Raw genomic sequence first — 144,179 nt, 5'->3', positions numbered from 1 at the left:
ATTAAACAAAAAAGTAAGTCAAATATGAGAAAAATACATTTTCTAACATACCCAATCATCATTACTCAACAATAAGACAATCATCATCTTCTTCTTCATCCTCGTCGAAAAATACTTCACCATGGCCAAAGAATTTTGATGAACCTCCAGGAAATCATAAAAAAATAAGCGCAACATAAATCAGTTTTTTTTAAAAGAAATTTAATGTAGTGAAGTAATGAAGATATAAAACTAATTAATTTAGTAACTTACCTAAGTTAAGACCTTTTGCACGTAACCAATCTTCATAACATGCAAGAGCTTCAATTGTCTTTTGCCCAAGTGAGGCTCTCCAAGGATTTATCAACTTCTTTCCCATACTAAAAGAAGATTCTGAAGGAACCGTGGAGATGGGAATAGTCAATAAGTCACGAGCCATACATGCAAGATTCGGATAACGGACAACAATTTTGTTCCAATATGACAACACATCACATTTGTTTGTCACATCAGGATTCTTTTCCTCCAAATAAAGCTCCAGTTCACTCTTCATAATGTCTGATTTCCTTTTCTTACTCAAGAATACCTTATAATCAAGTATTTCATCCATTTGTTCCCCATTATTCCCAACAACACTAGCAACAGTAGGGGTACCACTACTAGTGGCCAAATTAGGAGAACTAGAAGTGTGAACATTTTATACTCATCAAACAAATCAAACAAAGTATTCTTAACACGTTCAACCATTCTATTAGCATATACTTCTCCAAACAACTTTTCATAGCAATATTCAACTCTTTCTAGCTTGAACCGAGGGTCTAATACAGCAGCACATGAAAGAACAAGACTATAATCAGACCAATATTTTTCAAATTTCTCTTTCATTGGTTTGACCATAGAAGACAAGCTACTCAAGGGTCCGTTTGCAACATCTATAAACTTTTTATGGATCCTCCATACACCATCAAAATAAAGATTTGAAAGGGGAGGTTTTGAAGCCGAAAATGTATTTGTAACATCATAAAAAAGCTTCAAGAATGCATGCAATTCACAAACTCTAACCCACTCTTCCGATGTGAGAGAAAATACTTTAAGATCCTTATCTCGGCTAACCACATGATCAATAACATCTTTAAAGAAAATGAAGCGGTCAAGCATTAAGAAAGTAGAGTTCCATCTAATGCAATTATCTCCACGCAACTTCTTGTTTGTTTTTATACCAAAACTTGTTTCAGCAACATTATAAAACTTTTTCTTCTTTGGGATTGAATGCTTAAAGTGTTTCACTGTACTTTTAACTTGATAATAACATCATCAATGCCCTTTAATCCAGCTTGCACGACAAGATTTATAATATGACAAGCACATCGTAAGTGAAAGAACTCCCCACCATAAAACAAACAATTTTTCCTTAGAAGATGATCCTTTAGAGAAGTAATCATACAATCATTGTAAGATGCATTGTCTACTGTAAAACTAATTACCTTGTGATCAATTTTCCATTGACCCAAGCACAATGCAATCTCATCTGCAAGAGAAACTCCATCAAACGGAGGTGTTAAAGCACCAAACTTAATAATTCTCTTTTGTAATTTCCAATTAACATCAACCCAATGAGCTGTTATGACATATATTCATCATCAGTATGTTCACTTCTCCAATTATCCGTGGTAAAAGATATTCGACCAGGAGCGTTCGGTAACTCATCCATAACAATCTTTTTTCATCTTCGTAATATCTCAAAGCGTCTCTCCTTAAAGTATGTCTACTTATAGTATCAAATTGAGGACACATAGTAGAGACCATATATTTGAACCCCGGCTCTTCACATGTAGCAAAAGAATGTGCACCAGACACAACAAAAATGCAAATAGATCTATGTACTTCCTCAAAATTGATATTGGGATTTTTTAAAGACATGTTGCTAGTGCCCCCACTAGATGGATTAGTTGAAATACAAAAGTTCTTAATATCATGATTTAATCGCTTCGGACATTTATCAACATGTCTTTTGAGATGAGACGTACCACTACTATTATTTGCCGAAAAAGTAAGCTTACATTGGTTGCAAGTGGCTTGGATGCTGCCATCTTTCAATATTTCACGAGCCATATGCTGCCAAACAGAAGATTTTAATTTTCTACCACGAGACTTGATTGGAGGGCCTTTATTATTGCAAGGAATATCATCTTCATCTTCCCCCAAGTCAAGTGGATTGACAGAACTACCTTCTGCCATAGCTCTACATTATAAAAACATGAAATAAGAAAAAAAAAAAACATAAAACCCAGAAAAAACAGAGGCAAGTAAACATGAGAAGAGAGAGAAAAACATGTTCAGAAACACCTAAAGGAGAAAGGGCTGAAATTTCCAGATTACTTCAACAATTTTACACACACCAAAAAAACTCCACATTGCTTCAACAAAATTCAATAAAAAAATGACACATATAACACAAAACTCAATCAACTTCAAACAACAATGCAATGAGCAATCTCAATTTCGTTTATCAAGAAACGAACAAATTCTCACTCTATCAACTCAAGAATTTCAAGAAAAGACAATCTCCAGAAAACACACAAACAAAATGAACTAGAAAATACCAGAAATTCTTCTGAGGTTTAATCAGAAACTAGAGGGTTTACATTTTACACGGACATACATAATTCATGAAAGGGTGGACATAAAGTAAAAATATAAAAAATAAATAAAATGGAGAGACACAACATAGAACAACGTACACGGACATACATTATATGCTACTGAACAAGATTACAAGAACAACCTAGAAAAACTAATGCAGCCTACCTCAAACATTAGGTATTAATGATTATTATAAGAGTAAACTAATGCAGCCTACCCAAAGATTGAACATGTATTATTATTACAAACAAAACAAATTAAAACTTCAATAACCGAGAGTTTGACAGGAAGAAAACAAAAATAATAAAAATTTAGCAATCTTAAACTTACATGTATTCTTATTGCAAACTGAAGAAAGAACGATCCAGTCTGGTGGGGAGTTCTTTCACTTATAAGGAAAACAACTAGAGAAGAGATGAAAGAAGAAAACGGCTTCAGAAAGGCAGAAATGAAAGTTGAAAAATGAAAATGTTAGATTTAGGGTTTTTTACTTTCTTTTGCACAATGAAACGGCTCCAGAAAGTTCTTTTCTAAATATTTTTTACTATGGGCAGTGGGTTGGCCTGCTGAACTGCTCCATTAGGCATTAACAAATTGATAAAGTTAACCATCAGAATTTATTTCTACTTTTAAAATTTAAACGGGCTGGACGGGCTGACTCGTTTTTAATTTTTCTTTGCCGTTGCCCGCCCATTTTTATTAACGGGCCGGGCTCAGCCCTCCCAACTTTTAATTTTTTTTGAAAAACTTTGTCCAAGCCTGCTATTTTAGCGGGCCGAGCGGGCCGGGTTTAGCGGGCTACCCCTCCCATGATCAGCTCTAACAAGGGCCAACTTGATCCTCTTTCCCAGGATCCAAAATTAGGGAACCCTGAATAAGCAATAATAGTATGGTGGAGTGATGGTTGGATCTCATTCTTTCATACTTGAGGTTATTGGTTTGAATCTTCACTTTAACAATGCTTCTTCTTTTTACTATATAAGAAAGGTGTTGATAGAATGTATTGAATGAGTGATGGTGACATGTGGCACATATACGTTCTTATGAAAGCTTTTTAATGTATTACTACCTCTGTTTTTATTTAGTTGCAACATTTTGACTTTCACGCTTGCCAATGTACAATTTCAAATCGTTTTATCTATAATTGTATGTAAATAAAAATTATAAAAATTTGATATTATGAAAGCTTACATCGAAACGAATCAAACAAGACCCCACATGACTATATTTTGTTTAACATATAAATCAATAAATGTGGTCAAATAAGAGAACATGAATAGTGCAATTTGTCAAACGTTGCAACTAAAAAAGAACGGAGGTAGTAGTATAGATTGGATTCTTCATCAATTTAGGGTTTTACTTATTTGTTACCAGAATTTGGAAATTATGTTGTTATCGATATGGAGCATATTATGAAACATAAATGATTTTTTTATGTAATCCAACAAAGTTAGTTCGTAATTATTGATTGCAATTTGAAATTTGAATTAATGTATTGAACTGTATAATTAATTTATTATGGTATCTTCTTCAAACGACTTCGAACCCACATAGGAGAAATCTTGGATCCGCCATTGTTGATTCTATTTCCATGTTTTCCAAGAATCAACTAAATTTTATTTTCTGCATTTTACTTCTAACTAGTTATGGCTATGCCCCGAGTAAGAAAAAAATTCATTTATTAATATAATACTTTATGATAATAACACTAAATACAGCTTAGCCTAGTGGTTAGAACTTTAGTATATGTACTTAAGGTCTCTGGATCAAACCCTATACTATGCAATTTCTTAATTTTTTTATTGTACATGGATTACATGAACTAAAACTCCATAGGGAGAGCGCCACGTGGCACAGTTTCTCATTTTCGCATACCTTTTAATATATTTGTATAGATAGATCGAATATCCTTGCACTAGATGGGCTCTCCACTCGTATTACTTGTATTATTCAACATTAAGTCCGTAGTAGCTTAGTTTAGGTTCTTTGTTGGATTCTTTGGTTTGTTCATAGTAATTTCCTTATACAACTTAGTGTTTTCTTTTCTAGTTTTCACTCTCCTATTTGCTAGGTTCTATACTAGTGTTCATAGGACTTATTTTTTTCATTATCATGAAGTTTTCTTATTTTGTTTAGTTGTTACATGCTCCTAACTGATGTGTAATGTGTATGAGGAATCACACACCTTACAAGAAACAAACAAAATGAATCAAAGATGAGCATTATACACCTTGCTTAACAACTCGTCAATCATCATCAATTCAATATGAAATCAAATGTACATTATCATCACACAAGCATCATTAAAAATCCCAACATAAAAGACCTTAAGATGTCCTACTACAATGGTACACAACAAGTCCTAAGAATCCTCAACACCATACACATTTAGTAATAAAATAAATAGTCTCTTTGCACATAAACATTGCCCGCCATGCCACAACTTGGTATCCGCAATAAGGATGGGAGGTCCTAGCATGAATTTGAAGATCTCGGAAGCAAAATTGAATGCAATGACACTATATTGATTAACTTGGGAGCCGAAAACAATATTATCTATATGTGCACATGACCAATGATAAACACCAACAAGGAAGCAACCCATAAATCCCAGGGCAAAAATCAGCATATGGAAAAGTGGGAGATTTACAAGTATAAGGATATAGTACGTCGTAAATAGTTGATCATGAGTCAGTGGCGTTATTATAAACCATAACATGCCATCGCTCCCTGGATGCAATTTTAGATAATAACTCCTAGTGGTAGATAACAGCCACCCTATAATGATCATTAATTTTAGCATTATATCCAAATCCAATTTGCAGGCTCTTTAGGGAGGTGTTCCGGTGTTGGAAACAGTGACGGACTCAAGGAGTGTCCGACAGTGAAAGGGGATATCCGGGAGTGGTGATCTGCAAGAGAACAAATGTGAGCTACCCTCGGGGTGGTTGTGAGGAAACCCCCTCCGACGCTCAAGTCAGCTGGTGTCCGATAAGAATGTAGGGAGAGAAAGTTTAGAGAGAGATAAGCTATTTTTAGTATGAAAGAGAACGTACCTCCAGGAATAGTACTATTCAGCTATTTATAGGCGTACTATTCATCTGACAGGATAGGTAATCCTTTGACACGTGTATGGCTGAAATGAATCTGTCAGAGGGAAGATTCCCTTTATTTTGTCCTCTTCGGTGGCCGCGACAGCAGTCCCGGCCCTTAAGTGGAGGATATTTGATTTGTTTGCTGCGAGCTCACGTCTCAAACTTCTGCTACCGGTCATTGTATATGTCCGCTAGCACACTTGGGTATACCCATACAACTAGCCCCCCAACATCTCTTGCGGTCGTGGCCATCATGGATGTTTACTCACATGACGTGAGCGTATTTTGCATGTCCTTTAGTCAGGCCTTCGATGTTGCCACGTGTTGACCTGGGGTGAGTTGTTGATTTTGAAAAGTGTAATCATTGCCAATTCTGGAATCCCACTCGTTTTTTCCTTTGTTTTTATTAGGGCATGTTGTGCGGGTGACACTTGTCGCTAATCTGCAAGAGTAATTGATGCGTTTTTTAATCTCAACCGCTTATTCTGATATTTAAAAGCGAAATCCCTTTTCTTTTCATTTTTACCCAACTTCTTCTCCTTCCTTCAGACATTTTCTCTGGTTTTCTTGCTTTCTTGTGAACTTCGAACTTGTTACTCAGTGGTTAAAGAGCACCTCTTTCACCCCAATCTTGCTAAAAAAACGTTACTTTTTCTCATTTCCTTCCTTTTCACCGGAGAGATTCTTGCAATTTTCGATTTTTCTTCTGGGTTTTCTTTCGGGTTTTCTTCAACTTTGTTGCGACATTTTTTGCGGCGAAACTCTTGTTTGTGGAGCCCTTTTGGGTACTTTTCGAGACTTTAACTCCACACTTTTCAGCGAATTCTCACGCAGGTACCCTTTCTTATAACTCTTTAGTTTCTTGCTACTTTTTCTTCCTTGGGATCATGTCGGACCAGTCAGATAGTCAAAGCTCCTTAGGTAGTAATTTTATGACTGAGAGTGAGCCCTCCTCCCTTTCCCTTGATGGCGGACAAAGTTCGTTAGTTTCTAGCCCTAGGGATGGAAAAACTCGTCTTTTGGCTGACCTTCCTCTCACGGCCGACATGGACAAGGAACTTAGGTCGAAATTTCTTAATGATCGCTCTACTCCTGAGCAAACAAATTTGACTACCCAATACCTGACCGCAAGGATGAGCGGTGATAACCAAACCCTTAAGGAGCTAAGGCACCAAATTCTGGCCCGCAGGACCCTTAGACACCCACCTCCCGATGATGTTCCCGGCCTAGATGTTCAACCTTTAAGGGAGCATGCCTGGTTAGAAAGTTTGGCCGATGCTGGGGTTGTAACAGACGCTAGTGTTTATGACCATCTTGTTTGCGAGTCAGCCCCTTCTCATCCTCCTCCTGTTGTTAATTTAGGTTCTGATAGTGACTCTATCGCCAGCATGGAGACCGATGCCACCCCCTCTACCTCTGGCCGGGATCAGGCTTCTCGTCCCAACCAAATTGCTGTAGGCGAGAGCTCTAGTATGCCCTCTTCCTCTCGTCCAGAACCTATTCCACACCGTGATGACGTTCTTCATTCCAGGATATGGCTGCCCATAGATTATAGTTCTGGTCCTAAGAATACCGTCATCTGCAAAGGCTGGCGGGCGACAGCTTTGGAGCTAAATTACTGCGAGGTGGCCAAGAAGTTATATGGATTTCCACCCTAGTATAACTTGGTGATCCCGGCTGTAGGATCGACAGTGGTCGACTATCCGGCAGGGCATGTGGCTGTATATGCCCATCATTTCGATTTTGGACTGCGTTTCCCACTGGACTTGGTCTTAGTGAAGATTCTGCAGGCCTTCAATGTCTGCCTTGCTCAACTCACTCCCTTGGCCGTGAGGAACATCATTGCCTACATCTGGGTTTGCCGTTACTTGGGCTTTCCCGAGACTCTGAACCTCTTCCGACGTCTTCACTAGCTAAGACGGAATGACTCTGCCAAGAAGGGTTGGTGGTCCCTAATGACGGTCAAGGACAAGATGACCATTTATCCGAAGATGTGTGGACTAAAAGGTTGGCAGGGAGCCTTCTATTGGCTCACAGTCCCGGACAATTTTCCTCTCCGACGGCATTTTACCAAGCCTTATTCTAGGATGGAAGATGTGCCCTCCTATGGTCTGTCCGAGGCTGAGTAAGAAGCCTTTGATTATTTTGAGTCGGAGGAAGCGACCGCCGAAGGCGACGAGACCGAGGCGTGAGTCCCCTGCACTTTGCTTCCTCATGCCAAGTACATTCTTGGCAACGAGCCTTTGTCCGCTCTTTTCCTATGTTGGACTCACCCAGAAGGTGTGTAACATGACTCTTGGTCCGACACGGTCCTTTGGAATTGTGCATTTCTCTTTTCTTGTTTCCTTGTTATTTGCTGCTATACTTATCAGCTTTGCTTAATTTCTTTTCGAGGTGACGTCAGCTTGGACTTAGAGGAGTTGGGGTTAGACGAGCAGTTGTGCCCGATGTCTAAAACTCCTGAAGAGCATGTGTTCGACTATGACACCGTCCACGGACTGACTGGAGGTCCGCGAGGTGTCGACCGAAATGCCGATCGCGGGGCTCGCACGGCTGGGAGGACAGCTCGCCGTGCCGGGCAAACTCAGGGTCGGGTTCCCGGCCGGGGGGAGCAAACTCCTTCTCGCTCTGCCGTCCAGGTCCCCATCAACAAGGGTGGCAGTAGCACGAGTCGTAGGCGTCCCCGGGAGCCTGAAGCTGAGGGCCCACAAAAACGTCAGTCTATGGAGGTTGACTCCACTGAGGTAGCCGCCAATGACGTTCAGATCATCTCTGCCTCTCCTGTCCAGGAATCTGCTCTGGAAGTTCCCCGGTCGTCTCCACCTCATGCCAACAGTATGGGGACGGCACTGGGGTCTGGCTCTTCTACACGCCAGACCTCATGCCAACAGTATGGGGACGGCACTGGGATCTATGAGATTCTCAGTGTTTCGAGTTTGCTCTCGGATCTTGGTCCGGGAATTTATTCCAGGGTCCAAGAGTGGATAGAGACGAAGGATGTCCCCCTTTGTGCCTCTGTCAAGGCCGCTCTCTCTCACCCTCCAACAACTCCCGGCCAGCAATTCAGGCCTGCTTTGGATGTGAGAGAGGACGAGTCTCTCTTCGCGGACATTACTGTGAATGGCGGCACTTTGGGGTACGGCCTTCTGAAAGGGCTTCAGTTCCTAATTGACCGGCCTGCGGACAAGTTGGTGGCACCTGCTGCTCAGGTCGCTCACGACCTCGTTGTGGTAAGCACTTCCCTTTGTCTCTTTTTTTTTTAACCTGTTCTTTCATCTTATTTTGCAGGCTGGCAACTCTGCTGTGAAGCTGATAACTTAGTATGTTGAGTATCAGCGTGCGGCCGAGAGTGCCCAGGTGGCTGTCAAGGACTTGGAAGCTGCCAGTGATGGTGCTCTGTCTCAAGTCAATCAGCTGCAAGCTGATCTGAAAGCTGAGAAGGCGGCCAGAACTGAGGCCGACAAGGAGCTGACAGAGCTACGCCTGAAAGCCAAGGAGCTCGAGGACGCCAAGACCAAGAATCAAGACTTGGAGCTTGCCCTCAAGACGGCGAAGGACAAGATGGTTGCTGCTATAGAAGATGCCAAGGCTGAAGCCGGTCGTACTGCTGTGGCCGGTTTGAAGGAGTTCGAGGAATTTATCGGGCTTCTGGGCGAACGACAAGATGGCGGATGGGTGGCCGCCAAGAGATGTGTCTGCCATTCCCATCCGGGCTTTAACTGGGAGCAAATGGAGACCGCTTTCGGCGAGGGTACACATCTGCGCCCTCTGGCGGATGAACCTTTCATCTGCTCTTAGGAGGTCATCGCCAATGTCTTGCCGGTTGCTGAAGATGGTGTGCCTCCTTCCTGAAGACTTTGGCAGTCATCTTCAACATCTTCTATAGCTTCTAATAGTTTGTAATAGCCTTTTTTTAGTTCTCAGCCTATTGATGGCATGTAAACAATTTACTTGAATTTTTGACACTGAATTTATAAGTGCCTTGTTTTGAATGGCTGCCTAGTTTTGTTTGTAGTTGGCCGCCATGTTAGTAATTTATGATCCATCTTTTACTTGTTTATTGTGTTGCCCACCATCAATGATTGCCTATTTTTGTTTATGGTTTGCAACTCTAATTGTCTCAGGCCTGTCATATGGCCCTTAGCTTTATCTTGCCTGTTATATGGCTGCTAACTTGCAATTTTTATTGCCATAAGGCCTGTCATATGGCCGCTAGCTTTATTTTGCCTGTCATATGACTGCTAGCTCTATTTGCCTGTTATATGGCTGCTAGCTTTTATTTTTCCTGTTATATGGCTGCTACTTTTATTTTGCCTGTTATATGGATGCTAGCTTTTATTTTGTCTGTTATATGGCTGCTAGCTTTATGTTGCCTGTTATATGGCTTTTGCGTTTTTGGGCCTGTCATATGCCCTTACTTGTCTTAGGCCTGTTGTCTGGCCGTTAGTGTACTTTGAGCTTGTCATTTGGCTAAGGCTTGTTATGTGGCCACTGTTAAGCAACATACAAAAATTAAGAGAGACTTTTCGCGAAACGTTAGCAGAAGTTTTATTATTTATGTAATTCTAATCAAAGGCTCTCGGCCCATTACATTCTGCTTAGTTAAACATAATACTTCTTCAGAACATCAGCATTCCAACGGTTCCTGAGTTCCTTTCCATCCATTCCCTTAAGGATAAAGGATCCGGGACCGATCTTCCGAGCAATGACATATGACCCTTCCCAGTTAGCGGTTAACTTTCCCTCAGCATGCGCTTTACCGGTGGCGGCCGTTCTTCGCAAGACCAGGTCACCTTCTGCTAACGACCTTTACAGGACCCTTTTGTTATATGCTTTGCTGAACCTGTCCTTGTATATTACTTCTCTTAGCTCTGCCCTCAATCTCACCTCGGGCAAGAAGTCTAGATTTTCCCTCAATGCCTGATGATTCTTCTCTAGGATCTGATGTTTAATCCGGTAAGTGGATGGCCCTACTTCCACTGGTAACACTGCTTCTGCACCAAAGGCCAACCTGAAAGGGCTTTCCCCTGTTGTTCTGTTTGCCCATAGGACGGCTGGCACCATCTCGGCCCATTTCCTCTTGAACTCATCCAACTTCTTCTTCAGAGCATTCATAATCTGTTTGTTAGCGGCCTCTGCTTGGCCGTTACTATGTGGATGACATACTGATGAATAGGCGAACTTGACCCGAAAGTCCACGAGAAAAGCTTGGATAGGTCGACAGTCAAATTGAACCCCGTGATCGAGCACGATTGCTGCCGGGATGCCAAATCTGGTCATGATGTTCTGCCAGATAAACTTCTTTATCTGGTTTGCGTCTATCTTTGCTGTCGGCTCTGCTTCTATCCACTTTGTAAAATAAATTCCCACAATAAGGAAGCGCCTGCCTCCCGTCGCAGTGGTGAATGGCCCCAAGATGTCCATTCCCCATTGAGCGAATGGTATTGGGCATAGAATTGGCTGCAAGTCATTTGCAGGTCTATTTATCACAGGAGAAAATCTCTGGCACTTATCACATTTTTTCACGTAGCTCTGTGCATCCGCCAGCATGTTAGGCCAATAGAACCCAGCTCCTAACGCCTTCATTGCCAGTGCTTTCCCCCCAATATGGTTTCCGCAAATTCCTTCATGTATCTCTTCCATCATTTTCACGGCCTCAGCGACAGTTGCACATTTTAATAACGGCAAGCTAAATGATTTCTTGTATAGCTCATTCTGATATATTACGTACCAATTTGCTTGCTTTCGCAGCTTCTTAGCAGACATAGGATCGGTCGGGAGTGCTCCCATCTGCTTGTACTCCACTAGTTCCGTGAACCACCCCCCCCCCTTGCTGATTTATGTTATTTACCACGACTGCTTTTTGAGTGACATTCTTTCCCTTAGTCCGTCAATAACCACCATTCCTTCGACACTAACAGAGTCTGAACTGGCGAGCTTTGACAGTGCGTCCGCTTTTGTATTCTCGACCCTTGGGATAGCCTCTACCTCAAATTGTTCCAGTTGAGGTATTACTTCTCTGTCCTTTTCCACAAACTTTATCATATTGGCCTCCCGGGCCTCAAATTCTCCTCTAAGTTGGCCACTAACCAACAGTGAATCTGTTTTCAAACAAACATTCTTAGCTCCGGCTGCTATGCACATTCTCAGTCCGGCAATAGCTGCTTCATACTCTGACTCATTGTTTGAGGCTGGGAATGCAAATTCAATCGCAAACTCAAATATGTTTCCTTTTGGGCTGGTTATTACGATCCCGGCACCTGCTCCACTTGCTGCCCAAGACCCATTAACCTCGAGCAGCCATGATTCTTTCTCTTCCATCTTTTCCTCTTCGTATGCTTCTATTATAAAATATGTCAACGCCTGGGCCTTTATGGCTATTCGTGGCCTATACTATATATCATACTCTGACAACTCAACGGCCCATTTCAGCAAACGCCCTGAGGTATCCATCCTTTGCAGCGCTTTTTCTAGCGGTTGATTTGTTAATACCTGGATTGGGTGACAGTCAAAATAGGGCCTAAGCTTTCTGGCCGCTATGACGACTGCCAAGGCCAATTTCTCAATCAACTGGGGCCTTCTGGGCCGTTAAGGATGTGGCTGACGAAGTATATGGGATGCTGCTGCTTCTCTTTTTCCACTCACAATACCGCCGCTATGGTTTTAGGCAAAGCCGAGATGTATAACTCCAATGTATCTCCGGTCTCAGGCCTTGATATTGTTAGCAGTCTCGTCAGATGCTCTTTGACGGCCATGAAGGCTTTACTCTGCTCTTCTCCCCATTCAAACTTCTTGTTTCCTCTTAACAACGCGCAAAAAATGGCAGAGCCTTGTCGGTTGATTTTGAGATGAATCTTGTCAAAGCGACCATTCTTCCCGTCAATCTCTGGATGTCTTTGACCCCTTTTGGCTCCGGTAGATTCATGATTGCTTGAACTTTGTCCGGGTTCGCATCAATGCCCCTTTTGCTGACCATAAACCCTAAGAATTTTCCCGCTCTTACTCCAAAGACACACTTCTTTGGGTTTAATTTCATTTTGTATTTTCTCAGCGTGCTGAACGTCTCCTCTAAGTCGGCTAGGTGCTCGCGGTCAGTTTTACTTTTCACTATGGAGTCATCAACATATACTTCTATGTTGCGCCCCTTCTGATCCGCGAAGACCTTGTCGACCAACTTCTGATAAGTCGCGCCAGCATTTCTCAAGCCAAAAGGCATTGCTTTTTAATTGTATACTCCTTTATCTGTAATGAATGTTGTTTTCTTCAGGTCCACCTTTAGCAGACTAATCTGATGATACCCCGAGAATGCGTCCATAAAGCTCAGTAAGGCATGTCCGCTAGTGGAGTCTACTAGCTGGTCTATCCTTGGCAGAGGGTAGCAATCTTTTGGGCATGCTCTATTCAGATTTGTGAAGTCAACGCACATGCGCCATTGGTCGTTGGCTTTTTTCACCATTACCACGTTTGCCAACCATTCCGGGTAATTGCACGACTCAATGAAATCGGCCGCTATCAGTTTATCTACCTTTTCTTTGATTGCTTTGTTCTTCTCGACCGAGAAAGCTCTCTTCTTCTGCTTTATAGGGCGGACTGCGCTGTCGACGTTTAGACGATGAACCATCACGGACGGGTCTATTCCCGGCATCTCTTCCGCCGAGAATGCAAATACGTCAGCATATTCTCGAAAGAGAGTCACTAAGTTGATCCTGACCTCTAGGTCCATGTCCATCCCGACAGCGACCGCTCTAGCAGGATCATCTTCCAGCATTTCTTGCTTAGTTTCACCATCTAGGTTTGGTCTCGGCTCATCCTCTAGTCGGGACTTTAGATCTTCTAGTGGAACTGCTTTACCTTTCTCGATTGTTTCTACTTCGTCTGCTTCATTGTTTTCCTTCTCGTCAGCTTGGGCCTTCCTCTGAGCTCTTCTTTGCTTTCTTGATGGTGGGTCAAGATTTTCTACTGGGAACCTCCTGGCGGGCAGCTTTAGCGCCTGGAGATAACATGACCTCGCCGTCTCTTGGTTACCCTTCAGTCTTGATGTGGCTCCGCCATTGGAGACACACAGCATCGTCAGATGATAAGTTGAGACGACTCCTTGGACGTCATGAATGAAAGGGCGCCCTATGATGGCGTTGTATGCTCCCGGGACATCTACCACCAAAAATTCAGCCATGACGTCTCTAACTGCGTCATTTTCTCCAATGCGCACCGGGAGCGAAATTAATCCTTCTGGTACCACTGACGCTCCTGTGAACCCAATGACTGGGTATCTAACCGGCTTCAAATACTCTTGGCCGATCATCAACTTTTCAAACGTTGATAGATATAGGATGTTTGTGAAACTGCCTCCATCCGCCAAGATTCTGTGGACCAGACAGTTTGAGATCTTCAGAGTTACTACTAAAGGGTCGTCATGGGGATAAACGACATGTTTAGCGTCCTCCAGAGTGAATGACATTGCTGGCATTGTTGGCGGCTTCTTCCATGGCAGACTTTCATTGAAGTTGACATGATGCCTGAATTCTTTTAAGCTTGCCTTTGCCCCATTTATACTACCTCCATGGATGGGACCGCCGCTGATAACATGGATTTCGCTGATCTGAGATTGGACATTCCGGTTTGCTGGCTTTACCAAATCTCCCTCTTTGGTCTGAGCTTTGTACTGGCTGAAGTAACCTCTTCTTATCAAATCCTCCAAGTTATCTTTTAAATGCCGGCAATCCTCAGTCAGGTGGCCGTGATCTCCATGGAAATCACACCATTTACTCTTGCCTCGGTTCTTATGGAACATCTGTTTCGGACGTTGCCATTTTTCACTATCTTTGTTCATCAAAAAGATCTGGCTTCTAGAAGTGCTGAGCTGAGTGTATGCATCGAATCTCTCTTTGCGTTCACCCACTTCTCGACCGCTCTTCTCACGGTCCCTCCTGTCACGTTCATATCTTTCGTTCTCTCTTTCTCGGTCGTTCCCTCTTTTGACCATATTTGATTCTTATCTTCTTTCATCCTGGCTGCGATCATTCTCACGAACTTTCTATTTTTTCTGCTTATCCACTTTCTTTTTATCTGATTCGCGATTGCTTACTGCCTTGTCAAATTCTTCTCCCCTGATATAGTCATTGGCCTTGCCAAGGACTGTCCCCAGGGATGTGTAAGACTTCCGGCCCAGGTAGTTACGGAATGGTGACCCTTGCTTAAGCCCTGTCATCAAGGCCAACACGGCCACATCTTGCTGTAATCTTGGTATCGAGACCGCTTCGACATTGAAACGGCCAATATAGTCTCTCAGATTTTCATTTTCGCCTTGCTTAACAGAGAGCAGCTCTCCGGTAGTATGCTCACGGCGCCTATTGCTTACAAAATGCGTACTGAATGTAGATGACAACTGAGAGAAGCTAGAGATGCTACCTGGTTTGAGACTTTTAAACCATGTCTGGGCTATCCCGGTCAGTGTGGACGGGAAGACCTTACACCAGATGGCGTCCACCTGCATGTATAGGAACATATGACCTTCATAGGCCGCCACATGATCATCTGGATCAGTTGTGCCGTCATACTTGGAGGACGGCATCTTGATTCTCGTCATTGGATGGTTTAGTATCTCTGAGGTAAAAGGAGAGAGTTTTGGCTTGATAAGAAGGTGACTCCCTGCCGAATAGTTATTAGCACCAGTGGCGCTATACTCTCGGCAGGAGTAACCCTGAGCCTCCTCTTTAGAATGGTATAACTCTTCTGTCTCCAATATTGCTTCTTCATAGTCAGATTGGTCAATCCTCTTCTCCATCTCACGCCCGTCTTTGTTCAGGAATTGCATCTTCAGGAGCAGAGTACCATCAGCGTTCCTACCGGTCATGGCCAGTGGTCGCTTACGGGTTCCGCCACTCTGCTGAGTAGGAGGATTGTTTAGTTGAGGATTACTTGTTAGCATCTGAATGAAGGATGCCACAGTCTGCAGCTGCTCGGGGGAGAATTGACTCAGTTGAGCCAGGTTGAATGGAACGTTGTTGTTCGGAGTCTGCTCTTCGTTCCCTGGTGTCCGGTAATGGAACTGTGGGTTCCCTATTGTTCCAGTGATAGCTGGCTGAGAGGAAGCCTGACCGACTTCGAGTTATTGGGGACCGTGACCAACGTTGTTATTTGCATCACCCATGACTGTTACCTTAAAAGGATAGGAACCTTCCTCCTTCTAGCACCAAATTGTTCCGGTGTTGGAAACAGTGACGGACTCAAGGAGTGTCCGACAGTGAAAGAGGATATCCGGAAGTGGTGATCTGTAAGAGAACAAACGTGAGCTACCCTCGGGGTGGTTGTGAGGAAACCCCCTCCGACGCTCAAGTCAGCTGGTGTCCGATAAGAATGATGGAGGAAAGTTTAGAGAGAGAGAGATAAGTTATTTTTAGTATGAAAGAGAACGTACCTCCAGGAATAGTACTATTCAGCTATTTATAGGCGTACTATTCATCTGACATGATAGGTAATCCTTTGACACGTGTATGGCTGAAATGAATCTTTCAGAGGGAAGATTCCCATTATTTTGTCCTCTTCGGTGGCCGCGACGGCAGTCCCGGCCCTTAAGTGGAGGATATTTGATTTGTTTGCTGCGAGCTCACGTCTCAGACTTCTGCTACCAGTCATTATATATGTCCGCTAGCACACTTGCGTATACCCATACAGGAGGCACATCCACGTCGATGGGATGATATAGATGACGTTCGAAGTATCATGGAAGGTGCAACGAGAAGGGGAAAATAATAGGAGGGAGGATGTATTAGAGTTGATATTACTAAGCCTCTTTAGAATCTGTTGAAATCAATTGACCTAGGGGTGTGTCTCGTGGGCATGTGATTTGGTATGAATATTTTTCTTCAGACTGCTCTTTTTGTGGATGTAGTGATCATATAATTGATAATTGTTCTTTGTTATACCCTCCTCATAAGGAAGTGAAAGTGAGGTTGCTTAAAAATTCTAAGAAAAAATACTGAATTTCTTGAGAGTGCTAATAGGTAAGACAAGGCTCTCACTGCAACTAAGCAAGCTAATGTGGTGGAGGCTAGGCCTAGGAATTTTTCGAAAGCTTCTACTACTGTTGCTTCTAGTTTGAATCTTGTGTTGTAAAGAGGAATTTTCCTGGTAAAGTATTTGTTGGTTCAAAGAAAAATCCTATAACTAAGGGTATTGTGTTTAAAGATGTTGCTACTGATGTGCATGTTCAACATGTTTCTCTTTCTCTCGAAGTCAAATGTGAAAGCTAAAGGTATAATGTTATCTGAACATGTTGAAACTATGGATTCCTCGGATGATGAGCCTTAGTTTAGGGTTCTTACTCTTTCACTTTCTCCTGTTAGAGCTGATAAAGAATTGATCCATGATGTTGAGCACTCGCTTAGATTGTGCCTTTAGGTGCTCCCTAGGTTACCCCTTTCCATCCCCCTCTAGCCACTGATGAGGCCATATCACTTGTGCCTATCAAGGTAGTATACCTGAATGTTTATTTGGTGATGATTATCTTCCTGCAGTAGGTATAAATCTTCCCGAGGAAGAACCATTCTTTGATAATCATGGGATTATTATAGTGTTAATGGTGGCAATAATATTATAGAGGAGCAACTTGATGATGAGATGTTGGAGGGATATTTATCTCAACCTGAGAACTCTTTTCACTCCATTAACTTTGAGGCTTCCATTGTGAAGTAAGTAGAGAAAATGGAGGTTGAAGGGGCTAGTGCTATGGAATTTAGATATTCTTCAAGCTCAACTAGGAGCAGGAAAATTAAAACTGCAATGAGGATGATGACTTGGCCTCTTCGGGTCTGAATAGGGGCAAGACTTAGCTAAGTCTTGTCTTCCACCTGCCAATGTTTTATGAATATCGGTTTTTGAAATATTAGAAGGCACCTTGCTATGGAGGAGGTCAAAGACTTCTGTAACTATAATAATGTTTCTATTGTAATGTTATGTGAAACTAAGGAGCAATCCCCTCCCTTTGAGGGGAGTGTTAGGCATTGTGGGTTTCAACATTTTGACTTCCTCCCAACTTTTGGTATGGCTGGTGAGATTTAGTTGATGTGGAAGAATAATGCTAGTATTCCTTATATTTTGTTAGTTATTCATAAATATGATAGATTTATGCCTTGTAATATAAGTATTTTATCTATGAATTGTAGTTTTGTTACTATTTTTATCTACGCTCCTCCTAGTCATGTCCTTAAACAATTTTTTTGGGAAGAGTTGAATACTTATCTTAGTACACTACATAGCTCTTTTATTGTTTTTTGTGATATTAATGATCTTAGTTCTCATCTTGATTAGTTGGGTGGATTGGAATTTAGATTTTCTAGATTAATTTTTATGAATATGTTATATGATTCAGTAGAGTGTATAGGATTTGCCATATAAAGGTAATTCTTATACTTGGTGGAAAAAATATCATAGTCCTAATAATATTCTAGAACGTTTAGATAAAAGCATTATTAATCTTGATTGTTTGAGTTTGTTCCAAACTCTAAAGTTCAACATCAACATTTCTTTAAATTTAATTAAGTGTAAGGAACCCCCCCCCCCCTCTTCAGATTTAATAAATTATAGAGCTCGTAAATATTTTTGATTGTTTAATTAAAAAACATGGTTTACTCAATTTTAAGGATCTCATATATATTATTTTACCAAAAAGTATAAGCTTCTTATAGAAAAACAAAAAATATGGTCAACAACTCGTTTTGAAAATATTTTTAGACGATTTAGGATGGTGGAAGACTATCCAAAGTGATTTAGTAAATAATAATGCCTGTCCACATCTAATAGCTTCTTGAAATAAGTTTTTGGCAAAGCAGACTAAGCTACTCTATTTTCAAGATTTGCATCGGAAGGTTAAAGCAAAATCGAACCATATTAAATTAGGTGATGCTAATCCTAAATATTATCATACATGCCTCTATCAGGAGAAACAACAATTTAATTAATACAATTCAAGATCCTCAAAATAACTCAATTACTCACCCTAAACGTATAGAAGAAAGTATTACTAGTGCGTTTAAGCAATGATATTTGGCTAATCCTTTTATGCTCCTTTGATACCAATAATGATTTTGAATTGTTGGATGAAATAGTCTCAGAGAAGGACAATTTATATTTATGTATGGATGTAACGTTTGAGGAAGTAAGGACTGCTACGTTTGATTTAGCACCTCATAAAGCTTCTGGGCCAGATGGTTATCCACCGTTTTTTTTCAAAAATATTGGTCATTAGTTGGTAAATCAGTTTTTGATGTGATTCTTTATAAGATTATTCACTTAGTTAGGGCTCTTGATGTAGTTTAGTGGATTTTATGTATGAAAGAATGGATTTTTATTTGTTTCTTTAATATAACTTTGAGTATACTGGCGTATTTCGTCGCAATAGCTCAATTAGTAACTAAGATATGAAGAACTTAGGCGTATTTCGACTCAAACTTCAACTGGGGTTTTTGTGGATTCACTCCTGAAACTTTGTGGATTCTCTCCTGAAACTTTAACTCACAAGAATTAACTCAAATATTCACTAACTTTTATTATGGCCGAAAAACCCATATATATAGTACAAGTTTTCCTAAACCTATTAGAACTAGTAAAGCTTAAAGATAACAACTAATAAACTTATATATCTTTATCTTAAGGATAAAGACAAATAATTATCACACGCCTATTACTAATATAATTAGTAAAATAAGACTCCTATTTAGACTCTGATAAGGAATTAGACTCCTAAGTATAATAGGATTCCTTTATCACTTAGAATTAAACTTAAATTAAAACCCTAATTTACATAGAATCTTAACAGAACTAGAACTCTACATAAAATACTATTCTATTTCACATCAAACTCCCCCTCTAGAAAAAATCTTGACCACAAGTTTTAGTCTTAGAAGCATGGTACCAAATCACAGGAAGGAAATGTTGCACATATGCCATTTCCTAGCAGCACTTTGAATGTTTCATAGCCTATCTTCTCCACAATTTCAAATGGTCCTTCATCCATAGGCTCTCCATTCTTGTGATTCACATGAAGTCTTTGTGCAGCAAGTGACAACCATACTTTGTCTCCTAAGTCCAACTTAAAGCCTTGGCGTAGTTGTAGAACTTGTTGTCTCCCTTCCTTCTTGTTTTGTGCAGTTTTTAAAACTTCGTGATGACATGAACTTTTGCATACATGAGCTCCAGCTTGATTGTCTTTCTCCTTATATGGCGTGGCATCTAGTGGCTTGGGGCGCCTAGATTTAGGAGGTAAAGATTGCAAGACCATGCGTTTATCCCCCATTAAAACTGAGTATGCATTAGTTTTTCCATTATGCATCACATGTCTATCACTTTGCCATGGGCGTCCTAATAATAATGAGCATGCAGTCATGGGAAAAGCATCACACCATAGTTAATCCATGTATTCACCTACACGAAAACCAACTAAAGCTTGTTTACGTACCGAAATGCCATCATCATTTAACCAGCTGAGTTTATAAGGCTGTGGATGCTTGCGCGTTTGTAGATTTAATGATTCCGCCATAGACAAATCACAAACGTTAGTACATGAACCACTATCTATGATAAAAGGACAAACTTTACCCTTGATGATACAGTTTGAATGGAACATGTTAGTACGTTGCTCATCCACCGAGTCATCATGGCTAGAAGATAACAAAGAGCGACAAATGAGTAATGTAGGATGCTCTTGTTCTGGTTCACATATTGGTTGGCTCGACCAAAAGTCCTCCTCATCCATAGAAGGTGTAGTAGCAATGGGGTCATGTCTTTCTTCGGCCAAGTGATTGACCAATTCCTCACGTGTGGTGAGAGTGGTGTTAGGGCAATTCTTAGCTATATGTCCGAGGCCTTGGCAACGAAAACACTGAGTTTTCTTGGTCCTAAGTGTGGCATGAGCAGCCGAGGTCGTAGTAGATGCACTTGAGGATGATGCGGCAGCCTTGGGGGGTACACTCGACGAGTCATGGGAAGGCGTATCACTCGAAGGTGGGCTGGATGTAGCATCCGACAAGTTGGCAGGTGGGGAGAACCAAGGGGTGCGCCTGGAATGTTGGCGTTCCACTTTGGACGCTAGAAGACACACCTCATCAAACGTCACGTAGGACTGTAATTCCACCACATTGGCGATGGACCGATGCAACCCAATAAGGAAGCGAAAGATTTTCTGTTCATCCTCCTCTTTAATATCACACGCCATATGGAGGCGTTCATACTCTTTAATATATTGATCGACGGTCATGGTAGATTGGCGCAAGGCATTGAGGCGTACAAAGAGTTCTTGGCGGTATGTCCATGGAACAAATCTTTTACGCATCTTTACTTTGAGAGAGGACCAACAATCAATAGGTGGTTTTTCTTCACGAGCACGTCTTGTACGTGTAGACTCATACCATAGGGACGCATATTTAGTTAGCTTTAGGATGGCATATGAAAACCGTGAGCCATCACTCAAGTTCTTGTGATCAAAGAACCTGTCCAAACGGCTTACCCACTCTAAGTAGGATTCGGGATCAAGATCGCCATCAAAGGTTGGTAAGTCAGCCAATCGTATGTCATCCTCACGTCGAGGTTGATGTGGAGGGGGTCGTGCAAACTGGACATCACGTTCAAGGGTGGTGACTTTCGTGTTGAGTGCCGTCAGTCGGGCGAGGACGTAGTGAAGTTGTTCGTTGTTGTCCTTGATGGCTGCGAGCATATCAGCCTGACTATTGCCCATAGGTGCGAGCGTGGGATAGCGAGACTAGACGGGGAATAGTCGAGGTATGACGAGAGAGCTGGGCGAGGCTGATGCGAGGATGTGCGAGGCAATAGACGAAGGATGTGCGTGGGTGTAATAGCAGCCACGCCACTTGATGTGATTCTTTATGGAAGAATTCACTTAGTTAGGGCTCTTGATGTTGTTTAGTGGATTTTATGTATGAAAGAATGGATTTTTATTTGTTTCTTTAATATAACTTTGAGTATACTGGCGTATTTCGTCGCAATAACTCAATTAGTAACTAAGATATGAAGAACTTAGGCGTATTTCGACTCAAACTTCAACTGGGGTTTTTGTGGATTCACTCCTGAAACTTTGTGGATTCTCTCCTGAAACTTTAACTCACAAGAATTAACTCAAATATTCACTAACTATCATTATTGATGGCCGAAAAACCCATATATATAGTACAAGTTTTCCTAAACCTATTAGAACTAGTAAAGCTTAAAGATAACAACTAATAAACTTATCTATCTTTATCTTAAGGATAAAGACAAATAATTATCACACGCCTATTACTAATATAATTAGTAAAATAAGACTCCTATTTAGACTCTGATAAGGAATTAGACTCCTAAGTATAATAGGATTCCTTTATCACTTAGAATTAAACTTAAATTAAAACCCTAATTTACATAGAATCCTAACAGAACTAGAACTGTAACACCCCCGCCGACCCGAACCCTTTTTCAACTCGGTAAAACTTCGGGTTTTGGGGGAAAACGAATCCACGAGGGTCCGACCCGACGGGGTGGTGCTACCGCCGCAATTATCTCCTTGGAAATAAATGCAAAGCTAAGTTATAACACACCAACTCAAATTCATTAATCATTACAACTAAGCAAATGGTTCATTAAACATTACTAATTAATCAAGTGTTCAGAGTTCCAGCGGAAGCTAATCATATGCTAAGTGGATGACAACTCTAAATGATCTCCCTTTTGTTTTCCCCGATCGATCACCCACCTGCACAAATACATTGAAAAGAGACAAGAGAGACAAGCTCTCAAAAATCAGATAAACTGAGTAATTCCAACTCCATCCCGTAAAAATACTTAAGTTGAAAATACTTTGTAAAATAGTAGATTAATAGTTTTGGAAGTCATAACACATATGCACATATATACACATTGAAAAATCATATCATTAATTCAATTAACCCAGTTATTCAAGGAGAGGAAAGAGAACGCCAGTAAGCCGGGACGAAACCTTGTAACCACTTACTTCAACATAGTAGGCCGGGACGAAACCCTGTAACCACCTACTTGTAGGCCGGGACGAAACCCTGTAACCACCTACGAAAAATCATAATGGCCATAACAGAGTCCCTAGTGTGCACACCCCTTCTACTTGGATCACAACAAGATAGAAGGAAGACATTAACAGAATAATCAGCATAGTAAACAGAGAACCTGTAGGGGTCGCTGAACCACTTAACAGGGCAACCTGTTCATCATTTCCCTCCGATATTTCACTTTACGTGATTAACATCTTTTAATTCACGTCATCACATAAATCACATATACATTTACGTCATCTTATTCAATTTACGTCATCTTGTTCAAACCAGTGCTGAACATATTCAATCTATCATAATCTCAAGCCATTCATAGAGATTTCAATAACCCATTTCATAAACTACAACCTCACTTGAGTTCATTTATCTCTTCAGATTTATAATTATCATTAATCACAAGTTCTTATCAATTTCAACTTTCATAAAGTCTCAATATTAATTATACGATAATAATAATAACAAATGATAAGATTAATAATTAATAATAATAATAATAATAATAATAAATAATAATAATAATAATAATAATTTAATAATAATAATAATAATAATAATAATAATAATAATAATAATAATGTTAATCATAACATTAGTAACCGATTTTAATAATGTTATAATAACATCTATGCCATATCGTACATCGTCCATAGTCATGTTCATAATCGAAAATCCATAGTCATTGTCCATTTGTCATTCGTATTCATAATCCACATTAAATCGATAATCCATAATTATAGTCCATACTTATAAATCTTATATTCACATAATCACGTAATCAATTCGTTTTACGTTAACGGGATCTATGTTTAGATGGACATCGGAGATTATCTCGTGACGCGTGCCCAAAAGTTAAGTTCACGAACAGGTTAGCGCTCTTGATAATCCTCGTCTACAAAATCAGAGTCTACAATTGATGTTAACGAAATCTAAGTTAGTTACCTAAATAACCCCTTTTTATATACGTATTTAAAATAAACGATTTAAATAATTCAATTAACTTAAAGGAATTTCATAATTAGTTTAAGAGAGTTTATAAATCAAAGTAAATCATTTATGAAATCCTTTTAAGTAATGAAAGGTTACTTCAACTTATTTTTATTAACTTTAAATAATTATTTTAAACATAGAAACTAACTTTATTTTATTTCTTATTCCAAATTAGAAAATTAGAAAACATTATCAAGTTATAAAAGATCAACTTGAACAATATACTAACTTAATAAGATAAGCTAATTTAGAAAAGTCAAAGGTTTGGTTTTTTTAAAAGTAAACAAAAAAAAAAATTGAAACCAATCAAACTTAAAAGAAAAGGGAACAGATGGGTTTTTTAAAAAGGAACTCTCAGTTACTCAAACTGAGAGAGTAAGGAGGGACGAAGGGGAGGCGAAACAGGGGAGGTGCGAAGGTGTTCTGGTGGAGTTTTGGCCGGCGCACGGCCAGCTTCAGGCGACGGAAAATTCAGGTGGGTCGGAGGAAGGTGGCTGGGCAGAGTGATAAGAGCGAGCAGGGGCGCGAATTAGGGGGGAAAAAGGCTGGTGGTTGTTGGCGGTTTTGGTGGTCGAGGGTGGCCGGTTTTTGACTGGTGGTTTCGAGTGGTGGTGCGAATTGAGGTGTTGGCTGGGCAGAGTGATAAGAGCGAGCAGGGGCGCGAATTAGGGGGGAAAAAGGCTGGTGGTTGTTGGCGGTTTTGGTGGTCGAGGGTGGCCGGTTTTTGACTGGTGGTTTCGAGTGGTGGTGCGAATTGGTGGTTCGAAGGTGGAGGTAGCTGTGGTTCCGGCGAGATAAGAAATAACAGAGGAATAAATTTTCAAAATGAAAATCAGAAATTCAAGGAAGAGAAGAGGGGAATTGAAGCAACCTTTGTGGGTTAGTTTGCTTGGGAATTTTGATGTGTTTGGGTCTCTATTTATAGGGAAAATTTCTGAACTTGTGGAGTTTAGTCAAGCTTCATTAATGGAGGAAGTGAGGAGAGAGAGTTATGGCCTTTGAATATTTACCCAAAAATCTGATTTAGTGGACTGATATTCAAGTTCTACTGACAAGAGTTGAATGTTGACAAAATTGGCTCCTTTTGAGCTGTTGAATCAGACGAGGGAAGAAGAAAGGAGGGAAGAAGATGGTGAATCAGATTTTCACTTCTTTTTCCCTTTTTTTTGTTTGTTTTTGTTTTAACTTTTCTTTTTGGTAAGAGACACATGGACTTGGACTAATGTTTGGGCTTGGATTACTAATGTGGATGGACAATGAACCAAGGTATCCATAAATCAATTTAAGGAGTTTGATAAATTAGAAATAATAAAAAGAATAATAAAATGATTTAATTGAAACTTGTTAAATAAATCAAAACTAAATGAAATCATTATTTTAATAAACATAGTTATCAAATAAAATCGCATTATCATAAAATAATTTCAAGTGAAAATAATAATAAATCTTAATAAATAATAAAATAATCTTTGAAAATTCGGGGTATTACATCTACTCCTCCTTAAAAACAAAGTTCGTCCTCGAACTTTAAAGTTAGATATTTAATATTAACGAAACATTAGCTTTGCGCTTTGTTAGTATTACATTCGGTCCCCCTTAAGGAGTTTCGTCCCCGAAACTCGATAATCGTACCTCAGAAAAGAGTTCAGGATAACGCTTTTTCATGTCGTCTTCTGTTTCCCACGTTGCTTCCTCGGTTTGATGATTAGACCACAAAACTTTGACTAGCTTTATTGCCTTGTTTCGGGTGTTTCTCGTTTTGGAATCAAGGATTCTAACAGGACGTTCTTCAAAAGTAAGGGTCTCATCTAGTTCAATGGTTTCAGGTTGGATAACATGGGAGGGGTCAGAAATGTATTTACGAAGTTGGGACACATGAAAAACATTATGAACCTTGGCTAAATCTGTAGGTAAGGCTAACCTATAAGCCACTTGTCCAATTCTTTCTAATACTTCATAAGGTCCAATATAACGAGGACTTAGCTTTCCTTTCCTACCGAACCTCATTACTCCCTTGGTTGGTGAAACTTTCAGCAACACTTTCTCTCCAACTGCAAACTCCAAATCTCGTCTCCTTTGATCGGCATACGATTTTTGTCGATCCTGAGCTGCTTTCATGCGCTCTTGAATCGACTTCACCTTATTGGTAGTCTCTTCTATCATTTCCGGTCCTAAATTCAACGACTCGTTCACATCACTCCAACATATAGGACTCCTACATTTCCGTCCATACAATGCCTCATAAGGTGTCATTCCTATGCTCGAGTGATAACTATTGTTGTATGAGAACTCAATGTACATCAAATGATCATCCCAATATCCTCCGAAATCCATCACGCATGCTCTCAACATATCCTCCAAGGTCTGAATTGTTCTCTCTGTTTGACCATCTGTTGGTGGGTGAAAAGCTGTGCTGAATTTCAATAGTGTACCCACGGCTGTCTGAAGCTGTTTCCAGAACTTAGATAAGAATCTCGAGTCCCTATCCGAAACGATGTCCTTCGGAACACCATGTAGCCTAACTACTTCATTAAAGTAAGCATCGGCCAACTGTTTCAACGACCAAGCATCCTTCATTGCCACGAACCTTGCCGTCTTAGTCAAACGGTCCACTATTACCATATTGCATTCTTTCCCGATCTCGTATTCGGTAATCCCATGATGAAATCCATAGAGATAGATTCCCATTTCCATCCTGGCACTTCCAACGGTTGCAATTTTCCTCCAGGCTTCATATGCTGTATTTTCACCTTCTGGCAGGTTAAACATTTTGCCACGAAGTCGGCTACTTCTTGCTTCATCCTAGGCCACCAAAAATGCTTCTTCAAATCCTTATAAAGCTTAACTCCTCCTGGATGTATGGAATACGGCGAACTATGAGCTTCCCTTAGAATTCTCGACTTGAGTTCCTTGTCTTGTGGCACACACAATCTCCGTTTATACTTCGCAACGCCATTGTCGTCGATCTCGAACTCTGGTGCTTGACCAGTTTCTTTCATCTCTTTTAACTTGCTTAGCCACTTATCGGCAGCTTGTTTCTCTCGAATCTCGTCAAATATGTCCGGTCCAACGGTGAGAGCATTCAATTGAGCATTCACATAACCGGGTTTAACTATTTCCAAACTCAATCTCTTGATCTCCTCACACAGATCATTTGCCAAAATCAAAACGTTTAGCGAATGAGCACTCTTTCTACTCAACGCGTCAGCTACTTTATTCGCTTTTCCTTCTTGATACACTATCTTCAAGTCATAGTCGTTCATAAGCTCTAGCCAACGTCTTTGCCTCATATTCAACTCCTTTTGCGTATACAGATACTTCAAACTCTTGTGATCTGTATAGACTTTACACTGCACTCCATACAAGTAATGTCTCCAAATCTTTAGCGCAAACACGATCGCTCCTAACTCCAAGTCATGAGTAGGGTGATTTTGCTCATGCGGTTTGAGTTGTCTCGACGCATAGGCCACTACTTTGCCATGTTGCATCAAAACACACCCAAATCCTTTCTTCGAGGCATCACTATAAACTTCAAATCCTTCTACTCTAGAGGGCAATGTCAATACCGGTGCTGTTGTAAGTCTTTTCTTCAACTCTTGAAATGCTTCCTCACACTTATCATCCCAATGAAATTTTGTTGTTTTCTTCATCAGGTTAGTGAGAGGTTGGGCCGTTCTTGAAAAATCCTTCACAAATCTCCGGTAATATCCGGCTAAACCCAAGAAACTCCTTATTTCGGTGACGTTCTTAGGTTGAGGCCAATCTGTCACTGCTTGAATCTTCGACGGAACTACAGAAATGCCTTGTTTTGATATCACATGACCCAAAAATGATACTTTTTCCAACCAAAATTCACACTTTGAGAACTTGGCATATAATTGCTTTTCTCGAAGAATCTCCAATACTTTCCTCAACTGAGCCTCATGATCTTCTTTGTCCTTCGAGTACACCAATATATCATCAATGAATATTATCACGAACTTATCCAAGTATGGCTGGAAAGTCCTATTCATGAGGTCCATGAAAGCGGATGTTTATTCTTCACCGTGGCATTATTCAACTCCCTATAATCGATACACAACCTCAAAGATCCATCTTTCTTTCGGACAAACAATACTGGAGCTTCCCAAGGCGAAACACTAGGTCGAATGTACCCTTTTTCCAATAATTCCTCCAACTGCACCTTCAATTCTTGCATTTCTGCAGGTGCCATTCAATATGGAGCCTTAGAGATAGGTCCAGTTCTTGGGACTAAGTCGATTTTGAAGTTCACTTCTCTGACAGGCGGCATTCCAGGTAACTCCTCGGGAAATACATCCGGAAACTCCTTTACTGTCGGAATTTGAGTCAACTCCTCGTTTTCCATGCTCACATCCCTTACTTGGCATAGGTAGACTGGGTTCTAAGATAGGTTCGAAGGTTCAGGGCAGAGATTATTTTGACCTTAGGCTGGAAGATTATGCCTTTATAAGATATCCTATTTCCTTTTGGTCCTTTAAGAGATATTTTCTGGCTATGACACTCGATTTTGGCTTTATACTTAGCTAACCAATCCATTCCCAAGATAATGTCAAAGTCTTTTAGGTCGAAAAGGATAAGATCGGCCGGTAATTCAGTATCAGCTATGACTACAGGGATATTTTGGAAAAGAGATTTACAAGAGACAGTTTTACCTGTGGGCATGACTATATTGGCTCGACAGGACTGGGTAGACTCGAGGGGATACTTATTAACAAAATTACTAGAAATGAAAGAATGAGACGCTCCTGAATCAAAGAGTACATAAGCAGGGTTTGAGTTCACGAGAAAAGTACCAGTCACAACGTTGGCATCGGTGTCAGCTTCAACTCGGCTCATGACATTGATTCTCCCATTGGTGTAGCCTCCATCGCCATTCTTTCCGAAGTTTCCATTTCCACTTCCAAAAGAGCGGTTGTTCTGATTTCCGTTTTGTGTAGCATTTCCTCCATTGGGGCGGTTGTTAATGAAGTTTTGAATTCTGTTTCCACCACCATTATTGTTACCATTGCTGCCATTGTTCGCATTTGGTCCATTCGGAGCTTGCTTCTTGGGACAATTGAACGATTTATGACCTAATTCTCCACATTCGAAGCATTTGATTCTTTCACCCTGACAAGTGAATCCTAGATGGCTCTTGTGACATTTCTTGTAAACATAGTTCTTTTGGATCCTATTTCCTTGCTGGGTCTGTTGTCCAAAATTTTGATTGTTTTTGCGGTTAATGTAGCGTCCACCGTTGTTGTTGTTGTTTCCACCATTGTTGTTGTTGTTGTTGTTGGGCCTTTTATCATACCCTTGGTTGTTGCTGTTGCTAGCAGGTTCCTTCCTTTTATGCCTACTTAGCACCTCTCTTTCACGCTGCAGAATTCTCTCTAAGTTTGAGGCTTTAGCATACGCCTCCGCGAAAGTAGTTGAGGTACTACCTCCCATTCGAGTCTGAAGATCAAACTTCAGTCCATCTTCAAACTTTTGAGCCTTAGTTCCCTCATCTGGAACTACAGTTGGACAAAATCGAGCATACTCATTGAATTTCTGAGCGTACTCTTGCACACTCATGGTATAGCTCTGATTGAACCTACTAAACTCATTGTACTTCTGCCTACGAATGTGCTCGGGGAAGAATCGAGCCTTAATCGCTATTTTAAACGCTTCCCAGTTAAAGTTCTCTTGAGCTTTAACAATGGGTCCTACATTTTCCCACCAAGCATCAGCGTCCTCGTGCAAGTAAAAGGTCGCTTGGTCTACTTTCTGGGCCTCAGGCGTACCCGTGGCCGTGAAATTTTTTTCGAAGTCTCTTATCCAATTTTCGAGAAGTAATGGGTCTTCTCTACCAACAAAAGTTGGTGGTTTCAAAGAGGAAATCTTTTTCGCCATTGCGGCTTGCGGATCATCCCCATGGTGGTTGTTGTTGAGCTGGTTTTGAAGAACTAAGCCAAAGTTTTGAGCTAATTGCTCGAGAGTCCTAAGTCGTGCTGCGACTTGTTCCGGAGTTTCGGCCATTTGATTTTCTTGACATCTTCCTCTAGATCGTGTATAAACGTATTGCATAAGCTACCTGCGTTATTCACATTGGCATTTCCACCATTCACATTGATCTTTAAACAAGGCTAATTCACATAAATACATAATCAAGAGTCATTCATATCATTCATTTCCACACAGCATACTCAGGTCATATATCAAAATTTCGTCATTTCATTACTCATGCACATTTCATCCATCAAATGAGAGTCAACTTAGTTTTCATAACTAAGAAATACTAGCATCACACAACAAATAAGTTAGCATTAACGTCAATAAGTCTACTACAGGTTATTTAGATTCCTAGTGGTTATGGCTAGCTAGGGTTGAAGGTTTTACTCTTCATCCTCGGACGTGTCTTCATCATCATCTTCATTTCCATGGTTTTCAACGGGTGGGGTAGGGCTTCTTTCTATTCCTTCATTATCACTATGGTTGGGTTCATCATCATCGGAGGTGAGGTAGTCATTAAGCCATTTGGCTCTGGCATCGAGCATTCGTTTCTCCAGGTAACTCAAAGTGAGATACCACCTCCCTTTCCACGTGTATCTTTCATAGTTTGGCCTTCCATTTTTCAGAATATCAGAGTATTCACTCTTGATTTCAGCATAAGGGCCATCGTTGGGGAGAGTGTGAATTAAGACATCGGCTTGTTTAGGTGTTGTGAGGAAATTTGAATTTCCGTGACCTTCATTAAGGTGATAACACTTCATGGTTAAGCGTAACCTATAGATGTAGGCTGAAATGGACTCTCCTACTCTCATCCTTAGAAGGTAAGGTCCTTGACGTGGGGTTTCGGTGCGTTTCCTGGCGGTCATACATGTCCTGGCCATCTAATAAAATATAAACAGTTAATAAGTACCTTTAACGAGTACTTTCATACATGCACACATAACCCATTCGTACCCATACTAAATCCTTAAATCATATTTTAATCTTAATTTCATTTCTCCTAAATATTTTATTATCTTGACTTCCTAATCAAATTTCAAGTTTAAACCTATTTGATTCATTTTCCTTAATGTCTATATTAACAATTTTAATCTTTCCCTAGTTAATCTAACTCCGCTCTGATACCATTCTGTAACACCCCCGCCGACCCGAACCCTTTTTCAATTCGGTAAAACTTTGGGTTTTGGGGAAAAACGAATCCACGAGGGTCCGACCCGACGGGGTGGTGCTACCGCCGCAATTATCTCCTTGGAAATAAATGCAAGGCTAAGTTATAACACACCAACTCAAATTCATTAATCATTACAACTAAGCAAATGGTTATTAAACATTACTAATTAATCAAGTGTTCAGAGTTCCAGCGGAAGCTAATCATATGCTAAGTGGATGACAACTCTAAATGATCGCCCTTTTGTTTTCCCCGATCGATCACCCACCTGCACAAATACATTGAAAAGAGACAAGAGAGACAAGCTCTCAAAAATCAGATAAACTGAGTGATTCCAACTCCATCCCGTAAAAATACTTAAGTTGAAAATACTTTGTAAAATAGTAGATTAATAGTTTTGGAAGTCATAACACATATGCACATATATACACATTGAATAATCATATCATTAATTCAATTAACCCAGTAATTCAAGGAGAGGAAAGAGAACGTCAGTAAGCCGGGACGAAACCCTGTAACCACTTACTTCAACATAGTAGGCCGGGACGAAACCCTGTAACCACCTACTTGTAGGCCGGGACGAAATCCTGTAACCACCTACGAAAAACCATAATGGCCATAACAGAGTCCCTAGTGTGCACACCCCTTCTACTTGGATCACAACAAGATAGAAGGAAGACATTAACAGAATAATCAGCATAGTAACCAGAGAACCTGTAGGGGTTGCTGAACCACTCATACAGGGCAACCTGTTCATCATTTCCCTCCGATATTTCACTTTACGTGATTAACATCTTTTATTTCACGTCATCACATAAATCACATATACATTTACGTCATCTTATTCAATTTACGTCATCTTGTTCAAACCAGTGCGAACATATTCAATCTATCATAATCTCAAGCCATTCATAGAGATTTCAATAACTCATTTCATAAACACAACCGTCACTTGAGTTCATTTATCTCTTCAGATTTATAATCATTCATTAATCACAAGTTCTTATCAATTTCAACTTTCATAAAGTCTCAATATTAATAACGATAATAATACTCATGATAATCATAATGATATATAGTAATAATAATAATAATAATAATAATAATAATAATAATAATAATAATAATAATATAATAATAATAATATAATAATAATAATAATAATAATAATAATGTTAATCATAACATTAGTAACCGATTTTAATAACGTTATAATAACATCTATGTCATATCGTACATCGTCCATAGTCATGTTCATAATCGAAAATCCATAGTCATTGTCCGTTTGTCATTCGTATTCATAATCCACATTAAATCGATAATCCATAATTATAGTCCATACTTATAAATCTTATATTCACATAATCACGTAATCAATTCGTTTTACGCTAACGGGATCTATGTTTAGATGGACATCGGAGATTACCTCGTGATGCGTGCCCAAAAGTTAAGTTCACGAACAGGTTAGCGCTCTTGATAATCCTCGTCTACGAAATCAGAGTCTACAATAGATGTTAACGAAATCTAAGTTAGTTACCTAAAAAACCCCTTTTTATATACGTATTTAAAATAAACGATTTAAATAATTCAATTAACTTAAAGGAATTTCATAATTAGTTTAAGAGAGTTTATAAATCAAAGTAAATCATTTATGAAATCCTTTTAAGTAATGAAAGGTTACTTCAACTTATTTTTATTAACTTTAAATAATTATTTTAAACATAGAAACTAACTTTATTTTATTTCTTATTCCAAATTAGAAAATTAGAAAACATTATCAAGTTATAAAAGATCAACTTGAACAAAAATATACTAACTTAATAAGATAAGCTAATTTAGAAAAGTCAAAGGTTTGGGTTTTTTAAAAGTAAACAAAAAAAAATTGAAACCAATCAAACATAAAAGAAAAGGGAACATATGGGTTTTTTAAAAAGGAACTCTCAGTTACTCAAACTGAGAGAGTAAGGAGGGACGAAAGAAGGGGAGGCGAAACAGGGGAGGTGCGAAGGTGTTCTGGTGGAGTTTTGGCCGGCGCACGGCCAGCTTTAGGCGACTGATGGACTTGGACTAATGTTTAAAAGGGAACAGATGGTTTTTTTAAAAAAAATTGTTTGTTTTTGTTTTAACTTTTCTTTTTGGTAAGAGACACATGGACTTGGACTAATGTTTGGGCTTGGATTACTAATGTGGATGGACAATGAACCAAGGTATTCATAAATCAATTTAAGGAGATTGATAAATTAGAAATAATAAAAAGAATAATAAAATGATTTAATTGAAACTTGTTAAATAAATCAAAACTAAATGAAATCATTATTTTAATAAACATAGTTATCAAATAAAATTGCATTATCATAAAATAATTTCAAGTGAAAATAATAATAAATCTTAATAAATAATAAAATAATCTTTGAAAATTCGGGGTATTACAAGAACTCTACATAAATACTATTCTATTTCACATCAAACTCCCCCTCTAGAAAAAAACTTGACCACAAGTTTTAGTCTTGGAAGCATTGTACCAAATCATAGGAAGGAAATGTTGCACATATGCCATTTTTAAGCAGCACTTTGAATGTTTCATAGCCTATCTTCTCCACAATTTTAAATGGTCCTTCATCCATAGGCTCTCCATTCTTGTGATTCACATGAAGTTTTTGTGCAGCAAGTGACAACCATACTTTGTCTCCTAAGTCCAACTTAGAGCCTTGGCGTAGTTGTAGGACTTATTGTCTCCCTTCCTTCTTGTTTTGTGCAGTTTTTAAAACTTCGTGATGATATGAACTTATGCATACATGAGCTCCAGCTTGATTGTCTTTCTCCTTATATGGCGTGGCATCTAGTGGCTTGGGGCGCCTAGATTTAGGAGGTAAAGATTGCAAGACCATGCGTTTATACCCCATTAAAACTGAGTATGCATTAGTTTTTCCATTATGCATCACATGTCTATCACTTTGCCATGGGCGTCCTAATAATAATGAGCATGCAGTCATGGGCAAAGCATCACACCATAGGTGATCCATGTATTCACCTACACGAAAACCAACTAAAGCTTGTTTACGTACCCAAATGCCATCATCATTTAACCAGCTGAGTTTATAGGGCTGTGGATGCTTGCGCATTTGCAGATTTAATGATTCCGCCATAGACAAATCACAAACGTTAGTACATGAACCACTATCTATGATAAAAGGACAAACTTTACCCTTGATGATACAGTTTGAATGGAACAGGTTAGTACGTTGCTCATCCACCGAGTCATCATGGCTAGAAGATAACAAAGAGCGACAAATAAGTAATGTAGGATGCTCTTGTTCTGGTTCACATATTGGTTGGCTCGACCAAAAATCCTCCTCATCCATAGAAGGTGTAGTAGCAATGGGGTCATGTCTTTCTTCGGCCAAGTAATTGACCAATTCCTCACGTGTGGTGAGAGTGGTGTTAGGGCAATTCTTAGCTATATGTCCGAGGCCTTGGCAACGAAAACACTGAGTTTTCTTGGTCCTAAGCGTGGCATGAGCAGCCGAGGTCGTAGTAGATGCACTTGAGGATGATGCGGCAGCCTTGGGGGTACACTCGACGAGTCATGGGAAGGCGTATCACTCGAAGGTGGGCTGGATGTAGGATCCGACGAGTTGGCAGGTGGGGAGAACCGAGGGGTGCGCCTGGAATGTTGGCGTTCCACTTTAGACGCTAGAAGACACACCTCATCAAACGTCACGTAGGACTGTAATTCCACCACATTGTCGATGGACCGATGCAACCCAATAAGGAAGCGAGCGATTTTCTGTTCATCCTCCTCTTTAATATCACACGCCATATGGAGGCGTTCATACTCTTTAATATATTGATCGACGGTCATGGTAGATTGGCACAAGGCATTGAGGCGCACAAAGAGTTCTTGGCGGTATGTCCGTGGAACAAATCTTTTACGCATCTTTACTTTGAGAGAGGACCAACAATCAATAGGTGGTTTTTCTTCACGAGCACGTCTTGTATGTGTAGACTCATACCATAGGGACGCATATTTAGTTAGCTTTAGGATGGCATATGAAAACCGTGAGCCATCACTCATGTTCTTGTGATCAAAGAACCTGTCCAAACGGCTTTCCCACTCTAAGTAGGATTCGGGATCGAGATCGCCATCAAAGGTTGGTAAGTCAGCCAACCATAAGTCATCCTCACGTCGAGGTTGATGTGGAGGGGGTCGTGCAAACTGGACATCACGTTCAAGGGTGGTGACTTTCGTGTTGAGTGCCTTCAGTTGGGCGAGGACGTAGTGAAGTTGTTCGTTGTTGTCCTTGATGGCTGCGAGCATATCAGCCTGACTATCGCCCATAGGTGCGAGCGTGGGATAGCGAGACTAGACGGGGAATAGTCGAGGTGTGACGAGAGGGCTGGGCGAGGATGTGCGAGGTAATAGACGAAGGATGTGCGTGGGTGTAATAACAGCCACACCACTTGATGTGATTCTTTATGGAAGAATTCACTTAGTTAGGGCTCTTGATGTAGTTTAGTGGATTTTATGTATGAAAGAATGGATTTTTATTTGTTTCTTTAATATAACTTTGAGTATACTGGCGTATTTCGTCGCAATAACTCAATTAGTAACTAAGATATGAAGAACTTAGGCGTATTTCGACTCAAACTTCAACTGGGGTTTTTGTGGATTCACTCCTGAAACTTTGTGGATTCTCTCCTGAAACTTTAACTTACAAGAATTAACTCAAATATTCACTAACTTTTATTATGGTCGAAAAACCCATATATATATATATAGTACAAGTTTTCCTAAACCTATTAGAACTAGTAAAGCTTAAAGATAACAACTAAGAAATTTATCTATCTTTATCTTAAGGATAAAGACAAATAATTATCACACGCCTATTACTAATATAATTAGTAAAATAAGACTCCTATTTAGACTCTGATAAGGAATTAGACTCCTAAGTATAATAGGATTCCTTTATCACTTAGAATTAAACTTAAATTAAAACCCTAATTTACATAGAATCCTAACAGAACTAGAACTGTACATAAATAATTAAATACTATTCTATTTCACATCAGTTTTCAAAGCCGTTAAAACTTTTTTCTGTTCAGGCAAGATTTTAAAGGATATTAATGACACTTTCATTACTTTAATACCAAAAATTTATATACCTTCTAATCCTAACCATTTTCAATCAATTAGTCTTTGTTCTACAATTTGTAAGATTATTTCTAAAATCATGGCCAATAAAAAGTTGTTATGGCTAAGATTATTCATCCTTTGCAAGGAGCTTTTGTCCTTGGAAGTTTAATTCAAGATAATGTTCTTACTGCGCATAAAGTATATCCTTCTTTTAGAAATAAAAAAGGTCAGGAAGGATGGATAGCTCCGAAATTAGATATGAAAAAAGTGGATGATCATTTAGAGTGAATTTTCATTTTTATTTAAAATTGGGATGATGCTCTCGTTGGATAGCGTGGTTAAGACAATGTATTACTACCGTCTCTTTTTCAGTCTTGGTTAATGGTATCCCGAGTGGAACTTGTGTTCCTTCAAGAGTAATTCGTCAGGGAGATCCTTTATTCCTATATTTTCATCTTGTGGGAGAAATATTAGCTCGACAATTGCACCAAACAAGTTCAACGGGAACAAAATCTGTAGGTGTTAAATTATGGCATTTGAGTGTTAAAATTCCTTTTTTAACATTTGTAGATGATACTATAGTTGCTAAAGCTACTAAGGAAAGTTGTCACACTATCAAACAAAAAATTTAGATAAATATTTGTCTATGTCAGGTCAACTTGTTAACTATCATAAGTCCGGCTTGCAATGTACACAAAATATTTCGGGGATAGTTTATGCTAACTTTGCTAGCATATTACAAATGCCTCGGAGTTACGAATGCTACGTCTGAAAGTTCAACAGAAAGTGTCTTCTAAACTTACTAAGTGGAGAAAGTGTCTTCTTAACTTACTAAGTGGAGAGCTAATTCTCTATCCAATGCTGGTATAACCATTCTTATTCAAACTAATATAGCTACAAAAGCCAATTATCAAATGCAAAGCTTTACTTTACCCCAGCAATCCTTTCTTCTCTTGATAAATGTTATAGGCATTTTTTTGGAACAAAACTTCGGATGCAAAATCTCCAAATTTGAAAGGGTGGGATAAGATTGTAAACCTATAAAATTTGGAGGTTTGGGGCATAAAGCTAAGACTAATAATATTGCTCTCCAGTTCACTTCTTCGGAAAATTTTAGCCTTTTCGGAAAATTTATGGTTTAATATAATTAAGAAAAAGTATCTGAAGGAGGATGATTTATTTTCTTATAAAGTTGAAGCTAATGTTTCATGGCGATGGGGAAAGCTTATGGGGTTATGAATTTCTTTTTAAAAAAAAGTTGAGATGGAACGTGGGGAATGGAGAGAATATTTATTTTTCGTACGACAATTGGGTGTTTAATTATCTTATTGCAGACATTTTTTCTAGTTGTCAGTAGGACTAGATGTATGAAAGTTAATTATCTTATTTATCAGAATCGTTAATGGAACAAATCTCTTCTTGCACAATTTATTCCACCAACTATTACCACTATAATGATTAATTTATTTGTTCCTAGTAATCAAATTCCTGATAATTTGTTTTGGGACTGCTCTTCTGATGGAGTTTATTCAGTTAAATCAAGTGTAGAGTTGAAGTTCTAAATTTGATTTCGTCTGAGCCTACCATTTTTGGATTTGTAAGTTGAAGGTCCTCACTAAAATCAAATTTTTTTTTGAAAATTTTGCCAAATTGGTATCCCTACGAAGAAAAGGTTGGAATTAAGTCATGTTTTTCTACCTATGGAGAGTGTTTTCTGTAATTATCATTCTGAGCAGACCTCTCATCTTCTTTCTAGTTGTCCTTTTGTTATTAATTTATTGAGTATCTCAATAATCATATATGAATTGGGTCCCCTCCTCAATTATTTTGTATGATTCATCTTTTGTAGATCACCTTTTAAAGCTGAAATCTTGTTTTCCATGTCTCAAATTGAAATTTTTTGTTATTTCTTGGTGTTCATTTGGTATAACCGTAATAAGCTGTTTTTTTGGTCAAGAGTCTTTTCCCGACTAAAGTTAGTGCAATGATTGAGCTTATTTACATAAGATTAGAGTTCATGGGTCTTCTCTGGATGAAGTTGATGCCAAGCTCTCCCTATATTCTAGTCAGAAGGTTGGTTTGTCTCCTGATAGGTCTAAGAATCGAGATCGGGTCAGTTGATGTCCTCCTCCCACTAATTTTGTAAAGTTAATTTTGATAGTTCCAATCTTCTTAATGGTCAAATTTACTTTGGTTTTGTCATGATTCAAGAGGAAAAGTTTTGTTATGTGACACTAGCACTTTGATTCGTCGATTCTATCCTTATTACGGAAGATTCGAGTGCATTAGGGGGGTATTTATTTGGGCATAGAAAATCTCTTATGAAGGAGATAGTTTAATTGTTATCCTATCAATTAAACACATTTGAAAATTCTATAGATTATGAACTCTCTTATCTTAGAATGATCAGTTTAAAGAGGTCCAAATTCGTCACGTATTCCGAAGGCTTATGCTATTGCGGATTGTATGCTCATTGAGGTCGCAAAACGATTAATCTTACTTATTGGATTGAGGTCACACAACGATTAATCTTACTTATTGGATTGAGGTCACACAACGATTAATCTTACTTATTGGTGTGATGTTCCTAATTTGAATCCCTAGTTGTTTCTTTCCTTTGTTATAAGAAAAATGGAACAATTTATTTCCAAAGACAGAAATCCAGTTACTCACTGACATGGAACCTTAATAACTTCAGGAATTTCCCAAACGAAAATCGGCAATAGCAAAAACTGCCCATCACATGTCAAACCGTTTCTCGTCAAATGATACAAGGTAGACACTCGAAGCATTCCACAGCCAGTCCTATATTTCTTTTTATATTCTTCACACGAGCCCGTCTAATCAAATATACAATCCTCATAACTTCCTTTCAAATAGGAAAGAATATAAAATATTATTCATAGTAACTAGATTAATGAATGCTTTTTCATAGTAGTTTACAAACACTATAGGAACATCCAGTGTAGGAGCCTTCATTACATTGACACCGCATACCTAAAATCTAAGACATATTAACATCGCTTTTGTGGCCTCAGGCTTACCAAAACCGAATGCAGCCAAACCAAATTGCATTGCAAACGTCACAGAAGTCCTGTATTCCCAAAAGGATTAGCAGCATGTTGTGGATGGTTAGCAGGAGTAACAGAATATGGTCCAAAACCCATGTCAGTAAAAGGATTTGGTGCCCCAACCCCCACAGGTGGCTGTGACTGGGCATGAAAAGGAGCCTGATAAGCACCAAAAGGATTGGCTGGTGGTTGCTGAGTCATAGAATTCATCTGAACTGCAGCAGAAGGAGCAAAGTTATTGGACATTCCAAATGGATCTTGTACTTCAAATGGATTGTGGGCTGGTGCTCCATAAACTGGCTGCTGGTTAGCTCTATAGGCCGCTTCATCGTACAAACTATTCAGTATGAGTGAATCCAATCCACCAGCCTACAAAGAATAATTATCAACAGTGTCAAATTGCAATAGCTCCAGAACCCAAAAGAAACAACCAGTAGCTTGCTTGAAGATGCACGATAACCAATTGCATAAAGGGTACATTTTAAATCTGAAAACAGGGAGATTATTTCTTCTTTTTTTTCTTTTTGACATCTCATTACTTCTTTCATACAAATAAAATTGACCCTATCAAATGACCATATGGGAAGAAATGCTCTAATTCGATTGTCCTCATACTATTACATAACAATATAGCATAGTGGAATTCATATTCGTTTCCTCTTTCAAAGAAGAAGAAATGGAACTTGCAATAGGAGTTTTATACCAAGTTAGCTGACTCATGGCAAGAATGATCAAATGACAGAATATCACCAGACAAACAGGTGGGCACCTCAATGACATCAAATATACAAAGCACAATGAAAATTATATTTTCCAAAATAAAATTTCAATTTAAATGACACACAATACCCACCAAGCCTTGAGGATCAATAACCATCCAGCCAGTAGCTATCTACAGATTCCATGCAAAATACGGCTATTGTAGAATAAAGGCCCTCAAACTCTAGATAGCCAATTTCTAACGCTTTCACTATATTCTTCTTAAAAAAGAAAAGACATTGTGTTCAAGTAAATCAGGATACACCTAGACTCAGAGAGTCGTCAATAAGATACCTAACTCAGCATCGATTCTAGACATTATATTAAGTAGTCAAGTGTTCCAAAATTTTCCTAGGAAAACAACAATCATAGGATCATATGATTCCTTTCATAACATTTCATACAAGGAAGATCTTCCCTATCAAGACAATCATAGCAGAATACAACCAAAGCACTTCAGCTTTATCCTCAAGAAGCCAGCAATCCTAGGTGCCCGTGCCCCTCTCTCCTTTCTTTCTCCCCAAATTCCATATTTATAATACTCTCCCTCATTTTCACTATGTTAACGGACGTAAGTGCATGGCTCTCAAATTTTAGTTTAAAAGCAGCGTGCCATATGCCTCTTATGGCGTATTACTTCCCCACTTCCCAGAAAGTCAATCTACTTTACTTGTGACATAATTATCCGGCAGCTTTGTGTTGGTTCTCACCCTCAGGTGTGAGGCGATTTTTCAACATTGTTCCAAATTCCCCTCGAATGATAATTTGTCTTCAAAATCATCCTCAATCCAATCCTCTTCCCAAGTCGCAACTTCCAATCCTTCTTCTAAATCTGAAAAGGCTTATGCCTACGTGACTATCCTTCCAGGTTTGCTACTACCATTCCCTAAACCCTCCGCAGATGCTATCCGCAAAAGGCAGTGTACTTAAGGACTATTTTTCATGAAATAGGTAGCATTTTGCGTTCCTATACCATTATTGAGCAATGAATTATGTTACACTGGTTTTTGCCGTAGTGTATGTGTTTAGCTTGCGCTGTTGCTATATTTGGGGTTTATACTGTCCGGTCTGTTTACTGTAGAGAAGCTTCAGTCCCTTCCCTTTTTTACGCTGATTCTGCTTTTTTTTTTTTTTTTTTTTTGAAGATTGGTTATCAGCCTATGGGGACATCCAAGCTATCATTTCTTTCAAGTTCATTACTTTTTATTACATTTCGTAATGTAACTGAAATTATTATATTATATATTAATTTGAGTTATGTTTGGTTTAGGTGCTTTTATTCTTTACAGGTTTTACCTTAGCTCATCTAAGCTTATTGGGCTGTCTTTATTGTTTAAACTTAGGAACTTTATCATCTATAGCAAGGTTGTCTGGTCCTTGCCGAAAGTTTTTCAGAAAGTTACTTTAAGCTGACATGGTGTTAGGCAATTGAGTCATAGCGAGATCAGGGCTAGGATTTCTTTAAATTTCCTAATTGTTTTGTTTTCTCCCTATAGCTCTTGCATTTATCTGATAGGATGGATCAGACCAGATCTTCTGTAATAAGCTCTGCCTACTTTTATTTTAATGCATAGAAGTGTATAAAGAAGAAGAATCTTATTTGTGTTATTTTCTGATTTGTGTTTTTCATAAAGTTATTTTAAGCTGACATGGTGTTAGGCAATTGGGTAATAGCGAGATCAGGGCTAGGAGTACTTCAAATTTCCTAATTGTTCTCTTTTCTCCCTATAGCTCTTGCATTTATCTGATAGGACGGATCAGACCAGATCTTCTGTAATAAGCTCTGCCTACTTTTCTTTAATGCATAAAAGTATATAAAGAAGAATTTTATTTGTGTTATTTTCTGATTTGAGTATTTGTGACAATGTACGCCAGGAAGATGGTATTTTCTTTCTTTTTTTCAAAGATCCTAGTTTTTTCATTGGTCAATTTGACGTTGACTTGCCATATCCATATTTCGAAATTTTAAATTTGCCATTTCTGTTTATGTCCCTGTCCCCCCATCTAATTTACGCCCAGAGTACAAAAAGATGACCATTTACAACTAGAAGTTTCACAATCTCCAGCAATTTAAGTCAGCAACGACGAACTAAATAAATTATTGAGCAAATACTGCATATAACACATCATCCAATAATACGAACAGCTTCTCAAGATAATGTCAGCAACAAAATATTATATCTTCCCACTGGAGAATATTCAACTAGAAACTTCTAGGTTCCGTTTGGTTGGATGTAGAACATTTTCAGTGTAAAATGATTTTCATAGAAAACAATTTACAAATGAAAACACAATTCCAAAACTATTTTTCCATTGTTTGGTTGAATGTAAGACAAATGATGAACGGAAAGAAAAATGAAAGGGAAGTAAGGAGGTAGTGGAAGGAGTGTATAAAAGAGATACGAAAAAGGAAGGAAAACAGTTTTCACTTCATTTTGAAGGGAAAATTGTTTTCAATCATTTGGAGAGCAATTTTACTCTTGGGAAAAATAGTTTTACACTCCTTTACAAACCAAACAATGTAAAATTAAAAATAGAGGAAAACAGTTTTCTAGGAAAGTATTTTACGCCATACCAAACAGAGCCCCAGTTCTAGATCATGAAACATTTCCTCTACAGGTTTATAGTATTGTCAGTTGTAACCTTCAACTATGAATGTTAAGAGGGCCACCTACCAGTTGCCTCTCAGTGTGAGAAGAAATGTCATTACTCGGAGTTGTGACCAAAGCAAGTTCCCAACCATTGGGATCAAATTCTTTAGCTGAAGCAGTGCCATAATTTGAAGTTGAAGCAGAATCTTCTGATAAAAAAAGCAAACACTAACATTAAACACTCCAAAAAGAATCACAAAAAAAAAGGTGCAGCATAAGAAATACACAAAAGAAAGAAGAACAAGGCAATTTACCTGACGGCACTATGGCCAAAGCCAACGCGTTGCTTTCCTCAATGGCTGATGCAACAGGTGTTGCATCATTCAATCCCTGTGGGCATAACGCAGATAATTATGACAGAAACAACAAGGAGATGAAAGTATAGGATACTGTCAGAAGCCAGAAAGAAGGTGCGAAGAAGTTTGACATTCCAAATTTTTACATCGCTCACCCCTCAAACTTCCATGTTCCGTCACAATAAGTGGAATCAGTTGGCTCCAATTGAAGACAGTTTTTCAGAAATATTTGGGTGCATTTGGTTAATAACAGACCATGGCCCTCTCTCCTTCAAGACATGGAAGGCGAAACCCCAGCCGCCATCCAGACAAACCATTCTTCCTTAGACTCTGCAATTTCTTGTGCCAAATCTGTAGAAAGTTGTTTTCTTCATAATTTAGCCATGTTATTATTTTGGTTTATGGTTGTGAAAAAATCTCTCAGATAATCTTCACAAAGCTCCTCTTTCTTGGTTGAGATATATTGCACTTTAATAGTTTAAAGAATTTTTATGATGATTTACTGTCATTTTGCTCTCTTCAAGTATCTTTTTGTATTCAAGCCAGATCCCATGTGTTTCAGTTTTACAAACTTCAGCTGGATCTGGCTGATCTAGTCCCTAATATTGGTAGAATTTAGGCAAGATGCAGGTCACTCATCCTTCCTTCCACCAATTCGAGGCCCTATTTTTCCTCGACCAGTTCTTCAATGACGAGCTGTCAGAGTAGTGGTCATTTGCAGGTAGTCAAGGAAAACTCAGTCATTCCATACCACAACAGCTGCTCTGTAATGGGTTTGAGAGTAACCGTTCCAAGAAAACCCGTTATAGAGCGGCGCACTGAAATTCAAACCAAACTCGGCGCAACGGCAATTACGTAACGAGTTTTTTGAGGCCGAAGATGGCCAAGTTTCTTTTGTCAAGGAAGAAGAAGCCGGCACAAAATCAATTAGATCTGAGTTGAATTTTGAAAAAAAAAAATGCTCATTATTCAAATTAAGTTCTACATAGGCGGTAGAAGTCAACTTCGAGTAAAACCCCTCATTTGATTTCATTGGGTTACTTCGAATTGAACTCTGAAGTGAAAACCCCAATTTCGAGGAATCCCTTATATCCGTTGAGAGGCAAACGGAAGCTGCTTCTCCCGTTATGGCAAAGAATGTCGACGAGTCATCTTTGGCTGCTTCTGGCACCATCATGTAATTAAAACTCTCCCGTTCCGTTATAGATTGGCCTTTCTGTAATGGATTTTGGATTTGATGTTCCCCGCAATACCGTTACGGAACGCCATAATAAAAATCACATACTTCTCGCCGTGTTGTCAGTTCCGTAACGCAAACTCCCCGCATTAGAATGCTTTTATCCTCGTTACATCCGTTCTTTTCAAGCATTTGGCCAAAAATATTTTACGATTTAATTTTAAAGGTGATGAAACATGATATTATAATAAATTTAGTTATATTATGTTGTGATAATACTTCATAAACTAAAACATTGCAAATAAGGTTAGAACATATTAATGTGATTTTTTAAAAAAAAAGAATTCACGCCGCGTCGGCTGCGAAACATTCTATTTCCCTGTTACAAGCCGTTCCCGCGACACGCGACCGTTCCTGTGTTCCCTGGGCACCATAGCTACTGGTGGATGGCAGTGGTTATTTTATGGTGAGGTGGCTCTCTCTTATCTATCTTCTCTTCTTTTCTCTTACTCTCTTCTTTTTTTCTCCCTTTTTTCTATTTGACCTAGCATGTTTTTCCTTCTTTTGAGGGAAACAGGGAGGGGCTTGCAGTCACGTGACTGACCCTAACTCTTTTTTCTTAAAATTAAAAAAAAAGTCCTTGCATTTTTTATTGCTCTGTTTTTAAAAGAAAAGGTCGCACTTGCTTATGAAGTTTTTCCATTATATAATAATTTAATAATTATATATGTACCAAAAAAAAATATCAATAGTGTACTTATGATGTAAAAGAATAAAAAAACATGTATAAGACTCAAAAAAAAAGGGAAAAAAAAAGCTTGAAAATACAGTCTTAATATTTTTAGTGGTTTGGGAATTCAAATTGGAGGTAGTTGGTTTTCCAGATCATAACAATCCCACCTTGGGCAACGGGCATTACCAGATCCACCATGTCTTCCCAAGAGAAGCATATATTTTAAAACTTTTATCCCTTGTGGCTTGTACATTTATTGAAGTTATGGATCCATTTTTATTTTACTATGGTGTATTGTTTTCCTGTCAGAGGATGCTTTCCAAGTACAGGTTCTTTCCCTGAGGGCTGAGGTAGATAAAAGGTCTCCTCATAAAAGTTTTTCCCTTCATCCCCTGTTACTGGATATTAGGTTCCAGATCACTTTTTCCTGAATCTTGTGATAGAAGTGGGATATATTTCGATGGATCAGGCATGTGATTTCCACACAAAGCCAATTACAACCCTGGCCCAAATTCATTTTAGAAAAGTGCAAGCCTCCTCACTTCTGAAAAACCTAGCCTGCTTTTTGTAGAGATATGCTAGAAAGGAGATCTGAATCGACAACAAAAGGAAAGACCATAGCTTCATTGAATCTTACTTACACATTCAAGCAGAAGCCTACAATTAATTATATGAAAATTGGTTCAATCTGAACCCTAATCAAAAACCCTAAATTTAAAAATAATTCAAGAATTGTGTAGCAATTAACTATAGGTGGTCGCCAGTTTTGACAGAGATTGTAGGCAATCCCATTTCTGGTGAGGAACACCACTTCATCCTATTGTCTTTGACGGTCAATCGTTTTCAAGTTCGTTATCTCTCTCTCTCCCCTTTTTTATCTGGATCTCTCTCTCTTCCATCATCTCTTCTCCTTTCTCTCTTACCCTGATCTATTTTTGTCACCTTTTTCATTATTCCCTCTCCATTCCTTTTCTCCTATTCAATCAAGAAGTTTCAGTTCTTACTCACTGGTACAGGAGGTCAATTAACATTTCCACTTCTATTTTTTTCTCCCTTTTTGTTCCATCAAGAGCTAGGCAGGTGTCCACACTCCACATCCCCTTGACTAGCTAGCCAGGTAATGAGGTATTCTTTTGAGCTGATCCCTCCCTCTCTGATATTTTTGACGGCTTCTATTTTAGTATAATCAATGTTAATTATATGACACAAAAGCCAAATAAAAGAAAAAGACTAAAGGTGTACTTTGCCTATGGGATGTGTGCATCTTCACTTTGTGCCTCAGGCCCTCAAGCGTTTTACAACCATGAGTCCAAAGTATTCAGATTTTCTCACCACCAAACACAAATTACTCTTAACTCTATGAACAAGATGCATGAAGAAAGTTTACCTTAATCTGCCAGAATAAGTCTCGAGAAAGGACTTAATTAAATTACATATAAAATAAACTCCCGCACAATAATATGGAGAGATTAAATCTCAATCAAAGAGCAAGTGACATACCAGCAAATCTCCGGAGTCTATATTCATAGCAGGAGGAGGAACAGAAGCAACAGCAGGAGCAGCTTCAGCACTGGAAGATAAATCATCTGACGCCACTGGTTGAGGCTCTTCAACAGTTGATTTATCATCATCAGAAATAGAATTTTCCTCAGGTTTGTATGTAAGTAAAAGCCTCTCGGGAAATTCCTGGTTTACATTATGGAGATAAAAGATCAACTAATTGCAGTATAATATAACTTTTCCAAATAACAACAGGATTTAACAAAACTCACCAGCTGTTGTGCTGGCATATTTACCATCTTAGGTGCCTCTCTGATATATTCATCCATGGTTGCAAGAAAAGATTGGGGTGGCTGCAGAAAAAAAACTAAATCAGATTGCCACTACCTCTAGCAATACCTATGAAGCATGGGTACGCCTCCCAGGCTCCGTTTCCCGTACCGGGTACGGGTACGTCCTGGGTACGGTACGGATTCGCCTGGGATTCGTACCCAAAACGAATCCGGTGGGTCGGGTACGTGGGTTGCTTTTGGGGACGGATGGGCCGACTTTGGGTACGGGTTGGGTACGTTTTTTAGGGTAAAGCCACGTACCCAACCTGTTTTGGGACGTTTTGGGCGAGCAAACTTTTTCGGCAAAGCCTGAAGCTTGACATTCAGATGGGTTTTTAATGGTGAAAGTTGAAGATGAAGAAGAGAAAATGGGCTTGAGAGGGGAGGCGAAGTGAAAGAAAGGAGGGTTTTGTTGAGAAGAAAGAGAATGGAGTTGCGCCATTTTTGAAGTGTGGGAAAATGTTTTAATGGAGGTTGAAGCTGAAATGTATTACTGTGAGTTTTGTGGGTAGAGAGAGAGAGTGAATAAGGAAGGTATTCAAAGATATTCTTTCTGATTTTTTTTTTCTTTCTTTTCTGTTTTAATTTGTCTCTCTCTCTTCACTTCTTTAGTCATGAAGCACGTGAAAGGTGATGTAATGTGAGTACAGCTGTCCTGCTTGGCTTGTTGTGCACTAATCCTTATTTAGGGAAGTCAAGTAATTACTACTTCTTTCTTCCTTTTTTTTATACCTAAATTAACCTTATATTTTTTATAGTATTCTTGAAAGGAAAAAAACTTATTAATTTATATTTACATATATGTCGTTTAAATTTTTTTTTATAAAAAATTAAATTGAGATTACAAAATACTATACTGTATTAAAAATTTAAGATAATATTATTCATTAAATGTATTATATTTTTTTTTTATTATTTTTCTTTTGCCGAATCCAAGCCGTACCCGTTTTCGGAAATTTTAATTTTACCGTTTTCCGTACCCGTACCCGTACCCGTATCCGTTCCCGTACCCGTATCGGTGCTACCTAGAGCAATACCATCAAACAAGTAACCCATTATATAACCTATATCTTTCACAATTACCTCTCTCAAAATAGGAAACTGGAAGTTCCGTGCAAGTTCCAATCCTTTACAAACTTCATAAAATTCAGAGAGACTTGCAGCCTGCATAATGCACATGACTTAATCAGTATATAATTGCATTCATTCCACTAGTACTGCATTTCCGTTAATAAGAATCTTTCGTCCACACTATCAAATAGATATTTGATACATAGATTTATCTATTTTTTTTCCATTATACCTCCCATATTTATAACCAGAATTGTGAATAACTTATAGTACGGTAAAAGGCCAAAAGAACAAAGATGGTCAGTCAGCTCATGAGCTCAAAGCTCAGTAATCTCATTTTTTATCCTAGTCTACATAGAAAAAGCAAGCTAAAACAATACTGGTTTAGGAAGCACTGCATAAGAACCATAACAATGAGAAAGCTGTAATTGATCAATTAGCATCACCTGCTGGCCAGCTCTTCTATATATTTCAAGGGCTATAACGGCTTCATGTCTTGGCATTTCAAAAAACTGCCAAAAACCAGAATATCAGTTTGACTACTTGCACAACTACCTTGGATATGAAACTTGGGTAAAATCTAACCTTACCTTATCGACTAGATTAATAATTCCATCATTAATGGCACAATAAATTTTAAAACTCTCCTTAAGAACCTGCAAAAAGGAGGAAGATCCAATAACTTTTCTGAGTGATAATCTGGACAGCACAAAGTCTATACTAAAGAACGTAGTGAGAAAAAACAAGCCCGTATTCACATAATAATCAAACTACTAATTATTCATTATGTCCTAATATCAAACATTTGATAAAAAGAGAAACACACAACTGAGAATCCTTATTTGCTGACACAGAGTCTACAGCTTGCATAATACTAGACTAATTTTTTGAGGTTCAGACAATCACAAATTCCTAGAGCAAGTTCTATATAAGATGGGTATATAGTGAATCTAAGTTGACCTTCTTAATGTGATATGTGATGTGACATACATGGGTAGCCTTTATGGAGAAGCATAACTTTAAATTGATATGAGATGACTCCACCAAGGCGAGGGTTACCTTGTTGCATATGCCCTCTCATATAAGAATTTGAATCAAAAAATTGCTTATAGAACATTATGTTAAATAGCAAATATTGACATATATAGATAACCAAAAAAATGTGTACAGAATTGATCACCAAAGAAAAAGACATCTATATTTTAACATGTCTTGACCAATTATATACCAACTTCATGTTTCTAATCAAAAAAAAAAAAAAAAAAAAAAAAAAGACAACTCCAGCTTTAATAACTCTGTAAGGGTTACTACATACAGGAATACTTCAGGCAAATCAGCACTATATCATAATACTGAGGAGAGGTGCATGACAAAAAGTTGCATATAATTCACTAATTTAGATAGTACTAGAAGTTTAAGGAAAAAGAAAGGAGAGCTAGTTAAACTGTTAAAAGTAAAGAGAGGGAAAAGAGAACCAAAATCTCTATAAATAGAGGAGATCAGAAAAAGGGTAAGTATGTTATTTTGTATTTGGGAACTAGCAAGCCTCTCCAAAGCTTGTGTTTATCCCTTTATTTTATGCAATTTTCCAACTTATAAATCTAAGGTCAATATCATATCTTAATCAAGTTCACCAATCTGTCCAATCTATTTCATTTCATAGCCAATGGTATGAAAGGACAATGCTTCTCGTGCTATGTGGCAGAGGGTGGGAACCTTGGAAAATGATCTAGCAGAATACCTGACATCCTTCCAGCAGAGATGCAAGATGAAATCAGAGTCATTACTAAGAAGCTACAGAAGAAAATGCAGGAGCAACTTGCTATAATTGCTCATAAGGCGGGAGAGAAAATGCATCAAATTCTCGAATTCGAACATCAACCACTGAAATAACCATGGATGGAGGAAGAAACAATGAGGAAGTGATTACTGAATCTGAGCCGGAAAAAAGGAAGGTGATTACCCAACCATAGCAACAAGATGTCCTAAGCTAAATAGAGAACCAACAAAAGAGACCCTCAGATGCAACTGAGGCAACGACATATAAACAAGAATTCAAGCAAGAGGTGAGCAAGCAGCTGAGGGGTGAGGAGATTATAAAATAAAAATAAAAAATAAAGAAGCACCTCAATCACATACACAAGAGCAGGACGTCTAGGAACAGAGGGTGGGCGACACAAACACGCTGCCTTCCTTTTCTAGCCAGAATTTACTTCCTTAGATTAAAAAGAAAAAGACGATGATAGAATGTTTTACAGAACTTGTATACACCTTTAACAGGAATGTAGACTTACATAGGTTTCATTCTCTATGCATAACATCATCACCTAGTATATCCAAATTGTCATACTCTGGGTCCACAAAGGCCAGAGTAGCTCAAAGCTACTCATGGCCAAAGTTCCCAGTCAGTGCTCATGACATGGTTTGAGACTCAGGCTTAAACAACAATCAGCTTCTTGATAAAATTTCAAGTTAAGATAAAATGGGCACATTGAACTACAAACTGTCTTCAAGGGCAACAAAATAAGCCAAAAGGATTCACATACCAAAGCAAGTGCATACTGTATCACATAATTTCCAAGTGCTGCGCCTTCTGGCTGTCGTGGGAAAAAAGAATTATTATAATCAAAAAAAATGATCCTTAATAACATGAGAAAAGAAGAAAAAGAGGAGAGAGACAAATACCCGACATCCGATTAGACGATATAGAAACTGTTGTAAGGCTGGCAGCTGCTCCAAAAGTTCCTCTGAGTCCAAATCCCTGGTTCTACTGTAACCCTATTCAAGGATAAAAACAGAAAAATCAAAAAAGCAATTCTCCAACTTCAAAGATGTTTCTTGTACAAAATGAATATTCATGTTTGATATTCCTTCGACAAATAGCTGGCAATGTTCCAATGACAATGTAACAAGTACAAGATGCACCAAGCCACAAAAACAAAGGCACAAAGTAAAAAAGAAAAAAGAGGTTAATCCTTTACAATGCACATAAACTTATAAATTAATATAAAAATTTTGTATAATCTGAAACATATTGATATCTACATTACATTGCAGATGGAGCTATTGTCCCTCCTTGCCTCACTCCCAAACTTGGAACTTCTTGGAATTGGTCATGTATCCTTAATATCATAATATTCCATGTCCAACCTTCGCATCCATACTCGAGTCAAATACCTATCCGAGTCCCTTAGTTTTTAAAGGTGCAAGGCGCACGGAGGTGCATAAAGCAAGGCGTAAAGAGGCGCAAGGTGAAGGAGTGGGAATCCCATAGGAGGTGTACCTTTTCTGTTTTTTTTAGAATTTTTTTTTATGCTACAGAGTGTGAGTCATAAGTAGAAAGATCAATTAAGAGGATTGTAACGAAAATGGACTTGCATAAAAGAGAAAAAATTCAAAAACAGTAGGAGAGAAAGGACTGCTAAAAAGTAAATGACAGCTTAGCAATGGAAGGGTAAAATCAAACGCCAGATTTCATTTACCTCCACAGAGGGCTAAGGAGAGGATAATGAAAAGGTTATCAGCTTTAGATTTTTACACATGATGTGTTTTCTCACCTGCCCTTAGAGAGAGAGAAAGCTAGAGAGAGGTTAAAGAAAACATAACATAGAAGAAAGAGAGAGAATCAAGGTAACTGAAAGATCTGAAGAGAAACAACGAAGAGACGGCTGCCGGAGGTGGGAATGCCAGCGTTGTCCACTGGTATGGACATGTCAGCAATCTCTGTCATAATACATGTGGCCGACGACGTCCAATTTCGACTGAATTGCCAATTAGGGCTTTTGATTTAGGGCCCAAATTATAGCAAGATCAGCAATTACTTGAGGGGATTGCGTCGAACGAGTATTGAAGCTGCATAAGAGACTCGTGAAAATTTGGTCAAATTTTTGTTTCTCTTAGATTTCCCCCTCCTTCCCTCGCGTTTCTACATAAAGCAGCCAAGGCATTGTGCCTAGGGCCTCGCTGAAGGAGGCCTTAGGTGCGCGCGGCACGCCTTGAAGCGTCTGCCATAGGTCGCTGCACCCCAGATGTGTTCCCCTCAGCGTCTAGGGGTGACCTGGGCCCGTTTTTAAAACTAAACCGCATCCGAGCAACATAAGTCTAAAGGTTTTCTCTCCTTACTCCTTTGGCATCAACTGCCTCCTTAACCGCTCTCCTTCAGATCTTCAGGCGTAAAGCACTAGAAGAGCTGTTTTGTGGTAATGGTAAAAAAATCAGTAAGTTTTTAGATCGATACTCTGCCTCCTCCCCCACCTCTTATGCTTTTCCTCCTTAAAATTAAGTTTTCTACTCCCATTCTTCTCCGATTTTTGATTCCTATGAGCCCTCTTAGTTCCTTAATATTTGTTCTCTTTATTCTCTTTCACCATCTGTGATCAAAAGATTCCAGATCATACCTGAGCCATGAGGACAGCTTTACATATCCACTCTTGGCCTTTGTGAAAAGATGAGTTCCAAATTCAGGCTAAAACCTATGACAAATAGAAAATTCTTTTTCTGATATGAACGTATACTACCTCTGTTTTGTTTAAGATGCAACATTTGATTATTTCAATCCACTCACCAAAAAGGCAAATGTTGCATCTAAATAAAACAGAGGAAGTAATTTGTATACTCTGTATACAGAAATAATTTTTTTTAGAAAGGTGAATAAGTAAGAAAATTCTTTCTAAATACTTTTTGTAATAAAGCAAGCCTCATATGTGCAGATGGTATGCCTCTGCTTCATACCTCACACCTCTGCTTTAGAAATCCTTTGTGCTTCCAAGTCCTACCGATTGACACCTCTGGAACCTAAGCTTCCAGCATACCTAGCAGATATCTTATATTTCCTCCTCAATTGATCATTAAGTAGTCTCGACAGGTGCAAAGTGCTCTGAGATATTTTCATGCCAGGCACAGGACACTATTTTCCTTTTAGAATAAAAAGGCTCACAAAATATTCTGAATTCGTGTTCTACAAAGATATGCTCCAGAATTTGTTACTAGTCAAGGAGCATTGGCTTTTAGATCATGAACAAAAGAAACAGAAGGAAGGGAATGAAGAAGTGAAGATATAAGAAGTATAAAGTGCAGGGGTGCACCTCCTTTGTGCCTCATATACGCCTTGTAATTGAGGCAGAAGTGACTTTATATGCGCCTCATTGTCTTGCTTTGCAACAAGGTTGTCAGGCCACCCCCCCCCCAACTCAATCAAATAAGCTCAGGTACAAAGCTCAATCATAACATCCTGGCCATGACATCTTATAATTTCACTTACCAGTTTTCTTCCACCACAAAGCTTTTCGCCAATGCGGGAACACCCAACATTTTTCTTTGGAGGGGATCAAGAAGTAAGGGGACCCAGAGGATTATGCAATTGCGATTAGCTTCCAAAATAGGAGAAAGTAGCAAATTACCCCCACTACTACAACAACTATACAAATCACCTTTCTAAAAAAAATTATTCTTGGCCCGAAAAATTCATAACCAGAAATAGACGATTTTAACTAGGCATGATGCATAACCTCTAGTACTTCTCTGTATTAGACTAGCAATATGAAAATGTTTCAGGTCATAGGGGCCCGAAATTTGGTTTAGCCAATCCATTCGGAAGTTATCATAGTTGGAGGCCTCTATTTGTTGTTCAACTAAATTTACTGCAACTTGAGACGAGACATGTCAGTGTTTTACAAAGATTAACAATGAAAACTACCATATGTAGAATTGCATTCCACAGAAACACGCCTAACAATAAAGAATTCTCAAAAGCACCTTAAGTTACCTTTCCATTCCCAACAACACCCATTAACACTTTGGTTCTGTTTGGTATTTCTAAAACCTTGTAATGGTCAATTGATAAGTATCAATTGATAAGTGTCAAACAATAAGCCACACATAGCATTAATCTGCCAATAAATTCAGCCAAATATAGCACATGCACTATGCAGACATGCAGATACTTCCACTTGACGTGATGTTGGCATGACTGGCAATATGAAATGCATCTATAAGCACATCTTAAATAAGCTATGGAATACAATTAAATGTAGCGAAAGAAACACGGGTGGATAGCTGTGAGGAGAACAAGATAAAGTATAAAAATCACCTTCTCCTGCCCCTGGGCAGGTTTTGGTAAACGCTCAGCTTCAATATCATATTTTAAAACTCTGTAACACTGAAGTCTTTCCTCCAAGAACAGTGCATAAGTACGAACCCAAGCAGAGCAGTCCCAAGCTGCAACAAGTATTTCAATTATAAAACTTAATATGAGATGTCACATGATTACATAAAAATTAATCATCATATAACTTCACAAAAGGGACAAAGAGTATAACAAGCTAGATATGAGAAACAGGAGGGTGGAAGGGACTAAAGATTAACCAATCGGGCTCGAATCATCCTTGAAATTGGAGAGCTGCAGTACACGCCCACGTTGTGAGAAATTAAGAAGTTCTTCCCTGAAAGTTGGATCACCCTCCCTCAATAATCTATGGACAACTATTAATGTCTTCAGTGCCACCTGTTCGATAAGGAAAAAGAACAACATAAGAATACTCATGGCAAGCAAGGAAATCCATTTGAAGATGATGACATTAACTAACACAACAAGTCTATGCCTTATAGAATACAGCTTCCTAATAATATTATGCTAACATTTGAAGAAACAGAAGATACATGCACATATTGCATTCATTTATAGACAGCACGACATAATGAAGTATCTACAACAAAATCCTCTTCAACATGTCCGTTTCAGATCTAACATCTTCGTAGTCACAGATGAATCTCAAACCATGCAACTGAAAAGAGATAGCGGGTCATTGTTCCTTATATCAAGGGCCCACAGCTCCGAAGCCAATTGAATTGGCAGCAAGTGGATGGATGAGCAGCACAGCGCCATGTAATCAAATTGAGGCCTCTTGCAATATCACGAAATGCTGTTTCATAACATGTATTTAAAGTTGTGCCATGGACACACTATAGACTGTTATTAATATGTTCTGCTATAGACCATTAATTTACCACGTCAGCTGTTATAATTCGTTATGAAAGCCATCAAACACCTAATTACAATTGTGTTCACATCTTAGAAAATTTTAAAGACATATTTTAGTCACGATACATTTCCAACCTCTTATTTTCTTATTGAACAACGAAAGAAGGTTCTAGAAAGTATATTGAGAGCTACAATAAAGATAATATGTTTCAAACCACTTGTATTTCAACGATAAAGTTGATTTTTCCAATTTGTCAGTTCATTAGCCATGAAGTTGCAACACAGTTGGTAAGTACCCAACTACCCATGAGACCACATCCTCAACTTTGCTCCCGGCAGAGGGCTACTTATTTTCAACACGTCAGCATGAAGTGATGCCAATTGCCACATATAGTGCCGCACATTAAAGAATTTACCAGATTTTAGCAACTTTGCCATGTTGGCACCAGCAAATATTTTTTTGTTCTTTGGGTAGGTAGGTAGGTTGAACTCTCTTGCAGGGGGGAATTGGGTATCCGTCTTACAAGGGGTGAGACTCCATCCTAGGACCTTGGGATCAGAGGTGATGTCCCAACCACTAGGCAATCATCAAACATAGTGCCATGAAAAAACTCAAATTAGACCAAGGCTGTGGCATACAATAACTATGATCTAAGTAAACATGTCAAAACAATAGGAAAACAATTATATCACAAGAAATTTGTCATTCATGAGACGAATAGGCCACGACAATCCATGGAAAAATATTGATTGATCGCCAGTCACAAACCAATCATCAATAGAGCATGAATTTACACATTTTTTGTGCTCAAAGGCGTCACGGAAGAACAAGGCCCCAAAAGAATCAAAAAGCCCCAAACTCAACACTGCTAATAGTCCTAATACAATTACGGTACCACATTGCAGCCCCAAATGACCAAAAAGCACAAAACCGTTCTCGCAATGCTATAGGAATCTCCTAACGTAACTAACAGAGTATACCCAATCAAACAGTAAAAAGCAACACAGATTGCGGCAAAATCATAAGAGCAACACAATTACAAAATTGCAGCAAATAAAAATAACCAAAATGATTAAGCCGAATATAGTACCGTCCAATTACGGGTTTTCTCTAATCGGCGAGCAAGGGCATGAAGGCAATAAGCAACATCAGCACGAGGCCGAACCGCAGATGTAGCGAGTAAAATCTCTGTAATCAAATGATAAGCATCATCAACCAAAACAGATCTACCACAAAAAATAAGAATACTCGAAAAAAAAAAAGAAATTAAAAAAAAAAAAAACTGAAAACCCCACACAACAAACAATACTCACTTCTTAGATGCCTCTCTTTTGGTGGACACTCTACATGATTCGTCGCCTTTACAATCGCAACATCCAAATCCTAAAATTGAAACCAAAAATAGGCAAAAATCAAATGAAATATACCGAAAATTTAGGGTAGTTAGAAAAAAAAAAAAAAAAAAAGAACAACACAAACACCTTGTAATCACTGTTGATTTGTGCGAGACCAACTTTGGTGTGGTCTTTAATGGCACCGTAAGCTTTCCGCCATGTTAAAGTTGCCATTTGTCACTCTTAATTTTTCTCTCTTTTGAATCTTCCGCTGAGATGAGTGCGCACTCTGCTATATTCTCTCTCCTAACTGAAATCTGTAACCGAAACAAAAGGACGGTATGAATAATATGATGATGGTGATGACTGATGAAAGAGAGATAGAGAGAGAGAGGAATTCTGGTTAAAAAGGGGGGGTGGGTGGGGGTGGGAAAGCTAAATATGCCAACAGTTGCGTTGTGTTGTGTTGGGAAGGTGTTTTTCTTCTTGAGTGGGTGACCTCGGATCTCGCTGGCTTTTGGCGGCCCCGACTGCCAGTGTTATGTCATCATTGCTTCCATTTTTTTATACTAGATTCAAACTAGTTTGTTACTTTGTTTAAATAAAAATAGTTGTTTTCTGTCCGGAGCGATACTTTAAGTTAGTTACAATAAATAAATACTTCATCCGTTTCACAATAAGGGTGCGTTCTCTTCAATTTATTGGCCTTGAACTTATTGGATCTTATTTGAACTAAACTTATTGAACCTAAACTGAACTTATTGGAACTTATTAAATCTGATTGGACCTGATTCAACTTATTGGACCTGATTGAACCTGATTAGAACTTATTGGACCTTATTGGAACTTATTAGACCTTATTGGCCCTGATTGAAACTTATTAAACCTTATTGGACCTGATTGAAACTTATTAGACCTTATTGGACCTGATTGAAACTTATTTGACCTTATTAGACAAAAAAATTGACCATTAATAACATAAATATTACCCCTAACATAAATACTATCCCTCAAAATTTATTATGAAGTAATAATTATTAAAATTCGTCCTTTAAAAAAAATTATTAATTACTCCCTCCGTCCCGTTTTATTTGCTACAAGCACTTTTTCACAAAGACCAAGGAAAAGTGTGGGGGCCACTATACAGAGGGGGAATTAAACAAAAGTAATGGTGCTTAATTATATTGTGAGAAAGGGGATTAAAAGCCAAAAAAGGGGACTTGGCCCACATGCTATTAAAAGAGGCGCCATTTTTTATTGAAGGAGGGATTTTATTTCCCTCCAAAATTTTACAAGGAATAATTCATCAATTGAATTTCAGTTACAATTATACAACCAAAGGGAAATTAATTTTTCCCTCCAAAATTTTACAGCAAAATTACATAACAGGGGTTTGAAATTTTCCCCAAAAATTCGAAATTAAGGGGGAATTGAATTTTCCCCCAAAAAACTTGAAAAAATTTCTAAGCAACAGGGGACTATATATCACAACCACTTTTGCACTTGCATTAAATTTTTTCAGCACTGCCATCTCCAAACCAGATCTCCAAAATCTCAGCCACCACCATCAAAGACACCAACCAGTAGCCAGCCACCACCATCAAAGACACCAAACAGTAGCCATTTCCTTGGGGGGAGGGGGGTTGGGTAGATTAACTCTCAGAAAAATCATCATAGAGTTTTTTAGAAGCCATTTCTGATTTCATAGCTTCACTTGAGGAAAGTGTAGAAGCTTTCTCAGCTTGAACATGTCTGGCATCTATAGCTTAGCTATGGCCCCCCTAGACAGTTCTAGTGATAACACTTCAACACCATCCCCATCAGCTCTTAATTCACCACAAAATTACCCAACTTTTGATCTGAATGACCCACTGCCAGAACTAGAACCAGTACCACAACTAGAACCACAACCAGAACCACAATTACAACTTCAACCACAACCAGAGGCCTTTGACCTTAACAGAGCACCAGCAGCTCAATGAAGAAGAAGAAAATTTCTTCACAGCAATGACATGGAAATGTGAAGATGAGTTGTTGCTGAGTGGTTAGATGATGACTCAGATGTCACGTCTCAGAATATGATTGACAGATAGTGAATCAGATGAAGAAACATGAAGAACAGCAACAAGCCAGAACAAGTGGTCAAAAGACCCATTTTTTGCACAACATTCAAGATGTCATGTTGCAACAGCTACAACAAGTAGCTTACGAAAAGTTAATGGCAGATTCCATATACCTCAGGGGGCTATAAAAAGAATTGCAATTGAATTGAATACTTCAAGGTGGACAATTGGAAGAATATGGAAGAATGTAAGACAACAACTTCAAGAAAATGCAAGAATAGATATGAATCACAGAAAAACAGGGAGGGTAGGAAGAAAAAGAATTCAATTGGATCCTCAAAGGTTAATGCAATTCCTCTAAAGAAAGGAAAGTGTAGAGCAACAGCAGCAGCAGCCTAGGTATCACAAGTCTACATTGCAAGGTTGGTGAAAAGGGGGAATAAAAAAACACACTAATGCCATAAAACCACATCTGACCCAGCCATAAGTTGCAAGGGTGTTGTGGTGTTTGGGTTCTATCATACCAAACACTATCCAAACAATACCAAAATTCAGCAACATGTATAATTTGGTTCATGTGGATGAGAAATGGTTTTGCATGAGCAAAATTTCTCAAAGGTACTACCTAGCTCCGGGTGAAGTAGAGCCATATAAAAGATGCAAAAGCAAGAGGTTCATAGTCAAAATCATGTTCACAGCTGCACTAGCAAGGCCACACATAACAGTCAATGGAGAGGTCAGTTTTGATGGGAAGATAGGAATCTTCCACTAGTACAGAAAAGGCAATTTGCGTCGCATGTGAGGCGCCTATTTGCGTCGGACTATGGTGCGACGCCAAAGCCCTCGACGCAAATGACTCAGAAACAATCTGCGTCGTATGCAAAAACGACGCAAATGGTTCAACTATTTGCGTCGCACCTTTATACGGTACGACGCAAGTGGATCTTTGCCAGCCCAACACATAACTTAATGTGCGTCGCACATTGCCTCTGGTGCGACGCAGATGAGTGATTTGCGTCGCACCTAGGGCTACGTGCGACGCACATTGTAATTTTTTTTAAAAAAAAAATTAATTTTTTTTTTAAAAATAATTTTATGAACCTATAGTTTAAACGCCTACTGGTGGTAGAATTTTTTTAAAAATCAGATTTCCAAAATACTAACAATTACCGCAATTAACCCAAAAATATCCATCCCTGTACCAAAAAATGAACAATACTAATAATTTTAAATCATTGTATTTTATATCATCATAACAAAACAAAAGTGGAGGAAATTTATGATGATCTTAGATAGTGAAATTGACAAAAACAACTAAATATGTAGATCTACAAATCCAAAACAGAATAGATCAAAGGAAGGTTTAGATCTGCACCTCATCCCAAAAAAAAATAATAAGAATTACAAATTCTCTAAAACAACAAACAAATCTCTCAAAAACTTTTCAAATACAACAAAAAAAAATTCTGGAAAACCCTAAAAAATTCTGGAAAACCCTAAATATCTATCAAATACAACAAAACAAATTTCGTCGAAGGTTAAACAACAACGAACAACAGCAACGATTTGTTCTTCTTCAATTTCCCTTCGTTGTTCTTGAGTTTCGAATGATAAACAGCAACGAACAACAACAAAATAACGACGAACAGCAACGATAGAACACAACAGCAACAATAGCGGCGACGAGGAGAGAGAAAGAGAGTTTTTGACCACCGTGATGTGCGTGAGAGAAGAGCGGCGCGTTTTAGAAATTTGACAACAGCAACAATAGCAGCAGACGAAGGGTTAAAGTTTTTGACCACCGTGATGTGCGTGAGAGAAGGAGCGGCGTGAAGCAGATGAATGGGTTAAGGTTTTTGACCACCGTGATGTGCGTGAGAGAAGGAGCGGCGGTTAAGAGAGGGTTTGAGAGAGAGAAATTTTAGGGTTTGAGAGGGAGGCGCTGGTTGAGAGGGACGAAATGAGAGAGAAAGAGGGATGCGTTTTAGAAATAAGGGTTTGAGAAATGTTAAGCGCTAGTTTATAACTTAACATTTAGAAGTGTTGTGCGTCGCATGCTCCGTAGGCGCGACGCACATTAGTAATGTGTGTCGCATGCTCCGTAGGTGCGACGCACATTGGTCTAATTATATGCGTCGCACTCTCCTCACATGCGACGCACATTGTTAATTTGCGTCACATGTCAGGAGGGTGCGACGCATATACCGCGCACCTGCTGGAGAGATTTTTGTGATTTGCGTCGCACAGCTTCCTACATGCGACGCAAATCCTGACTGTGCGTCATTTCCGTTTCTGTGCGACGCAAATGAGGGGACGCAAATCGTCCTTTTTCTACTAGTGTTCCCATTCATAGAAGAGGTGGCAGCAAGGAGGTCAAGTTGTAACAGAGATGCAGGGGTGATTGAAACCAAACCTCAATTAAGCATCACAAAAGATGTCATAAAGGAGAAGCTGATAAAGCACATACTGCCATCTATAAGAGAGAAGTGGCCAGATGATGGATGCAAGCAAATATGGATTGTCCAAGACAATGCAAGGCCACACATAGCAAGTAATGATGTGCAATTTAGTTTGGAGGCACAAAAAGATGGATTTTATATAAGATTAATCAATCAGCCAGCACAATCTCCAGATATGAATGTGTTAGATCTTGGTTTTTTTTAATGCAATTCAAACGTTAAAAGATCAACTAGCACCTAGAAGTGTGAAACAGTTGGTGAAGGCAGTGAACAAGGCATTTGACAACTATGATCCTAAGCTATGCAATCATATTTGGTTAACTCTACAACAAGTGATAAAGGAGACTCTAATAGTTAAGGGTAACAATAATTACCACATACCACATATGGGGAAGAAATCACTAGAGAGGAGGGGTGAGTTACCAACATGTATTGTCATTAGCCCACCACTAGTAGAAGAGAGCAGAAAATGGGCAGAGGAAGGTCATCTTGAAGATGAACAAGAAGAAGCAAACTATGGGGATGAAGATTCAGATGATGGTATTGGGATAATATAAAGAAAAAACAGCAAGCAATGGGCATTTGAAGGCCAATTTTTTGGGCAGTACAGTGCAAGAACAACAGAATTTTTTGCAAGTAAAATACAACATATATAGGTTGTTAAACATTTTGTATATGTAAATGCAAACATCTTGTATTAAACCTTTACATTTATAATATGTAAACATTTTGGGTTATGTTAAGTTAAAAAAAAAAAACAGTTCATGTAAAGTTAAAAAAAAAGGGTTCATGTATAGTTAGGTTTAAAAAGTATTAAGGTAGGATGGTAAAAAAAACAGTTCATGAAGGTATGTATTAAAAAAACAAATCATTTATTAAAAAAAAGGGTACATGTATAGTTAGGTTCATCAATGTATGTGAAGGTATGGTAAAAAAAAAACAGTTCATGTTAAGGTATGGTAAAAAAAAACAGTTCATGTTAAGGTATGGTAAAAAAAAAAGATCATGTTATGGTATGGTAAAAAAAAAAGATCATGTTATGGTATGGTAAAAAAAACAGTTCATGTTAAGGTATGGTAAAAAAAACAGTTCATGTTAAGTTAAAAAAAACAGGGTATCATTGTATCAAACAAATGATTGAGAAAAAAAGAAATCAAATTAAACATTGTTGCAAGAAAAATTCAATCAGATTTCATTTTTTTCTCAATCATATTTAAGACAAAATGATAATGAATGCACATTTTTAAAAACACAAGTTAGGCATGATTAAAGTTCCTCTCAGGGAGTCCCCACTCATCCATAATACTCAACACATGCTATTAAAACAGAGGAAAAGTTGAAATGAAGAGCACAAAAAATTGGTAGCAATATGAGTATACTGGTCTTAAAAGGCATAATGTCCAAAGTATAAATCATCAGACCTCATTCATCATTGAGAACATAGTGCACCTCTCATGTAAACATTTTATATGTCATTAAAACTCTATTGGACAGCCAAACAAAAACCAAAATATAACACATATGCCTCATTAATTTTTTATACTACAATTCTAATCATTTTACCACTGATTAAATGCAAAATGGAGTAATAATTTGGATGTAACATCCCATTTCATCCTAGAGGATCACACCAACACACACACAAATCCTACAAAACATCAGCCCAAAACTATTAGCCCAACTAATACCCACCCAACCCATTTAATCCCCCAACTCCCCCATTTAATCCCCCAACTCCCTTTATAATCCTTCCCTCCAAACCCTAACATATCAAACATGATCAAATCAAGGCCAAAATAACATGTTTAAACAGATCAAGGCAACCTAAACATATAAACAGATCAAATGAAGGGCATAATTACATGTTTAAACAGATCAAGGCAACCTAAACATATAAACAGATCAAATGAAGGGCATAATTACATTTATGAACAGATCAAGGCAACCTAAACATATAAACTAATCAAATCAAGGGCATAATTACATGTTTAAACAGATCAAGGCAACCTAAACATATAAACTAATCAAATCAAGTAAAAATAACATGTATAAACAGATCAAGGCAACCTAAACATATAAACTAATCAAATCAAGGCCAAAATTACATGTTTAAACAGATCAAGGCAACCTAAACATATAAACTAATCAAATCAAGGACAAAATTACATGTTTAAACAGATCAAGGCAACCTAAACATATAAACTAATCAAATCAAGTAAAAATAACATGTATAAACAGATCAAGGCAACCTAAACATATAAACTAATCAAATCAAGGCCAAAATTACATGTTTAAACAGATCAAGGCAACTTAAACATATAAACTAATCAAATCAAGTCCAAAATTACATGTTTAAACAGATCAAGGCTACCTAAACATATAAACTAATCAAATCAAGGACAGAATTACATGTTTAAACAGATCAAGGCAGCCTAAACATATAAACTAATCAAATCAAGTAAAAATAACATGTATAAACAGATCAAGGCAACCTAAACATATAAACTAATCAAATCAAGGACAAAATTACATGTATAAACAGATCAAGGCAACCTAAACATATAAACTAATCAAATCAAGGACAAAATTACATGTTTAAACAGATCAAGGCAACCTAAACATATAAACTAATCAAATCAAGTAAAAATAACATGTTTAAACAGATCAAATAAACCTAAACATATAAACAGATCAAATCAAGGCCAAAATTACATGTTTAAACAGATCAAGGCAACCTAAACATATAAACTAATCAAATCAAGGACAAAATTACATGTTTAAACAGATCAAGGCAACCTAAACATATAAACTAATCAAATCAAGGCCAAAATTACATGTTTAAACAGATCAAGGCAACCTAAACATATAAACTAATCAAATCAAGGGCATAATTACATGTTTAAACAGATCAAGGCATACTCAACATTATTCAAACAAATCAAGGCAAAATAACATTTTTATAAACAGATCAAGGCAACCTAAACTTATTTTCGAACAAATCAAGGAAAAAAATAACATTTACCCACATCCAGAGGCAAAAACAACAGACCAAGGGAAAAAATAAACAAATCAAGGCTACCTAAACATATTTTCGAACAAATCAAGGCAAATCAACATATGTATAAAAAAATCGAGGCAAAATAAACATACATAAAACAAATCAAGGGAAAATAAACAAATTTTTAAACAGATCGAGGCAAAAACAACATGCGTATAAACAAATCGAGCCAAAAACAAGAAAAAAACACAAAAACCTAAACATGCAATCTAATCAAACGCAACCCCACAGGCAAAGCATGTTAAAAAAGCTTCCTAAAATTGTAAAAACAGAGATTAAAGTTAAGGAGTGGACCGATCTGAGCCAAAATTTGAAAGGGGTCGCTCGGAAACCATTTCGAGATGGTTTTTATACCAACAGAGGTAAGATCGCCATGATTTAAAGCCTTCCGGTGGTGGATCTTCCAAGTTTTCCGGTTTTTTGCCCTCAACTACACCACCAAATTGAAGATCTGGTGGTTTTTTTGAAGGCGCGCCACAAGCCCAACAAAACGAACCAAAATCCAAGGGTTTTTTTTGAAACCCTAGAATTTTTTGCCTCCGCATCGAACTCGTCCCTCAATCAAAGAGCCGTTTCTTTGATTTCGGAGTTAACTCATCCATCAAATACCAAAAAAACCAAGAAACAGGGGACTCGCTTTTCTTAAATCACTCAAAAACCACAAAAATTAGGTTTATAATGATCGCAGAAAAGAGTAGATAATTAATCTACTGTTTTGTTCAACAAATTTGGAGTGTAAAACCCTAGATCTGAGGGTTTGAAGAAGAAGAAGAGAGGAAAGTGAGAGTCAGAAGGAGAGAGAGAGTCAGAATGAGAGAGAGGAAAGTGATGGAAGAAAATAAGATTAGGGTTTGGAGGGAAGGATTATAAAGGGAGTTGGGGGATTAAATGGGGGAGTTGGGGGATTAAATGGGGGAGGTTGGGGGATTAAATAGGTTGGGTGGGTATTAGTTGGGCTAATAGTTTTGGGCTGATGTTTTGTAGGATTTGTTTTATTATCATTTGTAGTAAGATTGGCAAATGTAGCAAATAAAAAGAGACACACCTAAATGGCAAAATGTAGCAAATAAATTGGGACGGAGGGAGTATCTCTTATGATAATTGATTTAACAAAAAAAAATTTACTATTTATATATCTGCCTATACATAACTTTGACCACTAATATTTCTAATACTCTTGTTTTGATTTTATAAAGCACTAGTGGAAAATCAAAAGTTGATTAACATTTATTGCTAACAAGTTAAAATTGACACATATGAAAAACTCTCACCTAGGGATGGCAATGGGTCCTGGACCCGACCCAGACCCGCTAGGACCCGACCCATTTATAAGGGTTTGGGTCCAAAAATTTTAGACCCATTGGGTCTGGGTCCCGAAAAGCATGGGTCGGGTCTGGGTCCGGGTCCACATATGCTAGACCCAGACCCGCCCCACAGACCCATTTACATAGTAGAATTTTTTTTTTACCTAAACTCTAAAATTTTATGAGTTGTGATTTTATGAACTCGTTAATGTTGTAACTCCACTAAGACATGTAACTTTATAAGTTGTAACCTTTTAATATTTTATGAGTTAATTATTAAAATTTTATTTAGAGAATGCTTTAACCATGGATACAAGAACTTAGATATATTAAGGCGAAATTTTTTAATTACATATGTTCAAAAATGTGATGAAAACTTAAAACTAAGAAGGACCCATTTAGGACCCATTAAGGACCCGCTAGACCCAGCGGATCTGGGTCTGGGTCTGAAAAATCTAGACCCAACGGATCTGGGGCGGGTCTGGGTCTGTGAAAAATAAACGGGTCTGGGTCTGGGTCCAGGTAGACCCGCCCCAGACCCGCCCCATTGCCATCCCTACAGTCTCACCCCACTTTCATTTATGTGAAAGTAGTAGAATGCATTAACTCCTTATCTCTCACTCTACATTTATATCTTTCACTGTTATTAGTAACGAAAATATGTTATCTCTAGTTATTTAAAGACGAATTGCAAAATATTGTAATTATAATGATTATTATTATTAACCTTAATTATTTGACCATGATTATAATATTATTTAATAATAATATAATCACCTAATAGTAATATGAATAATCAAATAATAGACAATAATACAAGTATATTACTATACATTGTGGTACTTTAATAAAAAATTCTAATAATAACATAATCAGCTAATAGTAATATGAATAATAAAATAATAGACAATAATATAAATATTTAATAAAATAATAGACACTAATATAAGTATAATACTATATAATCATTGTGGTACTTTAATTAAAATTCTATAATAACATAATGGACAATAATACAAATGTTTATTGAACATTGACTATTTGGACCTTATTAGACCTTATCGGAACTTATTGGACCTTATTAGACCTGATTGGAACTTATTGCACTTGATTGGAACTTATTGGACCTTATTAGACCTGATTGGAACTTATTGCCTTATTGGACCTTATTGCAACTTATCTGAACTTATCTGAACTTCTTGGACCTGAAACTTAATTTTTTAAGTTGAGGAGAACGCACCCTAAGTAAAACACTTTTTTTATTTGGAATATTCCCAATAAGGGTGCATTCTGCTCAACTTAAAAAATTAAGTTTCAGGTCCAATAAGTTCAGATAAGTTTAGATAAGTTCAGATAAGTTGCAATAAGGTCTAATAAGGGCAATAAGTTCCAATAAGGTCTAATAAGGTCCAATAAGTTCCAATCAAGTGCAATAAGTTCCAATCAGGTGCAATAAGTTCCAATCAGGTCTAATAAGGTCCAATAAGTTCCAATCAGGTCTAATAAAGTCCAATAAGGTCCAAATAGTCAATGTTTAATAAATATTTGTATTATTGTCCATTATTTTGTTATTCATAATTTCATATCACTATTAGCTGATTATGCTATTATTAGAATTTTAATTAAAGTACCACAATGATTATATAGTATTATACTTGTATTAGTGTCTATTTTTTTTTATGTATATTATTTTATTATTTATTTGTATTATATCTATTATTTTATTATTCATATTACTATTAACTGATTATGTTATTATTAGAATTTTTTATTAAAGTACCACTATGTATAGTATTATACTTGTATTATTGGCTATTAAATAATATTATAATCATGGTCAAATAATTAAGGCTAACAATAATAATAATTATAATTACAATATTTTGCAATTCATCTTTAAATAACTAGAGATAACATGTTTTCTTTACTAATAACAATGAAAGATATAAATGTTATCAATTGATTGCTTCATTATCGTCACTGGAGTATCTTTCTTCATCGGAGTATCTTTCTTCATCTTCTACATCATCCTCTTCAATCAATACGTTTTCTTCAATTAAAGTGCCAATTTTAACTTGTTAGCAATAAATATTAATCAATTTTTGATTTTCTACTAGTGTTTTATAAAATTAAAACAAGACTATTAGATATATTAGTGGTGAAAGTTATGTATAGGCAAATATATAAATAGTAAATTTTTTTGTTAAATTAATTATCATAAGAGATAATTAATAATCATTATTTTTTAAAGGACAAATTATAATAATTATTACTCCATAAGAAATTTTGAGGGGTAGTATTTACGTTAGTGGTAATATTTATGTTATTCATGGTCAATGTTTTTGTCTAATAAGGTCAAACAAGTTTCAACTAAGTCCAATAAGGTCTAATAATTTCAATCAAGCCAATAAGGTCTAATTAAGTTTTTCAATCCAATAGGCAATAAGGTCAATAAGTTTCTCCAATAAGTGTCAATAATTCCAATAAGATCTCAATAAGTTCAATAGGTTCAATAAGGTCCAATAAGTTGAATCAGGTCCAATAAGGTTTAATAAGTTCAGTTCAGGTTCAATAAGTTCAGTTCAGATAAGGTCCAATAAGTTCAGGGCCAATAAGTTGAATAGAACGCACCCTAAGTGAAACCAAACTCCAAATGTTTTAAAAAAAGTTCACTCTTATTACAAATATTCCACCAAAAAGTTAGAGGGGACCACAACTTCAATACTTCTTCACTCTACTCTATTGTGGTCCTAACTCCTAACTTTCTCTCTCTAAATTCTTTGGTAACTCCCCACTTTTTATATGTTTCACTTATTGTGAAACGAAGGAAATATGTTATTATTTTTAAATTTCATAATTTATTTTGCTATTTTTCGTATTTTTTATCCTTTGAGAAATTGAAAAATCCACGTTCCGACGTGATAAGTAATAAAAAATTGAAAGGTTTAAGATTGAAAACGATACCTAAAAGAAATTATGGTAAAAGAATATGATATCAATATCCTCTTGTAATTTACGTAATAAGAGTGATAGAGATTTATATATTTGTTTAGGTCTGTTTGGTTAATTATAATTATTACAACACTTCATCATATTTTATTTGAAACATTAGACAACAAAGTCATAGTGTATTGATGGTTAAGCTCTTACTTTTCATTTCAAAGGTCATGTGTTCGCTACCTTGCACCTACACATTTTTTAAAAAGTGAAGAGTACACATAGACATAAAACATTTGCATTAGAAATGTGAGAAGAGTGTCACGTGGCACATAGGCTTTTTTTCGCACGCCTTTTAATATATTTGTATAGATGTTTCAAGAACCTTGGGTGCATTCATTATACATCCAGCTGTATCATGTGTATGGTATATCTAAGATTATTTTTTCCTCATTTGCTTATTTAGAGCTCCACGTATTATATGCTTATGCTCATTTGAAGGTTTTACATGATCAATGAACAAAAAAAAAAAAAGATTTGAGTGTACCATACTTATAGTATACCCATTGGTATATGATGATAATTTACAAGGATTTAAGAACCTCAAATTAGATTCCTGATGAGTGAGATTTATCTCACTCTTAGGGTAGTTTTTTAGGCTATTTTACTTGTTTAATGTTACATTTTAGTTTTTGTTCTCTTTAACTTCACCTCTTTATCTATCTAATTCTCTTCTAGCACGTGTAAATGTATTTGCGTCCCCCTCTCCTATTCTTCTATTTGATCTTTGGAGTATAGGAACTCAAACTCCTACAAGTTTAGAGGGGAGAAAAGAAAGGGAAGCAAAGAAAGGGAAGTAAAGAGGAAGAAGCTCGTCCAGGAAGCCAAAGCACGGCCCGAGCAAAGCAGCCCGCCCGATCTCCAGACGGCTCGCCCGGGCGCATAAGTCCCAAAAGTTTTGGCGCACGCCCGGTATAAGTGCCCGGGCCTACCTACCCTGCACCGCCTGGACTCTTCAACTCGCCCGCCCGGGCTCCCTCTAATAGCCTGCCCGGGCCACTGACTGTTAGGCCTTTTTTGGGATTTCTTTTGTTTTACGACTTCTGCAATTAAGGGGGTATAAATACTTCTCTACCCCTTTTTGGGAAAGGATCCAGATTTTTAGAATCCTAATCTTGCTTACTAGTGTAGGAGAGAGAAAACTTGGCTCAAGAGGTGTAATTTGGAGATTAAAAATCAATGAAAAATTGACAATTTCTTTGAAGTTTCTTATTTCCTTAGTAATCCTCTGAATTCTTTCTTTCTTTCTCATTGTTTTTATGCATTTCTACTTTGTTAGTTTCATATTTTCATTGTTTAATCTTCATGCTTAATAGTTAATCTAGATTAGACTTTTCTTTTTCTCTTTGTTTCTTCTTGTTTGTTCATTAGATCTTGTTTTAAATTATTGATTTTTGTTGGATTTTTGCTATTTCTAGATTGGTGATTTATTGCTAGTTTTTCCATGGTTAGGATGTTTAATAGTATAATGGGTAGTGAGTGGTTCATCAACTAGGACGGGGAGTAGCCCAATCATTGTTTCCTTCCTATTTTCATGAGTAGAGTTTATTGGGTTCATTATGCTTGAGAATTGTGCAATTTCAATTTTTGGTGTTGATTGGTGACTTAGTTGATGTGAGCTCCATCACCTTTTGATCCTTTGTTGCCCATTTAATGGTTTACTTTTATGTGGATGACCTTCATGATTGATTGATTAGTTGTTGCACATTACTTTTTGATTGTTATTAACTTGGGTTTGATTTCAATTCCTAACTTGGCCTAGTTAGGTGATAACGCTCCGAAACATTTGTTTTGTTGCCATAATTAGGACTCTAAACTCCTTAACAACGATTCTAGAGGTGTTTAGGTTTGTTTATTCCCTTTGCATATTTCCAATGCATGTCAACCCCCTTATCTCTACTTGATTGTTGGATGTGAACTTATGATTGTGGTGATTTCCCATTCTTAGTGCTTTTCCTAATTTGATTCCAATAGTTTATACCCTTAGTTTAACAAAAACTTGAACCATTTCTTCGACTTAGCTTACTCTAAGCGATTCTATCTTAGTGAGACCCCTCGATCCTTGTGGTTCGGCCCTTGCTTACCACTTAAATAGTTTAGGTGGGTAGTTACGTTTTTATTTGACATTAAGGGAGTTAGTAACGACCTAGTTTTCCCTAAGTTCAAATTGGCGTCGTTGCCGGGGATCGGCGTATTTTCATTAAGTAGTAGTTTTGCTTGTGAGTCTAACTCTTATTTTCCTTTCCTTGTTCTTTTGTTGTTTGTGTGTTCGTCCTTTGATTGCTAAGTTGTTTGAGTACCCCTCTTGAGCCTTGTGGTTTTGTATGCCAAGAAATAATCGTGCCTTGCCTTTTATGCCATTTGATAGGGAACTTGAGAGAACCGTAAAAGCTATACGAAGAGGGTTGAGAGGTGGGAGAGTGCAAGAGCAACTGCATCCTACCGCCACCATTGAAAGTCTCTACAGGTTCCTCTAGTCACGAGGAATTTGATCGAGAAATGGGGGAAGTAAACAACCGGAGTTTGAGAGACTATGGTGCTTCTATGGCATATACTCCAACAAGTGTCATTGTTGCACCCACCACACAAGCAAATGATTTTGAGTTCAAACCGGCTCTCATTCAACTCATCTCGAATAATCAATTTGGGGGTAGTTGCCATGAGTTTCCTCGAGAGCATTTGAGGAAATTTCTTGAGTTTTGTTCAACGGTGAAGCACAATGGAGTCACACTAGATTTCATCCACTTAAGCATGTTCAAGTTCTCTTTAAGAGATGAAGGATCACGTCAGCTCATGGATTTACCTCCTAATTCACTCACCACATGGGAAGAAGTCACCAAAGCTTTCTTGGGTCAATTTTATTCATTGCAAAAGACGATCGAAATGAGAGCTAAAATTGTGACATTCAACGATAAAGAAGGTGAGAGTCTAAATGAAGCATGGGAGAGATTCAAAAGCATCTTGAGGGAGTGTCCACACCATGACATAGGGAAGGAGATGCAACTCCATTGCTTCTACAATGGACTTTCTTCTCACAACAAAATGAGTCTAAACGCGGGAGCGGGTGAACCCATAATGATGAAGGGGGCGGATGAAGCTCTTCAAGCAATTGAACATGTAGTTCAAAATGACCGAGATTGGAACAAAGGTGAGTGCGCTTCAACCTTCAAGAGAGGTGGAAGGTATGAAGTTGATAGCATTGATTTACTTACTTCTAAGGTAGATGCTTTAGTCAATCAGTTAAAATCATCTACTATGTCCCCCTCCTCATCTAATGTTTCCATGCTTGGTCACTCCAAAAACCCCAACTCATGCCCCCGTCCTAACATGTCTCATGTGAATAGTTATGGGAATGAGGGGAATTCACTCAACTAATTTCACAATATATCATATACATATTAAAAAAAACATAGATCTATAATCTATTAGCCCATCATAAAAACACAAATCATAAAAACGAACAAACAAAATAGAAAAAAACGGAACGAAAATAGAACAAAAATGAAAAAAAATGAACAAAAATGAACAAAACATGAGAAAAATAAACAAAAATGAAAAAAAACCCCCTAAAATCTGAAGTTGCTATCAACGAACGAACGACCAAAGAGATAAAGACAAGGCACGGCAAGGCGGAGTTTGACCAACAGAGGAGGAAACGACGCGGCAAGGCAGCACCGCAACGACGAACGGAGGGTGAAACGACAAACGACAAACGGAGAAGGAACGAACGACGTTGGTGGTTTTTGCGCGCGACGGTGGTGCCTGCTTCTGATTTCTTCAAAGAAAAGAGAGGAACTCGCCAGCCTCGCACAGCAGCACACACTCCACACACACACACAACTCGAAAGGGGCGACGAAAGAGAGGAGAGAACGAGAGAGAGGGAGAATGAGGACGGCTGAGGGATAGGGAGAACGAAAACGGTTGAGGGAGGAGAGAGAACTTAGGGTTTTGAATAATTGGAGAAGGAAGAGAGAGGAGAGAGAATGGGTTTGGTGTATTGAGCGCGAGTTTGAAAAACGCAATGCGAGTTTGTTTTTTAATATACAAAAGCCCATAAAGGGATGCGCTCTTTTTACAAGCGCAACCCTACTAAGTTAGAAGGGCTGCACTTTTTTTACAAGCACAACCCTTCACTTAGTAGGGCCGCGCTTGTAAAAAAGCCCAGCCCTTCTTACATTCAGAAGGGATGCACTTTTTCTACAAGCGCAGCCCTACTAAGTGAAGGGCTGCGCTTTTTTTTTCAAAAACGCAGCCCTTCTGTTATGTAGGGCTGCACTTTTTTAAAAAATGCAGCCCTACAATAAAGATGGGCTGCGTTTTGAAGAAAGCGCAGCCCTTCCTTTTTTTTCCTCTAGTGTCTCCTTCCTCCATGGAACAAGTCAATGCCTTAAACCAAAAATTCGACCCACACTCCAACACCTTTAATCTGGGTTGGTGTCAATATGTCATAATCCGAATTTTGGGTGGAAGATCGAACCAAGTTCAAAGCTCTAATCAAAATGGATTTCAAAATGCGGGTCAACATGTTAATCAAAACCAAGGCCAACGTGGATACAACCAAGGTCAATTATGTGGTTCTTATCCTAATCAAGGCCAATATTCAAATGCTAGACCCCCCCGGGTTTCAAGGAAATCAAAGGCCTAACTATATCTCCTCTCAACAAGCACCTCTTCAATCGGTACCGCCCACCACCACCACTAATCTTGAGAGTATGATGCAAACTTTCATGACTTATCAAGCTAAATAGACTAGTGAGTTGAGAGAGAGCATAAAACAAACGGTTTCGGTTTTTTCACCAAATACCCCTTACAAAAAAATTTATTCACCAAATACCCCAACTTTTTTTCGAGTTCACCATAGACACCTGGCTTTTAAAAAAATTCACCAGATACCCTTAATGACTAACGGCGGTTAACTCCGTTAGTCATTAACGTTAATTAACCCTAAAAAACCTAATTAATCATAAAAAACCCTAATTAACCCAAAAATCCTACAACCCTAACTAACCCTAACCCATTCCTAGCCCACCAAGCCCACACCCACCGCCAACTGCCCCTACCCCAGCCCCACCAGCCACCCCCACCCCCAACAACCCCAACCCTAGCCCACCAGCCACCTCACCCCCAACAACCCCTACTCCAGCCGCACCAGCCATCCCTCCCCCTCGATCTCCCTCGCTGTCGCGCCTCCATATCCCCATGTAACACCCCAATAATTCTCTCTTTTTAGAAAATACTTTTATAATATACAAGTAGAGAATTACCCAAATATTATCGCCCGTGTGATAGCATATCGGCTCATTCAGAATTTTACAGCGGAAAACAATTAACTAAACTTTAACTTTATTATAACTCAAAATGAATAACAAGTGTTTAGGACTTAAACAAACCAACTTAATCAACTCAAACAACTTAAATAAAATATGTTCTCAATAAAGCAGAAATTAAACTATGCTAGTTACACAATCTCTCCACTCCATATTCCCAATGATGCACATCTGCAAACCTATAATGTCAATGCTGTACTGAATTTGCTCACCATAAAGGATCATCACAAGATCAATAAGGCAAAGCCATGATCACACACACAAACAACGCACATAATCAGCAAAGCTGAGTACTACATATCAAACATAAGCATTCCTAAACATGATACTACATAAATAACATGTAGGGATAAATAATAATATAATCATACAACATTCTGCAGATAACTTTTACTGAACTAAACTCTAAACATCATTTCTCACTTTAAATGGAATAGTTATTGGAACTGAGTTGTCTTATCTACTAATGTCTTCACCTACGAAGACGAAATACGGGTGCTACTAGGCACTACAACGCATTTCAGATTGACCTACGATATCGAGGAACTTTTGCTAACTGAAAAAGAAATGGTGATCAATCCATACCTGTAAAAAGCCATGGCTTTCTCACCATGTACTCCAACTCCTAATGTCCAACTCTAGACGTACACCAGTCTAAAGTCCATAATTATTCTAGTTACACTTTACGTTATTTACATATTATCACTTGTTATGACACACATACAAGCAACACATAAATAATAATAAGACAGTCACAACTGAACTTCTTTTATCTTAGGATTTAACAAGTGATCACAACTTACAATCCAAGAATACTTTCTTTTTAATCTCAACTTTCTTTACTTGTTGAACTTAGCCAACAATAATCTTACCTTTATATAGGCATAACTTGTCAAACTTACCAAATAAGGTCCACAGTCCTCATAAGATAATAAAATAATACTCATCAAGGTATACATGAATAACATGATTCAATCTCTGTAACATATATTAATTCCTCATGCGAATTAATAACTAAACTTTCTTTTCATGCTTGCATCAATTATTCCATACAAACATACAATCTAGTATTCATAATGAATCTCAAATCACATGCTTGCACACAGGCATAAAACATGTAAATCAATTACTAGAAATCACATATATATGAACAAAATAAGTTCCTATACATGATACTAAAATTTATTCCTCCTTAAAACATGATACTAAGCACATAGCACGTAATTATGTACGTACCTCATGTAAACTAGCATGTAGGCCACTTTTAATCATTTAAAAGTCCCCTACGCTATATTCTCTACCTAGAAATCAATATAATCGAAATTAATAACCTTAAATAAAAATTACAACTGCCTTAAAGTACTTAAAACCCCCTTTAAAAACGTTTAAAAGTTGATTTTAATATCAAAACTTGAATTATTTTTAATTCCTAGCATAATACTACCATACTAGTAATTAAAAACTCTTAAAAACTCTATAAATAAATCCTTTCTGAAATTACAACAACTTTAAAAATTAATAAACCTCTTTTAAACATATATAACATATTTAAAATCATATTTTAAGTTAATATCATAGTATCTAATATGCTACTATGATTTTCTAACAATTTAAAACCCTAAAAATTCATGTTTTCATGATTAAGACTTATAATCTAATCATAATAACAAATCTGAAAATTTTCTTATAATAAAACTATAGATAAATCAAAATTACTTATTAAAACAGTAACTTAAACTAATAATCATGATTAACAACAATAGAAAACATAAAAATATAGTCTTTAATGGAATCATAAGAAGGAGAAAAAAAAACAACCAAAAGAGAGAACAAAGAGGCGCCGGTAATAACAGACCACAGCAGCAGCACGGCGGCAACAACTCGGTGACTTTTGAGAAGCTTGTGACGTTTCTTGTTCAAGAAGAAACGTTACTTGAAGAAGAAGAAATGAATTTGGAAGAGAAAAGAAGAAACCGTGAAAGAGAAAAGAAGAAAGACAATATCGTGTGGAAGAGAAGGAGGACAGAGAAAAATTTTCTTTTGTGTGGGATAAAATTATTGGTATAGGTATTTATAAGGTTCCTTTTTGGGCTTAGGAAAAGAGATAAAGTTTAATGAAAATTGATATGAACAGATAATAATTGGACTTAATCATCACTATGAGTCTTTTCCTTTTTATCCTTTTAGGATTTTCAATTCCATTAGACTTTTTTTCAATATAAATTAGTATTAAAAACTTTTATCAAAGCATGCTTAATTAAAATATTTTCAACTTTATTAATCATGAAAATAATTTCTTTGACTTTTAAAAATAGTCAACCTTTTTAAATAGTCAAATCATTTTAAAAACTCATTTGTGTTAAATATAAATAGATAAATACGTAAATATATTTATAAAATCCTTTAAAATTATGGGGGATTACAGTCTACCCCCCTTAAAAGAAGTTTCGTCTCGAAACTTGACATGAAAACTCCCATACTTTCAAAAGTTTGGACTATCTTTTCAAAAGTTTTTTTAAAAAATCGTGCCACTTGTGCACTTTTCCCAATCTTTAAAACACTTGTGTTACTTATGAACACCTTTTCTTATGCGGAGAATCTACTTCTTTTGCACTAACATGTGCAAATTGTCCGACATAGGCATACAAATGAATGAAAATTCATAAAAATACGCAAAAAGCGCGAAATTTATCGCATTCTACCCCCCTTAAAGAAAACGAGTTACGCCCTCGTAACTCACCTCAAGGAATAGGTCTGGATATTTCTTTCTCATATCATCTTCGGCTTCCCACGTGCCTCTTCGACTCGTGGTTAGACCAAAGGACTTTGACGATGTGGACATCCTTATTGCGTGTACTACGCACTTTCCTGTCGAGAATCTTGACAGGTCTTTCCTCATATGTGAGGCTACTATCGATCTGAACTCGTTCAGGCTCTAGGACATGACGCTCATCAGGGATATAGCGTTTAAGTTGGGAAATATGGAATACATCATGCATCTTCTCAAACTCCATTGGCAATGCCAATCTATAAGCTACTTTCCCAATACGCTCTAAAATCTCATATGGGCCTACATACTTAGCACTTAGCTTGCCCTTTTTCCCGAATCTCATAACGCCTTTAGTGGGTGATGCTTTCAAGAACACCTTATCACCTATAGCAAACTCATCCTCGTGTCGTTTCAAATCAGCATAACTTTTCTGCCTATCTTGCGCAGCTTGAATTCTAGCGTGAATTAGTCTGACATTCTTGACGGTCTCCTCAATAAATTCGGTCCCTACGACTATATTTTCATTAAAGTCATTCCAGCAAATGGGACTTCTACATTTCCGTCCATATAATGCCTCAAAATGTGCCATCTTAATGGTCGCATGATAACTATTGTTGTAAGAAAACTCAATCAAATCTAATTGGTCCTCCCAACTACCTTGAAAGTCAATCGCACATGCTCTCAACATGTCCTCCATAGTCTGATTAGTCCTCTCAGTCTGACCATCAGTCGCAGGGTGAAAGGCTGTACTCATTTTCAATGTTGTCCCAAGATTTAATTGGACCTTTTTCCAAAATTTCGAAAGAAACCTAGAGTCACGGTCAGAAATGATATCCTTTGGAACTCCATGTAGTCTCACCACATGCTTAATGTAAGTCTTAGCGAGCTGTTTCTTTTTCCATGTCTCCTTAATAGGTATAAACACGGAGATTTGGTCAATCTATCCACAATAACCCAAATAGTGTCATTTCCACTTTCTCTTAGGTAAGGCAGTCACAAAGTCCATAGAAATAGAATCCCACTTCCATCCAGGAACCTCTAAAGATTGAACCTTTCCCATAGGTCTCTTATGGTCTATCTTCACCTTCTGACAGGTTAGGCACTTAGACACATACTCAGCTACCTCTCGCTTCATATTTGGCCACCAATAGATAACCTTAAGGTCTTTATACAATTTATCACCCCAGGGTGCACAGAATATGGAGTATTATGCCCCTCATCCATAAGGCGTCTCTTAAGGTCATTGCACTTCTGTGGTACACACCACCTCCCTTTAAACCTTAGACTCCCATCATCATGAATCTTAAAGTCAGCTTCCTTTCCTTGCTTCATTTTCTCCTTGATCTTGTCTAGGTGCTCTTCACCAACTTGACCCTCTATGATCTCATCGAAAACTAACACTCCAAAGAAAGAGCTAAGCTCGCCTCACTTTCCCCAGGATTTAAAATTTCTAAGCTCAACCTTTGCATATCTCGACACAACTCCTCAGGGACTATCAAAGCACTCTAGCTATGACTCGGTTTTGTACTTAGGGCATCAACAACCACATTTGCTTTCCCCTCATGATCTAGATCATAATCCTTAATCAACTCTAGCCATCTTCTTTGCCTCATATTCAGTCTTTTTGGGTAAAATGTACTTCAAGCTCTTATGGTCTGTAATATCTTACAAGTTGCTCCATAAAGATAATGTCTCCAAATCTTCAATGCAAACACTATGGCAGCTAACTCTAGATCATGGGTAGGGTAATTGCTTCATAAGGCTTCAGTTGACGCGACGCATACGCAATTACCTTCCCATTCTGCTGTAACACACATCCTAGACAATTTTTTGAAGCGTCACTATATACCTCAAATCCCTCATTCCCATCAGGCAGGGTTAAAATAGGTGCAGAGGTTAAACGATCCTTCAAAATTGAAAGGCTTCTTCACACTTTTCACTCCACTCAAATTTGACTCCTTTTTCATCAAGTTGGTCATAGGTCTTGCTATCTTTGAGAAATCTCTCACAAATCTCCTATAATAGCCAGCTAGACCTAAGAAACTTCTAATGTCTGACATACTCTTTGGAGTTGGCCACTCACTCACAGCTTGAATCTTAGCAGGATCTACGAGACTCCTTCCTTAGACACATAGTGACCCAAAAATGCTACTCTCCAAACGAAACTCACACTTAGAGAACTTGGCATATAATTGGTTTTTCCTCAATGTCTCCAAAATAATCCTCAAGTGCTCATCATGCTCAGCTTCATTCCTCGATATATTAGAATGTCATCAATGAAAACCACTACAAACTTGTCTAGAAACTCATGAAAGATCCTATTCATTAAATCCATAAATATAGCAGGAGCATTGGTTAACCCAAATGGCATTACAGTGAACTCATAGTACCATAACGCATTCTAAAGGCAGTCTTAGGTACATCCTTATCGGCTACCCTCAATTGATGATATCCTAAACGTAAGTCAATCTTTGAGAACACACTCGCTCCATTCAATTGGTCGAATAGGTCATCTATTCTAGGCAAAGGATATTTGTTTTTGATGGTTACATTATTCAACTCCCTATAGTCAATACATACCTCATGCTTCCATCCTTTTTCTTCACAAATAACACAGAAGCTCCCCAAGGTGATGTACTAGGCCTAATATAACCTTTATCTAAGAGCTCTTGCAATTGCACTTCAATTCACTCATCTCAGGAGGTGCCATTCTATAGGGTGCCTTAGATATAGGTGCAGTTCCAGGAACTAAGTCTATGGTGAACTCAACAGCTCTAGCAGGTGGCATACCTGATATCTCACTTGGAAACACATCCATAAAATCGTTCACTATTGGGACATCCTCAAGTTTATACTCGGCTTCCTTACTCACATCCTGCACACTACAGAAAAATAGCTCACACCCCTTTCTCATCAATTTCCTCACTTGCATAGCAGAGATAACTCCAAACTTCTTAGGTTTCCCAAAATGTCTATAGGAGGTCAACTTTCCCAAAGGGTTCCTCAACTCTACTTTCTAAATCTCACAATCAATATTAGCCTTGTAAAGACTCAACTAGTTCATTCCAAGAATCACATCCAGGTCTCCCAAGTTGAATTCTATTAGGTCAGACGGAAAGACGCAACCTCCTATCTTCAAAGGCAGGTTTCTAAATAACTTAGTGCACTTTATGATTTCGCCAGTAGGAATACTAATAGACAAGTCAATTTAAGTCTACTAATCCCAAACTCTTATGATAGATGGCGATATAAAAGAATATGTTGCCCCTGAATCAAGTAATGTTTTAACAAGGATTGAGTTGATAGAAAAATTACCAGAAACTACGTTGGCAAATTTCTCAAATTCCTTTCGACTCATCACATACATCTTTCCCGTAGGCTTATTCTAGTTGGGGTTCTCACCTGCAGGCTTGCTATAGTTTCCTTGATTGTTTTGTAGCCCCCCAGGCTTAGAACCTTGGTTTCCAGACTGGTTGGATCCTGATCTGACTTGATTACTATTCCCTTGACCCTTCAAGTCTTTACCATGCTTAGAATAGCACTCATACTCCCTATGACCCTTCTTCTGGCAGTAGTTACAAGTCACTGGTTCTCGCTTACAATCCTTCCTAGGATGGTTTTTGTCACAGAACTTACAGTGATGCACTCTCTTAGGTTTACCCTTGTTGCGGTTATCCTGGTTGTTTCTCCCTTGGAAATTCCCATTACCATTCTGGTTTTTCTTGAAATTCCCTTGGTTTCCTCCAGTATTAACATCCTTCTTTTCACCTACTACCCCATTTCTCTTATCTCTCCTGGTATATAACCCATAAATATGAGATGCTCTCCCATACACCACATCTAGGGACGTAAAGGTCTCACCTCCTAATCCCAATTGGATCTCTTCAGTTAAGCCTTGCTTGAACCTCTGAGCCCTAAGTTCCTCAGTGGCTACAACCTCAAGTGTAAATCTAGATAGAGCTATAAACTTGCCATAATACTCAAAGATGGTCATACTACCCATCCTCAGGTTAATGAATTCTTGGGCTTTCTGCTTCCTCATAAAGGCAGGGTGAAACTTCCCTCTCAAGGCAACCACAAATGCTTCCCAATTGAATCCTTCAGCAGCACTCAGTCTAGCACCATTTTCCCTCCACCATAAGTCAGCCTCATCCTTCAGGTATAACACAGCATGACCTACTCTCATATTACCAGGGCAGTTCACTACCTCAAATAGCTTTTCGAACTCCCTAATCCAATTCTCTAAGAAGGCTGGGTAAGATTGCCCCTTAAAGTAGGATGGTTTAACTTTAGCTAATCTTTCGAACATTTCTCCAGTGGTCTCAGGACGCTTAACCCTCTCTTGAGTCAATTTCTCCGCCAAAAGGCGAATAGCAGCAGCTAGATCAGTATTGTTAGCCATTCTACTCCGGGACCTGAAAGTAATATAACTCTACTTTAGGTTCCAGTATAACTTATATGTCCATCTAATAAGGCAATTTTTGATTTGATCGTTAAAGATTGCATCAATAGACAATTTCTCACTAGTTTCAACATGAAATGTTCTCTAATAATCACATAATCATTCATGTAAAATATATTTACATCAACGTGAAAGTAGAAACAAGCAAGTAAGAATATAATCACATAAGGAAAATTTAAATAATAAAAATATTCCCATCACGTGCCCAGGATAAATTCTTACCCACTCATATAAACTAAATAATAACTTTTATTCTTCCATAAAGGGTATTTAATAAAAAGAATGTTATAGTATTATATTTTCCTAAAACGATAATTCTATAACACTTCCCTATCACTGTTGGTCACACATCCAACATTATTTCTAAAGTTAATATTCTATGTATATATATTAATCAGAGACATAAAATAAATCTAAGGTACTACATTGTTATTCCTATCTTTAGCTTCTTGATACTGGTCAGGCATAAATGTTGCATCATCAATTACCTCTTCTTCCCCATCCTCATCATAATCGATGTACTTCCTTTGCCTTTTGGATCTTCTAATGGGTCGAGTATCCTCATCCTCCTCAGGTTCAGTCTCAGATTTATACCTGAAACAAGCATGATAAATGTCTTTCCTAGTTTTACCCCTAGCATTGTCAAGTTCTATTATGACCTCATCGTCACTAGGTATCCCTTTCCTCAGGATGCAACGCATAGTCCATTCTAGATCTGTAATAGCCCTGTTTTAAGAACCTTTATTTAAAAGCTAAAAGTGGATAAGACCATAATTCTTAATGGTTAAGAAAGCTTGTGGATAAGCATCATCATTCTTAATGGTTAAGAAAGCTTGTGGATAAGCATCATCATTCTTAATGGTTAAGAAAGCTTGTGGATAAGCATCATCATTCTTAATGGTTAAGAAAGCTTGTGGATAAGCATCATCATTCTTAATGGTTAAGAAAGCTTGTGGATAAGCATCATCATTCTTAAGGGTTAAGAAAGCTTGTGGATAAGTACTATCTTTCTTAATGGTTAAGAAAGGTCAAAGAGGATAAGAACCATCATTCTTATTGGATAAGAAGGCTTTGGAAACCAATAGATAAGTTAGAAAGTCCTTGAGAGCCTTAAACATTAAGATTATGAAAATCGTTTGGAGATTGTTTTATCGGGTAGCGATGAACTTCTAGTTAAAGAGCCTTTCGGGGTTGAATCCGAGCTCATAACCTAACCAAACTTGATATATGACATGCTTGGGATGTCTTAAGGTTAAAATGGTCATTTATGCCTAAGAATTACGTGGCTTAATAAGGTAAATTGCTTACATAGTAAAACCTGGCCAGCTGAAATTACAGCTCAGACCTATCCTCAAAGAAAGCTGCTTAGCAGCTACTTAAGTGTCGATCTCTCAAAGAACTTTTTATGCATGAAAGCCAACACCTTAGGCTAACACCTCAAGCAAGAATCACCCAAAAACTCCAAGAAACCGACCTTGCCCAGAAGAGGTTTCCCTCCCCTGGGGGTACCGCCAGAACAGACTATAAAAGCCTGTTCTGGATTTTCGTCTCTTTTATCTTATTTCTTCCTCTTGGACACCCATTTTTCCTTACATATAACTCTTCTAGACATCCATACAAAGTAGTTCAAGCTTTGGTTCCAATCTTTAGACCTTAAACTCATATAGAAAACCTTGCTGAAAGATCACAAAGTTGCTGTAAGTTCAACAGTTTACACCTCTTGTATTTAAGTTTAGTTTTTATCTATAAGCTTGTTGAAACTAATCTTTAGCATTTTATACATTCAGGGGAAGCTATAGGAGTAGTTAACCAATTGGATTAAGGAATTTCGTGGCTTTAAGCATCCTTAGTAAAGGTACACACTTAGTTTGGTTTTACCCTAGAGATTTCCATACCTATAGTTAGGTGATTGTTTGTTTCTAGTGTAAAGCATGTCTATGAAATGAATTTACTTATGATGTGTATTTTATTATGTGTATATTGAATATATTACATGAGTATAACATGCTAAGGTTCATTAGAGATGTTTCATTTGACCTAAATAACGCTTATACACTAAGTCATTACGATTATGATCCTTAATGGAATGTGTTTAGTACATGGACTTGTGGAGTAATTATGATGATTAAGGTGGAGTTGTTATGTTATTGTTGTTGTGGAGTTATTGTGGTGGTTGTGGTGAAGTTGTTGTGGAGTTGCTATTGTTGTTGTTGCTCTGTTGTAGTAGTGTTGTTGGGTTATTGTTGTTATGTCATTGTGGTTGTGGTGGAGTTGCTGTGAAGCTATTGCCTATTGTTGTTGTTGTATCGTTCTTATTGGATAATCATTGTTGATGATACGAGGGAAGTCCTAATCTTAGAATTGGGAAACTGTTATAATTATTGTAGTTGGAGTTGATATGTATGAAGTCGAGTTATGAGTTATGGGAATGACTTCATTAATTTCTATTTGCGGGATTCAGTTTTATTAGCATAATGGTTGCGTTAGAAGAAGATAATTAGAATAGTTAAGATTGGTTGTTGATTATTGTTATTGTTATGAGGTGATTATTGGAGGATGATTTTGGAATGGAGTATCATTCGAATTATGAAGGAGATTATAATGTTGGAATTGATATATTGGTTAAGGATTTGAGTGTAACATAGAAATCAGTTTATTGAGGTTTATTTACGAGTCGAGCTAGCTTTATATTCTCAATATAATTGTTCGTAGCACAATTAGGTGCTTGATTTAGGTACAGTTGTGAGTTATGTTTAGTTTGTTTAGTTATATAATTTGGAATTATGATTATGAATGGGATGCAAGTCGATGTAGCTAATATCATCGAAGTTATAGATGTTAATTAAGGATTAAGGAAATTAGAATGTTAAAGGTTGATAATTTGTGAATTGGGAATTAGTTTAAGTTTGGTTATTGATTATTGATGTTATCGTGAGATGGTTGTTGGAGAATGGCTATGTAGACGTATATAATTCAAGATGATATGGGAAATCAAGTTATGATGCTTGGAGGTTTCGTATAATTGTTATAGAGTTGAGGTAACCTTTGGGTTCAGCAAAATATATTTAAATGCTCCCGTGGGCGTTATATTGAATTTTGGATATCATATATCGTTTGTGGTAATGGCCATGTGTAATAGCTCCAATATTCTTTTTAAGTTGTTAGACCCTAAAACTTAATTAGTGGTATGTGGTAATAAGTCTAGGTACTTTTTATGGTCTTGATTGAGCTCATTAAGAGCTTATGATGTGGTTTTATGAAGTTTTAAATACTTGAATGACTTGTTTATGTGTTTAACAAGAATGTATATGTGTTTTATGTATTCTTATTAACTTGGTAATAAGGTTTAAGGACCCTTAGATATGCTACTAAACCTATAAGAGCCATAGTAATAGAATCTACAAAAATAGAGCTGAAGCTTTTATCGGGTAGCATCAAAGTCCTATTTGTGAAGCCTTCTCTACTGAATTTCAAGTCTAAACCAAATGGGCCACGTCTACTTACCTTAGTATGTTAATTAGGAATGAAATCCAACAATTAGAAACCATTAATAGGTTTCCTATCCATGAGGGTTTCCAATTAAACTCTTCTGGTGCTGCTGATGCAGCAGCTAGCTTAGTAAGCTGTAATAACCCCTTTTTCGTGTCAATCTAAACAAACCCAAGGCATGAGTAGGACGCCAACATACTATAATTCACTCCCACCTCATGCTTTGCTTGATAAACACTTAAAACACAGCTGCCCAGAAGCACACACCACACCTTCTTCCACTCGCCAGAACCTGCGTCTTTGCCCCTAGGTGAGTCTCTTCAGTTTTTCTTCAATTTTATCTTCCTTTAAGCTAGGTTTTCTTACATATTATTGTTCTACACTTGAATACCCAGAACCTAAGGCCTTTGTTCGTGCTTTAGAGCCATTAGAAGTTGGTGTTAAATCCCCTAAGAAGTCAGGTATGCTGCTGGAAAACCTATCAGCTTATGTTTGAGTTTTCTTTTAGATTAGTTTAGCTTTAATCTTATTTCCTTACACCATAATGTCTTATTTTGATAGTATTTCAAGATACACCAGTATTTGGACTAGTTAAGGAGCTTTAATCAAGGTTTAAGCTAGGATTTCTAAGGTACTAAGCTTGATTATCCTATAACCTTCCTTCTTTGAGTTGTTATAATGATTATGTGTATGATGTGAATTGTGAGCTAATTTCTATGTGGAACCAGAATGTATATAACCTTTTTAAAGTTATATTGAGTGCATATATAGTTGCTTTAAAGTTATGAGTACTCATTCTTAAGTTGTAATTGCTAAATATGTTGTATATATGTCATTATGGTAAGTGTTTGTAGTGGTTAAGCTTGATATCAATGTAAATATGCTATTTATGTTATTTAACCTACTGTTTAGCTACTGTAAAATATTAACTTAGTGTCCATGAAGTAATTTAGTTGTGCTAATCAAAGGTTTATAAATACTATGAAGACTAATGCCCTGATTTATAGTCGTTTCCGTAGAAAAAGCTAGTATGAAATTATTATGAACTTTTGAGTGATAATATGTGTGTATTAAGTTAACTATATTATGTATAACATGCTGTCCTTAGGTACTTTAGTCATATTTTGTTGGTATTAGTCGTTTAATAGTGGCTCAAAGCATATAATCGAAGCTAGCAATAGAACGGTCATATGTATTGATTGTAGATTCTCTTTTTGGATTAATGTATACACATGTATAAGTTTGTATCATTCATACTATGGAATGATTTTTATGGAGAAAGTAGCCTCATTTAGTCGACCAATGAGGTAATGAACTGTGCCCCATGGACTGGGAACCTTGGGGGTTCCATAGGGAAACCTGCACATAGCTCTATGGAACGATAATCGGGCGAATTCAAGTAATGCGAAACTTGAATATGATAAGTGATTGGAATTGGAAATATGAACTCCGGACTAGTCTCGCGGTAATGGCCATGGAAAACGAAAAGGTTGGGTGACGACCCCACAGTCGGAGATGTAGGCTTTGTCCCTCCGTCGCGTTCTCTTTCTCCAAGGAACAATGTTTTAGATAATAATCTTAATTTTGTTTATGCGTTAATTAACTCATGGTAACATGTGATTATCTGGTGGTTCATAGATTATTTCGAAAGCAAGTACCACTAAAGTATGTTTTACATGGTAATAAACTTAGTACTCAGCTTTTTGGCTGACGCTTGTTCTTGAACCTGTTCCTGGTGGGGAGCAGTATTTCTGATGATGCAGGTTTCTAAAGACGTTATGATCGTGTCTCTGCTTTTGCTGTGCTCAAGTGATGATTGTATATATGCAGTGTTCATGCTCTGTAGTTATGCTTAAAGTGTAGCTTTTGATCTCAAACTCTAAGCTTTACGCTCGTGAGATGTCGTTTTAAAGCTAGTTTTTGTAATCCGACATAGTTGGTCGATGCTATGTATGTAAATTAGTAAGTATAAGGAATAAGGGTTGTATATTATCAGTTTGGTTGTATAAAAGTGTTTCTATATAAGTTCGTTATTTCCCGCGATATCATCCAATTTCCATTAGATGATGTCATGGTGATGGTCCGAGTTTTGTTAACCAGGGCTTCCGTTGCACTTATTTATAATTAAGCTGGTTAATGAAACACGGGCTGTTACAAATGGTATCCGAGCTAAATTAGGTTTGAAAAAAAAAAAGAGAAATTCCGGCGTCTTAATATGTGAAGTGCCTAAGTGCATATATGTGTTAGTAAAATTTGTGAAACTTGTGTGTTTTATCTTTATGGGTAGTAAGGTTGTTTAGATAGCTAGTAACTACTAATTTATTTTGTAAATGAGTCAGATTAGTGATGATAATCATCGAGGAAGTGGGTAATTATGTCCCAAGTATGCAAGAGCCTGATAAGTGGGTTCCGTTTCCCTTTAAGTGGTTCAATGCGCCTGCCCATGTTGAGCTGATAAAGAGAACTATTGAGAGGTGGAATGCAGCAAGGGTCCAGCTATATCTAACCCGTATACCAGGCCTGAAGTGCAATCCTTTACCATAATAAAGACTCTACCACCATGTGAACCTTGGATTTCTCTGCAGGAGGAGTATTACTGGGAAAAGTTGGCTCCGTTTGTTCCTAACTTGGCAATTTTGATGTCAATGGATCCTGAATTTGATATAGCTAATATTGATAAGAATAATGCTCGTTAAGTAACTGTTGAGGAAGTAACCCAAAGGATTCAGGATGTAGATCAAGAGGGCAGAAAGAAGGATTAATTATAACTAAGGAGCAGTATGATGAGGAGATTATGGAAAAGATGGAGAAGTGTGCAAAGCGTAGGGAGGCAAAAAGGAAGAAAGTTGAGTTTATAAAGGGTTGGGTTAAGAAGGCTAGGAGAACTAGAAGGACTAAGATGATTCAGAGAGCTTGGAAAGCGGAAATGAAAAAGGAATGGAATAGTGGGTCAGAGATTGATGATTCACAGATCCAGACTATGTGCCTGAGAGTGAGGTGACGGGAGTAGCAGTGACGATAGTGGGTATGTATGATTCCATGAAGTTGAACTAAAATAGTTAGAAGGTCAATAGCAGTGCTTCATGTAGTATAACGCAGTATGGTAGTGAAAACCCTTATAAGCTAAGTAAGATAGGTATGTCGGTGTACAAGTTTAATTTTGTAAACTTAGTTTGTAAGGGGAATATTTTTTGAAGGCTTACAGCCTTTTGTACAAATGTGTATAGCATGTGTGAAGTAAGCCTAATAGCTTACTTTTGTGTAAATGTTATGCTATGTGTAATGCTAGTTATATATAAAATAAATATGTTTCTTATGTGTGCTAAATTTGATTCATTTATAGTTCTGTGTGAATGAATGATCTCTATGAATCTTATTCTAAAGCTTTCTTAACAAAATAGGAAAGTATGGTTAGAGGATCATCAAGTCAATCTGCGTCATCAGGAGATGGAAGGAAGGATTAATCACCTTGAGATAATGAATCAGCGACTACTTCGCATTTTAGAGAATCAAGAGTAAATCGGGAAATAGATGCTGAAGGAAATTTTATAAGAGGTTAGCAGCTCACAAGCCAAATACTTATAACGGGGAGACTGATCCGATCATATTCGAAGATTGGATCTCTTAATGGAAAAATTGTTGGGAGTTGTGAATTGCCCGGAGAATCTGAAAGTTAAACTTGCATCGTTTTATTTAGAAGGCCAGCAGACCTATGGTGGAGAACTATGAGAGATGCTTCCGCCAACCCGGATTTGATTGGGAAATGTTTTTGGTGAAGTTAAGGGAAAGATTTTATCCACCTGCAGTGCAGAGGAAGAAGGAATCAGAGTTTCTATTTCTGCGTCAGCAGACGATGTCCGTGGTAGAATATGCCGTCAAGTTTATGGAACTGTCAAGGTTTGTCCCTGAGTTAGTTAGTACCGAGAACTTCAAGATGACTCGATTTTTCGAGGGACTGAATTTGAGGTACCAGAAGCTTATTGGGAAGTATAACAGTTATCAGGAATTATATGATCTAGCTTTAGAAAAAGAAAGAATTTGCCAAAAGGAAGATGAAGCTAATAAGAAGAGAGGAGGGAATAAGCAAGGAGGAAATTATGACAAGCGTCCAAGGGTGGAAGGATGGAATAATCAAGTGCAAATGAATCGGACTCGAAAGCCAGAAAAGTTGGAGAAATGCACTAGATGTGGGAAAATGCATGCCAAAAGTATTACTTGTACTGGAGTACCCATATGTTATAAATGTACAAAGCCTGGACATCTGGCAAGAGATTGTACAACAAATGATGGTAGGGTTATACAAGGGAACCAGGGAAGATTCGATAACCGACAGGGAGGAAACACAGTGGGACTCAATCGCTACAACAACCGTGGAGGAAACGTGGGATCTTCCGGTCGAGCAGCGGGTAAGATGTATGCCATGACAGAGGAAGAAGGTGCAACATCAGGCTCGGTGGAGGTGGAAGGTAATGTAATTTCGGGTACATTCCCTGTGTGTTATGTTCCTGCTTATGTGTTATTTGACTCTGGAGCATCCAAATCTTTTATATCGAATGCTTTCTTGAAAAAGTTAAACCCTACTCCTGAATCAGTTAAGATAGAATTCTCAATAGATATACCCGATGGGACTAAGGTGAGGTGTAATAAGTTATACAGGGATTGCCTAGTGAATATCTCAGGAACTGAGTTACAAGCTGATCTTATAGGATTTGATCTGAAACCGTATGATGTAATTTTAGGGATGGATTGGTTGAGTAAGCATAGGGCTCTAATTGAATGTTATGAGCAAAAAGTGAAATTGAAGACATTGGGGGGAAATAAGATATTGTATCAGGAAATGGTAGAAAAACCGCACATTAAGATCGTTTCCGCTATGAAGGCAATAAAAAGTTTTGGCAAGGGTGTTTAGGGTATTTATGCCATATAGTTGGCACCATAAAGGAACCAAAACAGTTGAATGAAATACCTATAATAAGGGAATTTCCAGATGTGTTTCCAGATGAATTACCTGGGTTGCCAAAGCCGAGTGGTTGATTTTCATATTGATTTGGCACCTGGAGTAACACCAGTATCAAAGGCACCTTACCGAATGGCCCCGCAGAAATGGCAGAATTGAAGAAGCAATTGGAGGAATTATTACAGAAAGGGTATATTAGGCCAAGTGTATCACCTTGGGGAGCCCCAGTGCTGTTTTGAAAAAGAAAGATGGATCAATGCGATTGTGTGTAGATTATAGAGAAATCAACAAGCTTACAATCAAGAATCGATATCCATTACCCCGGATAGATGACTTATTTGATCAACTAAAAGGAGCTGCAGTATTCTCCAAGATTGATCTACGATCCGGTTATCACCAAATGAGAGTCTCGGAGAATGATATATCCAAGACAGCGTTTCGGACAAGGTATGGTCACTATGAGTTTGTTGTCATGCCATTCGGGTTAACTAACGCACCAGCAGCATTTATGGATTTGATGAATAGATACTTCCAGCCTTATTTGGACAAGTTTGTTGTTGTGTTCATTGATGATATATTAATATATTCGAAGTCTGAAAAGGCACATGAGGAGCACTTGAGAACCGTATTGCTGACCTTGAGGGAAAAGAAGTTGTATGGGAAGTTGAGTAAATGTGACTTTTGGTTAAACAAAGTAGCATTTTTAGGTCACATAATTACTAGAGAAGGTGTGTCTGTTGACCCAGAGAAGATTAAAGCAATCGTCGATTGGCCATCCCCAAGAATGTTGCAGAAGTTCGAAGTTTCATGGGGTTAGCAGGGTATTATAGAAGATTTGTAGAAGATTTTTCGAGAATCTCTCAGCCTATCACTTGTTAGTAAAGAAAAATTGAAATTTCGATGGTGTGATAAATGTGAAGCACATTCCAAGAGTTGAAACGACGATTAACTAGCGCTCCAATTTTAACTTTACCGACTGATAAAGAAGAATATGAAATTTATAGTGATGCATCAAAAAGTGGGTTAGGGTGTGTACTCATGCAAGAAGGAAAGGTTATTGCTTACGCATCAAGGCAATTGAGACCACATGAATTGAATTATCCCGTGCATGATTTAGAATTGGCTGCTGTGGTGTTCGCACTGAAGTTATGGAGGCACTACTTATATGGCGTTCCGTGCAAGATTTACACAGATCATAAAAGTCTGAAATATATATTCACGCAGAAAGACTTGAATATGAGACAAAGGAGATGGTTGGAATTCATAAAAGATTATGATATTGATTTGCAGTACCACCCAGGGAAGGCTAATAAGGTGGCTGATGCATTGAGTAGAAAGCCCTGCAAAGAGGTAAATGGATTGTTATGTTACCGCATGAAATCTACGAAGATATGAGAAGATTGAATCTGCAAATTGTGAAAAATGGAGAAGTTAGAAATGTTTTAAGTGCCATTAGTGTAACCCCTACACTATATGACGAGATCAAGAAGAAGCAGAGAGAAGACCCATTTCTAGAAAGTATAAGGAATGAAATAAGGAAAGGAAAAGTAATGGATTTTGGGATCTATGAGGACGATAGCCTTAGAATGAAAGGAAGATGGTGTGTTCCGAATGATTTAGAGTTGAAAGAAAAGATTTTGGCGAAGCACATAATAGTATGTACTCGATACACCCAGGAAGAGATAAGTTGATTCGAGATATAAAACAATACTTCTGGTGGAAGGGATTGAAGAAAGATGTTGCGATGTTCGTTGCAAAATGTATGACGTGTCAAAAAGTGAAATTCGATAGAGGGAGACTACCTGGAGAATTGCAACCCCTACCTGTTCCAGAATGGAAATGGGAGTCTGTTTCAATGGATTTTGTTGTTAGTTTACCTAGATCAAAAAGAGGAAACGATACGATTTGGGTGATTGTTGACAGACTGACTAAAACTGCTAGGTTTATTGCAATGAAGGCTACTTGGAATTTGAAGCAAATGGCAGATGCATATGTTCGGGATATAGTTCGCCTGCATGGAGTTCCGAAAACAATAATCTCAGATAGGGACACAAGATTTTTATCAAGTTTCTGGGGAAGGTTACAAGAGGCATTTGGAACAAAACTGAATTTCAGTACTGCATTTCATCCAGCAACAGACGGGCAAACTGAAAGAACTATACAAACACTAGAAGATATGCTTCGGGCTTGTATCCTAGAATTTCATGAGTCATGGGAAGATCGATTATCACTGGTCGAATTTTCGTACAACAATAGTTCGCATAGTAGCATCAAAATGTCTCCTTATGAAGCATTGTACGGAAGGAGATGTCGCACTCCTATTTGTTGGGAAGATGTAAGCCAAGGAACTTCAGTTGGACCTGATATAATACAAGAAACGATGGACCAAGTCAAAATAATCCAAGCAAAGATGAAAATAGCACAGGATCGACAAAAAATTATGCAGATCAGAAAAGGCGAAAGCTAGAATTTGAGATCGGTGATAAAGTATTTTTGAAAGTATCACCCACCCGAGGGATAAAACGATTCGGAGTTAGAGGAAAACTAAGTCCGAAATATATTGGACCATATGAAATTCTGAGACGAGTTGGAGAAGTGGCTTATGAGTTAGCATTACCGGTGGAGCTTGCAAGGGTTCATAATGTATTCCATGTTTCTCAATTGCGGAAATATATTCACGATCCGTCTCACGTATTACAATACGAACCACTCCAAGTTGATGAATCATTGACTTATGAAGAGAAGCCTATCCAAATACTTGATCGGAGGGAAAAAGTATTACGAAATCAAACCATCCCGCTTGTCAAAGTACTATGGTCCAACCATGGCGTTGAAGAAGCAACATGGGAAAAAGAATCTGACATGAAAAGTCGATATCCCCAATTATTCTGATGAGGTAATATTTCTAAGTTTCGAGGACGAAACTTTATTAAGGGGGTGTAGTATGTAATAGCTCCAATATTCTTTTTAAGTTGTTAGACCCTAAAACTTAATTAGTGGTATGTGGTAATAAGTCTAGGTACTTTTTATGGTCTTGATTGAGCTCATTAAGAGCTTATGATGTGGTTTTATGAAGTTTTAAATACTTGAATGACTTGTTTATGGTGTAACAAGAATGTATATGTGTTTATGTATTCTTATTAACTTGGTAATAAGGTTTAAGGACCCTTAGATATGCTACTAAACCTATAAGAGCCATAGTAATAGAATCTACAAAAATAGAGCTGAAGCTTTTATCGGGTAGCATCAAAGTCCTATTTGTGAAGCCTTCTCTACTGAATTTCAAGTCTAAACCAAATGGGCCACGTCTACTTACCTTAGTATGTTAATTAGGAATGAAATCCAGCAATTAGAAACCATTAATAGGTTTCCTATCCATGAGGGTTTCCAATTAAACTCTTTGGGCGCTGATGCAGCAGCTAGCTTAGTAAGCTGTAATAACCCTTTTTCGTGTCAATCTAACCAAAACCAAGGCATGATAGGACGCCAACATACTATACTTCACTCCCACCTCATGCTTTGCTTGATAAAACTTAAAACACAGCTGCCCAGAAGCACACACCACACTCTTCTCCACTCGCCAGAACCTGCGTCCTGCCCCTAGGTGAGTCTCTTCAGTTTTTCTTCAATTTTCTCTTCCTTTAAGCTAGGTTTTCTTACATATTATTGTTCTACACTTGAATACCCAGAACCTAAGGCCTTTGTTCGTGCTTTAGAGCCATTAGAAGTTGGTGTTAAACCCCTAAGAAGTCAGGTATGCTGCTGGAAAACCATCAGCTTGTTTGAGTTTTCTTTGATTAGTTTAGCTTTAATCTTATTTCCTTACACCATAATGTCTTATTTTGATAGTATTTCAAGATACACCAGTAGTTGGACTAGTTAAGGAGCTTTAATCAAGGTTTAAGCTAGGATTTCTAAGGTACTAAGCTTGATTATCCTATAACCTTCCTTCTTTGAGTTGTTATAATGATTATGTGTATGATGTGAATTGTGAGCTAATTTTTATGTGGAACCAGATGTATATAATCTTTTAAAGTTATATTGAGTGCTATATAGTTGCTTTAAAGTTATGAGTACTCATTCTTAAGTTGTAATTGCTAAATATGTTGTATATATGTCATTATGGTAAGTGTTTGTAATGGTTAAGCTTAATATCAATGTAAATATGCTATTTATGTTATTTAACCTACTGTTTAGCTACTGTAAAATATTAATTTAGTGTCCATGAAGTAATTTAGTTGTGCTAATCAAAGGTTTATAAATACTATGAAGACTAATGCCCTGATTTATAGTCGTTTCGTAGAAAAAGCTAGTATGAAATTATGCTGAACTTTTGAGTGATAATATGTGTGTATTAAGTTCACTATATTATGTATCATGCTGTCCTTAGGTACTTTAGTCATATTTTGTTGGTATTAGTCGTTTAATAGTGGCTCAAAGCATATAATCGAAGCTAGCAATAGAACGGTCATATGTATTGATTGTAGATTCTCTTTTTGGATTAATGTATACACATGTATAAGTTTGTATGATTCATACTGGAATGATTTTTATGGAGAAAGTAGCCTCATTTAGTCGACCAATGAGGTAATGAACTGTGCCCCATGGACTGGGAACCTTGGGGGTTCCATAGGGAAACCTGCCCATAGCTCTATGGAACGATAATCGGGCGAATTCAAGTAATGCGAAACTTGAATATGATAAGTGATTGGAATTGGAAATATGAACTCCGGACTAGTCGCGGTAATGGCCATGGAAAAGAAAAGGTTGGGTGACGACCCCCACAGTCGGAGATGTAGGCTTTGTCCCCTCCGTCGCGTTCTCTTTCTCCAAGGAACAATGTTTTAGATAATAATCTTAATTTTGTTTTATGCGTTGATTAACTCATGGTAACATGTGATTATCTGGTGGTTCATAGATTATTTCGAAAGCAAGTCACCACTAAAGTATGTTTTACATGGTAATAAACTTAGTACTCAGCTTTTTGGCTGACGCTTGTTCTTGGAACCTGTTCCTGGTGGGGAGCAGTAGTTCCTGATGATGCAGGTTTCAAAAGACGTTATGATCGTGTCTCTGCTTTTGCTGTGCTCAAGTGATGATTGTATATATGCAGTGTTCATGCTCTGTAGTTATGCTTAAAGTGTAGCTTTTGATCTCAAACTCTAAGCTTTACGCTCGTGAGATGTCGTTTTAAAGCTAGTTTTTGTAATCCGACATAGTTGGTCGATGCTATGTATGTAAATTAGTAAGTATAAGGAATAAGGGTTGTATATTATCAGTTTGGTTGTATAAAAGTGTTTCTCTATATAAGTTCGTTATTTCTCGCGATATCATCCAATTTCCATTAGATGATGTCATGGTGATGGTCCGAGTTTTGTTAACCAGGGCTTCCGTTGCACTTATTTATAATTAAGCTGGTTAATGAAACACGGGCTGTTACACCATGATTATAGATACATCTCTGTGAGTTAGTTGTGAATTGCTATTGGATTGTTATAAAAGTATCATTTTGTTCAATTATCGAAATCGTTCGAAAATACTATATTTCTCAAAATATGATTTGGTATGATAATGAGGAAATGATTCAGATATGATTAAGACCAGATAAAGGTTAATAGGTGTTATTATGAGTATTGAGGATTCAAGTATGAATCATTAAATATCTTATTTTATAAATATGAAAGTGAGGCATGAATAGGCACCCGAGTTAGGGCGGGTAGAGTCCCTAGCTGTTGCCTTCCAGGAGGGGCGAATTCCTGGCGTTATAGGACATGGTCCGGGTAAGTCTTGCAAGCATAACAAATAAAAAGGCTGGGTGACGACCCTCAATAGTTTGGAGACAGCTGGTACTGCGTTGTACCCCTCTCCACTCGCGTTCATGCCAAACGATCTGATTTTGTGAAAATATATCAACTAAGTTGAGTGTGATTATCTGTTACTATAACTATGTGTTAGTTTTCAAAATACACCTAAACTTGTATTTTCTATTACACAGTGTGTACTCAGCTTTGCTGATGGTGTTGTCATTTCTGTGGCATGTCACTTGGTGGGTGGCAGAGTCAAACATTATTGCAGGTTTGGTGTTGTGAGCTCAGGATTCTGAAGTGAAGCAAGATAAAGATGTCGTGTAGCTTATGGATTAGTTTGTATTTTAGATAGTCAATTAAGGAATAGTTTCTGATATATTTCGTTGTATACAATATTTGGGAATATTAGTCGAGATATCGGTGTAATTGAAGTCTTATATAAAGGATTTTGTTTTGTGGGTCAATAACCCACAAGTCCAGGATCGTTTTCTAGGTTATGTTTCCGTTGCGAGTAAATGTTTAATTCGAGGCTTATTAAGCATTGATTGTGATTAGAGGATCTTAAGTGTGCTTATCTAACAGCTCGGGAAAACGGGCTGTTACAAATGGTATCAGAGCAACCCTGCGACCGTGCGCTTAGCCACATAGCGGGGGTAAAAGATCGTTGGGAATGTGTCTTTACTTTGGTAATTAGAGTTCAAGTTTTGAGCTATAGAAAAATAGAATAAGAGTCTAAATTTGTTAAATCTTTGGGAATAAGATTATGGAATTCAAAGTTGTAATTTGAGGATATTTGAAATCTATTTGTTGGGTATATTGAGAACTTTTTCATAGAAATTTAGTAAAGACTATCGAAGATTGTAGTGCTTGATATATGGACACTTAAGGTTGATCTATGAGTTATGTTTGAAGTTTCGAGGACGAAACTTATTTTAAGGGTGGTAGTATGTAATAGCCCTGTTCTAAGAACTTTTATTTAAAAGCATAAGTGGATAAGACCATAATTCTTAATGGTTAAGAAAGTTGTGGATAAGCATCATCATTCTTAATGGTTAAGAAAGCTTGTGGATAAGCATCATCATTCTTAATGGTTAAGAAAGCTTGTGGATAAGCATCATCATTCTTAATGGTTAAGAAAGCTTGTGGATAAGCATCATCATTCTTAATGGTTAAGAAAGCTTGTGGATAAGCATATCATTCTTAAGGTTAAGAAAGCTTGTGGATAAGTACTATCTTTCTTAATGGTTAAGAAAGGTCAAAGAGGATAAGAACCATCATTCTTATTGGACTAAGAAGGCTTTGGAAACCAATAGATAAGTTAGAAAGTCCTTGAGAGCCTTAAACATTAAGATTATGAAAATCGTTTGGAGATTGTTTTATCGGGTAGCGATGAACTTCAGTTAAAGAGCCTTTCGGGTTGAATCCGAGCTCAGAACCTAACCAAACTTGATATATGACATGCTTGGGATGTCTTAAGGTTAAAATGGTCATTTATCCCAAGAATTACGTGGCTTAATAAGGTAAATTGCTTACATAGTAAAACCTGGCCAGCTGAAATTACAGCTCAGACCTATCCTCAAAGAAAGCTGCTTAGCAGCTACTTAAGTGTCGATCTCTCAAAGAACTTTTTATGCATGAAAGCCAACACCTTAGGCTAACACCTCAAGCAAGAATCACCCAAAAACTCCAAGAAACCGACCTTGCCCAGAAGAGGTTTCCCTCCCCTGGGGGTACCGCCAGAACAGACTATAAAAGCCTGTTCTGGATTTTCGTCTCTTTTCTCTTATTTCTTCCTCTTGGACACCCATTTTTCCTTACATATAACTCTTCTAGACATCCATACAAAGTAGTTCAAGCTTTGGTTCCAATCTTTAGACCTTAAACTCATATAGAAAACCTTGCTGAAAGATCACATAAGTTGCTGTAAGTTCAACAGTTTACACCTCTTGTATTTAAGTTTAGTTTTTCATATCTATAAGCTTGTTGAAATCAATATTTAGCATTTTGTGGTAATGGCCATGATTATAGATACATCTCTGTGAGTTAGTTGTGAATTGCTATTGGATTGTTATAAAAGTATCATTTTGTTCAATTATCGAAATCGTTCGAAAAATACTATATTTCTCAAAATATGATTTGTATGATAATGAGGAAATGATTCAGATATGAGTTAAGACCAGATAAGGTCGAATATGGTGTTATTTATGAGTATTGAGGATTCAAGTATGAATCATTAATATCTTATTTTATAAATATGAAAGTGAGGCATGAAAGGCACCCCGAGTTAGGCGGGTAGAGTCCCTAGCTGTTGCCTTCCAGAGGGGCGAATTCCTGGCGTATTAGGACATGTCCGGGTAAGTCTTGCAAGCATAACAATAAAAGGCTGGTGACGACCCTCAATAGTTTGGAGACAGCTGGTACGCGTGGTATCCCTCCACCTCGCGTTCATGCCAAACGATCTGATTTTGTGAAAATATATCAATTAAGTTGAGTGTTGATTATCTGTTACTATAACTATGTGTTAGTTTCAAAATACACTAAATTGTATTTTCTATTACACAGTGTTACTCAGCTTTGCTGATGTTTGTCATTTTTGTGGCTGTCACTTGGTGGGGGCCAGAGTCAAACATTTTCAGTTTGGTGTTGTGAGCTCAGGATTCTGAAGTGAAGCAAGATAAAGATGTCGTTGTAGCTTATGGATTGAGTTTGTATTTTAGATAGTCAATTAAGGAATAGTTTCTGATATATTTCGCTGTATACAATATTTGGGAATATTAGTTGAGATATCGGTGTAATTGAAGTCTTATATAAAGGATTTTGTTTTGTGGGTCAATAACCCACAAGTCCAGGATCGTTTTCTAGGTTATGTTTCCGTTGCGAGTAAATGTTTGATTCGAGGCTTATTAAGCATTGATTGTGATTAGTGGATCTTAAGTGTGCTTACCTAGCAGCTCGGGAAAACGGGCTGTTACAGATCTGTGTATTCTCTATCGTTGACGGGTGCAATGTCTTCGTCAACTTCATCGTCACTCCGGACGATAGGGTTATAGTAGCTTCCTTGTCTGGCAGACATGTTTAGGGAACTACAATACAATAAACCATAATGTCTTAGTAATCTCTCTAACGTATTCCCACAAGAAACAATAAGAGTAAGTACAAATCAAAGGCACGAAATCATAACATCTAGCAGGCAAGAAAATATAAACATCTAGCAGGCAAGAAAATATAAACAGCTAGCAGGGAAGAAAAACATTCCTGCATCATTAGCAGGAAAGTATAATAATAATGCATCGTTAGCAGGAAAGAATAATAATAATGCATTATCAACAGGGAAGAAAAATATAATGATGTTGAACTAATTATTGAATGCAGGCATATAATATTTTTATCCTCTATGCCCTTCCTATACTACCCATTCTCACAATGCAATAATATGAACTTTAAAGGCATGAAAATAATGCAGACGCTCTTTATGAAATAGTAATAATACTTAAGTATCTATAAAATTTTCGACTAAAAAAAAAAATTCGGACTTATACGTTCGAAAAAAAATCCGATTCTCAAAAAAAAAAAAAAAAATTCGAGAATGTTTCGAATTTTTGAAAAAAAAAATTTCAAACAACTAAATTTTCGAAAAAAATATTCGAACTCTTCTTCTTTTTTTTTTTTCTTGGACTATTAAAATTTTTCCGACTAATATAATATTCTAATAAAAATATTGCGAACCTAAAAAAAAAATTTCGGAAGAAATAAAAATTCGAGCTGTATATAAAAAAAAATTTCGGACCTTCCTATAATTCGAAAAAAAAAATTTCGAACATTAAAAAAAATTTCGGACATAAAAATTCCGGTCTAAAAATAATATAATATTATATATTCCTATAAGTTTTCAAAATGAATAAGTAGGAGCAATTCTAAAGTTTTTTTTTCAAATAACTAGTAAACTAGTTAGTTAACTAGGCGCCTATAAATTTTAGAAATAACCTAAAGCTCCCAGATACCACTTTGTAACACCCCGATAATTCTCTCTTTTTAGAAACTACTTTTATAATATACAAGTAGAGAATTACCCTGTATTATCGCCCGTGTGATAACGTATCGGCTTATTCAGAATTTTGCAGCGGAAAACAATTAACTAAACTTTAACTTTATTATAACTCAAAATGAATAACAAGTGGTTAGGACTTAAACAAACCAACTTAATCAACTCAAACAGCTTAAATAAAATATGTTCTCAATAAAGCAGAAATCAAACTATGCTAGTTACACAATCTCTCCACTCCAGATTCCCAATGATGCACATCTGCGAACCTGTAATGTCAATGCTATACTGAATCTGCTCACCATAAAGGATCATCACAGGATCAAATAGGCAAAACCATGATCACACACACAAACAACGCACGTAATCAGCAAAGCTGTGTACTACATATCAAACATAAGCATTCCTAAACATGATACTACATAAATAACATGTAGGGATAAATAATAATATAATCATACAACATTCTGCAGATAACTTTTACTGAACTAAACTCTAAACATCATTTCTCACTTTAAATGGAATAGTTATTGGAACTGAGTTGTCTTATCTACTAATGTCTTCACCTACGAAGACGAAATACGGGTGCTATTAGGCACTACAACGCATTTCAGATTGACCTACGATATCGAGGAACTTTTGCTAACTGAAAAAGAAATGGTGATTAATCCATTCCTGTAAAAAGCCATGGCTCGCTCACCATGTACTCCAACTCCTAGTGTCCAACTCTAGACGTGCACCAGTCTAAAGTCTATAACTATTCTCATTACACTTTACATTATTTACATATTATCACGTGTTATGACACACATACAAGCAACACATAAATAATAATCAGCCAGTCACAACTGAACTTCTTTTATCTTAGGATTTAACAAGTGATCACAACTTACAATCCAAGAATACTTTCTTTTAAATCTCAACTTTCTTTACTTGTTGAACCTAGCCAATAATAATCTTACCTTTATATAGGCATAACTTGTCAAACTTACCAAATAAAGTACACAGTCCTCATAAGATAATAAAATAATACTCATCAAGGAATACATGAATAACATGATTCAATCTCTATAACATATATTAATTCCTCATGCGAATTAATAAATAAACTTTCTTTTCATTCTTGCATCAATTATTCCATACAAACATACAATCTCGTATTCATAATAGATCTCAAATCACATGCTTGCACACAGGCATAAAACATGTAAATCAATTACTAGGAATCACATATATATGAACAAATAGGGATGGCAGTGGGGCGGGTCAAGTAGGAGACCCGCCCCATCCCCGCCCAATTGGGGCGGGGATGGGTCTAGGTTTGGTGGGGATGGGGCGGGGATGGGGATTAAAATTGTACCCGCAATGGGTGGTGGAGCGGGTGTGGATTTTATGTTATACCCGCCCATCTCCGCCCGCCCCCCCACCCCGCCCCACATATTAATTATTAAAATTCTATTTATATACATATATTACTAATGTATTTGAAGACACTTTTGAAATGTAATAAAACATTTGCCTTCGTTAATGTATTTTAACTTTTCTTTTACTATATAATATTGTGATTTTGTGAAGTAGACAAGTATAATGGGCTTATGGCAGATTTTTTGGTGGAATTTTTGCGGGGATGACGCGGGTGCGGGGGTGGGTCTAGAATTTCCCCCCGCAATGGGTGGTGGGGCGGGGATGGGGATGGAATCTTTCCCCGCAATGGGTGGTGGGGCGGGGATGGGGATGAGAATTTAATGCGGGTGCGGGTGTGGGGGTACCATCCTCCGCACCCGCCCCGCCCAATTGCCATCCCTATGAACAAATAAGTTCCTATACATGATACTAAAATTTATTCCTCCTTAAAACATGATACTAAGCACATATCACGTAATTATGTACGTACCTCGTGTAAACTAGCCCGTAGGCCACTTTTAATCCTTTAAAAGTCCCCTACGTTATATTCTCTGCCTAGAAATCAATATAACCGAAATTAATAACCTTAAATAAAAATTACAGCAGCCTTTAAGTACTTGAAACCCCCTTTAAATACGTTTAAAAGTTGATTTTAATATCAAAACTTGAATTATTTTTAATTCCTAGCATAATACTACCATACTAGTAATTAAAAACTCTATAAATAAACCTTTTTTGAAATTACATCAACTTTATAAATTAATAAACCTCCTTTAAACGTATATAACATATTTAAAATCATATTCTAAGTTAATCTCATAGTATCTAATATGCTACTATGGTTTTCTAGCAATTTAAAACCCTAAAAATTCATGTTTTCATGATTAAAACTTCTAATCTAATCATAATAACAAATCTGAAAATTTTCTTATAATATATACTATAGATGAATCGAAATCACTTATTAAAACAGTAATTTAAACTAATAATCATGATTAACAACAATAGAAAACATAAAAATATAGTCTTTAATGGAATCTTAAGAAGGAAGAAAAGAAAACAACAAACAAAGGAGAGAACAAAGAGGCGCCGACAATAACAGACCACGGTAGCAGCACTGCGGCAACAACTCGGTGACTTTTGGAAGGCTTGTGATGTTTCTTGTTGAAGAAGAAACGTTACTTGAAGAAGAAGAAAGGAATTTGGAAGAGAAAATAAGAATCGTGGAAGAGAAAAGAAGAGAGAGAATGCCGTGTGGGTGAGAAGGAGGAGAGAGAAAATTTGTCTTTTGTGTGGGATAAAATAATTGAGTAATAAGGTATTTATATGGCTCCCCCTTTTTGGGCTTAGGAAAAGAGATAACGTTTAATGAAAAGTGATGATGATAGAGATAATTAATTCGGGACGTTAATCTTCACTATGACTCTTTTCCTTTTTATCCTTTTAGGATTTTCAATTCCATTAGACTTCTTTTTCAATATAAATTAGTATTTAAAACTTTTATCAAATCATGCTTAATTAAAATATTTTCAACTTTATTACATCATGAAAATAATTTCATTTGACTTTTAAAAATAGTCAACCTCTTTAAATAGTTAAATCATTTTAAAACTCATTTGTGTTTAAATGTAAATATATATATACTTAAATATATTTATAAAATCCTTTAAAATTATGGGGGATTACACCGCACCACCCCCGCAGCCCCTACCAGCCCCTTCCCCCGTAGCCCCTCCGACCTCGTTTCTGCACCCACCTTCGATTCTCTCTCCTCCTCCTAATTGTCCTGCCTCCTTTGCCATATTATTCATACTACTATTTTGTAGATTCACCATTACCAATGCTTTGATTCAATCTCAAAATTCATTTCACTGAAAAACAACATTAACCCCAGAAACTTTTGAAACTTGTCTTCTCTCTTCTTTCAAGAACTCCTATGAACTGGGATCTCAACCCACCATTCAAAATCAAAACTAGATCGAACATTCTCGACAACCTAGAAACTGATTCGGGTTAAAAAATCAACCCAGAAAGCGATTTTATTGGATGCATTTGACTCTTGCAAAAGAGGTCAGAGGGGCTGCGGGGGTGGTGGGGATAGGGAGGCGCGACAGCAAAGGAGATCGAGGGGGTGCGGGTGGCTGGTGGGGCAGGGGGATGGGGTTGTTGGGGGTGGGGGTGGCTGGTAGGGCTGGGGTAGGGGGATGTTGGGTGTGGGCTTGGGGGGTAGGAATGGGTTAGGGTTAGTTAGGGTTTTAGGGTTAGTTAGGATTTTAGGAATTTTTGGGTTAATAAGGATTTTTTTAGGTTTAATTAACGCTAATGACTAACAGAGTTAACCGCTGTTAGTCATTAAGGCCATCTTATGTCATTTTTTAAAAAATTTGGGGCATCGGGTGAATTTTTTTAAAAGTCATTGGTATATGTTGAATTCGGAAAAAAGTTGGGGTATTTAGTGAATAAATTTTTTTGTCAGGGGTATTTGGTGAAAAAACCATAAAACAAATGCAAGTTCATAATAAAATGCATGAAACTCAATTGGCTCAAATGTCGGGTTCTATGAAAAGTGCTTTTACTTCCCAAATTCCTAGTCAAGGTGTAAATCCCAATGAACAAGCTCATGCTATAATCACTAGGAGTGGTAGACAATTGGGGGATGTGTGTGTAAATGGGGGTAAGGCATAGAAAGATGACAAACAATTGACTAATGACTTGATTGATGATGGAGAGGAGAAAAATGATGACCCCCCTACACCACCACCAAAAGCCAAAGATGATGAGCTAGTCACAAGCACCCCACCTTCTTATGTAGCAAAACTCCCCTACCCAAGTAGGTTTGCCAATTCTAAGCTTGATGATCAATTTGCTAAGTTCTTTGAGGTCTTGAAAAAGCTCCATGTTAATATCCCATTCACCGAAGCACTAAAACAAATGCCAACTTATGCTAAGTTCTTAAAAGAGATTCTATCTAAAAAAGGGGCCTTAGATAGTGTGGACACCATTAACTTGACCGAAAGTTGTAGTGATATAATTCAAAACAAGTTGCCCACTAAGTTGAAGGACCCCGGTAGTTTTGATATACCATGTGCTACTGGTGACATGACCATTAACCGAGCTTTATGTGACTTGGGAGCTAATGTTAGCTTGATGCCACACTCCGTTTGCAAAAGATTGAACTTAGGAGAAATGAAGCCCACTCACATTTCACTTCAATTGGCCGATAGATCGGTTAAGTTACCCATAGGAAAGTTAGAAGATGTCCCCCTTAGAGTGGGAAAGTTCTATATTCCCGTGGACTTTGCGGTGCTTGAAATGGATGAAGATCCAAATGTTCTAATCATCCTAGGTGGACCATTCTTAGCTACAGCAGGGGTGATTATTGATGTTAAAAATGCCAAGCTAACCTTGAGGGTAGGAGACGATAAAATTAAATTCAATCTCTCCCAAATCATGAAATGTCCATCATTTACGGATGATTGTTTTAGAGTTGAAACAATTGATTATGATGTGCCCTAACCCATGCATTATATGACTTTCTTGCACTTGCATTGGTTGATGATGATGATCGTGGCATTGATGAGGTGAAGTCAATAGTTGAGCTACTTAACTCCACCCCAACTCTTGAATCATTTGAAGATGTGTTCTTGGCTACCGATGAGGAAGAGGGAAAATTTTCAAAAAGTGATACTAAGGCTCCGGAGGTAGAATTAAAACCTCTACCTTTGAAACGTAAGTATGTTTTTCTTGGCCCTTCCTCTACATATATCGTTATTGTAAATGTCGAATTGAGCCAAGAACAAATCTCCAAATTGCTTGATGTGTTGCGATTGCATAAGAGTGAGTTAGGCTATACACTTGATGATTTGAAAGGGATTAGCCCAACTCTTTGTATGCATCGCATTCTTTTAGAAGCTGAAGCGAAGCCTTCAAGAGAAAGGTAAAGGAAATTGAATCCTTCCATGATGGAAGTTGTGAAAAAGGAGGTCCTAAAACTACTTGCTTCGTGGATTATCTATCCTATTTTGGATAGTAAATGGGTATCCCCAGTGCAAGTAGTCCCTAAAAGGGGGGGGGGGGTGACGGTGATTCGCAATGATGTTGGCGAACTCATCCCCACTAGGACCGTTACGGGGTGGAGAATGTGCATTGATTATTGAAAATTAAATGTCTCCACCAGGAAGGATCATTTTCCATTGCCTTTCATTGATCAAATGTTGGAAAGATTGGCGGTGCATAACTATTTTTGTTATCTTGATGGTTACTCCGGGTTCTTACAAATCCCCATTCACCCGGAGGATCAAGAAAAAACGACTTTCACTTGCCTTTATGGTACTTATGCTTATCGTAGGATGCCATTTGGCTTATGTAATGCACCGACAATATTGTAACGTTGTATGATGGCAATTTTTGCCGACATGATTGAAGATACCATGGAAGTGTTTATGGATGACTTTTCCGTGTGTGGTTCTTCCGTTGATGTTTGTTTGTCTAATCTCACTCGATGTTTGGAAAGATGTGAGAGGTCCAATCTTATCCTTAATTGGGAGAAATGCCACATTATGGTTCAAGAAGGCATTGTTCTTGGACATAAAGTGTCATCCAAAGGTATTGAAGTTGATAAGGCCAAGATTGAGAGACTTCCACCTCCAATTACGGTTAAGGGGGTGAGATCTTTTTTAGGCAATGTTGGTTTCTACTGAAGGGTTATTAAAGATTTCTCTAAAAACACCAAACCTCTCACCGCTTTTCTCCAAAAGGAGAGTGAGTTTGTATTTGATGATGTGTGCCTAGATGCTTTTTGTAGGATTAAATAAGCTCTCACTTCCGCTCTAATTGTCCAACCACCGGAGTGGACTCTTCCCTTTGAACTCATGTGTGATGCAAGCGATAATGCTATTGGAGCGGTCCTTAGTCAAAAGAAAGAAGGGAAGACACATGTCATTAACTATGCTAGCAAGACTCTCAATGATGCGCAACGCAACTACACCACCACCGAGAAGGAGTTATTGGCGGTGGTGTACGCCTTTGATAAGTTTAGATCATACCTCGTTGGGTCCAAGACTTTTGTGTACACCGATCATTCGGCACTCAAGTACTTGATGTCTAAGAAAGATGCTGAATCGAGGTTAATTCGATGGGTCTTTCTCCTTCAAGAATTTGACATAGAGGTGAGAGATAAAAAAGGATGTGAGAATGTGGTTGCGGACCACCTTTCTAGATTGGAGCCCATGGAGCTTGACATGGATGATGTTCCCATTAATGAAGATCTTCGTCATGATGCCTTATATGCTATTGAAAGCAAGGACCTCCCTTGGTTTTGCCGATATTGTAAATTTCTTAGCTTGTGGTGCAATTTCCCCCGAATTTACACCACAACAAAGACGCAAGCTCAAGCATGATTTAAGGTACTATATATAGGATGAGCCTTTGCTTTACAAGAGATGTTCCGATGGCTTATTTAGGAGGTGTGTTCCTAATGAGGAGATCAAAGGAGTTCTTAAGATGTGTCACTCTTCCCCTTGTGGAGGGCACATGGGATCAAACAAGACCGCAGCCAAGGTTCTTCAAAGTGGCTTGATTTGGCCCACTCTCTTCAAGGACTCATGGGCTTTTGTTAAAACTTGTGATCGTTGCCAAAGAACCGGGAATATTTCCAAGAGGGATGAAATGCCCCAAAATGCAATTCAAGTGCTTGAGGTATTTGATGTATGGGTAATTGACTTTATGGGACCTTTCCCATCCTCTTGTGGCAACCTTTATATTCTTCTTACGGTGGATTATGTCTTAGAATGGGTTGAATGTCTTGCAAGCCCCACCAATGATTCAAAAGTTGTGACCAACTTATTTAAGAAAATCATCTTTCCAAGATTTGGCGTGCCCAAGGCCGTTATTAGCGATGTGGGTTCTCATTTTGCTAAGAAGTCATTCCAAGCTCTCTTAGCTAAATATGGAGTTCATCATAGGGTTGGTCTCTCTTACCATCCTCAAACAAGTGGGAAAGCCGAAGTGTCAAATAGAGAGATCAAGTTGATTTTAGAGAAGACCGTGGATAAGAATAAGAAGGATTGGTCACTCAAACTTGATGATGCATTATGGGCATTATCACACCGCCTTCAAGACTCCCATTGGCACCACTCCATACAAGTTGGTGTATGTGAAGTCTTGTCACCTTCCGATGGAGCTTGAGCACAAGACTCATTGGGCAATCAAGGCTCTAAACTTTGATTTGAAGAGTGCGGGTGAGAAGAGACTCCGATCTTAATGACTTGAAGAACTCCACATGGATGCTTATGATTGTGCAAGTATTTACAAAGCTAGGAGCAAAGATGGGCATGACAAGCACATTATTAAGAAGGAGTTTCATGTTGGTGACCAAGTCCTCCTCTACAACTCACGATTGAAGCTGTTTCCCGGAAATCTCAAATCAATATGGAGTGGTCCTTATGAAGTGAAGGAAGTCTTTCCTTATGGCTCGGTCTCCATCTCTTGTCCAAGCCAAAGCCCATTCAAGGTCAATGGATACCGATTGAAGAAATATTATGGTGATACATTTGTTAAAGCAATCTCTACTACCATCCTTGGGGATTTCACTTCCCCTCCTAGCTACAACATGAAACACTCATTTCATCATGGTCAAGCTAAAGACCTTAAAAAACAAGCGCTTTTTGGGAGGCAACCCAAATTTCCTACTTTCCTATTCATTACTTCCGTTTCATTTTATTTTATTTTTACCATTTTTGGTAAATTTTTATTTTACTAACTAATTTTTGTTTTATTGTTTTAGGTACTCTCTCTCTCTTTATATATATATATATATATATATATATATATAATAAAAAAAAACAAAAAAAGAAGCAAAGGAAAATGGCTAGACGCCAAGCTCGTTCGAGCCTACGCTCGTCAGGGCTCAAAACAAGCTGTCAAAAAGCCAAGGGAAAAAGAGCCCGCCCGAGCTAGGCCGCCACCCGAGCTGAATGCTCGCCCACCCGGGTGCCCAAGTTTGGGACATTCTGCCAAAGAGAAAAAAAAGTATCCCCCGCCCGGGCAACAAGCACGAGCCTGCCCACCCTGCACCGCCCAGGCGATTTTCGTAGCTCGCCCGGGCTTTCTTGACTCGCCCGCCCGGGCTCTATGTCGCAGCCAAAAAAAAACCGAGCCTCTTTTTACTTTTTTCCTCCTTTTCTTTTTCTTCTTTTCTACGCTCATCTTCCTCACTCTCTCACTCATCTCCCACTCAAAAACCCTCAAACTCTCATTCTTCAACTCCTCAAATCTTCATTTCTCCATCAAATCCACTCCTTTAAACCACAAAATCACTATTTTTTTCTTCTTTTCTACAAAACCCCTAACAAATTTCACTCTTTAACTCACAGAATCCCCATCTTTCACATACCCCACAGCCTCAAGTTTATCTCTGCTCCATTAACATTAAAGGAATCTTCAAGGGTCAAAGAACATCATATTTTGGGAAAAAAGAACATAATTTTGCAAGGCTTAAATGAATTTCTCCATTGTTGGTAACGAATTCCTCTAACTCTTGTTTATTTTCATTTCTTTTTCTCAATATCCTAGATACATTCTAGTTTTTCCCATTATTATTGCTCCCATTTGATTGTGGTGTAGGATAGTTGTTTAGTTGAGGTTATTTTGCTACACTAGATAATTTTTTGTGACTTGATTGTGAAATTAGTTGTGATTTGATTGTGGTATTAGTTGTGGGGTAGTTCCTAATTAAGTTTTTCTTGAATTTTCTTTTTATAGTTTTTTTTAGTTGTGATTTAATAGTTGGTTTTGTGTGGTTTGCTTGTGGATTAGTTGGAATTGCATTAGAGATTTGTGGATTGGTGTTTGTGTTTTTGTTTCGCTTTGTAAGTGTGATATTATACTTGTTGATTTCATTAGTGATCGCAATTTGGGAGTTAGCTTTACCATTAAACGACCTTAACATTGTAGTTCAACGAAAATTTTTAAAATTTTTAATTTTCGCTTTTCATAACAATGTCAAGACCGTCTAAAAGCCGTAAATCTAACTTAGCTCAATATGCGGCCACCAATTCCTATCAACAAGACTCCTCCCAACCGTGGAGGAAATTTAATATCAACCTTACAAGCGCCGCCAAGAAAAACCTCTTTCGAAAGCATATCAAACGCGATTATAAGCCTTCAAAATTCTACCATCAACGCTCATTCACTACTTTGGCCATTGATGAAGATGTCCGTTTGTTATGTACACGAATTGGTTGGACCTCATTTCTAGGAAAATCCGCTCTCACTTACCCATCACTTGTAAGTGAATTCCTAAGTACCTTATCACGTGACACGGATGATGAGACGGGCTAAACCCTAATTCGTTTTCGTCTCTTCAATGCGGACTATGATATGTCCTTTGCGGATTTAAATACTTGTTTTGGGTGGGACCCTAGTTCCCCTATGGGAACAGATTATGCACACTCTCGGCGACTATAACTTTGAGAGTTTTTGGGCCGCATTACCGATTCCCGCGACTACTTCGACTAGAGTCATGAGAAATCATCCTCCATCATCCATCTTGCAATGCGCTACATGCATCGCATGATGGTATATGCGGTCTATGGCCATTCCGAAGTAGGCGCGGCGAGTGAACATGAAATGTCGGCCCTTTCGTTGTGCACTCAAGAACACCAAGACCCACCCCCCATCAATTTGCCGAGCATTTTGCAGCTCGTATGATACACCACCGACGGTACTCCTCACTGGTCCGACATTGTTATGGGGGGTATGATCACACTCATTGCCCTTCATTTTGGTCTTAGTGATGAGCTTGCCACCCTCTCCCCTATCTCTAACGATATTTACCTAAATATCAAACAATTCAGGACCATAAACTTCATCCGCCAAAGTGGACATGACACTCGTCCCTACATCCTTTTGGTAGGATCGGAGAAAACTTCATGGTGCCGCCTTCCTAATCCTTCTATCACTTCTCTTAGGAGAAACGCGCCTAATCTCTACTATATTGTTAGATTTATTAGGGATTAAAGGTCGCAAGAACCCCAAGGAGGTGGTGATGATAGTCCACCTCCACAACCCCCTCCTTCACGAGCCGACCCTTCTTCTTCTCGTGTCAGCTCCTCCTCCGGCCAAGGTGAACCCTCTTTTGACATGTCTTCAATTGAGGCTCACCTATCCAACCTCGCATTGTCTCAATCCCAAGGGTTTAGTCACCTCAATGACCAATATCAAAGGATGAGACAAGACATTGACACTCTCATGCTCCAACAAAATAAAATATTCATTATCATGTGGAGCAAGGTCTAGTTGAGCCATCTGTCAACTATCCCAACATGCCGCCCCAATATGGACCGGTTCCGAGGTGGAACAATGATCAACCAACCTACCCCTTTTGGCCCCCTCTACCACCACCATATGACTACATGGTGTCGGGTGGGACCGATTTAAAGGGCAATCCTTCCTACCCTTTTGACGATCCTACATTTGATGGGGGATTGGTCTCCCAATGCTCCTCCCTCTTCTCAACTACCGGGTGATGAGCCGATCGATGAGGATTAGGATCGTTGTCATCTTTCACCCGCCCTCCCCCCTATGTGTATATTTGGCACACCGAGGACAGTGTTTTTGATAAGTTTGGGAGGGGTTGCTTTCGCTTATTATTGATAAGGCGGGGATGTTTAAAGGGTAGTGTTGTAGCCTGAAAATCAATGGCTACGATGATGACACGTGGCACCATCCTGGCCTTACATGTGGCATTTGCTTATGAGAAGAAAGTACATAGGTCTGCAAGTTATTTGGGCTAGAGTATACTTTTCTGAGGAAAAGGTGTACTGAAAAACTCCCTTGTGGCCCTAAAATTGTACTTAGGCCCAGTATAGATAAAGCCTGATTCTACAACAGAGTGAAATGTACTCACCAATCAGCACTTGCCACATGTCATATTCTTATTGCTTAGCCAATCAGATGCTCCTAAATTAGGGTGACATCAAGGTACAACAGTCATCTCAAACAGTATAAATAGTCCTTGAAATCAGGGGAAAGGTACGTTTTTCAGAGGATAGTACTGTTATTCTGCCATAAATTCTCTCTCTAAAAGTTCCTTCATACCCCTGATATCTGACTTAAGCATCGGAGGGGGAAATACCACCCAAACCTCCAGGGTGGTCCCCTTTTTGCAGGTTGCTAGTCGGAGCTCCAGATCGGGATTCGAGTCCAATCATTGTTGCACAAGTCTCCAAGTTGAGAACCTGTTGTTAAGGAGCTGTTGTATTCAATTACTAGTTTTACTTTACGAAACATTTGGCGCCGTCTGTGGGGAGACGCAACGATGACTGATTGTCACTCATCTAATAATGCTCGGAACAGAAGCTTTAGAGTCCAAGTAGAGGATACGGTGGATGATGAGTGGCCACCCCGAGGACGAGACAGACACCATGCTGCCGTTCATCTCGAGGGAGGAAGTAGAACCCTTGTCATCCAGGAGAACCTGGATCGTCCAGTGACAGTTGGTCATCTGGAAACTGTCTTAAATGACTTCCAGACTAGAATGGCCGCTGTCATGGAGGAGCAAATTAAGAACAATATGCTCTTCTTTCAGATTAACCCAGGGAGAGAGGCTGCTGAGCCGCTCAAAGGAAAGTCTCAAGAAGGTCGTCCGGGGACTAGCCAACCACCACAGCTAGAGTTGACCTGGCCATTGTCCAAGGGAAAGCAGCCAGCTGTCAGTGAGCCAAGAAGGAAGATGGACTGGAAGTTGGTAGTCCGTCCAGGAGAGAACATTCCTCCCATTGGTCACAAGATGGAGACAGATGCTAGGGAGTACCTGGAGGCCAAGAGGGCTGATGCTCTTCAGCATTCAGCCTCAGGCTCTACTCCTTACATGAAGGATCCTTCATTGAGAGTTCCGTCTAAGACATCAGAAAGAAGTCATGGGCCTTCGGCTATTCAGCCAAGGCAAGAAAAAACAGTGATACAACCTATGGTGTATAGGCGTCAGGCCGTAGCCAACACCTCTTCAAACCCAGTACTTAAGGAATATCGCCGGGAGCACATACCCACTGAGGGACATGCTGGGGCACTCAGGATTGATTGCCCGACTCCCTTCTCGGTCAGAATCATGGAGTCCCCTCCATTCCCAAAGGTTAAGCTTCCGACGATTGAACCTTTTGATGGTACTACAGATCCAGACGATCATTTGTCAGCACACAAACACCAGATGTACGTCCAGGGAGTTGATGACGCTACATGGTGTAAGAATTTTCCAGCCACATTGAAAGGAGTGGCACAGAAGTGGTTTAACAACCTTCCTCCTAACTTAGTGAATAATTTTACTGAGCTTAGTGTATTGTTTACCAGCCATTTTGTGGCAAATCGTCAAGAACAGAAGACAAGCATGCATTTAGGAAAGGTAGTTCAAGGGCTTAAAGAAGCCCTAAGGAGTTATGTGAAGAGGTTCAATTTGGAAGCATTGCAGATCCAGGATCTGAATGCTGGAGTGGCGTTTGACGCCTTCATCCGAGGTCTGAGACCCGGCAATTTTAAGTTTGATTTGGTGAAAAAGAAGATAACCACCATAACAGAGGCTCTTAAAGAGGCCGAAGCTTTTATCCACGCCACGGAATTTTGTGCCGAAGCAAAACAGCAGAGGCAAAGAAAGTTGAAGAGGCTATTCAGCCAAAAAAGAGTCTCCCCAAGAAAGCTGAAACTTGGGCAATGACTTAAATGACAACTTCGTCCAAGAGGAGCAGAAGATCTGAACCGGCCGCCTCAGTTGAGCCCATAGAGTTCAACGAGGATCAGTATTCCATTCTCATGGAAATCAAGGATCAACATGAATTGAAGGCACCGGCAGAGATGAAGACGCCCTACAGAAACAGGGACACAAGTAAGTACTGTCATTTCCACAAAGATTGTGGTCATGAGACGAATCAGTGCAAGCATCTCAAGAGAGCATTGGAGGATCTAGCCCGAAATGGTAAAATGAACTCTTATCTACCTTCGTCAGGAAGAAAATTCCAGAAAAAAGACAATCATCAGGGAAGAAGGAAAGATGACGAAAGAACTGATGAAGACATGGTAATGGTAATTTCTGGGGGATTTGCAGCCGGAGGTCCTACAACTCGCGACCACAAAAATTATCTGAGGGAACTCAGCCAGGTGATGCTCACCAATCAGGCAGAGTCTGATCCTTTCCCCAAAATAGTGGTCAGCGAGCAGGATAGAGGAAAGATAAGAACCCCTCATGATGACCCACTAGTGGTCGAAATGAAGATTGCTAATCTTAGGGTAAAACGGATCCTGATTGATACAGGAAGTTCTACCGATATCATCAGTGCGGATTGCTTGTCAAGATTGAGGTTTGATGAGAATGACCTAGTCATGTCAATCACCCGATAATCGGCTTCGGCGGAGGGGTTATTCATCCCTTGGGAACGATTACCCTACTCGTCAAGTTCCTGGTAGTACGAGATCTGACGGCTTACAATGTCATCCTCGGACGACCTACCTTAAATCACATCAAAGCTGTCATAGTAAATCATCTAATGCTCATGAAATTTGAGTGTGATGGAGGTAAAATCGGATCGTTGTATGGAGATCAGCAAGCGGCAAGAGAATGCTATCTTACTACTTTGAGACCGTCATCATGGAAGGAGAAATCAGAGCGGCGAAAGGCCATGAAAGATGATTCGGCTGAAAAAATGAAAGACCATATAAATGAGTTGAAACAAGAGGTGGAGAAAGCACAAGCAAAGCCCCTCTCAAAGGGCAAGCCGTCAATGCTTCTGCCGAGCAAGAAAAGGAGATGCTTGGCCATTAAGGAAGAGAAGAATTCATCCAAAGAAGTTATGGCTATCATGAGCTTGGGACTAGAGTGTCCAGAGCCAGTGGAGAGCCTAGTGGAAATCTGTTTGAATCCAGAGCGTCCGGAGAGGACGTTGAAGATTGGATCCGTCTTAGGTTCTGAAACCAAGGACGCCTTGGTTGCGTTGCTGAGAGATTTTGAAGATGTTTTTGCTTATACTGTGGAAGAAATGTCGGGAATTAATCCCGAAGTTGTTGTGCACAAGTTGAATATAGAGTCAGGGCAGAAGCCAGTCCGGCAAAAGAAGAGGCACTTGGGTCCGTCCAGGAACCAAGCAGTGGATCAGGAGGTTCATAAACTGCTAAAATCGAAATTCATCAGGGAAACTTTTTATCCAGATTGGATTGCTAATGTAGTCATGGTCCCCAAGCCGAATGGCACTTGGAGAATGTGTGTCGACTATACCGACTTGAATAAGGCCTGTCCTAAGGACAGCTTCCCATTGCCCAAGATTGATCGGTTGGTCGACTCCACAGCGGGGCATGCACTGCTTAGTTTCATGGACGCCTACTCAGGCTTTCACCAGATCACAATGTGGCCGGAGGACCAGGATAAATCCTCCTTCATCACTGAAAATGGTCTATATGGCTGGCTTAGGATGCCCTTCGGCTTGAGAAAAGCACCAGCCACGTTTCAGCAACTTATCAACACAGCCTTTCAGCCGCAACTAGGTAGAAATATGGAGGCTTACATTGACGATATGATCGTCAAAAGCCAAGAGGAGGTGGATCATTTGGAAGATTTAAGAGAAACCTTCACCACCTTGAGAAAGTACAAGTTAAAGCTCAATCCTCAGAAACGCGTCTTCGGGGTGGTGGCCGGGAAGTTTCTAACTGCGGTGAACGGCGGAAGCAACACGGATTATGAACTTGAGCAAACAATTTTTCACCGGAATTGTCTAAACTCGATTGAACTACGGCCAGGGACTTCGAACTGCGGTAGACTTCGAACGGCGACAGACTTTGAACGACGGCCAGGGACGAATGAGTGTGGGAGGATGCGAAGCGAATTCCAATAAAATCCGGCAATTCCAATCGAAATCCGGCAATATTCTGGCAATTCCAATCGAACGACGCCCAGGGACGACTGAGTATGGGAGGGACGACGGAGGATGCGCAAGGACTTGGGAGGGAGAGGTGATAACTGATAATTAGATGGGGTGTTCTTAGCTTGCGGTTATTATTAATTACTAACATCACTCTTCTTTTATCTTTTTGACAACCTTTTTTTTTTTACAACGCTCTTCTTTTATCTCACTTCTTTATTTTCTTATATAAAGTACCCTTTTAAATTATTTTGTTTCCTTATTTTTTAAAATTTTATTTGATTTTTAGAGAGGTGGGATCTTTTTTTTTCAATGTTGAACGACAAAACTATCTAATCTCCATCGTTTATAAGATCCTTTAATTTGGTTATTTTTCTCCCTTCTTTTGATTTCTTCTTCTTTTACAGTTAAATAAAAGTCACACTTACTTTAATTTAAAAATATTAGCTCAATATAAAGAACTTAAAATTTGAGTCTTTTTCTTATACCCTAATCACAAAATACAATATTTGCATATATTCTTTGATTTTGAAATATGCCCTATATATATATATATTATTATATATATATATATATATATATATATTATATATATTATATTATAACCCGGTTTAATTAACGATTTAAGTCTAAGACTGTGTACATCAATCAATATATAGTTATATTGTCGTTTGTCCGTTTTCTTTTTTCTAAGCATCAACTTATAATGAATTATTTTATTTGTAGAAACATTTGAAGTAATGTTTTTCTTAAGATGATGATAATATAACATTATAGCCAAATAAGGAATTTAACCAAAAGAAAAAAAAGTCGCGCCTAATGATTCAAGTGCTCCGTTGATCGATCGGAGCATTTGTATCACAAATGCTCCGGTTGATGTAGCAAAAGCTCTTTTTTACACTAGTGCTTCAGGGTCGACCTCCTCTTCTTCCTCGTCATCAGAGGATTCTTGGAAGACAGGAAGTTCTTTCCCAGCCAAAGTAGCTTTGTGAAGGCTCTCTTGAAAATTAAGCCTTTGGACGTATCTGGGAGTATCGTCCTCTTCGGCCAGCATTTCGAAAGCCTTCACCGCCCAGTCCTTGGTCGTGTCAATTACTCCGTTTAGAGCCTCCTTGGCCGACTCAAATGTTGCCATGACTTCTTCCTTTAGCACGCTGTTCTTAGCCCGAAGATAGCGATTCTCTCTTTGAAGCTCTACGGCCGCAAGAAGGGTTGTATCTCTTTCGGCCTTAAGAAAGCGTTCCAAGGTGGCTCTCTCGTCCAGAAGCTCCGTCAGCCGGAGCAGGTAGGTCTGGCTCTGGGCCTCCATTTCAGCCGACCTTTTTTCCCAGGCCTCCATGGACTGACGGTGCAGCATTCCCTGTTCAGCCATTGAAAACTGAGCCAGGTCAGCTGCCTTTGTAACCTCCTGGACGAGTTGCTTGTTCTCTTTCCTAAGCAATCTTGCCCAGTCATCGGTTATCATGCTGCGAGCAAAGAGCTGGCAAAAGAAAGACGAAGATATGTCAGGACGGTTGCAAAAATAAGCAAAAAATGCATCAAGTATAAAACACAAGCGTCCAAAGAAGAAGAAGGATATACCTCAGCAGCAAGTTGAGACATGTATCCTACATGCCCTAACGATGCCCCCCTCAACCCTTTGATGTAAGGTTCAGGGAAGCACTTGAAAAGCTCCAGCTTGAGCTTCTCACGATCAGCCGATGTCATCTTCGCAAAAGCAGCTGAAGATTCATCGTCTGAAAGGGTGGGAGAGCCGTCAGGAGCCTGTCCTTTTACTTTATCTGAAAGAGGAGACTCGTCAATATTTCGGACTGGGATAACCACGACTTGTTTGTTGGACGAACTCATCGGACGCCCGCCAACACGCAGTGTTCTAACTATATTTGAATTATAAGACTCACCAAAAGAACAGGAGGCCGTCCTATAAGCCTCTGGCATCTAGCCTACCAGTTTGGCGACTGGTCCAGTGTAAGCCGACCCGTCCAAAGCCGTGTCCGGCCGAGCGGGCTTAACCTCTGACTCGTCCACTTGAGCAACCGCTTCTGGCAGCTCCAATTGGTTGATAGGGCCGGTGTAGGTAACCAAAGCCCTCTCCTCGGTAGCCGGAGGATCATCCTCGGCCGGAATTGTAATCTTCACTTTGGGAATCGGCCGGGAAGGCTTCTTCTTTTTGGCGGTGAAGCCTTTGGATTTCTTGGATGGTGCATCACTGGTTGCGGCCGGCCTCTTCTTTGAAGTCGCCTTCTCCGCCAACGCCTTGGACGTTGGGGCATTTTTCTGATAGGAAAATAAAAGAAGTTAAAAAGAACAGCGACAAGGAATATTTTAATTCTCTTGGACGGGGAACGCTCAAAAGAAGAGGTTGTCCTACGGGACACGCGTCCAAAAGGGAAGGAGGATCACTCTTAAACAAACCTTGGAGGAGAGAGAAAGGCATCCAAGACATCTCTGGACGTTATGCCTCTTGAAGAAGGAACCGTCCAAAAATGTCTTAGGACGTTCTGCCTCTTGTAGAAGGAACCCGTCCAAAAATGTCTTAGGGCGTTCTCCCCCTTGAAGAAGGAACCCGTCCAAACATATCTTAGGACGTTCTCCCCCTTGAAGCTCGAACCCGTCCAAAGGCATCTTAGGACGTTCTGCCTCTTGAAGAAGGAACCCGTCCAAAGATACCTTAGGACGTTCTGCTCCTTGAAGCTGGAGCTCGTCCAAAGGTATCTCAGGACGTTTTGCCTCTTGAAGCAGGAGTCGTCCAAAGCTATAACAAGACGTTCGCGTTCCCAATGAGGGAAACCGTAAAAAAAAAAAGAGGTTTATACCAATGTGTCTGTTCTCTTTTCAGCACCAGTCTTGCTGAACTCCCTCTAGAGGGTGTCAGTAAATTTGGCCGAACTCATATCTCCTCTCCAAGATTTTTTGAGTTTTGCCTTGGTTGAGTCTGCATAAGAAAATGAAGCATGATTAAAACAATAAACATTGGACAAGAAGATTTACTTAGGAAAAATACGGATTATACCTATATCCTCGGCCGGCCGTAAGCCGACAGCGACCAGGAAGTTATCACAATAAAACATCACTTTAAAGGGGATCTAGTTGGACGGTCCTTTAAAAGATGTGTCATTAATAGAGTACTCCGCTACTCTGAAGTACTCCATCATCTCCTCGGCCGACGTGCTCTCCAGTTCCAAGTAAGACGCCATCTGTCCAGTATTGGTAGTACTTCGGCTAAAGTACCGAAGTCGTCTAACTACGGTGTCATTGGGCGCCTGGACGAACAAGAATTCGCGTTTCCAGGCATGCATCTTGGACGTTTTGTCCCAAGATGTCAGGAAGCCCTGACGATTGCAAACACTGAACCAGGCCCCATCCACGGTCTTCGGAACCTTGGCTACATAATGGATTTGAGAGAAAGCGACCATTGAAGGGTCAACCCCTTTTAGCTCGCAGACGGCTAAGAAGGTCAAGATGTTCTGCCAAGAGTTTGGGGCAAGTTGATTGTGGCCTATATTATAATAATGAAGAAGGCGACTGATGAAGGGGTGCAAAGGAAAGCGCAGCTCGGCATCTAGGGCCAGCCTATACACAGCAAAATCGCCAGGAGCACTAAGTATAGTGTCCTCTCGGCCTGGAAGGACAAACCGGTAGCTGGCATGGGTATAACTGTGGAAAAGTGTTTGAGGTCAGAACCTACCCGTCCTAACCAAGTGTTGTCGGCCAAGATAAACCTAGGGTCGGACATAGGGCCTAAACGACGCCTTATTTCTGAAGAGGTAGTAGATGGCTCATCAGAATCACTAGCCAGGCTAGAAGAGGCTTCTACCTCGCTGACCTCGTCAGTGGCCGCCTCCTGCCTGGACGAATTGGGGTCTGGAGACCCCCTGGCCGTAATCTCTTCCTGGACGCTCCCAGGGGAAGGAGGTTGGGTTTCTGGACGGGCGCTTTGGACTTCACGATCCCTGTCAGCAGGAATTCGTCCAGTAGATGCCTCCATTTTCGAGCTGGAGGCCGGAAGGTTAACCCCTCGTCTGATGTGAGCCGTTTGCTTGACACGCGCCAGATTACCCTGCACAGGTAAAGACTGGGTCGTCTGACTTTCTCGTCCATAAATAAATAAAAAGAATGCATGTCCGGCCGAGATAGGTCCAACTCTAGAATGTGCCGAGGAAGACAAGCCCTCTTTCTAGGGTCAGTACCAACCCTTGAGTGGCCGGGATAATTCGATGAAGAAGACGAATCCATTTTCTTAAAAAATGCGGGAAAATACAAGGGAAAGTGTATAAAGTAATACTTGTAGAAAATGCTCGGACGAATGTCAAGGACGAGCTGGATGAAACCTCGGATGATTTGAAGAGTACTTAGCAGGAGCTTGGACGGGAGTAAATTCTCTCTCTAGAAGCTCAGTAAAAATTTGCAGAGTCTCTCTCTCTGGAAAATCTCTCAAGAATGTTAAAATGATTCCAGAAGCGACAAAGGTTCATATTTAGAGAGGGGTGAAATTGACCCCCTCACCTGGTAAAAATAACTGTTGCTTTTGAAGGTTGACCTGTTGAGACCGGCAAAATGGCGCCTCCTTTTGAAAAAGCAAAGGGCAGTTCCAGGTCGGTTAAAAGAGGAAAACCAACCGTCTTGGCCCCCAAATGATAACTTCCTCTTTTAAGGGGCAAATGTTGTAGCCTGAAAATCAATGGCTACGATGATGACACGTGGCACTATCATGGCCTTACATGTGGCATTTGCTTATGAGAAGAAAGTACATAGGTCTGTAAGTTATTTGGGCTAGAGTACACTTTTCTGAGGAAAAGGTGTACTGCAAAACTCCCTTGTGGCCCTAAAATTGTACTTAGGCCACATGTCATATTCTTATTGCTTAGCCTGATTCTACAACAGAGTGAAATGTACTCACCGATCAGCACTTGCCACATGTCATATTCTTATTGCTTAGCCAATCAGATGCTCCTAAATTAGGGTGACATCAAGGTACAACAGTCATCTCAAACAGTATAAATAGTCCTTGAAATCAGGGGAAAGGTACGTTTTTCAGAGGATAGTACTGTTATTCTGCCATAAATTCTCTCTCTCTCTCTACTTTCTCTCTCTAAAAGTTCCTTCATACCCCTGATATCTGACTTAAGCATCGGAGGGAGAAATACCACCCAAACCTCCAGGGTGGGCCCCTTTTTGCAGGTTGCTAGTCGGAGATCCAGATTGGGATTCGAGTCCAATCATTGTTGCACAAGTCTCCAAGTTGAGAACCTGTTGTTAAGGAGTTGTTATATTCAATTACCAGTTTTACTTTACGAAACAGGTAGTGAATGACTAAGTGTCTAGAACGTAGGTTTTATTTTTGGGGTGTACTTCATGAGGGTTAGAATTATTTGATGTTTAGTGTTGATATTTAACGAATGATGTTTGAGTTTGATGATGATGTGTTTTTATTAGAAAAAAAACAACGAAAAAACTTATGAATCAAGGCAAATTTCTTCTTCTATTTATTTCTTTTGCTCTTGAGTTAAGAACAATCATTTAAGCTCCACTCTTTTGAATGCTTTTATATGTTAGAAGTTTGCATGCTTCGAGATGTTTATGGTTGATTTTAGGATACTCTATGTTAAGGTAGTGGTTAGAACTTTTTAAGTGCACAAAAACCCTAATTCGGGGATTGTGGTATGATGGTGTTGCTCTCTCTAGTGATTTGAAACCTAAAATATGGTATTTGTTTGATGATCCCATGTGAGAACTTTAAAAGGCCCCAACTTCTAGTTTGAGTGCATGGATCCTCGACATTGCATACTTTTATCGAGAACTTGACTCTAATCTATCCAAGATCGTGACCGAGAAAGATAAAGGCGTTCATTTCGATGACTTTTATTTATTTATTATTTTCATAGTTCTAGGCTCTTTATTCTTACTTTCTTTTTCTTGATTTTGTTTTTTATTTACATTTGCCCTTCCTCTTACCCTTTGAGTCTTGTCCTTTTCTTTTATTACCCCTAATACAAGCCAATTATCTTCTTGATTCATTTTTCACCCTTGTAGTGAATAGTGAAGTTATTAGAGCGATTGTCTTGAGTGATACTTGAAAAAAGGGGAAAAGTGAAAAAGAAGAAGAAGATGAGATTCTTATTGCATAGCGGAAATTTGTGTATATTTTGGAATAAATGCAATTGCAACTTCTTAGAAAAAAACCACCCAAAGTCAAAGAAGGCGAGGGAAATGAAAAAGAAAAAAAAAAGAAAAAAAAGGAGGGAAAGAAAAATCCAAAAATTGTTCTTCATTGTCATGTTTTTTTTTAATAAGTTTGGGGGGAATCCTATCCCTAAATGGTTGAGTTGATTTGTGATTTATGGTTATATAGCTCTTTCGCTCCTATTTAAATGTTCACTATATTAGGATTGAGCACAACTATCCAAATTTATTCACACCCTTTACCTCTAGCCTACATTACCACCCTCAAAAAGTCCTTTTGACCTTAGAGGGTTGAGTCATTGTCGGTGGCGGAAGATTGGATTCAAGCCTATTGAGCGAGTGTGCCATGTCGAGTAACCTTCTCTTCTTCTATTTCTTATTACATTTATCGGCTCCATTCTTCGGATTTTAGAGAAGCTACCTTGAATGGCGAATTTGAAACTAGTTGAGAGAATACGGTATGTATGGTTGTAGAATTTGAAGAAATATCCTCTATCTAGTTCTCTATGCTTAGTGTATGGTATATTTTAATCAACCTATGGACATCTTTGAGCATGCTTACTTTTAGTGTCTAGAAATCCTTGCATCCATTTGTTTTGCTCCTTTTCATCTCACTTAAGAGCACCTTTTTTATTTTATTTTTCTTCCTTGGTTTATTTATTTTTGATTTGCCTTGCATTCTAAGATTTAGATTACTTATGGGTCAAACTCTTAGAAAACCCTTACGAGAGCATTATTTGTCCTTATTGGCAACTTTTGGGGTTTAAATGGCTTGTCATTTGCGCTAAAGGTCACCGTGATTCCTACGAAAATGAGTTAGTTTATATAGTTTCTTTTTTTTTTTACTTTGTGTGTACTTAGTTTTAGCAACTTTGTCTTGCTATCCTCCTTGTATCACTTCTTTCCCTTATATGTCTCTTTGTACTTTGCTTGAGGACAAACAAAAATTGAAGTTTGGGAAAAGTTGATGAGTGAGATTTATCTCACTCTTAGGGTAGTTTTTTAGGCTATTTTACTTGTTTTATGTTGCATTTTAGTTTTTCTTCTCTTTAATTTCACCTCTTTATCTATCTAATTCTCTTCTAGTACGTGTACGTGTATTTGCATCCCCCTCCCCTATTCTTCTATTTGATCTTTGGTGTGTAGGAACTCAAGCTCCTACAAGTTTAGAGGGGAGCAAAGCAAGGGAAGCAAAGAGGAAAAAGCTCGTCCGGGAAGCCAAAGCACCACCCGAGCAAAGCAGCCTGTCCGATCTCCAGACTGCGCAGCCCTTCTGAATGTAAGAAGGGCTGCACTTTTTCCAAAAGCGCAGCCCTACTAAGTGAAGGGTTGCGCTTTTCTTCAAAGGCGCAGCCCTTCTGTTATGTAGGGCTGCAAAGTGCAGCCCTTCACTAGTAGGGCTACGCTTATAGCAAAAGCGCAACCCTTCCTGCGCAGCCCTTCCTTTTTTTTCCCCTAGTGTTGATTGATTAGTTGTTGCACATCACTTGTTGATTGGTATTAACTTGTGTTTGATTTTGATTCCTAACTTGGGATAGTTAGGTGATAGCGCCTCGAAACATAGGTTTTGTTTCCATAATTAGGACTCTAAAATCCTTAACAATGATTTTAGAGGTGTTTAGGTTTGTTTATTCCCTTTGCATATTCCTATGCATGTCAACCCCTTTATCTCTACTTGATTGTTGGATGTGAACTTATGATTGTGGTGATTTCCTATTCCTAGTGCTTTTCCTAATTTGATTCTAATAGTTTAGACCCTTAGTTTACCAAAAACATGACCATTTCTTCGACTTAGCTTACTCTTAGAGATTTTATCTTAGTGAGACCCCCCGATCCTTGTGGTTCGACCCTTGCTTACCACTTAAATAGTTTAGGTGGATAGTTAGGTTTTTATTTGACATTAGGGGAGTTAATAATGACCTAGTTTTTCCTACGTTCAATTCCTAAATAAAATAACAGAATGTAGGTACATAAATGACTCTTCATCAACTTAGAGAATCATCAAAGCATTATCTAGAAGTGGCAAACGGGTCATATGGGTCGAGTACGGGTCGAGTCATAATCGAGTTAGCTTTTTCTTGGGTCAAGTCCGAGTCAGGTTCATTTTGGGAACGAGTCCATGAAAGTTCGGGTTACAGTGAGTCGTGTTAGATCGGGTCGACTTGGCCACTGCAAAACAAACTGGAATGAAGTCTACCTTTCCCTCTAAAGTTTAACCACTGAATGAAGCAAAAACAAAAGGCAGTAATTTAACATTCCCTCTAAAGTTTAACCAATGAATTTTCCCCAAATTTCATATATTTTCCTCCAAAAAATTAAGTACCAGTGTTCTCAATTATGTTTACCCAAATTTGAGATAGTCATTTTCACTTAAACAAATCTCTTCATCTCCCAAATTTCTACTATCTCTCTAGCTCTCTGGCCTTTTTCGGTTTTTACCTCTCGGTGATGGCATCTATCCTTCTCCCTTTATCTCTTCTAGAGGTGATTATGGGCAAGGCCGGGTTCGAGACGGGCCACACCTAGAAAAAATTGTCCACTAGTTGGGCCGGACCAAAATTTTGTGCCTAAAGCCTGCTATTTCGGGCCAAAATCGGGTCGGGCCAAAAAGTAGACTAAAAAGTCATTTTTGACTTGTCCAAAGCGAAAAAAATTCGAGCTGGGCGCAACCGCGGGCAACAAAATCTGCCTAAAACCCGCCCTAAAAGCGGGTCGGGCCAAAATGATCAGCTCTAATCTCTTCAGGTATTTTCATCTCCCATACTACATTTAATTGATTTTTGCTATAACTTTTTCATTTCTGTAAATTTGATTAAAGGGAGTATGAACTATCAATCTACGGTTGTGTCCACGAAATTCTCTTTTGTATTTGCTTTTAATGAGGTATTCATTAATACTATCAACGTTCTACAATCTACAACATATAAGTTAAATGCTTAAATCAAATTCTTAAATGCATAATTCAGTGATTAAATGTTAAGTCTTTGCAATTGATAGTTTAGTATGGTTTACCAAAAAGCTAAATTCTTCTTTTTGACTCCTTCAACAATAAAGTCAACGAATTTTTTTCATCTCCCATACTACTTTAGTAGCAAATTATGTTATTTTGTGTAACACTACAAATCTGTTGTGTGATTAATTGAACTCGGCATTGTTTTGTTCTTCTTCGTCAATGTTGTACGCTTTAGTATGTAAGGTGTTTGTGTTGAAAATGTAGTTCAAATTTCTCATTTGAGGGGTGAAGCAATTTTAATCATATTTACTTTGTGCTTTGCTTGGGGGCAAGCAAAGGTTTATCTTGGGGGAGTTTGATGTTATGGTTTTACATAGAGTTTTTCCCTCTATTTATAAGCTTAAAAGGACGTCAATGATGCTCTTAGGAGCCGTTGTGTGCTAACTTTTTCCATCTAGTTGTGGTTTTCTGTTTTGTGTTGAATTCAGTTCATTGATCAAGAAATATCCCTTGTTATTTGTTCCTATTGTTGGATTCTTCATTGTGTTTGTTCAAAGTTGGTGGTTTCTCTTGAGGTTTTAGTTATCCTAGTTATGCATTCATATAAGTGGTATAAGATTTTCCAGTAGGATGAGGATAGAAGAGATTCTACTTTTTAAAGATCTAAGGTAATTTGTTAGTTTTCTTCTCAAAGTTTCAATCCTTACGTGGGGATAAGTGGTGTTAGGGTTCTTTTGTGCTTCCTAGTGTGGCGTCTTGTTGGTATATTTGTTGCGTGTAGTTATTATGGCAAGTGATATGGAGAAAATAGTTATGGCCCTTGATGATTTGGCTAAACAACCATTTGATTTAAATTGAAATATAATGATGATTCGAGTAATATGAGTAGACTTGAAATAAGAATGGATGCTATACCTTATATCATTATTAAGAAGCTAGATAAGAATAACATTGGATATATGGGAAATTCAGATGATCATGATGATGAAGTTAAGGTTGTTAAACCTAATTTCAATGATGATAGGGGATTAAAGTTAGAAGGTTTCACGGGAGATTCTAATATTGATGATTTGCTTGAGTGGATTAGACAATGTTTTTGAAGGGAGGATTAGACAGTTGGAGAAGGTTTGTGATTGTTGGGGTTTTGATGATCAAAAGAGGTTCAAGATAGCCTCGGTTCGATTGACCAAGTATGCTGGAATTTGGCCCGAGAACTTGAATGCAAAACGTGCAAGAAAGAGGAAGGAAAAACTTAGTAGTTGGACTAAGTTGAAAGAAAAGTTCAAGGAGAAGTTTTTGCCAAGTGACTATGAGCAAAAACAATATATCAAGTTGACAACTTTGTGCCACGATACGTTGAGTGTGCATGAGTACACTATGGAGTTTGACAAGTTGTGCCTTATTTGTGACTTGGACGAGAAAGAGGCACTTCAAATTACTCGTTTCATCAAGGGATTATGTTAACACCCGACATATCTCTATTTTTTAAAATACCTTTTCAATATAAAACTTATAGAATCATCAAAGCATTGTCGCCCGTGTGATAACGTATCGGCTTATTCAGAATATTGTAGCGGAAAACATAATAAGTAAACTTTTTAAATAAACATCAGTTAACCAAAAAGTCAACTCTAAAAGTCAAACCAACAAAATCAACTCTAAAAAGTCAAACCAACAAAGTCAAAGTAAACGAAAATAGTCAAAGTTAACTACAAAAATATAAAATCAAAGTATAATAAAGAATCTACAAAAGCTCTTCAATCCCGAACCCATGATGCATCATCTTCCAACCTGTAGATGGACAATGCACTATCGATCCTTAGAGACTGCTCACCAAAATGAGTCATCACAGGATCAATAAGGCATAACCAAGATCAACATACACACACAAAAGCACGTACTCAGCAAAGCTAAGTACTACATAACTACAACTAAATAATTTTGACATGATACTACTACATAATAAACAGGAATAAACACTAGTAGAAAACCAACGATTTACGTCAGACCTGGGACTACCATTTGTGTCGGACCTAGGTCCTACAGCACAAGTCTCAACGCAAATGATAGAGACAGTATCTGTGTCTGACAAGCACACGACGCAAATGATTAATCATCTGCGCTGCACATATCCGCAACATACAACACACATATCCCAATATACGCTAATGCCCAACAACTTCTAATTCCATTAATTTGCATCGCATGTGGCTATAGGTGCATTTTTTTAAAAAAAATTTCAGCTTTTTTTTCCTCTCAAACTCACAGTATTGCATATTTTGATTCACTATTCTGGGTAAATCAAGACAATATTCCAAAAACAAATAATATTCCCACAATATGACTTAAAATTGCAATATTTTTGCATTGATATGTAAATATTAGATACAAACAAATCTTTGCATTAATATGTGGAAAATTTGCACAAAACCACCTTAAGTTTTCACTTATTTAGAAACTCCCACCTTTATGTTTTTTTTCCTAAATTTCCACCTAAACTTTACAAAACCTTTATAAACTCCCACCACTTAACAGATTTTGCCAAACTCCGTTAGCGGTGGGGCCCACATCAGTTATTTTTTTTGTTTTCCCTCCAAACAACTCACTTTCCTCATTCATCTCTCCAAGAATGCTGTCATCTTCCTCTTCCAACCATTAAGTTCTCTTTTTTTCCCATTCTCTCTCTCTTTCTCTTCAAATCTGGGTAAATTTGTGGGTCCCAAAAAGCATTGAAGCTGCGGTAAAAATCCTCCCTCAGAATCAGTTACTAGGAAACAACAGTGGGAGGGTTCCAAAACCAAACATTCTCATTAAGTTATTATGAGTTTCAATGCCAAATAATCGGATATATGCTAACCATCAACTATGAAAGTGTAATGTTCTCTCCAGCTTAGCATATTTAACCCCATAAAGCTAGCACCCACTGCATCTATATCACATTTTTACTATCATAACTGAGTCACCAAAAGCAATATGTAATAAAGATTGCACAATTTACTTAGAAAAAAAAATCAGAAACATCACCCACTCTCGCACATTTTGGCAAAATATCACTGCTGGTATGTTAACAACAAATCAATAATAACGAGCTCAAACTTTGCTCCTTCTAAAATGGTGGCAGAGAGATGGAAAAGATGAGGGGGGGAAGATAACTGATGAGTTGGAGGAAAATTCTAAATTATAAGAAGGGGGAAGTGAGTTGTTTGGAGGGAAAAACAAAAAAAATAATTGATGTGGGCCCCACCACTAACGGAGTTTGGCAAAATCCGTTAAGTAGTAGGAGTTTATAAAGGTTTTGTAAAGTTTAGGTGGAAATTTAGGAAAAAAAATATAAAGGTGGGAGGTTTTAAATAAGTGAAAACTTAAGGTGGTTTTGTGCAAATTTTCCTTAATATGTAAATATTAGATACAAACATATGCAAAAATTATATACAATATATACAAAACAAATTACATTGTAAATATGTAAAGAAAATGTAAAATTAAAACTTAACCTAATAAAGGAACATTGCAATGGCGGACGTTTTTCGTTGTGTTCGAGGGAGACGACTTCGAGAAGAACCAATTCCATATCTGAAAATAAAACATAAAAATGCCAAAAAATAAACAAAAAAAATTAGATACAAAAAATGAAAATAAAAACGAAAGGATTAAAGTTTTTACTTTTCATCTGCATGAACTAAGTTTTTAATTTTCAGATCTGAAAATGAAAAATGAATTTTCAGATTTGAAAACTAAAATAGAATATCAAATCTTCGCGTTGAATCATACTTGGGAAACACGATTGTACTAAGTTTTTAATTTTCATCTGCCTTTGATCTTGTTTGCGTTGGGGATCTTCCCGTTGTCGGTGAGCAGCAAAGGGGGAGGAAATCCTACAAAGAATATCATGTTGAATCATACTCGTTCGCAAAACAAGATTACTCAAAACTACTGTGTTCGTTCGCAAGATGTGAGAAGGGAAGATGATTATTCACAAGGGAAGATATGATTCGTTCATTCGCAAGAGTGAGAGAGGAGAATTTGAGAGAGAGAGAGAGAGAGAGGAGAATTTGAGAGAGAGAGAATGTGAGAGTGAGAAGGGGGGGCTGGAGTATTGAACAATTAGGGTTTTTGAAATAAAAAGGCAAGTGGGCCTCGTGGCCTTGTAATCTGCGTCGCACAATGAATAGGGTGCGATGCAAATTGGGTCTAAATTATAGCCCTCAACGTGCTATTTGCGACGGATGGTCTTAGGGGTCCGATGCAAATTAACCTTTTGCAACGCATTTTAAAGACGTGCGACGCAGATAGTGTGAAAGTTTTTTTTTCAAGGATGAGACAATTTGCGTCGGATGGGCCAGGGAATTCGATGCAAATTGGGCTTTTGCAACGCAACTAAGGCACGTGCGACGCATATAGCTCATATCTGGTGCTTATGTATCCATGTTGTGCGTCGCACTCCTTTTTGCATGCGACGCAAATTAAGTTATTGCGTCGTTTTGCCTACCTTGCGACACAAATGGGGCGACGCAAATCGTCCTTTTTCTACTAGTGAAATAATAATACAATAACCTTGTAGATAACTTTTATTGAACTAAACTTCACAACCAACATTTTATTTACTTTAAATGGAATAGTCAATGGAACGAGTTGTCGAACTAAAACTAGCCTTCCCTTTGGAATACGGGCGCGACTCCGTATTCCACGACCTACAATATCGAGGAACCTTTTAAATAAAAATAAGATACGGTAATCAATCTCGTCCTAGGAAAAGCATGGGCTACCACCATGTACTCCAACTCTCTACTTGTCCAACACTTCAGACGCGCACAAGTCTAAAACTATTGCTATTCATGTTTCACTTTACATGATTAATAATGTATTACTCGTTATGACTCACAACCAATACAGATAATACAATTATCAAATAATCATAAACTTTCACTTTTATCTTAGGATAAGATAAGTGATCAAACAACTTAACAACCTAAGATTAATTCCAACTTTAATCCATTCTTCCTTTATTTGGTGAACCTAGCCAACAACCAACCAACCTTTCAAAGATATAAAATATCAACTTACCAAATAAGACCCTCGGTCCTTATAAAGTAGTGAAATAATAAAAAGGGAAGAACATGATTCAAATCCAACTTAATAGTAATCACATATATGAACTAAAAATAGTTCCCTATACATGATACTACATAATTCTCATCCTCAAAATCATAATACTAATCCAATTGTAACACCTCGATAATTCTCTTTTTCTAGAAATAACTTTATAATAAACCTTAGAGAATTACCCAGGCATTATCGCCCGTGTGATAACGTTTCGGCTTACTCAGAATTTTGCAGCGGAAAACTTATTAAAAATCAACTTTATTAAAACTTATGAAACCAAATGACAATGTCAGAACTAAACACACCAACTTAAACTATTGTCTGAAAATATAAACTCCTAGAAAACAACTTAAATAAAATAATGTCACAAGAGCCTCTCCATTCCAGATTCCCCAATGATATGCATCTTCGAACCTGTAATGTCAATGCTGTCTTGACTCTGCTCCCCCGAAGGATCACCACAGGATCAATAGCAAAGCCATGATCACAAACACAGACAAGCACGTAATCAGCAAAGCTGAGTACTACATATCAGACATACATAACCCTAAACATGATACTACAAAAATATAACTTGCAGGAATAGATAATAATAAACATATAACAATCTGCAGACGACTCTCTACTGAACTAGACTCTAAACTTTTATTTCTTCTTTAAATGGAATAGTTATGGGACGAGTTGTCTATACTGAAAGTAGGAAATATGGGAGCTACCACATATTCCAATTGACCTGCGATATCGAGGAACCTTTGAGCTAAAAAGGAAAGGTGATCAATCCAATCCTAGGAAAATACATGGCACGCTCACCTTGTATCCCAACCCTTAGTGTCCAACTCTAGACGTGCACCAGTCTAAAGTCTATAACCTATTCTCGTTTCACTTTACGTTGTATACATTTTAATACTTGTGTTGACACCAACCAAGCACATAACACACATAACTAATAATCACATAACATCACAAAACTCCTTTTTATCTTAGAATTAACAAGTGTTCACAACTTATCATTCAAGACTCCTTTAACTTCTTTTTATTCTTTACTTACTTGCCTGTTGAACCTAGCCAACAGTAAACTGTTCCTTTATATATATATATATATAACTCATATTTACCAAATAAGATCCACGGTTCTATAAGATAAATAAATTATGCTCATGAATCTATGTAACATGATTCAAACTTACTTACATTAATTCACTCACGAATTAATACATGAACTGGACTTATCTGCTTGCATCAAACTTCCATACAAACATACATACTCATAAATACATCTAGTTTACATGTAGCACATAGGCAAAATAACATGTAAAACAATTCCAGTAAATCATATATATGAACAACATAGTCCTATACTTGATACTAATAAATAAAACATCCCTAAAGCATGTTTCTAAATCATATAGCACATAGACTATGTACGTACCTTGTGTAAACGAATCTGTAGGCCACTTTTACGCTGTAAAAAAGTCTCCTACTATGAATTCTCCGCCTAGAAAATAAAATAATGAAATAAATACTTTGAACTAAAAATTTACAGCAACTTTAAAAACGTCCCAAACCCTTTTAAACGTCTTTAAAATCGTTTTTATGTATTAAACTTTCGTTATTTTTAATCCCTAGTATAGTACAACTATTTTAGTGATTAAAAATCATTTAAAACCCTAAAAATACATATTTTCTGAAATTCCAGCACTTATAAAAATTTATAAATCTTCTGAAAATATATTTAATACATATAAAATTATATGCTAACCAAAACCCATGATTTATACTTTAAATATATAGTTTCTAGTGATTAAAAACCCTAAAAACTATATCTTTCATAATAAAAACTGAAAATAATAAATCTGAAATTTATTATTTTTACATATATGACAGCCGAAATATATTTTGCAAATAAAACAATAATTTAAATCATGAACATGCTAATAAATAATAAAATAATATAAAAACTAATACTTTAATGGAATCTTAGAGGAGAAGAAAAGAAAAACAACCAAAATAAGGAGGAAAGGAAGACCGGACGACTGTGACAGCAGCAACACAAGGACGGCGGCAGCTTTCTTGGTTCAATCAAGGTTTTGTGACGTTTCTTGTTCAACAAGAAACGTTACTTAGCGAAGAAGAAACAATCTTTGAGAGAAAAATATGAAAATCACGCACAAAGGGAAGAAGAGAGAGAGAGAACCGTCGGGTGAGAGCGGAAGAAAAAGAATCACGTGCAAGGGAGGAGAGAGAAAGTAGAGTGTAGGGTAAAATATTTGGGTTTTTAGGATATTTAAATAGAGGCGAATCCTTTTGGGCTTAGGAAAAGAGATTTCAATAATTAAAACTTTGATGACTAACAAGATGGGCTTATTAGGACTTTAGTCATCAAATAATCCTTTCCCTTTTTATTACTTTTGGGCTTTCGATTCCATTAAGCTTTCTTTTCAAATATGCTTTTAATAATTAAAACTCTTATTAAAACATGCTTAATTAAAATATTACAAATTTTATTAAGCTATGAAAAATATTTTTAGTTGACTTTTAAAATAGTCAACCCTTTTTAAAAGTCAAATCATTTTCCAAACTCATTTGGATTTAAATATAACTACATAAATACTTTAATATATTTATGAAAATCCTTTAAAATTGTGGGGGATTACAGTCTACCCCCTTAAAAGAAGTTTCGTCCCGAAACTTAACACAAAACCCTCGTACTTTCAAAAGTTTGAACTAAACATTTCGAAAACTTTTGGAGAAAAGGTAGTGCCTCTCGTGCACTTTCCATTTTTAAAACACTTGTGTTACTTATGAACACTTTTCTTATGCGGAGACTCTACTTTTTTGCACTAACATGTGAACTTGCCCAACATAGGCATACATATGCATGAAAATCTCATATAAAATACACAAAAGCGAAATTTATCGCATTCTACCCCCCTTAAAGAAAACGAGTTACGCCCTCGTAACTCACCTCAAGGAATAGGTCTGGATACTTTTTCTTCATATCCTCTTCGGCTTCCCACGTTGCCTCTTCTGACTCGTGGTTAGACCAAAGAACTTTGACAATATGAACATCCTTGTTACGCGTACTACGCACTTTCCTGTCGAGAATCTTGACAGGTCTTTCCTCATATGTGAGGCTACTATCTATCTGAACTCTTTCAGGCTCTAACACATGGCGCTCATAGGGATATAGGCTTAAGTTGGGATATATGAAACACATCATGCATTCTCAAACTCCATTGGCAATGCCAATCTATAAGCTACTTTCCCAATGCGCTCCAAAATCTCATATGGGCCTACATATTTAGCACTTAGCTTGCCCTTTTTCCCAAATCTCATAACGCCTTTAGTGGGTGATACTTTCAAGAATACTTTATCACCTACAGCAAACTCATCTTCGCGACGTTTTAAATCTGCATAACTCTTCTGCCTATCTTGCGCAGCTTGAATTCGAGCCTGAATTAGTCGACATTCTTGACGGTTCCTCAATAAATTCAGTCCCCAAAACTATATTTTCGCTAAAGTCATTCCAGCAAATGGGACTTCTACACTTCCGTCCATATAATGCCTCAAAAGGTGCCATCTTTATACTCGCATGGTAACTATTGTTGTAAGAAAACTCAATCAAATCTAATTGGTCCTCCCAACTCCCTTGAAAATCTATAGCACAGCTCGCAACATATCCTCCATAGTTTGATTAGTCCTCTCAGTCTGACCATCGGTCGCAGGGTGAAAGGCGGTACTCATCTTTAATGTTGTCCCAAGGTTTAATTGGACCTTTTTCCAGAACTTAGATAGAAATCTAGAGTCACGATCCAAGATAATGTCCTTTGGAACTCCATGCAACCTCAATAGGTATGAACACGGCGGACTTGGTCAGTCTATCCACTATAACCCAAATGGTATCATTTCCACTTCTCGACTTGGGTAAGGCAGTCACAAAGTCCATAGAAATAGAATCCCACTTCCATCCAGGAACCTCTAACGATTGAACTTTCCCCATGGGTCTCTTATGGTCTATCTTCACTTTCTGACAGGTTAGACACTTAACACATACTCAGCTACCTCTCGCTTCATGTTCGGCCACCAATAGATCACTTTAGGTCTTTATACAGCTTGTCACCCCAGGGTGCACAGAATATGGAGTTTGTGCCCCTCGTCCATAAGACGTCTCTTAAGGTCATCGCACTTCTGTGGTACACACCACCTCCCTTTAAACCTTAGACTCCCATCATCATGAATCTTGAAGTCTACTTCCTTACCTTGCTTCATTTTCTCCTTAATCTTGTCTAGATGCTCATCCCCGACTTGACCCTCAATAATCTCATCGAAAACTGACACTCCCAAAGAAAGATTACTAAGTCTAGCCTCACTTTCCCCAGGATTTAGAATTTCTAGGCTCAACCTTTGCATATCTCTACACAACTCCTCAGGGACTATCAAAGCACTCAAGCTATGACTCGATTTTCGACTCAAGGCGTCAGCAACCACATTTGCTTTCCCCTCATGATACTGGATATCTAGATCATAATCCTTAATCAACTCTAGCCATCTTCTTTGCCTCATATTCAAGTCTTTTTGGGTAAAATGTACTTCAAACTCTTATGGCTGTAAATATCTTGCAAGTTGCTCCATAAAGATAATGTCTCCAAATCTTCAATGCAAACACTATGGCAGCTAACTCTAGATCATGGGTAGGGTAATTAGCCTCATAAGGTTTCAATTGACGCGACGCATAAGCTATTACCTTACCATTCTGTTGCAACACACAACCCAAACCATTCTTTGAAGCATCACTATAGACCTCAAATCCCTCATTCCCATCAGGTAGGGTTAAAACAGGTGCAGTGGTTAAACGATCCTTCAAGATCTGAAAAGCTTCCTCACACTTCTCATTCCACTCAAACTTGGACTCCTTTTTCATCAAATTAGTCATAGGTCTTGCTATCTTCGAGAAATCTCTCACAAATCTCCTATAATAGCCAGCTAAACCCAAGAAACTCCTAATGTCAGACACACTCTTTGGAGTTGGCCACTCACTCACAGCTTGAATCTTAGCAGGATCTACTGAGACTCCTTCCTTAGACACAAAATGACCCAAGAATGCTACTTTCTCCAAACGAAACTCACACTTAGAGAACTTGGCATATAGTTGGTTCTTTCTCAAAGTCTCCAAAATAGTCCTCAAATGTTCATCATGCTCGGTTTCATTCCTCGAATATATCAAAATGTCATCAATGAAAACCACTACGAACTTATCCAAAAACTCATGAAAAATCCTATTCATCAAGTCCATAAATATAGCAGGAGCATTTGTTAACCCAAATGGCATTACAGTGAACTCGTAGTGACCATAACGCGTTCTAAAGGCAGTCTTAGGTACATCCTTATCTGCTACCCTCAATTGATGATATCCTGAACGTAAGTCAATCTTCGAGAACACTCGCTCCATTCAGTTGATCGAATAGGTCATCTATTCTAGGCAAAGGGTACTTGTTTTTTTTATGGTAACATTGTTCAACTCCCTATAGTCTATACATAATCTCATACTCCCATCCTTTTTCTTCACGAACAAAACAGGAGCTCCCCAAGGCGATGCACTAGGTCTGATATAACCCTTATCCAAAAGTTCTTGCAATTGCGTCTTTAACTCACTCATCTCAGGAGGTGCCATTCTATAAGGTGCCTTAGATATAGGTGCAGTTCCAGGAACTAAGTCTATGGTAAACTCAACGGCTCTTGCAGGCGGCATACCTGAAATTTCACTCGGAAATACGTCCATAAACTCATTCACTATTGGAACATCCTCAAGTTTTAACTCAGCTTCTTTACTACATCTTGCACGCTACAGAAAAATAGCTCACACCCCTTTCTCATCAACTTCTGCACTTGCATAGCAGAGATCACTCCAAACTTCTGGGTTTTCCAAATCGTCTATATGAGGTCAATTTTCCCGAAGAGTTTCTCAACACTACCTTTTGAACTTCCAATCAATTTAGCCTTGTAAAGACTCAACCAGTTCATCCAAGAATCACATCTAGGTCTCCCAAATTAAATTCTATTAAGTCAGACGGAAAGACACAGCCTCCTATCTTCAAAGGCAGGTTTTAAACAACTTGGCACACCTTATGATTTCTCCAATAGGTATGCTAATAGGCAAATCAAACACTTCAAAATCTACTAAACCCAATTGAATTTCCTCAATCAAAGCTTGCTCAAATCATTGAGCCTTTAACTCCTCAGTGGCTATTACCTCAAATGCAAATCTAGACAAGCTATGAACTTGCTATAATACTTAGAGATGTCATGCTCTCATCCTAAGTTGTAAACTCTTGGCTTTAGTTTCCTCATAAAAGCAAGGGTAAAACTTTTCTCTTAAAGCAGCAATAAAGATTCCCAAATAAACTCTTTCATAATACGAGTCTAGTCTCATTCTCTTTCTACTATAAGTCAGTCTCATCTTTCAGATACAGTATAACTTGACCTACTTTCACACTCTCAGGACAGTTCACAGCCCCAAAAATCTTTTCAAACGCCCTAATCCGACTCTCTAAGAGGATAGGGTCAGCTTACCCCTTAAGGTACGGCAGTTTATTCTTAGCTAGTCTCTCCAACATGTCCCAGCAGAATCGGGACACTCAACTTTTTTCGAGTCGAAATCTCTGTCAATAGGCGAATAGCGAAAGCATAAGGCATCATTATTGTTTGACACTCTACTTCGCACAAACTTAACGTAACTCTACTTTGGTTCGATCAACTTACTGCCATTTCCTACGAAGGCAACATTTGATTTGATCATTAAAGATCGCATCAACAAACAATTTCACTAAGTTTCCAACATGAAATGTTCTCTAATAATCACATAACGTTCATGTAAAATATATTCACATCAACGTGCAAGTAGAAACAAGCAAGCAAGAATATAATCACATGATGAAAAGAATAATAATAAAAAAAATATTCCCATCACGTGCCCAGAATAAATTCTTACTCACTCAAATAAATAAAGCTTTTATTCCTCAATCGATAAAAGAATATTTTTCCAATCCAAAATAACCAACTTATTCCTCAAAATATAGATATAAGGAAATTTAAACCATTATAGCTTGACTACTTTCCAACAACTAATCTTAAACATAAATAAATACTCTATGGAATTACACCATCATTCTCATCCTTGTTTCCTTTATACGGAGTAAACATTTCATCTTCAAAGTCTCCATAGTCTTCACTATAATAATATTATTAACAATAATAATCTGAATTCCTAGATCTAGTAGATCTTCAAATCCTTTTGGTTGATGTCCATTTTCATCCATCTCTAAAACATTCACATCGCTCAAATAGGGTCTCCAAATAATATTGTAGATATCCTTTCAGGTTTGCACTCTAGTTAATCAAACTCTTGAATTACTTCATATATTACTAACAGAGATGCCTACTTTTAACCATAATGCATAATGCTCTCTAAGCTGGTGTAACTATAACTTCCAGGCTCATGACATCGGACATTCTCATCATCACTCAATATAATTGGGTTATGATAGCTTCCTACTCTATTAACTTTGCCTGTCAATTCTATTAACTTGTCTGACAGACATGGTTAGGGATCTACAACAAATAAACCTAAGATGGTTTAGCACTCTCTCTAACGTGTTCTCACAAAATAATAAGGGTAAACAAAAACAAAGGCATGAAAACATAACACTTTGCAGGCAAGAAAATAAGCAGTTAGCAGGGAAGAAAAAATATTCATGCATCATTAGCAGGGAAGTAAAATAATAATGCATCATTACAAAAATATAATTGCGATTTGCAGGGAAGAAAAATAATAATGATGCTGAACTAACTTCTATGCAGACATATAAGTTTCTATCTTATATGCCCTTCTTATACTACCCATTCTCACAATGCAATACTATAAACCTTAAAGGCATGAAAAATAATGCAGACACTTTTATAAATAACATTACTTTTGTGCTTAAAATAACTTTTCGAAATAAAAAATATTTCGGACCCAAGACACTCGAAAAAAAAAAAATATTCACTTCGAAAAAAAAAATTCTTTTTTTTTTTCGGACTCAGCACTTTTTCGTTTTTTTTTTTCGAACTCCTCAAATTTTCGAAAAAAAATTTCGAATTCACAGAACTTTTTGAAAACAACATTTTCGTACCTCTAACTTTTACAAAATTTTGGTGTTTCTAAAAAAAAAATTCTAAAATAAAACGTAGGAGCAATACTAAGGTTTCCTCCAAATAGCCAACAAGCTAGGTAACTTAAAAAGCTAAAGTCACTTAATAAGCTAGTTAGTTAGGCGCCTATGAGTCTTAAACTAACCTAAAGCTCTGATACCACTTTGTAACACCCCGATAATTCTCTTTTTCTAGAAATAACTTTATAATAAACCTTAGAGAATTACCCAGGCATTATCGCCCGTGTGATAACGTTTCGGCTTACTCAAAATTTTGCAGCGGAAAACTTATTAAAAATCAACTTTATTAAAACTTATGAAACCAAATGACAATGTCAGAACTAAACACACCAACTTAAACTATTGTCTAAAAATATAAACTCCTAGAAAACAACTTAAATAAAACTAATGTCACAAGAGCCTCTCCATTCCAGATTCCTCAATGATATGCATCTTCGAACCTGTAATGTCAATGCTGTCTTGACTCTGCTCCCCCGAAGGATCACCACAGGATCAATAGGCAAAGCCATGATCACAAACACAGACAAGCACGTAATCAGCAAAGCTGAGTACTACATATCAGACATACATAACCCTAAACATGATACTACAAAATATAACTTGCAGGAATAGATAATAATAAACATATAACAATCTGCAGACGACTCCTACTGAACTAGACTCTAAACTTTTATTTCTTCTTTAAATGGAATAGTTATGGGACGAGTTGTCTATACTGAAGTAGGAAATATGGGAGCTACCACATATTCCAATTGACCTGCGATATCGAGGAACCTTTGAGCTAAAAAGGAAAGGTGATCAATCCAATCCTAGGAAAATACATGGCACGCTCACCTTGTATCCCAACCCTTAGTGTCCAACTCTAGACATGCACCAGTCTAAAGTCTATAACCTATTCTCGTTTCCCTTTACGTTGTATACATTTTAATACTTGTGTTGACACCAACCAAGCACATAACACACATAACTAATAATCACATAAACATCACAAAACTCCTCTTTATCTTAGAATTAACAAGTGTTCACAACTTATAATTCAAGACTCCTTTAACTTCTTTTTATTCTTTACTAACTTGCCTGTTGAACCTAGCCAACAGTAAACTGTTCCTTTATATATATATATAACTCATATTTACCAAATAAGATCCACGGTTCTTATAAGATAAATAAATAATGCTCATGAATCTATGTAACACATGATTCAAACTTACTTACATTAATTCACTCACGAATTAATACATGAACTGGACTTATCTGCTTGCATCAAACTTCCATACATACATACATACTCATAAATACATCTAGTTTACATGTAGCACATAGGCAAAATAACATGTAAAACAATTCCATAAATCATATATGAAACAACAGAGTCCTAGACATGATACTAATAAATAAAACATCCATAAAGCATGTTTCTAAATCATATAGCACGTAGACTATGTACGTACCTTGTGTAAACGAATCTGTAGGCCACTTTTACGCTCTAAAAGTCTCCTACTATGAATTCTCCGCCTAGAAAATAAAATAATGAAATAAATACTTTGAACTAAAAATTTACAGCAACTTTAAAAACGTCCCAAACCCTTTTAAACGTCTTTAAAATCGTTTTTATGTATTAAACTTTCGTTATTTTTAATCCCTAGTATAGTACAACTATTCTAGTGATTAAAAATCATTCAAAACCCTTAAATTACATATTTTCTGAAATTCCAGCACTTATAAAAATTTATAAATCTTCTGAAATATATTTATATCATATAAAATATATTGCTAACCAAAACCATGATTTATACTTTAAATATATAGTTTCTAGTGATTAAAAACCCTAAAAACTATATCTTTTATAATAAAAACTGAAAATAATAAATCTGAAATTTTTATTACATATATGACAGACCGAAATATATTTTGCATATAAAACAATAATTTAAATCATAAACATGCTAATAATAATAAAATAATATAAAAACTAATACTTTAATGGAATCTTAGGGAGAAAGAAAAGAAAAACAACCAAAACAAGGAGGAAAGGAAGGCCGGGCGGCTGTGATAGCAGCAACACAAGGACGGCGGCAGCTTTCTTGGTTCAATCAAGGTTTTGTGACGTTTCTTGTTCAACAAGAAACGTTACTTAGCGAAGAAGAAACAATCTTTGAGAGAAAAATATGAAAATCACGCACAAAGGGAAGAAGAGAGAGAGAACCGCCGGGTGAGAGAGGAAGAAAAAGAATCACGTGCAAGGGAGGAGAGAGAAAGTATAGTGTAGGGTAAAATATTTGGGTTTTTAGGATATTTAAATAGAGGCTAATCCTTTTGGGTTTAGGAAAAGAGATTTCAATAATTAAAACTTTAATGACTAACAAGATGGGCTTATTAGGACTTTAGTCATCAAATAATCCTTTCCCTTTTTATTACTTTTGGGCTTTCGATTCCATTAAGCTTTCTTTTCAAATACGCTTTTAATAATTAAAACTCTTATTAAAACATGCTTACTTAAAATATTAGAAATTTTATTAAGCTATGAAAAATATTTTTAGTTGGCTTTTAAAATAGTCAACCCTTTTTAAAAGTCAAACTATTTTCCAAACTCATTTGGATTTAAATATAACTACATAAATACTTTAATATATTTATGAAAATCCTTTAAAATTGTGGTGGATTACACCAATCAACACATAGGTATGTACATACCTTATGTAGACAAATTGAGTGACCACTTTCATAACCTTAAAAGTCGTCTAAAGAAAATTCTCTGCCTAAAACAACCAATATACATACATAATCAATCTATTATGAATTTACATCAATAATAAAATACTTTAAACCCTGCTTAAAAGTGTTTCAAAACGTTTCCCATCATTAGAACTTAAGTATAAAAACTTAAGTTGTAAAAACTCTAAAAAAAAAGTTTTAAATTCATAAATCTCCATCAACAATTCTCGTTTCAAATTACCAGCAACATACTTTATATTAAAACTCTTTTTGAACATGCTTAAATATATTAAAAATTATAAGAATAATCAATCTCATAATGTAACGCCCCGATAATTCTCTCTTTTACAAAATACCTTTTCAATATAACACTAAGAGAATCATCAAAGCATTATCACCCGTACGTGTGATAACGTATCGGCTTATTCATAATTTTACAGCAGAAAACATATAACTAAACTTCAGAATTTAAATATAATAATAGCCAAAGTAACTTTAAAACCAAACAAACTATTAATGTGCATGAACTTCAAACCAAACTTAATATAATGTATCTACTAAAACAATAATAAAAATAATCTGCTACACAAGCTCTCCATTCCCAGATCCCCATGACACAACATCTGCAAACCTTTAGATGTCAATGCACTAAAGAATCTGCTCACCAAGAATGGATCATCACATGATCAATAAGGCAAAGCCATGATCAACATACATAATCAAAGCACGTAATCAGCAAAGCTGAGTACTATATAATAATAAATAAATATTCCTAACATGATACTAATAAATCATAAACAGGGATAAATAATAATATAACAATCGAACAATCTGCAGATAACGTAAACTGAACTAAACTTTAACCATCTATTTATTACTTTAATGGAATAGTTATTGGACCGAGTTGTCTAACTAAAAATCAGCCTTCACCTAGGAAGACGAAATACGGGCGCGACTCCGTATTCCATAGTGACCTGCGATATCGAGGAACCTTTAAATAAAAATAGGAACATTGATCAATCCAATTGCTAGAAAAAGGCATGACACACTCACCATGTACCCCAATCCTGATTGCCCAACTTTCACTAGTGGAAAAATGAAGAAGGGTTGCGCTGAAAATTTCCTGTAGGGCTACGCTTTTTGACAGCAGCCCTTCACTTTTTAAGTAGGGCTGCACTTTACAAGCGCAGCCCTTCACAACGAAGGGCTGCGCGTTTTACTAAAAAGCGCAGCCCTTCAAGCTAAGAAGGGCTGCGCTTTTTAGTAAAAGCGCAGCCCTTCTAAGCTTGAAGGGCTGCAGCCTTCAGGAGCCCTTCTTCTTAGAAGGGCTGCGCTAGCTGAAAAAGCGCAGCCCTTCTAAGCAAGAAGGGTTGCGCTATTTTCAACTAGCGCAGCCCTTCTGCTTAGATTTTACATGATTTACAAATTATTACTTGTTATGACACACAAGCAATACAAATACATATAATCAAACATTCACAACTTAATTCTTTTTTATCTTAGGATTAAATAAGTGATCATACAACTTATAATCAAAGATTCATTCCTTCTTATTTCAATCCTTCTTATTTGTTGAACCTAGCCAACAACTAACTTAACTTTCAAAGGCATAAATTATCGACTTACCAAATAAGGCCCACAATCCTTATAGACTAGTGAAAATAATAATATAAGGGAACACATGAATCAAACATGATCCAACTCAATAAATATATTAATTTCCCCATGTGAGTTATTAAATAAAGTTCCCAACCAACATGGTTGCATCAATATTCCACACAAACATGATATTCAACTCATAATTTAATATCATACTTAATATGTGTGCACACAGACATAAAACATGTAAAAATTTAATCATAATAGAAATCATATATGAACTTACAAAGTTTCTATACATGATACTACAACTTTTTCTTTCTAAAATCATGATACTACATCATATAACACATAGGTATGTACGTACTTTGTGTAAACAAATTGGTAGGCCATGTTTAACACCTTAGAAATCGCCTACATAATAATCTCCGCCTAAAACAACCAATAGAATTTGAAATCAATACTCCAAATAAATTCCAGCAACTTTAAAAAAACTTTAAGTCCCCGTTAAAGATATTTAAAAGTTGTTTTTATCCTTAAAACCTCAATTACTTATATTACCTGGCATAGTGTTACGCTACTAGTCATTAAAATCCACAAAACTCCATTAATAACAACTTTCTAAAATTCCAGCAACTTACAAATTATTAAAACTCTCTTTAAACATACTTAAACGTGTTTAAATTCATAAGTTAAATCAATTTCATAGTTTATAACATTCAACTACGATTTTCCAATCCTTAACACCCTAAAAATTCATGCTTTGATAATTTAAAACCCAATCTAAATAAAATAATCAAATCTGAACTTTTATTCTTTCAGTACATAATTTATATAATCACAGTATCATAATTGAAACAGCAAATTAAAGCCTCTAATCATAATTAGTACTAAAATAATACATAAAACATAATCTTTAATCAAAACTGAGGAGGAAGAAAAGAATTTAACTAACACAATCAAAGAGAACAAGGAGGAGAGGGCACCGACCTAGGGAGGACAACAACGACGACAACCAGTCGGCGGTGGTGGTGGTGGTTTCGATGTTGTGACGTTTCTTGACGGAGAAAAAAGTAGTGTTTCTTGATGAAGAAGAAAGAAAAGAGAAGAAGAAAAGAAAAACGTGGAAGAGGAGAGAGAATAGGATGACCGTCGATTTTGGTGAGTGTGAGGAGAGAGAAAGTTTTTTGTGTGGGTAAAATTTGGGTTAATGGTATTTATATGTATGTTTCCTTTTGGGCTTAGGAAAAGGCAATTGGGTTTCAATAGAGTTTAATGATGAATAGAATTGATGATTTAAAACTCCTAACATCAATAGAAATCCTTTTCCTAATCCACTTAGAATTTGGATTCTTCAAGTCCATTTAAACTTCTTTTCCAAATCCTATTAGTATTTCAAAAGCATACCTTAATAAAATATTTTAACTTCCTTAAATCCTTAAAATAATTCTTTTGATTTTCAAAATAGTCAACCTTTTAAATAAATAAATCATTTTAAACTATATATCTTCTCTCTCTCTCTCTCTTCTCTCTCTCTCTCTCTCTCTCTCTCTCTCTCTCTCTCTCTATATATATATATATATATATATATATATAGGCAGGATCACATGAGAATGCTCCTTACATGAGAAATGAGAATGAATCTCAACCACACGATTGGATTAGAGTTACAACACATGTTCATCAGAGTTATACCCCTGAAAAAAATTTAAACCCAAAAAAAAAAAAAATTTCGAAATATTTTTTCTAATTTTTTGTTTTTTTGGAGTTATATCACTCTTTCATTAGAGTTACATCACTTGTTCATTAGAGTTATAGCGTGTAAAATCCATTCTCATTTCTCATATAACTATGTATTCTCATATGAACTCACTTCTATATATATATATATATATATATATATATATATATTATATATATATTTATATATATATATATATATATATATATATATATATAATGCGGGGAATTATAGTCTACCCCTCTTAAAAGAAGTTTTGTCCCCAAACATGACACGAAAAACTCACATATTTTCAAAAGTTTTAAACTCATCTCTCATTTAAGAAATATTGTGCCACTCATGTGCACACTTTTACCAACTTAAAAAAATTGTGTTACTCATGAATACGTTTTCTTATGCGGACAATCTATTTATTTTGCACCAATATGTGCAAATCGCGAAAATAAGCATAAAAATGCGTAAAAGTCTCATAAAATAAGACAAAAAACGCGAAATTCTATCGCATTCTATCCCCCTTAAAGAGAACGAGTTACGCCCTCATAAGTCACCTCGAGGAACAAGTCTGGATATTTCTTCTTCATTTCATCTTCGGCTTCCCATGTTGCCTCTTCAGACTCGTGGTTAGACCAAAGTACTTTTGCGATATGGACGTCCTTAATGCGTGTATTACGCACTTTCGTGTCAAGAATCTTAACAGGTCTTTCCTCATATGTGAGGCTATTATCGATCTGGATCACTAGTATAATAATTGCTTACTGCTGCGGTGAAAATGCTGCGGTTTTACTCATACGCAACAATATATCACATAAAAAGAAAAGGTAAAATATAAAATAAAGATATTGTTGCGGTTTCTGCCAAAAACCGCAGCAATATGGTATCAACAAGAAATTTTTTGAAAAAAGTTGACTTTTTGACAAGACCTATTGCTGCGGTTTTTGTCAAGAACCGTAATAATATATTAAAATAATATTAAGAAATAATATTTTAATATATTGATGCGGTTCTTGACAAAAACCGCAACAATATCATTAAAAAATATTAAAAAAAAGTCTAATACGCGTGCTATCATCAGTTAGGGTTTGTTTTCTTCCTCACTATTATCTCATTCTCTCACACACCGTTTATACTCCTCTCACCCTTCACCCTCACTCCTCTCACCTTCACCCTGACTGGTTCACCCTTCATCTTCGACGTCTCTCTTTTGTCCTCACCGCGATGAATGACAAACGCGAGCTAAGAACTGATTAATGCCACAAAAACCATCCTCGCCACCTTACCAGAATCTAGCAATGCTCACCCTTCAGCTTCGACCTCTCTCTTTCGTCCTCACCGCGATGAATGACTCGCCGCCTTACTAGAATCTAGCGATGCTCGTCGATTAATCTCTCCTACGTCGCCATCTTCTTCGAGGATGGTTCTGACGATTCCAAGGAAGATCTTCTCTACGCCGGTAAATTACCATCAGTCTGCTCCGATGAATATTGTGGTGATGTCGGAAAATAGCATCGTAAAACGAGCGTTTTTTGTTACAATGATGTAGTTGATGTTTTAGTTATTGATGACGATGATGATGGAGAGATGTTGTGCCTCATAAGATTTTGTGCTTGAAGGTGTTGGTAGGACGTTGAAAGGGGAGATCTGGTGGCGAGATGAAGGGGAGTGGT

The 144,179-nt window shown here is 37.7% G+C and overlaps 3 protein-coding genes, 1 long non-coding RNA gene and 1 other non-coding gene across 6 annotated transcripts; 2 read left to right on the top strand and 3 right to left on the bottom strand.

Annotated features, from left to right (window-relative positions):
• Positions 1-38,908: 38,908 nt before the first annotated feature.
• Positions 38,909-56,418, bottom strand: LOC104896815 (putative clathrin assembly protein At2g01600). Of its 2 annotated transcripts, none has more exons than XM_019250326.3 (15): positions 56,121-56,418; positions 55,953-56,022; positions 55,730-55,827; positions 54,023-54,161; positions 53,748-53,875; positions 50,345-50,437; positions 50,206-50,256; positions 48,250-48,315; positions 48,106-48,171; positions 47,672-47,752; positions 46,529-46,609; positions 46,257-46,442; positions 42,805-42,880; positions 42,575-42,696; positions 38,909-39,509 (listed from the first exon to the last, which is right to left on the bottom strand). In XM_019250326.3, the coding sequence occupies exons 1-15, from the start codon at positions 56,205-56,207 to the stop codon at positions 39,153-39,155; spliced, it is 1,701 nt and encodes a 566-aa protein (XP_019105871.2). In that variant the 5' UTR covers positions 56,208-56,418; the 3' UTR covers positions 38,909-39,152. The 2 variants fall into 2 exon arrangements, with proteins under 2 accessions (XP_019105871.2, XP_010681909.2); XM_010683607.4 differs by having other exon boundaries at positions 42,575-42,699; positions 56,121-56,417.
• Positions 56,419-70,734: 14,316 nt separating this feature from the next.
• LOC125499227 (small nucleolar RNA R71) lies at positions 70,735-70,841 on the bottom strand. The gene has a single exon (XR_007275944.1). It is a non-coding gene; the product is annotated as a small nucleolar RNA R71 (small nucleolar RNA).
• An 8,496-nt stretch (positions 70,842-79,337) lies between these two features.
• Positions 79,338-80,354, bottom strand: LOC125498650 (uncharacterized). Its single transcript, XM_048646901.1, has 2 exons — positions 79,814-80,354; positions 79,338-79,642 (listed from the first exon to the last, which is right to left on the bottom strand). The coding sequence occupies exons 1-2, from the start codon at positions 80,352-80,354 to the stop codon at positions 79,338-79,340; spliced, it is 846 nt and encodes a 281-aa protein (XP_048502858.1).
• A 3,770-nt stretch (positions 80,355-84,124) lies between these two features.
• LOC130591743 (uncharacterized) lies at positions 84,125-84,937 on the top strand. Its single transcript, XR_008969797.1, has 3 exons — positions 84,125-84,213; positions 84,299-84,364; positions 84,465-84,937. It is a non-coding gene; the product is annotated as an uncharacterized LOC130591743 (long non-coding RNA).
• Positions 84,938-87,615: 2,678 nt separating this feature from the next.
• Positions 87,616-88,812, top strand: LOC130591827 (uncharacterized). Its single transcript, XM_057395762.1, has one exon. It carries the CDS (start codon positions 87,616-87,618, stop codon positions 88,810-88,812), a length of 1,197 nt encoding a protein of 398 aa, XP_057251745.1.
• The last annotated feature ends 55,367 nt before the right edge of the window (positions 88,813-144,179 follow it).

Source organism: Beta vulgaris, chromosome 6 (genome assembly GCF_026745355.1).
Source record: "Beta vulgaris subsp. vulgaris cultivar EL10 chromosome 6, EL10.2, whole genome shotgun sequence".
Taxonomy (NCBI): Eukaryota; Viridiplantae; Streptophyta; class Magnoliopsida; order Caryophyllales; family Amaranthaceae; genus Beta; species Beta vulgaris.
Note: the sequence above shows the minus strand (reverse complement) of the source record. Positions and strands in the feature narration are given on the sequence as shown.

Coding starts and splice junctions, on each gene's coding strand:
- LOC104896815 (XM_010683607.4), bottom strand. CDS start 56,207: ATGGCAACTTTAACATGGCGGAAAGCTTACGGTGCCATTAAAGACCAC. Junction 42,881..46,256: donor TAGACTCCGGAGATTTGCTG/GTATGTCACTTG, acceptor TTATGCCCACAG/GGATTGAATGATGCAACACC. Junction 39,510..42,574: donor CTCACACTGAGAGGCAACTG/GTAGGTGGCCCT, acceptor TATTCTTTGTAG/GCTGGTGGATTGGATTCACT.
- LOC125498650 (XM_048646901.1), bottom strand. CDS start 80,354: ATGGCTAACAATACTGATCTAGCTGCTGCTATTCGCCTTTTGGCGGAG. Junction 79,643..79,813: donor GATCCAATTGGGATTAGGAG/GTGAGACCTTTA, acceptor GGAATTTCCAAG/GGAGAAACAACCAGGATAAC.
- LOC130591827 (XM_057395762.1), top strand. CDS start 87,616: ATGGTGGAGAACTATGAGAGATGCTTCCGCCAACCCGGATTTGATTGG.